The sequence below is a fragment of the Phalacrocorax aristotelis genome, chromosome 5, assembly GCF_949628215.1.
Source record: "Phalacrocorax aristotelis chromosome 5, bGulAri2.1, whole genome shotgun sequence".
Lineage (NCBI taxonomy): Eukaryota > Metazoa > Chordata > Aves > Suliformes > Phalacrocoracidae > Phalacrocorax > Phalacrocorax aristotelis.
The window spans coordinates 14,495,388-14,617,283 of NC_134280.1; the positions used below are offsets into that span (position 1 = coordinate 14,495,388).

General features: G+C 42.5%; 3 protein-coding genes across 5 annotated transcripts; 1 reads left to right on the forward strand and 2 right to left on the reverse strand.

Moving 5' to 3' along the window:
* Positions 1 to 12,477: 12,477 nt before the first annotated feature.
* On the reverse strand, positions 12,478 to 20,781 carry INHBB (inhibin subunit beta B). Its single transcript, XM_075093065.1, has 3 exons — positions 20,678 to 20,781; positions 17,906 to 19,710; positions 12,478 to 15,237 (listed from the first exon to the last, which is right to left on the reverse strand). Exons 2-3 carry the CDS (start codon positions 18,306 to 18,308, stop codon positions 14,462 to 14,464), a joined length of 1,179 nt encoding a protein of 392 aa, XP_074949166.1. The 5' UTR covers positions 18,309 to 19,710; positions 20,678 to 20,781; the 3' UTR covers positions 12,478 to 14,461.
* A 17,267-nt stretch (positions 20,782 to 38,048) lies between these two features.
* RALB (RAS like proto-oncogene B) lies at positions 38,049 to 87,869 on the reverse strand. Of its 3 annotated transcripts, none has more exons than XM_075093067.1 (5): positions 87,723 to 87,869; positions 46,347 to 46,503; positions 44,987 to 45,195; positions 42,013 to 42,190; positions 38,049 to 39,939 (listed from the first exon to the last, which is right to left on the reverse strand). In XM_075093067.1, exons 2-5 carry the CDS (start codon positions 46,458 to 46,460, stop codon positions 39,820 to 39,822), a joined length of 621 nt encoding a protein of 206 aa, XP_074949168.1. In that variant the 5' UTR covers positions 46,461 to 46,503; positions 87,723 to 87,869; the 3' UTR covers positions 38,049 to 39,819. The 3 variants fall into 3 exon arrangements, with proteins under 3 accessions (XP_074949168.1, XP_074949170.1, XP_074949167.1); XM_075093069.1 differs by lacking the exon at positions 87,723 to 87,869 and adding an exon at positions 63,919 to 63,971; XM_075093066.1 differs by lacking the exon at positions 87,723 to 87,869 and adding an exon at positions 63,776 to 63,928.
* A 15,657-nt stretch (positions 87,870 to 103,526) lies between these two features.
* Positions 103,527 to 119,273, forward strand: LOC142057306 (host cell factor 2-like). Its single transcript, XM_075093070.1, has 8 exons — positions 103,527 to 103,662; positions 110,639 to 110,901; positions 111,653 to 111,732; positions 112,527 to 112,605; positions 114,161 to 114,207; positions 115,677 to 115,797; positions 116,705 to 116,891; positions 117,226 to 119,273. The coding sequence occupies exons 2-8, from the start codon at positions 110,739 to 110,741 to the stop codon at positions 117,914 to 117,916; spliced, it is 1,368 nt and encodes a 455-aa protein (XP_074949171.1). The 5' UTR covers positions 103,527 to 103,662; positions 110,639 to 110,738; the 3' UTR covers positions 117,917 to 119,273.
* The last annotated feature ends 2,623 nt before the right edge of the window (positions 119,274 to 121,896 follow it).

The window sequence follows — 121,896 nt, forward strand, 5'->3', positions numbered from 1 at the left end:
ATTTGCTCGAGGTTACATAGCAAATATCCAGCAAAGCACAAATACAGCCCGAGTGTCCCAGATTGTTCTTCTCCACTGGATGTAGCCATCGATATGCCAGGACATACTAAAACATCAAAGGTCTCTTGTGATGTGATGTTTTCCTATATAAAAAAAAAAGACCTATCTCATGCAAGCAAGCAACATTGTATCGGAGTCAAGAGAAGTTCATCTATTTACATGAAAGCTGAAGCAAGGTCTGGAGCTGCTGGTGGAATATCCTCATTTTTCTAGCTATCCAGTGCATTCAACCCAAATTCACAAATACCTTTTCACTGATGAAACCTGTTGCATCTGGCAAATGACCTATTCACTGATAAAGATTCACTGATACAGTCTTACATTGCACATACTACCATCTGAAGTCAGATATTGCTTCATGTCTCCCTCAAGCTCAGTGGAGCTGCAGGGGGGGTTCAGCCCTGGAAGTCTGCCCACATACTGAAGCTGCTAAATGTGGACTTGGGACCCTTTCTATAGGGCAATGTATTTTCTGGATTGGTTGTTTCAGTTTTGATCTTGACTTATGTGATCAAGTGGTGGGAAATAACATCTGAATCTTTCACAGCATCCCACACCAGCAAGCTTTTTGGGTGAGTGTTTTTACAGGATTTGGTAGAAGAAAACCTCTCTCCCTGTGTCCCCTTCACCAGCTCTCCACTATGTCAACCTTCCTGGAAATGGGACCTGTACTGGTCTCTAGGCCATGCTGGAGTCTGGGGAACTGGGAACACTGCAAGTCCCTCTCTTATTCCCCGCATGCCAACTCAGTCCGCTCAGCCTCCTTGGGTGGAAAAGACCCCAACCAGTGCAGCTAAATTGTTGTATCTTTCAAGATGATGCTGTTTCCATTAATTCCCAAGACCCAGTTTAAACCTAAGTATAAACAGAATTTAAATGAGTAATAGAGCCATTAGCAACAGGAGCAGGATACTCTGTGCCTGCAGATACCCACACATGCCCTTGTCAGCACGTAAAATGAGATGCCATAAAACCTCCCCGTCCCACCACAAAAATAAAAAAGAACCAAGGACTTTGCCTAAAGCATCTTGCCTGGGGAAGGTAGCCATGGGAGCTTAGATTATTCATTTCCAAGACTAAAACTCCTTTTCATGCAGCAAAGTGGGTTGCACCAAAGGAGTTCTATGGAGAACACGTGAGGCTGGTGACCTGTTTCTCATCAGCATGGACTGTGGGCCCACTTTAGCTCACAAAAAATATCAGTGGCAGAGCTCAGTAAGTTTGCTCTGTGAGTCATCACATTCAAGTCAGTCTCATGACTAGAGTAAGCAAGATTTAGTCCTCACTGCAAAGCTGCCACCGAAGAGCCCGCGAGCAGGTTTCATTTAGTGAGCAGGCAGCACTTTCTCACAGCAGGGACAGATTTTATTTTCCATTTAAGATCAGGAATACACACAGGTAAACAGCAGCAATGCACCTTTAGGCTGCTCCATGCCTCAGATCACTTTGAATAATGCTACCTCAGGGAGGGGAGGTGGTTTTGAGGCAAAACACAAGACTGAGGAACTCGGATCCCCTTATCCTTCTTCACCAAGGTAAGCTCCAGATGCAGAACATGATAGTCTGCCTCCAACACAGAGTCTGAGCTGCTCAAGACATGTTGGACATCGCCCCCCACTTAAAGATTATTCAGTATTAAGTGTTCACCAGTGTTTTGAACAGCTAAACAATTAATTTTCCCACTGCCTCTCCTGCTGATGACGAGCGAGTAAGAATCCCCTAGGGAATTTCCCTTCATCTGCTCACGAGTGCCACTTCGCTAGTCACATTTATCTGACAAATCTTACAGATGGCTTGGCACAAGCTTGCAACAAGCACACCATCTTTGGAGCTGGGATTGGCCGCCCGAGCCACACGATGCTTTCTATGGCAAATTGGGCAAGACCGTGGGAGAACCCCATACCAGCGATCACTTCTGGAGAAATATCCCCAGCAAAATTAAAGCTTCATCCAGTGCTGTTTCAGTAGAGGACACCAATGAAGGTGATAGCATTTCTGACACTGCAGCCACCCTGTGAGGAAGAGATCCTCTTGCACAGAAGTTGTGCTCTGACCCAGGCGGAAAGGTATCCTGGAAATTAACTCCCATTGAGTAATTTTCCCGCTGTTATTGTGCTGACTGCCTTTCTGTTAAAGATGAATTTTCCCCATTAAAATAATGGGGAAGAGAATATAAAGACCCATCTGCAGACCACATTTGCAGAGGGGTGTTTTCGTATTTTTTTTTGTTTTGCAACATTGTCTGTGAAATGTTGGTCGAGCCTTTTGAGCTCTTTCCAGATGTATACTCTCCTCATGCTATGTACCCAAGTCGAATTCCACTTTGAAAGCTGTTTGACTCAGGCAAATGAATAGCAGGATTTTAAAACAGATACAAATAGTAAAACTAGGGCTTTGTACAATCCCATAGGTACTATAGATGGGACTGTCCAAACACAGACCCTTCTAATCCACCAAGAAAATGCCCTTAAGACCTCTTCAGAGTCAGACTTAAACCCATAAAATCCAGGAAATTCAGAGATAAGCCTGGGTATCTGGACTGATATTCTGTCCTCAGTTCACCTTAGCGGGTAAATGTTAATAAATGCATTTGTTTATTCCCTACAGTTCTATGCAGGGAATATCAACAATCTGATATTATGGGAGGAGGTGAAATTTTATCTCCTGTATATATGTGCGTAGGAGTTGCTCAATATAATTTATTCTCTTTCACAATAAGACTTTACAGCTCCTCAATCCTTTCAGAGCTCTGAAGCTATGCAGGGTCTGTCTTGCAAAGCTTCAGAGAAGAGGCCTCAAAGGAAAATCAGTTATTACAGGAAACATGGCTGATTTTCAGTAATCCACAGCCTCTCCCTTCCATTCATATTAAGCTGGTATTCCAGCACAAAACATCATCCAGATGTACTTCACTGAGGATCTGAACCCAGACCTTCACAAGCAACATGAGATCAAGTTCCCCAGTCAAGACCAGAGAACTGGCGCACACAACACTTCTGGAGCAATGACTTGTGTCCACCTGCTCCAACAACCTGCCTAGCAGAGTTGTCACATCAAGTACAAGCAGAAGAACGGCCACCTCGGTCCATCTAGCCCAGCATCGAGTCTCCTGTAGTGGTCAGACAGCCAGAGAACAGCAAGGCAGCCACTTATACTATTTCCCTCACATTTCTGTTAGCCTCCAGCTATTTTCACATCAAGGTGTTTCCTAAGCCAGATGTGGTTTCTAGCTACTTAGTAATCCTCTATGCATTGCTTTACACAAACTTGTCCAATCACCCTTTGAACCCTAATAAGCTTTTAGCCTCCACAGCCACCTTTGGCAGTGAACTCCTTGTGTCCACTACCAGTTGCACAGAGAACATCTGTTGTTTGCTTTGAGCCTGGCTTCTCTAGTTCATTTAATGACCTTAACTGATGTGCTGCAACAGAACAACCAATCCCTGCCCGCCTTCTGACTGATACTGCTGCCTTGCTGAATTCACTCCTACCCCACCATCTCCTCTTCTCCAGGCTAAAGAACTTCAGTCTAATTGATTGTTTCTTACATGGAAACTGTTCAGCTCAGTATTTTTCCCTTTCTCACAACTATACCAGGTTCTGCTGTGTTTGAGATGAGCAGTCCAGAACTGTTTGTGCTGTCTGAGGTAGTGGCAAATACGGCAGAAGTACAAACCTCCTCTTTTCCTTCTGAGCTCCTAGTACGACCATTTCATCTCACACTCAGGAAACACTATAGTTCTCATGTTAGAGGCAGTACAAAGCAGCTAAAAGGCTTGTCCTTAGTTTTATAGGAAACCTGCAAAGCGGCACAGAAGTAGATCAAAGTCTCCAGGGCCTATTCCAACACTGAGGAGTCTAGCGATACTTTCCAATGTTGAGCCTTAGCCCTCCTGACTTGGCAAATTCTGGTTTGGACAAAGTTCACTTACAAGTTTTTTTAAACTGTATGAAGCAGTCTTAACTTCGGTTATAAAATTACGTGCAGCACTACTCTTTCACCCCATCAATGATGGATACCATGACTGATTATTAATTTGGGTCCTACTACATTCAGGAACGTGTGTCTGAGCTTCCAGGCATGCTCTGAGCAACACAAGTCCCAAAGTCCTGACCCTCTCAATTTAGATACTATAACTGTGAAATCAGTTTCCCACAGAAAGCTTAAACAAAACCTGTAGCCACAGCCATCTTTACCCACCTAAAAAACATCATACTTCTTTGCTACCATCAGCTGTTCGTCTCTCCCTGTCCCCAAAATATACAGTGCAAGTAAGTTTAGCCTGATCAAAGATTTCTGCAGCATCAGAACACAGATGTGGCAGAGACTCCATAAAGTCTACTAAAGGTTTTACTATTGCCAGCTAATCTGATGTAAAAGATACGGAAATACTATTGTAATGGGCAGCCCTACAAGCCCGTAAGATAGACAAAACTTCCATTTCTGACAAAATTAATTCCTGGTAAAAATGGCACTATTCCATTTAAATCAATAAGGTTGCACCTGTGAATGCCAGCTGTGAATTGAGTCCATGGTTCTCAAATGATGTAAAGTGCTTCAGGAGGAAAGATGCTATATTTAGGTGCCATATTATTGCTATGTAGACATTTTCATAACCCCTAATTATGAGGCTTTTTTTGCAAGCTCTGTAGTATTAACTGGATTGGATAAATATATAATTAGAGAGTGTTTCAACATGCACACTCTTGATGCTAGAAGCTTTATCAGCTCTTTCTTTCCTTCATGATCTGTTTTGCTTTTCTTTTAAAGCTGTTTCTATCAATTATGGCAAGATTTACTCAGAGCCCCAATAAGGGGTCACTGCAGGCATCCCAGCAGAATAGAAGACAGCTACATTTATGTTTCAGGACTCTTCTGTTTTCCAGAAAGACACCTCTGGGTTGTCACTGTATTACATTGCCAGAAGCTACACTGATCAGACAGGAGAGAGAGGGAAAAAAAAGGACGCACACCACAAAAACAAAAACACAACAACAGAACAAAAGGCAACAAAGAACTTCCCAGATGGCCCCCGGCCCCAAATTCTTTATAGGCTAAGGGTTCCTACTCCAACAGCGTTGACAGATCTGCTGCCCTAATATTTGCTGAATCCTGCTCCTCTCTTCCACCAGTGGACAGAAAGGAAGACCCAAGAAAGTTATTAGTTTTCTGCATGGTGCCAACGATACATGAATGACTTCAAAGACCTCTGATAGGAGGTAGATAAACCCCTGCCTAAAAGAGCAAGCACCCTAACAAATTACTAAATTGGTTGGGAGGAAAAAGGCAAGATACCTTTTTTCCAGCATACTGCTTTGTCAAATTAAAAGATACTATTAACATTTAAAACCAACTAATCCTACAGGAGTGGGAAAAAAAAGCAGCAGCAGCATTTTCCTTTCTAGTTGCTGGTGAAGCCTGTATTACCATTTATTGCCAACCAAAAAAAGCCTTAAACAAACACACTTCTCACTTTTCTGATCAGGCATGGCCAATAAATTGTCAGATTCTTTCAGATGCATTTATGAACCTTTTCCTCTTACGCCAGCTTACACCCAGTGAGAATTTGAAAAGCTAAATTACAAGCATAAACACTTCAAAACAGAAGTTAATAATAGAAAGAATTTAGAACACTGCTAGAGTGACACAATACGGATGCTGTATTATTAAACAAACGGCTCACAATGGTATTATGACATGAATCATAATGCCTGATGCCGTGAACATATTGCAGAAAAGAACAATAACTGCTATCACCAGCTACGGAGATACACAGAGCACAATACCAGGAGCTCGACTGCTGACTGAGCTAAAGGAAGGGTTTTGTCTAAAGCCAACAGGATAAATTCACACCTGGTGCAAATGGGTGCAACAGAACGGAAGCTTTTGGAGTTGCAGCATCTTCAGCTAGGCTCCGATATTGCGCCAGAAGTACTACAGGCTCTGCTCTGTGCAGTCTTGCAGCCTGTTTATGACTGTAATTGACTGGGGAATTCCAATTTGGTAGGATTTTGAATCTGCTTTCCACAGGTGTGAATAACTGAATCTGGCCCTACATTAACACCAACAGATTTTTAAGCCCAGAAAGTCACAGAGCACATCTGAATTGTTGTAACTGTCAACATCATCACAGGAAAGTCTGCCAGAGATGCAAAACTAGTGGCCATCAGCACATGGACTGGTTTGCCATTGCTTTTGTTTTTATATCTGGTAACTGTGGACTGCAACTGGTGATGCCGAAGAAAAAGACTTCTGTAAGAGCTGGCACATTCACAAGCTCGACAGACAAAGCATGGAATCAAATCCTGGGGTGCACTTACTGCATGTGCTTCCCATAATTAAAAGTCTATTTGTGGCATGCAAAGCAGAAAAAGCTTTCATTTGGGGTAAAACTTAAACATAGCTTTACTTTCCCTTCTTGATGCAGTAACCCAATACAAGGGGATATGGTCTGGAAGCAACATTCTCCAAAACTCACGTCTACAATTGTCAAGCAGGTGGACAGAGAAACTGAAAACAAAGTAGGGGGAACCCACCTATAAAATGAAATATAGGGCTTGATTCATTGTCATGCACTGTTAACATCGTGATTCAACCACTGTGGTGTGCAGCTAATATAAACAGAGCCAGCTAAAATCCTCAGTCTCTGTGCCTATCACATAGTTAATAACAGCACAGACTTAGGTGGGCTCCACTCCGCCCAAGCGCCGCCCAGTAGCCATCAGTATAGTAAGCACGGCCCAACGGAGGACACATGACCAGGGCACTATGATACCTTGGCTCTCTCTCAGCTTTTACAGCAGCACTGGGGACCCCAGCAGCTGTCCTAAAGGCAGCCTCAAGGTTGCTCTGAACTGTGCTAAAGACCAAACTAGCTTCTGAACAATTTCAAAACACAGGTTGAGCAAAAGTGGTTTGCTGTGCTTTCTTGGATGTGGTGCTGGCTGGAGCACAGCCACATCTGAGAAGAGGCTGCCTTCTCTTCATCCATCACAAGGGCACCTATATACAGCATACTAATGCAAGACAACATACTTCAGATGAGATACCCAAAAGTCAAGAAATTTACTCAAAACAGGGGGAAGCTACACTGCATTACCTTCAATCTCTTATCAGGATCCCCCATAATCCATTTAATTACAGAAGCATTAACATGACAGAAGTTGATTTGCTTAGAAAAAGCCTTGCGTTTCTCGTCTCTGTGTGTTTACACGTAAAACGCATGCTCACCCATACAAACATGCCACCCCATTAAAGCCAAATATACACAATGCGTATAAGACATAAATAAATACTTATGAGTCACCAATAACCACCTCATAAATTACACGGTCTTACAAAGTATCACTGCTGAAGATAATTCATACAATTGGATACAAAATACACATATATGACTCTTATTAAGACAGATAAGAGTTGTTTGTTTCCTTTCACAAGAGCCCAAGGCCTTAATTTACAAGGTCCTGAATTTTTTTTTTTTTTAAGCTCGGAGTGCCACAGCTGTTGGTCAGTTCCAAAACCTGACCCCAAAACAAGCCATAAGAGACCAAACCTGGTTACAGAAGATACAGTGAATTAGAGATGAGACAGGAGGGTCCAAAAGCTCAAGAACCCAGCCCGCACCAGCTCACAGGAGCCAGATCTGATTGTGTTTATAATCATTTATCCTCAAATGGATCTCACTTCAGCATCCACCTCTCCTACCTTGCTGCTGCTGCACTGCCTGGGACTGGCTCCCCCATCACGCCAGTGAGGAGCTCAGCTCCGGCCGTAGGAAAGCGTGGCTGCTGCAACTCCTCCACAACTTGTGACAAACTCTTCTGGGGGAACGGGCACAAGCTGCTCCATCCGACAAAGCAAAGAGGGGCAAGATCAGCCCCGCAAGCTCCGCTTAGGCAAAACTTAAGTGCCACCCTGGTACCACTCAACTGACATAGCCCAAACACAGCGTGTTTGTTTTGCTGACACATAGGTTTGAGTTTGCTCCCCAGCCACATCTTCTTTCCCCTTGGATACAATAGTCATCTTCACAGCACTTATTATAACATATTGCAGCAATAATGTGCAATTATCCTCAAAAACAAAGCAAAAGCTCAAGATAAAAATAACAAGCACTAAGCACACTTACCAGCTGGAGGAAGGCAGCAAGGCAGTACTAGCTGCAGCCCTAAAATGGCTGTGCTGTAGTACACTGCAGCTGCCTCTCCCAGCCTGATTTCAAAGGCCAATCTGCAGGAGAACACGTCAGGCAGTAACCCTCTCCAAAAGCAGGTCCAAAGTGAGAAGAAGCAGGCAGCAGCCAGGCTCTGCCGAGCTGTCATTAGGTAGAGATGTGCTTCACCTGGGGACTGTGCACTTTACAGCTGCATTCAATGATTGCATTTGGGCCAGGCAAGAGCCTAAAAAGCTTGGCACCTGAAAGGGCTGATCCCTTCATTAGGAGAGGCCCATCAGGTGCTCAGCAACCCCAGCTCTCATCCTGGGTCTTCCTTGATGGTGATGTCTGACCCAGGGAAATCAATACCCCTCTCAGGTTTTTTTCTGGCCCTTTTTTCTGTTTTGCTGGATATGCCTACTTTGCCTTTGCCCACAACAGACTCCTATGCTGAACCCTCTATTTTCAAGCTTTCCCTCCTGAAAACGTATTATAGTGTGTGGGGAAAAAAACAGTTTAAAGGACCAGAGAGAGGGAGCCTCTGACTTTAATAAAGGTATTAGCTTAAAATTCTCAGCAGCAGATCATAAACATGCTAAATCCGATCAAGTGTAAGGAAGCTGTATGCATATCGCAGGTCTCTGATGGCTTCACAGCTTGCTTAGGTTATGTGGCACGTGTGTAAAAACTTGACATCTCTACTTTGTACAAGGAAGGCTGGTTAGAGCTGCACATGTTCAAGGAGGGCCTCTGTTGAATAGAATTGGCCAAATCAGATTAAAAACCCAATATCTATGATGAAGGCTGCAAGCTGCCTGCTCAGAGAGGTTCCACTGATGTGAACCAGAAGCTCCTTGCATGTGGTCAGGGCCTAAATTTGATACTGGAATTTAAAAACAAATTAAGATTCCCATGTAATATTGACTCCTCTTTTTTTTTTTTTCCAGGGTAAAAGATTTTACAGCATGGAATGCTATATGCAGTGGTTACATGAGTCCAAGTAATTGTACCAATTATATAATTTGATATAATTGCACTAATTACATAAACACATAATAATGAAATATAAGTTATTCCAAGAGCTAAACTGGAAGAACATTAAAGAACCTAAATCTGCTCCCACTTATTCTAGTACAAATCAGAAACAATTCCCCTGAAATCAATGAAGTTACCCAAATAAAATTGGCCCCTACCATTACAAGCAGCGAGGTAAACCCAGCTTTTGGTTCAAGGGTACTGACTGGGTGAGCAAATGAGAGCTATTGGGGCATCTTATACTGACAGAGATTGCTAATTCCTGACCAAATTCCAGCGTATGCAGGGAGATTCTCCCCATGTTCATGACCAGGTTAGATGTCTTCTCTTGTTCTGATCTGTCATGCAGCATCTGTGGGTTTTGCTAAATCTTTCAGCTGCTGATCCTAAAGCAAAAAAAAAAAAAATAAAAAATTTTTTTTAGAAATACTGAGAATGAGCTGGGCCCAATCAGGATTTCAGGAAAACCAGATTCAGGTTTGTCTTTAGTTATATTGGTGCTGGCCTGGATTATATCTGCAGACTTTAGGAGAGCTACTGCAGACTGACACCAGTATTAGCAGAAACAGACTCTCCTCTTAGACAAAAATTTGTATTTCTGATCTATTTTGCAAAATGTTCTTCAACCCTTCACACTAGAAATGACGCAGACAAAAAAGTATTCTTTAGGAGGATTCATTCAGTGAGGGGTTTCCCTCTGTTCCCACGGCAGCAGGGAGTGCAGTAATTAATTTCAGCTGCTGACTTCATCTCTCACAAGCAACAAAGAAGGTGAGACCTGGCCATTTTGGAGCAGGTGTCTATTACACATGGAAATACATGATGTATGCAGAGTTAAGCCACCAAGTGCTCTGTTGCACCGCATCGTGACAGTCACCCTGTTCACACCATCTTCATTAATGCCAGTGGGAGATCCAGGTACAGGGACGGGAGTTTTGCCTGTGTTAGAATATTTCAAAGAACAAAGATCTCCCAGCTGCAGAGATGGATTCTGCCACATGATAGAACACAAGGATTTAGCATTTACAGGACCAAATCGAAAGCCTATCAGAGACTAGTGAGAGACACCTAGTCTCCTCAGGGGCATATGGACCTGACCCAGATGGTTTTGTAGATACAGTACCTAACTTAGCATAAGGCAATGAAACGGGATGCCAAGTTTTATAAGGATGGAAATGACGGATGGGAAAATAAAACTCAAAGTTTTCAAAATCAGCCATCAAGTTTGGGCATCTCACTTTTTGTTTTGCTTGATTTCAAAAATGCAGGAGGTGGAAGCTGGAAAAAGTGGCTTTCCTGTAGCCACTGCAAAAAGCTGGCACGAGCAGTAGCCTTGTCACATCTCTGAAAAATCAAGCCCAAAGTGTCTCAGACTGGTCCCTCAAAATTAAAGACCTTTTACATTTTATTTCATTTTAGCCTTAGAAATCTGTGTGACAGGTTGCCGTCAGCACCAGGACTCGGGAATACCTCACTCTCTGCAGCACGCCCAGAGCAGTGAGTGACTCCACACCACGGAAAACTCAAGGCATGTTCTCTTCAGATCGATTTCCAGACACTGTTTCACACAAAGTAAAAGGACTTGGGAACCTGGACTATGATCCAGCTCTTCCCACTCCCAAATGATGCTCCTCACACCATACCGATTCGTGCTCTTCTTTATGTTTCGTGTTCTGCCCAGGAACGTCAGGGCCACAGCTGCAGATGGGGGAGCAGGGAAGGCAGCTGAAGAAAGCTGTGAAATCTTTTTACCAAGAAAAGGGGTGTTCTTTGCTGGCCTCTGGGAAAGAGTTCAGGATCCCAGGCTTGCTTGTGGGTTTGCAGTGGGATGCAAAGCACAGCCCACTCCTGCTCCTTGCTCCTAGCCAGCCCAAGCTAACGGCATCCTGGCTGCCAGCAGCTCCCTGCTCCTCAGGGCTGCAGGTCCAAATCCCTCTCTGAGCCAACCTGCTCTCCTCCTGGGAGAGCACAGGAGTCCCAGTGTCCAATGCAGGGCTTAGCTTCAACTCCAGAAATCAAACACTTTCAATTAAGAACGAAACCTAACCAGACCCAGCCTCCAGGGCCTTGCATTTCAATGGACAAGATTCCTTAATATATCCCATTTTTAAAAGTACAGCTCAGTATTATTAATGAAGACTGTGTCATATTAGGTCAAATGTGCCTTCAGGCTAAAGGGGCGTGTATTTGCTACTGATTTCAAGGGGAATTTACTGAACTCACCAGTAACAGGGTTGACCCAAGGAACAAAGATGGGGGAGAAGGCTGCTAAGAGATGGAGCAGGAACAGCGAGCGGCGGCTTTGACAATAAACGTGCAGTTTGAGGTGGTGAGAAAGCTATGAAATATTCAAAAAATTTGGTCTGGGGGACAAAGTTCTGCCCAGCAGGTTGTTGACAGAGCCACAGCAAATTGCTCCTAGAGGTCTCCCAAAACAAAGCTGTTTAACCCCAGTCTGGCTTTGGGGAGGGGTGGGCAGAGCTACGCTTGAGTGTGAATTGTAACTGGAACCCATCATTAGTTGCATGAACTTGCTTCTTCAACACTTTCAGGGTCTCAGGGTCAGATCTAACATTTGCTAAGTCAACAGAGCTCCTTCTGTCAGCTTCAGCTGGCATTTGCTCAGGTCTCCAGGAGGAAGAATTTATCTGTGAAGATCAATGAAATCAATATCTGGATATATGCACAGCTGACGAGAATTTCTTTAAGTATTTGTCAACATTTTGGGGTTTTTATTACTAAAGAGGATGTTCTTTACTCAAAAAACCTCACCTTGGTGCCAGCTAATTTAAAAAGAAAAAAAAAAAAGTTCATTAAACCTGGTATTGACCTCTTTTTTCCTGGAAGTGCTTTCCACATTATTTTTTCACTTCTTGTAACCGGTCAGGGAGTGACCTAGACAAGAAGTTACATTCTTACACAGCACGTGAACCAGGAACTTGCTGTAAATGACCTGCAGGTATGCGGAAGAGCACCGTTCCTGCGCCAAGAGCCCCTGCACTGATGCAGATAGAAAGAAGCAGATGCTTACATGTATAGACGGCAATAAAACTAGAGTGTAACATTTTTAGGATCGCAGCTGAGCTCTCAGACAAGGCTTTCTGCAATGACTAATACGGTCTAATGCGACAGTTCGCTGTCTGCAGCCGCATTCAGTCCCGAAAGTAAGCAAGTTTCTCCAGATGTTACACACTGGGGGAAAAAAAAAAAAGCACATCCAGTTTTCAATCTTTTTTTATTTATTTAAACTGTACACAAATGTAAAATACTTCAACAGCAAATCTAAGTGAAAATTGTTTGGTTTAAATTATTATGGAACAGAACCTAAAAGGAACTTTATTAAATAAACATAAAAATTGGATTTAAAGGATGCACATATTGTAATGTATTCTACAATAGTCATTTCTTTTCACTCTACGTTCCATGTGCGTATGGTATAGAAAAGACACTGAATAGAACAAACAGAATCCATTTTGTACCCTGAAACAATTGGTAGGCCTCGTGAGGGATTGCTCAGTATGACTACATGATATAGGATGGCTTTGCCATCTCATAAAAATTATAACTAATACGTTGGCCTCTTTGGTTCCAAAATTTATGTATAATACATTTAACTGTATTCATTTTTTGCTGCTATAAAAATAACATTTTTTTCAAATGGCAGTTTTTTGACTAATCATGCAACTAAATCAGTGCAAACATTAAAAGCAATCATTCGCTTTAAAAAAGAAGCAAAAGATTTAATTTCAAGTATAAAAAAATATAAAAAAGTCATATCATAAGTCCAGTTTTGTCTAGTATGGGTCAACACTTTAAATTGCATAGCTCATGCGGCACCTGTTTACCTAGATAGTGAGCAAAGATAAGTGCACTATCAAGTACCACTTTTCAAGGCATTGAAATTTGCAAGTGCTATTATACGTGCATTCAAGCAGTTTGCAAGTGCTATGCTGTATCATTATTTTCTGATCTTTATGGCCATCCTCGACACCTCCTGGTAAGGAAATTGAAAGCACTCTCCTCTTTCCTCCTTTCCAAGACTTGTTAAAATGTTCCTTGCCTGTTATTAAACATGCTGCATTTTTCAGAACGTCTCCACGCTGTTACTGTCACTCCTTTTTAGGGTTCATTGGTTTAGCCGTGGTAGCGATTGCAAGTTTGTTCATCCCCCATACGATGTGTCATTGCCGAGTCCCCCGTTGAAGAACACTGCTTGACGCCTTAACTTTGCATTCTCTGAACAGTGAGAGATGCCAACGGTCAATGTGGTTCAGATACGGTATCAGATCCCCTTTTCCAAGACACGGCGGGTCTAGCCATCCACGGGTTGCTACGGGCAGTTAAAGCATCGGATCACGCCAGCCCAGCTTGTGACTGCGCAAAGGTCAGATGTTAGAAATACAGCAGTTGTGTCCGTCTCCTCTCTCTCTGATGGCACCACGCGATTCCTTACTGGAAGTGCTGTAGGAAGATGCGGGTATCTGTGATGTTTACATTTAGATTAATTTAAATTAAGAGGAAGTGATCACCTCCCAAGGCAGGTGTCCTGCAGCTTCCCGTTAGAACTAAGAGGTGATGGTCGACTTTTTTTTTCTCTTTCTTTTTTTTTTTAATTTTCTAAGTTTGGTCATTTCGACACCTGCGTGCAAGAATACGTCCTGTTCTCGCAGTCTGTGCTTTTGCCTGAGCAAAGGGAGCTCATTTCGGTCTGACTTCGCCGGCAGGCGGGGAAACAGCTGCTCAGCCGTTCACTTGTACTGGCAGGCATTTAGGTCTGTCGTCACTGGTCACTGACTTTCTGTGCTTACGTCCCTTTTCCGAGCTGCCTCGTGTGTGTGTCTGTGTATGTGTGTGTGTATGAGTGCGTGCCCACGTTTCGTGTGTGTGTGTGTGTGTTGTGTGTGTGTGTGTGTGTGTGTGTGTGTGTGTGTGGTTAAGATATTTCATAGCATTAACTTATAAGTGGTAGAATATATAAGTGTCCAAGATCCACAAACTGCCACTGTCCTGACACCAAAGTGAAATGATTTTTTTCTTTTTTTCTTTTTTTTTTTTTTTGTCAAACTTTTCCACAGTGACTTTCCAACACTGATGCCTGGATACACAGTGAAACTTCCTCCAACACCATCTTGTACGGAATGTTTCTCTCTTTCTCTCGTCCTCTCTCTCTCTCCCTCTCTCTCTCCCCCCCAAAAAAAACACACCTTAAATCAAGCACAACCACATTCTTCCACAATCATATTGGGAACGTCCCTTTTCACAATGTTGTATTCATCATCGAAGTACAGCATTGACATTGTGCTAAGTTTGGTTGGAATGCAACAGGAGTTCACGGTGCCCGGGTTCAGCCCCCGCATTCGGTACTGATTCACGACAGCGGTGTGAAAGGAGGAAGCCGACCCCGGGACGCCGGCCAAGTAGGCCGGGCAGCTCCCTTCACAGTAATTCCCATAGTAACCTGATGGTGCTATGATCCAGTCATTCCACCCAATGAGTCTAAAGTCAATGTAAAACTGTTGCCTGCAACATAGATTGGTCCTGCCATCGCACTCCAGGCCTCTTTTCCGGATCCTGTGTTTGTTATCGGCGAGGCGGGCTTGCACCACTAAAAAAGGCCGGTGGGATTCCTCCCCGGGGTCCACATAAATTGGCAGCACTGAATACTCTTCACAGCCCTCACATTGAACATCCAAGTTCAGTCTCCTTTCTCCTCTCTCAAACAGAGCCTGGATTGCCTCTGTCATGGGAAAAGTGTGCCAACCACTTCTTTTGAGATCAACTTTCTTTTCAACCACATTCCACTTGTTGCTAGTGTCCGGGTCTTGGAAATAGACTTTGACTCTCACTTTTCGCCTGCTGCCTTTCTCTAAGACATATGGAAGCAGCTTCAAGTAAAGCCACAGGCTGGCTTGAACGACAAACAAGTTCTGGTTCCCTTCATTCGAGATGAAGAAATAGAGGCGGACTCTAGATGAGGCCAGATCGTCTGCAAGATAAGGAGAGATCAGCAAGATTAAGTCAAAAAGGAAACGTTAGCTTGTGTGCCATTCTGGATTCAGGGGCAATGCTAGAGCACTGTGGATCGAGAGAGCGACGGTGGGGCTGTGCCGGCCAGAAGGGCACGCACTGAATCAGATATCCCCAATTTGCAATCGAAACGCTTTGAAAAGGGACTTCCCACAGCAACGTTCATCATCGGGCTGTCGTCGGATGTGTCAGATCCACAGACACCAGTAAGAGCTCTCCAGAACTCAGTATTTCCAGCCAGCCAGCTTTAAAGACGCTACAGCAGCACCTTGGAAAGACCAGCACTCGGTCTCTGCTATCTTGTCAGTTTAAGAATAGTTTTAACTTTCAGCTACCCGCCGATTCTCACGGGGAGAGCCCTTTCAATAACCACTGAAATGCCAATGCCAAACCAGGGATTTTGTTTCAATTTTCACATATTCTCCTCGCAGTTTAACAGAGAGGATTCATGAGACGGAGAGGAAAATATTTCAGTGATGTGCCTCCCTGTCCAACAGACCGAGCTAACCCCCGCTTAGTCTGGTAGAATATCTGGTATTATTAATCATTTCGATCTCTGCCTTTTTGTCCCAAAAGGATAAACTCCCATTACCAGGCGAGGCAAAGAAACGGTTGCTCTCACTGTAACGCCGTTACCGACTGTTCTCAATACACTTTTCAATAACACCAGAATTAAAGGAGCGAAATTGTCACGGAAAACCAAATGTCACCAAATGTCTGACATAACCCCTTATTTGTAAACAAAAGAGCCTGCTGCATGAAATGTTTCAGAAATACCAATAGCCCTGCTGCAATTTTGTACTATAAGTCCTAGCTGAATTTGGCGTAGGTGATAAATGTGCAAGCTGGCCTTTATGGCAGAGACTGTCATTCTGGTCCTTGAATGAAAGCTTCCCAATCGCTATTTAAAATTATTGCTGGGAAGGCATCTTCTCATCTGCCCTTATCTATTTCGCTTCTTTCTACACAAAGCCAAATGTAGATTATTTTTTTTTTTCCCTTCCTTCCCTTTTCCTCAGAATCTTTATTATTTCTGTCAATCTCTGAACGGGTTTTTTTGCGTGGTCAGTGTCTTAATTTGCTACCCTAGGTGCCTTTCAAACGTGCCTCCCAAATGAGCCTCCCGGGCCCATTTGGTACCTTGCAATATTTCAGGGACAAAAATTTCCACTGCGTTTGTCTACTTTTTGCATGAAGTTGATTTTGGAAGCGTTACAAAAGCCAGCGATTGATTGAATACTAAATAGAAGTACAAGCCCACCCCAGATCTCCCAACAACAGCCTATTAAAAATAATAAACCCAAAAATGTACTCTAAGACAGCCTTTCGCATGTTAGCAAATACACAACTTCTTTATAAACTGTGGTGACAGTGACAGAAAAAGAACAGTACGGTGTTGCTGCACCGATCCACATCACTTGTGTTGTGTGAGATTGTGTGTGCCCATAAATTTTGTATGTGAATATAACAAGCATATGTATAATGCAACAGCTCCCATAGATACCGTAAATGTATATGCCTTTGCTAAGTGGGAGGGTAGATAAAGAAGATGAGTGGGCAGTATACAGGATAGAAAGAGATTTATTTTGTGGACAAATGATATATAGATGCCACAGGAAGATACAGAGAGAGAAAAATGAACTGAGCGATAGAGCGATGATGGAAAGGAGAGATGGGCAGATAGACAGGAGAGAGCTAATTTGCAGAGCGATGGTGTTACGGCCAGATGTGCAAAGTTCACAGGCACAGCGGTTGCCTGGATGAACTGCTGGAAAGCTACGCTGAAGGCATTCGGTGACACCTAACTGCAATGGCTGGACAGGACTGAGATGGCTGGTACCATAGGGACGGATGGCACAGTCAGTAAACGGACCGATGGACAGAGATGAGACAGACACACTCGGGAGGAGGCTGCACGCAGTGGACAAACAGACAAGGCCAACACCACAAACGAAAGCTAAATAAATGGGAAACGAATGGGAAACGAATGGAAAGGGAGGACGGGTGAATGCAAGCCTCAACAGACAGATGCATGCAGTGAACCAGATGAATGTGCAGGGCAGGCAGATGAGGCAAGGGATGCAAGGGATGGAGCGGGACAGGCGGAGGAAGGACAGTGGGACGGACGGGGACGGAGGCAAGCCACGGTGCAGCTGGAAGGACGGCCGGAGGGAAGCCGGGGGCACGGAGGGACACAGCGAGGGGAGCTGCCGGGCACAACCCGGGGAGAAGCCCGGGCACAGGGACGCACTCGGGGAGGCCGGGAGGGCGCGGGCAGGGCCAGGGCAAGCCGTGCGGGGCAGGGGAGAGAGCGGACGAGGCGGAGGGCACGGGGGCGAGCCCGGCAGCCAGGTGCCGGCAGCAGGCGGGAGGACAGGCAGGGCGCACGGGGGGCTGGCAGCAGGGCCAGGCAAGGGGAACTGCCAGGGGTCAGGCGGGGGGACGGAGAGGGTGGGCTGGAGGACAGGCAGGGCGAGCGGGAGGACTGACAGGGGTCGAGGCGGGGGGCTGAGCGGGGGGCGGCAGGGCAGGCAGGGAGAGCGGCGGGGCCGGGGGCCGAGGGGGGCCGAGGCGGGGGAGAGCGGGGGAGAGCGGGCGGCGGGGGCGCGGGGCCGGGCGGCGCCCACCTGTCTCGGCGAAGCTGATGATCTCGGAGACGGGGTCGTGGGCCGGGGGCCCGGCGCTCGCCTGCCCGTCCAGGCTGGGGATCTCCACGCGGCCGTCCTCCCGCACCTTGCCGGCGTGCAGCTTGCGCAGCGCCGTGACCATGGCCGCCTTGGGCACGGCGTGCGTGATGTTGGGCCGGTCCCGCATCTGCAGCCGGCTCAGGATGTGCCTCTTCACCGCCTCCAGGAAATCCCCGTCCACCTTGCCCGGCTCCTCGGGCCGCCGGAAGCCGCAGGAGGTGCATGTGTCCTGCGGGGAGCCGCCGGCGGGGGCCGGCGGGGTCGGGGTGGCTGCGGCGCCCAGCAGGAGCAGCCCGCAGGCCAGCAGCGCGGCCAGCACCCCCCGGCGAGCCGCCCCGTCCATGGCGGAGGAGCGGGGGGCCGAGCTGGGGGCCGCCCCGAAGCGCCGCAGGGAGCCCGTCTGCAGGCAGCGCCGCTCGGTGCGCTCCGCGGCGCGGAGGGGGCGGTGGCAGCCAAGCCGGGGGGGCCGCAACCGCTCCGCGCAGGGCGGGGGGGGGCGGCGGGGGGGAGCCGCGGCGGAGGGAGGGGGCGCCCGGGGAAGCGGCGTGTGCCGCCGGGGAGGCGGAGGGGGGGGGGGGAGGCTGCACCCGCAGGCACCGAGGGCGAAGTTGGGGGGGCGGGGGGGGGCAGCAGGCTTGGCGTGCACGGAAAGCCCGGCTCCACGGGGGAGGGGGACGGCAGCAGGTGAGGGGGTGGCTGCGGAGCGCGGGGAGGAGGGAGGGGGAGCGGGGAGCCAGCCGGAGGTGCGAGGGGAGCCGGGGGGAGGCGGCGCCGCGCTGCCCCGGTGCCCCGCGCCGCTTCAGAGGGGCACCCCCGGGCGCTGCCGCTCCTGGTCCATCGCTCGCTTCGGCAGGTCCGGGCGGGCCGCGGAGAGGAGCTCTTTAGTCCAGCGTCATTGAGGGGGGTCAGGGAGATAAACGAAGCAGATTTATATACAATCCAATTTATAGCCTGGAAGGAGGGGGGGGGGGAGAAATGCCACTTGTACCCCCCCGCCCACTCCGCCCCCGCAAGACAACAATCCACAGGCCGTGGGTGCAGGTCTCTCAGCAGGTCGGCTCCGCGCCGCTCGGTTGCGCCCGTTCAGCGCCCGCTGCTTCTCAACGTGCCATCAAAGTTGACCCGGAGCATAGCTGGGGAGGGGGCCGGGGACGGCGGGGAGGGGGTACGCGGCTGGCAGCTCCACAGTTGCGAGTCTTCTACCCCCACCGCCCCGCTTATTATTAGCGAGATGCTTTATTTTCAAAGCGGCGCGGAGGGTCCGGAGTCCGGCGAGGATGCTGCGGCGGCGCCCGGCGCGGCTCCCCCCGGCGCGGGCAGCGGCGCTGCGCTGCCGCGGAGCGGGGAATCGGCTCGATCCCGGCGATCCCAGGAGAAGCTGCACGGATCCACTCGGTCAGACCGGCTCTTCAGCTCGCCTCCTCCCTCGCTCGCTCTTTTTAAACAATATCTCCCTTGTTGGTGGTTTGGGTTTTATTATTATTATTGTTATTATTATTTTAAGTGTGATTTTTGTTGTTGGTGTTGCTGCTGCTGCTGCTCCAGTTAATCTGTCTCCCTCTCCCTCACTCTCCGCGTCTTTTTGATCTTTCGCTCGCCTTGTGCTGGCTTGAACGCCGTGTTTTGTTTTGTTTTTTTTTTTAACGCGTCTGATGTTCCCTCTCGGATCCGCAGTGGAAGGTCTCGGGGAAGCGGCTCGCTCCTCGCTTATCTTCCTCTGATCTCCTCCTGCTAATTTTCCCCCCCTGCAAAATCACGACATTGTGGCACTTTCTACTGAAACTTTTATACAGGAGTTAAAACCACGTGGGAACTCCAACCTATAACAGAGACGCCATGGGTTCCTCACTATTTAGGAGATTAAGTTAAGTCTTTTGCCCCCTGGGCTATTACAGTAACTTCCTGATGTGGAAATATTAACTATGCTGTTTCTTTAACTCCCCCCGTCCCCTCCCTCCCTCCCTCCCTCCCTCCCGGTTCCTGCAAACACACCCACCGCACACCGACCCGCGTCCCCGTCCCATCTCCCGGCAGGACGGACGGACGGACGGGCGGACCCCGAGCGGCGGCGGCGGCGGCGGCAGCAGCAGCCCCAGCCGGGAGATGGATGCGCCCCCCTCCGCCCCCCCCCCCAACCACCCCCCTGGTGTTTCTTCCTTTTAAGCACTTGAAAGAAGAAGCCATTAGAAAGTTTACCGTCGGGTTGGCTTTGCGACGGGGCGGGTTTTTGTTTGTTTGTTTGAATGGGCCGGGTAATCGGGGCGGGTGCCGGGGATTGTGTGTGTTTTCCGTGGGGCTGGAGGGACGCGGGCGCGGAGCCTGGCGGAGGCAGCGCGGGTGGGGGGGGGGGGGGGGCGGCCGAGGGGAGCCGAGGGGGAGGGGGGAGAGATAACGGGATCGCCGCGGCGGCGGGGAGCCGGCCCTGCCCGTCCCTAGGGAACGGGTTTTCCTCCGTGGGGCGGCCGACGGCGAAGGGGGGGGCTGCGATCCCCGCCGCACGGGTCAGGAGAGGTTCCCACCCGGGGAGGTCCCCGGGGGCGGGGGGTAGCCCGCCGCGCCTCCGCGGCACCGGGGCGCGATAGCGGCCCACGCCGCGCCCCCCGCTGCGCGGCACGCCGCCCCACGCACCCCCCCCCCCCCCTCCCATGGGCACGCCCGGGGCCGGGCACCCGCGGCGGGGCAGCGGGAGCGGCGGGGCTCGGCGCGGCTCACCTGCGCGGTCCCGGGCGGCCACTGCGCGCTGCCCCGCCGCCCTGCGCGCCGCCGCCGCCGGCGGGAAGGCTGGGCAGCCGGCGCCCCCTCGGGGCCGCGCGGGGAAGCGGGCGGCGGGGCCGGGGGGGGCCCGGGGGGGGGCAGCGGCCCGGCGGCGGCTGTGGGAACCGCTGGAGCCCCGCTGGGCGTGGAGGGGCCGACGGGCGGTGCGGGGGGAGGCTGCTGAGTGGGTCAGCGTGTCTGGTCCTGCGTGGCGGAGAGCTGGGGCTGGGAGACGGGAGGCGCACGCTGGAGCCGGGGCGCTGAACTGGGCACGGGAGCGCCTGGGGCTCCTACAGCCCGGGAGCGGGCCCAGCCAGCGGGGCTGCCGGCTGTTCCGATTACACCTTCTGTTTTCTTTTTTTGTCTTAACAAAGGAAAATCTACCTTCAAGAATGAAAAGCAAATCTCAAGTCCTCCGTCTTTTTCATTTCAAGTGGCAAGCAGAAGCAGCACACACAAATTTCAGGTGTGCCAGCTAAGAAGCCTCTTCAGCGCATTTCAGTTTTTAAAAGAAGAATAAAACTTCTCGTGTGTTCCTGGACTGCACACATGTGAGCTCTGTTAGCTGGCGCTAATACCAGCGACACAAGAGGGTCAGCTAGAGGATCGGCTCCTTACTGTGATCTAAGAATGAAAGGGACAAATGCTCATCATATATATTTTCTTTCTTGTTCTGTACTGCAAAAGGAAAAACGTAATGCTGTACTTCAAAATCACATACCAATCCTAATCTGATTGTTCACACCAGTTTTAATATAAACACAGTCTGATTGCATGTACAGCACTATAAGTCAAACCCTCAGTATCACTGGAGCTACCCTGTTGGGAGATCAGAATTAGATATAGTATTTCCTCCCTGCCAGTAACAGGTTTTGAGAGGAAAGCTTGGAATGTAAAAAAAGAAATAATGCTAAAAATCCAATCACTCTGACATCCTGTGAGCTAATAAGAGCACGTGAATGCAACAAGCTTAGTACTTCACAGTAATTAATTTGACAGCAAAGAGCTAACAAGAAAACAACAGGCAGAGCAGTGATGACTGGTTCATAGAGGTCACTGTCAAACAAGAAATAGGTGCAAACACAGTCCCACTCCCTTTGAAAACAACTATTTCATTGCCCCAGTGAGAATGTAATGCCAAAGAGGGAAAATGCCATGTCTTCGGTGGGGATAACAAATCTGGGGAGGTATTTCTAGTAGTAAAACAAGGTAGAGGTTTTCTTTTTTTACATACAGTGATATTTAATCATCCCTGTTGCTCACTGCAGTGGCATGTTTTGGCTTTTCTTTCCCCCTCTCTTTTTCGGTTAGCCAAAGCCATTTTGCATATTCAAATACTGGGAAGACTTATCTTCTCTAGCAATTACTAACAAACTAATACACTAATAACCTCTATTGTTATTTAAAGTGTGTCCAACACAGCATTCTGGAGGCAGCGCTCACACAATGGACCTTCTCTGGCTTCCTGCTAGAGAAGGACTTAATCAAACCTTGGATGCTTTCAGGCAGAAGAGCCTACAGGGAGAGCAAACGGGGTTAACAGAAAGAAATGTGCCATTTGATTTCTAGTCGTGCTCAGGGAGCACGGCCTATTGATTGAGCCATAAAGCTCTGTTAATTTTAAGATCTCCTCAGCTTTCAGTTCTTTCCCTTGGGCATAAACTTGTTGCTTACACATAGTGGCTGAACTATCAGGGAAAGGGCAGCTTCACACTCCCCCCACTCTGCTCTCTTCCCCTCTATTCTATTTGTTCTGAGCTCATCTGCCTGAGGACACATTTTCACACATACCTTCTCAAACTGGATGCTATTCATCTGATTCAGGGTCATGCTTTTCCATACATTAAATGCAGGGGAAACTGGGAAGGAAATGGCTGGGATTTGTGCTTAACGGGCAAGCACACAGCTAGCCCGCTGTGAGAAGGTACAGTATCGAACGGTATTTTCTGTAGAAACACCAAGTCCCATGACTGGAATCTGATGCTTATTGAAACTACTGGTATACTGAAATCCCTGTAAACCAAGATCCTCAGCCAGCATAAATCAGCGTGTTTCTGAGGCATCAAATTGCTACAACTCTTCCTCTATAACCTGGATATTTGCTTACGGACGGTTTTCCCAGGGGGCTGCAGATGCAGAAGTCACGCTTCTGGAGAGGCCAGTGGGTGCAGCTCTGCACCTTCCTGAGGTGGTGGGGAGCTCTAGAAACTGATCAAACAGCAACGACACAAGGCAGCGCTTTCACCGCTCTGTGTTTCTGTGATGCTCTCCACGGGACCATAACAATTTACGCTAGCAAAGGATCTAGCCCCTCACAGATTGCTAAAGCACCCTTTATGCTCTTAAACCATTAATAATATCTATTAGGTAACCTTACTAATCCCTTTGAGGAAGGATTTTCTTTACTGTACTGATGGCTAAACTGAATAAAGCTTCGTATATGAGGCCTGGTTTGCACTAGAAATGCTTTTCCTTTGATAACCAGCGAATACAAGTTTTACTAGCACAAGCATCTTTTTCTGCAAGCGTTTCCCAAATAAAATAGGCTATACTGGCAAAAGCACTTTTCTTTGCTTATATAGCTGCATCTACATGGGGGATTTTTGCACATCGTGAAACGCAATCTGTTTTAAATGGCACTTCAGAGGAGCATTGCTGTCCCACAGAAGTTTCAAGGCTAGACCTTGAAGTATATACTTCTGTCCCATATCTGAAAGTGCTTTTTACAAGGTGGCCATTGTCATCTTGCTGGAAATACAGAGAAACTGATATGCACAGTTACAGGGGCAGGCTGGGAGCACTGTGCTCTATCTAGAATTTGTATTCATGCCATTCTTTTGCCTCGGATGAAATTATGTATCTGTAATCAGACTGCTTCCTGACTATGCACAGTTACTTTTAAAACAACTGCAACAAAACCGGGATGTTTCAAAAGCTCCATAATTCTGTAGAAGGGAAAGGCCTATTGAAAATCACATGAGTAAATGCCATTCTGAATGACCTGGACGTTTTCTTAACTGGCAAAGGTAGACATAACTCATGAAAAAAAAAAAACACTAAGAGGTTAATCTGGCTCCTTTGCTCCTGCCTGTGCTTCTTTAACTGAAAACTGTCTGTTAACAGAGATTTGCTCCCTCTAGAAAAACCATCCTACTCTGAACACCACTTGGAAAAGGGGGGTATAGCAAGCAGAAACAAAGGAGACCTGACCAAACTGGGAACTCATCTAGAGCAGGTACAGTGAGAATCTGGAAGATGAGTCACAGAGAAATAAAATAAGGCCCTCAACAGGTTTTTGAAGAGCACCTATTGAATGCTCCTCACACACGTGTCAGGCAGGATGGGGCATGGGGGAGGCAGCAGTACAGGGTTGCAGGGGTATACTCACAGCCTCAGCCTCCCATGCCCGCTGCACCTGCTTCAACGCAGCTGTAGCCCCGCTCCCTCCAGCTCTCCCAGCTCAGCTACCTGCTGGTGCCTCATGGGCAACATATTGTCTGATCAGTCCTCTTCAATGACCCCTTCATGGTCAGGGAAGGTTTGCATCCAAGCTCCCAGGTTTGCTGTGGGGAACGAAGTGCAGGCAGATCTCATGCACCATGAGTGACGCAGTCAGGCACCTCACCTCAGGCAGGTGTCCGCGCAAAGTAGCGTGCCCTTTGGCAAAGGGACCGAGTTCAGGGATCTGCTTCAATTTCTGAAGTAAAGGGACCGAACGCCATCGGGTGGATACCCTGTGTGGTATTCAAAAGCTCTCTGCTGCTCGTTGATGGTCCAGAAGTGCTCTTGTTTCCCTTGCACAGTCTGTCCTCTGCAGTCCAAAGTCGTAGCCTTATAACCAGGCAGTGACTTCCTCTGAAGTTGCTTGTATTGACCTAAATAGTTTGGGGCAGGTGAGGACACACAGACAACATGAAAAAGCTGTGCTGGTTGCCCAACAAAGAAGTGTCTGCTTTGTGGTGAGCACTTTTAACATATAAGCACTTTTAACATACTGTTAAAGAACATGATTTTCACGTTTGTTTAAGTTCACACCAAAAGCCTTGCAAAGTAGCAAAGTGAATAAAAATAAAATCTGCATTTAAGTGGTAAACAATGTAGTTAAAACTTGACTTCTTGTAATTTGAACGCTACTTACTGAGGCAGTGCATTTAGAAGTCGACTGCTGCATTTCTTCTATACATCCAGCCGTGACTGACACAGCTAATAGATCAGGGAAATGAACAGTAGCATGGAGCAATGTTAAAATCAGCTGTCCTGAGGAAATCAGTGGTTATCAGGGAGTGGTGACAAGATGGAGAGGTTTCCCTGCAAGTTTAAATGGAGCTCAGTAGCAAAAAATAGCTGGCACCTTTGCAATGCCATGGGAGAAATGGGATACGAAGCCCGAGTCATTTCATGACAAATAATCAGCAGCACTTGATGAGTACCTGAACATAAGCCACCTTCTCTTTTCTACAAGCAAGCAGCACAACACAGAGCAAGTGCCTACACCTAGTGCCTGTAGGGGAGGCTGCAGCCAGACGACCTGTGTTCAGGCCTGAATTTCTTCTTTTTTACCCCATTTTCACTAGCTGTTAGTTGAGGATGACAGCATTCAACCCTCTGTAAGCTGCTTTAAAATTAAGTGGAGAAAAGCAGCATACAGGAATTCATCTTCTTTGTGGAGCATGACACTAACAGCACAGCTGTATATCAATAGACAATTTCAGGCTGTTCATACTTAAATTTCCCAGTTTTGTTTCCATGAGTCTTTTGTTATATCAAATGAAAACTATCATGCAGTTTGGCTGTTTGCACAAGAACATCAGAGTGGGTTTTTCAAGATGATTGTGATATGGTTGACCGATGCACTCACTGCTGGGGCCAGGAGCAAGGGGTTCCAGTAACAGCACAAAAGTCTCTCAGTTCAGACAAGGAGGATCTTCCACTGGGGCAGAGCAGTAGCACAGTTAGTGGACCTCTATTGATTTATCCCAGCTGAGAGCTGGCCCACATGATTTACCGTCATTTGGCCAGTGCTATTTAGCCATCGCAGGCCTCTAGCAAGTATGTTCAGGCTGTCACACCCTCCGCATTTGCTATGTTGGCATTAGCTACGAGCAAGGTCCTCTGATACCACTTGTTGCTGATGTTCCAGTACTACTGAATCCTGTGAGAGAGTTATTAACAAAAACTTCTGAATCACCTTCTGCCCTGCTCAGTATTTATCAATTATAAGCCAGGGCTGCCTGTCCCATCATGAGGGAATAGCTTGAATATGGGATCAAAACAAAACAGATTGCAAACTCTGTACCACTTGGGTACTAACATCTGCCATTTCTTCCAGAACACCTGAAAAAGCACAGACACTGTGGCAGCTCAGGCTGTCCCCTTGACTGAGATGTCCCCTCAAAGCGGTTTTAAGATTTTTGAGAGTTTTTCACTCCCCAGGTTACAAGTAGGTCTTCTTGTTCTGTTATTTCCCTGCTATGATCTCCTCAGGAGTGGGGCAGCTTATTAACAAAGAATAACCCTAAAACTTCTCCACAGCCCTTTACGTTTTCTGAGTAATAGTCTCACCCTCCCCCAATGTTTATTGCTGTGGTTTAGATCCTTACCAAGAGCATTATTAAGAATAAATCATAGTATGTGGAAATATTACTGTGAAGTACACTGGTACTATTATACAAGGATAAGAAAACAAACCACTGGTCTGGAGACAGCAAGAGCAGGAGCACATGGAGCATATTAAGCAGACATTGGCTCTACCAAACCTACACAGGTACTGTTGTCTTGGGAGGGTGCAGAGCTACAATAGGGAAGTGTGTTGTTCTAGGTTTTTTGCTTAAAAGATGAGAGAGAGGGCCTAGGGGAGGGGAATGCATGAAAAAGTAAAGGATGAACCTTTTTTTTCTTTTTTTTGGCTACTCCAGATGGGGTTTTCCTCTGTTTAAATGCTGAAGGACAGAAAGATTTTAAATTAAAATCTTAATAAATATAGCCCTGAGGCTAGTAACATTATTACATGCAAGATGATTACAGCAACCAAGGCACAAAAGAAATATATATATATTTATTCGAAGCATAATAAGCCTCAGTATTTAGTTAGAAGGCTAGGCAGCTAACTGACTTCCAAACTAGTGAATTTTCCATTCCACTCTGCCGAAAGGATAAACCAACACACATAGTTTGCAGGGCTTGGTTTTATTTCCGTACAAGAGCTTATACTTTGTATAAAAATAAAAATTATAATTGCTCGTGCACATGAGGGTTGGTGGGAAAGAACCCCAAGTTTGCAATATGCAATTGGTGATACGGAATCTATGTCCCCCAGCTTGCTTGAGTGAGGCGTGTTCTCCAAGACATTTTTCAGTTGATCCTAGTCTCAAGACAAGGTACCGCACTTTACTTGTTTGTATAGGGGGTTGGTTGTTTTTAGTTTTTTCTTTTTTTTAATTATGGGAATATTTTAATAAAGGATACAGGGAAAATACAGGGATACAAAGAAAAGGATACAAGCTGATAAAGATGATTAAATCATAGAGCAACTGCGGAGTAGGTCATGAAGTGTTATAATCCCCAACTCCCCTCTGCTTTCTGCCTCAATGTGTTAATGCATCACACTTTAGTACAGTGACACTTTCAGCCCTAGGTGGAAATTCACACATGATGAAGAGGTGGAGGAGGATTTCCAGATGGTCAGACCTCAGGGAGTGCGAAAAGGTGGGGGGAGGAAGGGAGAAACTGCTGAAGGGAATCGGACTTTGGTCACATCAGTAATTTCCAGCTGAAAATGGAATATTAAAAAAAATCTTAAAACAAAAAAAAAATCATCAATGATCCCATACCAGAGCCAGGTGCGTTCAGGTTTGGACGTTATACGTGATAAATCCCCACCAATGTTGGTTGTGAAAGATCCCTTGGAAATATTGGTTTATTTGCGTGCAACAGTGAAAGGTGTGAGCTTCACTCCCTTGGCCAAATTTCAGCATGGGTACTAAAGCATCCTGATGCAGACCCAATTAGTTGTTTTATTCTCCACAGCTCCTCTTTACTGGAGGTTATTGTAAAGTGGTACTTGCTCTGAATCATGCACAAATTTTCCTTCCAGCAGAGGCTGTATTTGGCTGTTGCACATCCTTTGGGACCTTCTTCTGCAGGGCCACCTCTCCAAGAGCAGCGAAGGGCACTGAGACAGAGGAAATGCAAGGCTTGCAGCCACTTGGTCCCATCACACCCCAAAACAGGCCTCACTTTCCCTTTAGGGGAGCATAAGGCAGCAGCTGCTATCACGCAGCTGGACTTCTCTAAGACAACCTCATTTACTGTGGCCTTTTGGGGGGAATGGGAAGGTAGTCATGGTCGAGAGTTCAAGGGGTCTCGTCCTTCAGGGTGAGAGGTGCTAGGGCTGTATAAAGAATTAGCAATACATGGTATTTTAACAGCCACAGCTCTTTCCAGATGTCAGGGTTCAGGAAAATTTAAGATAATTATTTAGGCATCACAGTACTCCTATAACGGGGGCAGGAGTGTCTCATCGTGACAAAACGCATTAGGTATGATGGCTCACACTGCATTTCTAAGGGTTCTTGCTTTGTTTTCTTAGGTGTCGCTTGGGTCAAAGCATTTCCCCTACCACAAAATGGACACTAGAGATGCCAATGGTGTACAGTCACAATGGAAAAGAATATTTTGTTTAATATCAACAGTATGATTGCATGCTATTTACTTGTATTTGTTGCTGGATGGCAACAAAGTAAATCGACCACAGCATAATGAACTACTTAGACAAATCTCATGAGAAACGAGGCTGTCACTCAGTTTCCACTTTGGGGAAATGTTTGTTGTACGTCCACTCCCTGGCACTCCTAGTACAAACCGCGTTGTGCACACAGGTCAGGAAAAAGCTCGAAGAGACATAAGACACTGCTTTGCCTTATTCAACTTCTGCTAGTGCAACTTTAAATCTGTGAAATCTCTGGGTTTAACTGATGCTGAATTCCTCCTCCCATTAATTGACTTTATATGTTAAAATCACTTATGCCATAACAAAGTGCAAAGAAACCTCAGGCATCTGATGTGGTAGAGACTCGCACGATGATATATTCAAGATGCCCAGGTGCCTGTCACTGGCTCTAGTGGCAAGCCAAAAGCCTCTGAGCCTTGTAAAGCCTGAAGCATCCATCTCAGACTTCAGCCCCTTACAATGACTAGATGAACATCTCTGAGTTTCTTCCCTAAGGATGCAGTGCAGCAGGTGTTTTCAGTCTGCCCACCTTCCAGATCAGGTGTCCAAAAATGCAGCAATAAATATAATTTTTTTCTTCCCTTTTTCTAAAAGAGCTCAAGGTGGGTGGAGAGGATGGGCATAGGCTATTTTTATTCATACCTTAATTTAGCCAGTAGTCCAACATTTCATGAAATAAGAGCTGGGCTCAGCCCACTTCCCTGCCTGACAGGAGTCCTGGGGAGCATGAGAGACAGGTCAGGTCTTCTCAGAAGGAGCAATGGGGCAATGCCAGGACAGGAGCACTTTCCAAGCCTCCAGCTGAGTCAGTGTGTGACTGACAGGAACATGATCCCACAGCTCTCGAGGTAGACAGTTTAGAGGCACAAGGCCAGGCCTCCCTGCTTCCCAAAACATCTGAAACTACCCAATTCATGAGACCAGTTTTAAGAGGACAGAGGCAGTCCCCTCCCTGGCACAGAGCACACCCTGGTAAGTGCACTCTGCTGGGAGAAGAGACATACACACTCCCTGGGGCAGAAGGGAATTGAGCCATGTGAAATTCCCCATGTTCGGCACTAGCCTTTTGAGCGCCAAGTGTAGTGTATACAAAACACCGCCGTGTTGCCAACCACCCTGCCTTTCCCTTGCAAGAATGGACCCACACTCTATTCCAGGAAATGAGCCAAGAGAATGCCTAAATTGTGAAGCCTAAGGGATCCTCAGCCCCCAGGGAAGGTAGATTGAAGAAGCTGTGTTCCCCATCACTTCTGCAGGCAGCAAAGCAGCCTCTTGGTTTTGGTGGCTGCCATTTTGAGGTGGTACATGCCACAGGAACCTTTGCTATGAAAGGTAAAGGTCCAGAGTTTGTGGTGGCTTCTGAGAACAGGCGTTCCAACGCTCCGTGGTGATGCCCAAGAACTTTGTCTGCTTCCCACAAACTGAAACATCACTGCCATTGCCATACTAGCAGTCCACAAAGCAACAGCAGATGGAGCTCGCCCAGAGTCCAAACCATTGTGTGATAAACACTGTACAGATCCAGGTCTGCCCAGAGAGTGGGCATTACTGGAGAGCAGAGAGATGACAAGTTAAAGTTGCCAAGTGACTCTTCCCCCTATCTAAGTGATAGGGCACAAACTTGCAGGATTCAGCCTGTAGCAAAATCGGTCCTGCTGTAACTTATGTTCTGCCTAGGCAACAGGGCTGAATTTAACAGTTGCTGTTAAAGAACAATAAAATAATACAGGTGTAAGTAAGGGTGGATTTAGACAAGGCAAACAACTGTATGTATTAAGACTTGAAAGTAAACACGTGAGTGATAGCAGTCAATAGAGACTGTTCTTACAGCAGAAGTGGAAGAGCTGCATGAATAGAAAAGTAAATGGATAGAAGCAGAGTATTTACCTGTAATATGACTGCAGCGGTGAACTATTACTGGCATGAAACACAATGAGTAAACAGGTTCTCATCCCTATGGCTGGGATATTTTGTTATTCAGCAGAGACCACTCAGTACACAGAGAAGACTCTCTTCTCACTATGGACTTCTAGGCTTTAGCGGTTATATTCTCGTTTGGGGCTTCTGACACACAAATACATGTAAAAGGCCTTCATAAGAGGAAATGCCTAGCACCTTTAACTGGGAAGCCAAAATTAACAGTCTTGCTAAGACACCTTTCCTACCCTCACCCCTTGGGTTAGCTTTCAAAACAACAGGAGACACAAAGGAGCCCATGACAACCAGAAAGGAGAACCTGCCAGCAGCAGAAGGAAGCAGGGGTTGCTCCATGCATGCGTCACTTGCTGCAGCCTGTCTGGGGTGATGGTGTTAGCAGCAGCAAAGGGTTACAAGGAAAGTTGGGGCAGGTTGGAAGTGGGCCTGGATGCTCCAGAGCTTTTCGCCTTTTACTTCCTTAGCTTTTCCACAGCTAGGAAAAAGCCGAGAGCCCATTCCAATTTCTGTATTCAGGATAGGTCTTCATCAACTTGTTTAACTGAAAGTCCTGTTGTGTGGTGGGTGGTTCTTTTTTGGTGTTTTGGTGTTTTTTTTGTTTTTTTTTTTTTTTTTTTAAGAAAGGAAGAGAACAGAAAGTAAAGCATGTGTCCCTTTGTCAGATTCACATTTCAAATGCTCCAAAGTTATTTAATACCTTGGACTTTTTGTCTTATGGGGATTTTTGTCTTATGGGGAAGACTGTTCCCCCGGAACCTATATTCCCATCTCTTTCCAAAAAATGAAGAACAAAAGATAAGTTTTAACTTGGTGTTGATGCAATATTCACCCCACCCAGAACACTGTAACCAACTTTGAAAGCTCATGTAAAAAACATGAAGAGTAATTTTTACTTAGCTCTTGTTATGAACAATCCAGAGATAAGAAACAAGGCAAGACACGTCTCAGCTGCAAGTGTGAACATGATCTCAACACTGCAACATTTTCCTTGCCTGGCTAGAGATGGGTTGGCAGCATGAGGTATATGAAGGTAGGTTACAGGTGACAACAATGTAAAAAGCCTGTTATTAAACTAGGTGTAAGCAGTCTTGAAACTTCATTAGGGCCAGGAAATTCAGCCCTGGACATCGCACCTGATTATTCACTAGAAATTGACATTAAACAAATGCTGTAATTTTGAAGCTAAGTTGGAGAGAATTCAGGTGCAGCTTTTCCTGCCTTCTGACTGGGCAGCGGATGGAAAGCAGTCTGTATCATGGACAAATTCCACATGCTTTCCTCTTTCAGGAGGCAAGTGAAGTCTTCATGACAAGTTTTCACCAGGTGCAGAGGACAGGTCATTTGCTGTCCTTTAACTACAACTATAGATGAGGAGTGAACTGCCGAATGCACTGTGTTAAAGGTGCATTTGAGCACTGACCTATTTTTGTTCATCTGCCATGGGAGAGACATGTGGAAACATTGTGGTTTGATGGGTTTGATTAAAAATATGCTAATGAATAAAGAAAATTAAGTGTATCCCTTGGGCTCCTGGCAAGCTGCCAAGACAGACACTGGGACCACCAGCAGGGGGTCCTTATGCTTCAGCTTTTGCAATCCTTCAGATTCCTACTGAGGAAGATGGTGACCCAGTGGAAACAGGGCTTTGAGTGTTTTGTATGTCCTGTCTCCACTCCTCTACAAATGCCACAATATTTGTAAATTTATGCCCCAGGTGCTAGAATCAGCAAGCATAAGAACATCTTTGTTTTCACTGAAAAAAATACTTCTACCCATCATTGTTGAAGGAAAAGCTTGCAAACATGAAGCAAGTGCACTCAAAAGGCTTGGAAACAAAGAGGCTGTGAAAGAGAACTCCAAGTTCATTTTCTAAAGCATCTCATTATTTCTAAACCAAATGTAGTTTTGGAGGCCTGACTTATGGTTTTCAAGCTCCTGAGGCAAAGCTGCAAATGTGGCCTCTATTCCCACGCAGGAGAAGCTCTGCCTGCCCTCCTCCCTCCATACTGTTCAGGGAGGGGAAGAAGGGAAAGGCAAATCAAAACAACTCTGAACAGGCAGAGTGTTACCCTCTGCTCCACAACTGTATGCTACACTACCATCATCACTTAAATGAATTTACTCAAGGTACCACATTAGAAAGCTCTAACCTGGCTGCTGGAATAGGTGAATCACTTGCTCTGCTGCTGTTCCTCAGGTAGGAAGCAGCTCTCATTAGCTAAGTCTGAAGTGTCCAGCTCTCCTAGTGCTCATAACCCTTCCGTGGGTAGTTGTTTTTCCCATAGTCTGATTCACTCTCCATTGTCCTGCAGTCTTCAGAGCTGGAGTGGGGCTGCTGACCATAGCTGGGAATGCAAGTGCTTGTCATCCAGTGGCACTGCTCAGTACTTAACTGGAGTACAGTCACCAGCAGTGAAAGGAAGGAAGGGCCTATGTTTACTTAAACTGTCTGAACCTGAGTAGAACTGGGAAGATTTGAAACCCTAGGGGGAAAGATGAACATCTAAGTACAAAGAACTAAGCAGGCCTATAAAGAAATGAAAAAAGACCCCAGAGTGAAAGAGGATTTCCACAGCCATGTCCAGGGCACTAACTAGAAGAATAGCCATATTTAAAACCAAACACACAGTCCATCCACCCTGCAGGCATTTTTTCAGCAACCTAGCAGATTCTGGTTTTCATAGCTCCAACTCCCAAGCAGGAAACAAAGTTGTAACTTCTGATTTCTGAATCCTGTCACTCTGGGTAAGGATCGCTCTGTCAGGGAGGTCTGTGTCTGACCCGGACCATCTCTCCCAGGTTCTCATCTGGCTCTTCAATTTTAGAAGAGCTAACTTTTAGGAGCGAAACTGCAGGCTATATTGGGCAACGTTGCCATGATGGCTTTCATTTAGAAGCAAAACTGAGCCTGGCTATTTTTCAGATAATTACTCCTTCCCCCAGTCCACAGTTGTTTTCCTTGTTTACACCTATAGAAGCGTAATACCATTATTTTGTGGGGAGGGTAATCATGTTACAGAGCGCTCTTACAGACCACAGGTTGAGAAACACTCATCCAAACAGCAAGTTCAGTTTGTTGTATGTGTTTTCCTTTTAAAACCAAAACAGAGCACTATTAAACAGTAGGGAGTAGCTTTCCTTGTCTCTCAATGCTACATGTATGCACAAGTTTGTCCTTGAATTCTGGTATTTGGCCTATGAAGCCAACATGCATAAAGCCTCCAATACCCTGAACACTAAGCTTTAAAAAACAAACTCTATAAACTCTGATTATATCAAAAACATGATTCTGCCTCAAAGCCAAGTAACAAAGCCCATTGAAAGGAACTTACTGTAAACTCTAGAGATTAATCAGCTTTATCAGGAAGGCAACTGCAGAACATATGGTCCCAGTCTCACCTCAGCATTTTACCTCCAACCCCTTTGGAGTTACAAGGCTTAAGAGGCCATTTGCTGGTATTTCCCTGGTATTCCCACAATAGACACTAACTAGTTTGTAGTTTGTGGGGGAAGAGAGACTGAGGGACAGGGAAAAAAGATTTTTAAATAGGATATCCTCCCCCTCCCCCCATTAAGGCTTTATACTGCAAAGGAAAAAACAGCATCTTTAGTCACCCTTAGAAACAAAATGTTTTGTGAAGTACTGCACAGTCCCATGGAACAATAAGTATTCTTTCTGGCATGCAAATCAGTGCTCAGTGAGCAGAACAAACTTACTCTTGCAGTGCAAACTGGTTTAATGCCATAGAAATCCTAAAGCCACCATCCTCATGAGAAATTGGGTGTTCTGCTGCACACTGGAATGTTTAAACAAGAATTAACATTAGCATTTGCATGCAAAAGGAAGATTTTAATTTAGAATGAGGTCTCCTACTGCATGAGAATCATACAGCAGAGCAACGAGACCAGAAGAATCCAGTTAGCACAGATTTCCACATGTAATTCAGGTAAATTAATAGCAGCTACTTGCATACTCATCTGAGCATGTTGAACAGCCCCTCTCCATGGTAGAGCTTCTAACTCTTAAAGCCACAAGATGGAGCCAACAGTTCTCAGGAAGAGGTGCCTGTACCATCCCAGGAACCCGCAGAGCATTTAGCACACAGAAGAAACCATGCTAGTTTAGTGTTCTGGTTGGGGCAGAACGCAGGCAAGTATGAAGGCAGAAGCCAAGCTATGTACGTACAATCATTCTCCAGTTTGATCCTGCCGCACCTTAAGGCAGGCATGTTCCTCACAAGTATCCACAGAGCATCTGAAGAAAAAGGTACCATTCTGGGCTTTGGGTACAGCTATATAGTACAGCTGTGCTCAGAACCCTCTTCCAGCTTCCTACACAACACTTTTCACATTACCCTTTCTCTGCTGCAGAACATTTTAAGAAATACTTCACTGGAAAGGAGAGCTGCCTAAGACACCACGGCAATCTGAAACACAGGGCAAACACCAGGCATGTACTATGTAAACAAGATTATGTAAATTGCCGTAATCCTTGGCTATAAATCATCAGCAAGGAGATGTTCTGCTTCTAATTTGTATGGCAGTAGCAGCAGAAACCACACCCAAAGTTTACTGTGAATCCCCTTTCTATGCCACTTGAAATTAAGTGGCATAACAGTGCAGCGAGTCTGTCCTGAACCATCCTGCCTCAGAGGCATCTCAGCTTCTCTGCTGCAGTTTCTTCATTGCGAACCAACACAGCATATGGACTCTGGCACACTCAGGAAACTAAGGATCAATATTTCCACATGATATTGCTTGTTCTATTATGTGAGCCACAAAACAGACTGAAGAAAGAAAGCAACTCTGTCATTTATACAGTTGATATAAGCTGTCTGATCCAGTTTGGTTGTAGAAAATTAACTACGAATTAATCAAACTACCATACCAGTTCAGTCCTGAAACTTACGCAGACCATTTCAGGAAAACAGATGATGTGGTCCTCAGTCACTCCTCCTCCCCTCCCTTCCCACAGTCTGTAACATAATCACATTACAGATTTGATACAAAGGTTAGCTCCAGACACTGGAAGTCAGCAGTTGCCTGGTTCAAGTATTTGGGTATCAGACATGCTTTTAGAATGCTGTAAGAACCAATAACAAATATTATGCCTGTTTTTCTTTTTATTATCAATAGTAATACAAATCAGTTGTATTAGCATGATAATGAAAAGTGACCAGTTTTATAGACATTAAAAATGTTTGTGCAAGTTAGAGACAAAGCTCTAAGGCTATAAGAAAAAATTTACATTGTATAGTGTAGCATACATAGTTTAGAGGCAATTATTAAATCTTGCAATCACAATCACTTCCTCTACACTAAGCCTTTTTCTTTGTGTTAGAGATAACACCTTCCCCTCTCAAGAGGAACACCTGCCATTCCCATGAAGTGTGGAGATTACAGTGAAAGTCATAGCTTTTTTGTTCCTTTTCCCTCCCTCTCCCAACTATAAAGTCAACAAGAGGTGAACATTGCAACATATGCTTATAGCAATTAAAGCTTCTGTCTACACAGGCTTTGAGTTGAATTAATAAACAGTATCCTCTTTTTGAGCCAGAATTTATAGACCTGTCAGCCCCAAGGACTGGGTTAACGCTTTGGAAAGCTTTAAGAAACAACCTTTGTGAGCACTGAGTTAGACGCATTTCCCCCCACCTCATACTACATTCCAGACTGTAGCTTTGTGCCTGAATACAATGAAGTATTCTTAAGTGGAATTAGCCAGATAGGATTCAACTGGAACTTCAGAAGGCCATTAATATCTTACTGAAGTTTAATGTCCAGTAAATGTATGCATACATCTTTCTCTTCATCAATTGTTCACATAGAAATTGCAGTAAAGGTGTATTAGTCTGTATAGAACAGATGGCACAAGTCATTGAAGATGCACTTCGTGCTGCACCTGTACTCTCACTTAGAGAGATGCTCCTCTAAAAAAGTCAAGTCTGCCTCTCCACAGCTGGAGTGTAACCTGCTTTTTGAAGTGGCATTTCATATACTGACTTAGCCCCCATTATAATGGGGGCTTCTCATACATGTTTGCTCAAACCAGAAGGAAGACTGGAGCACTTGAACACCCACAACTAAGCCACATATGAAAGACTGCATACTGCAGTAAACAGCTCCCTGATTATATTAAGCCATTACACAAGAATAATATTTGAATGCTTAAGTGCAAGTGCATAGTCAAGTCTTGCATGACCTCCAGCTTCAAATATTAGTTACTTGCCTAGAGCCATGCTCCAGAAAGATTTAAGAGCACATTACACTGTAGAAGAGAAGTCTTGGTCTTTAATTACCTAACATGCAAAGGCTGCCAGAATATATCAGCTTCAAGACAGCCTGCAGTTGCCTCAGCTGCACAGCATGGCTAGCAGGCAGCCACACCCCCCCATCTTGTCAAAGTCCTCCTTGCTTGATGGACCCGATCTGCACCTACTCATTTAGAGTAGAAGCCAAAGCTCCCTTTACTCTGCTCACAGGAAACTCTCAAGTCCAAAGGAAGCATTTTTCTGTGCCTTTTTAATTCACTCTAGTCAACCCACCTGATGTTGATATCCACTGATGTCCAGTGAAGCACACCTGAAAGTCATTTAGGGAACTTCTAATTGTATCACCCCTATTTAAGAAGGGCATCCATTCAGACACTTCCACCATGAGGTGGGGGCAACAGGATTCCAAGCTGGGGAACAGTGTTGTTGTCTTCCTGGTACAAGTTGGAATGCTTGTTGCCCACTGTTATGAAGTAAACAAGGCAGCTACCTTGGCTGTCATGTTTTCAGCTGTAACTGGAAAGTTAAACTGAAGTTTGCCACAAGTACAGAAGAGGAATACTGAAAAGCTGCTGTACTTAGTGTCCAGGCCTAGTCTTTCTAGAAAAGGTGACAAGCACAGAACACTAAAGAGATGCGGTATCAAGCCATGAAACAGCAAGCACCTTCTTCCAAGAAAGTCCACCTCAATGGCAGAGCTTTATCTGTTGAAAAAATAACCTGAGAACAGCACATGGACTGTAAGAACACCAGTGGCAGACTCACTGTTCTAAGCAGAAATTAATCTGTCCTACTGAATACTGTCAGGTACTTTAAAGAGATCAAAGGTCAAAGCATGCAAGTCTCTTGAGCCAATACAGCCGAGGTGCTCATTGTGAGCTTTGCCGAGTTCATCATATAGCAGGGAAAGCTCAGTTTTGTTAGACACATTTTACAGTCCACCTCAGAGGGGCTTGACCTAGATAAACAATAGTTGAGTTCACATTACAAGCTTATCCTTTAGGTTAATTCAGGACTTAACCTTTAGGTCTCAACTAAAACCAAACCTAAGTGAGTTGCCTTCCTTCAGAAGCAGACATTAATTTGCCATGTTCACAGTGTGCACTCAAAAGAGGACTTTATCCATGGAAGCTTAAGAGGAAACTTTCTTAGTGAAGCATTATAGCTCCAAGTGCCCCATTAGGTGCTTAGGCTTTAGTCACAGGCAATACAGCTCAAATGACAAGTTCTGTAAGCCAGCAGGCTCCCAGCCTCTGCTTCAAAATTGTATTGTCAAGTTGGCTTTGTAATACTAATTACACTGTTCAGAGATAAATATTGCCAGAACTGGTTATCCTTTCTTTCTGTTCATACAAGATAACATTAACAAAGAAGGAATTTAACTTGACAAGAATGAAGATTACAGCACCTTTTATTTAGTACAGTTTCCCCAATCCAATGAGTTGCCTGACAAGTTGAACTAGTTATGGAAGACAATGAGTTTGCAATAAGTCCTTGTGAAACCTCAGACCAACAGAGGTTTTAATATCTAACACATCTTTTTTTCAAAGTTCAGAAGTAGAATGCACAAGAGCAATCTAGTACATGTTAAAAAATGTTTTTCAACCTCAAATCACAATATTAAGTACTGAACAGTATTCCCTACTCCTTCACCTCAAAAAGAAACACTATGTTAACTTAGTGCTGCAGCATGCTTCACTGAACAGCCACATAGCCTATTCCTTTCACCAAGTTTTAAGCATCCAGCTCACAAGCAAGATACAGTCACTAAGTGTCTCTACTCCTTCAAAATAGAAGATAGCCATAATTCATTAAGAGACTCCACAATCAGAAGAGTTACTTTCCACAACAGTGACAGAAGTATTTTTTGGCAACTGCACTTAAACCGCATCAGAAAGCTCAGTTCAGTAGGCTAAGAGGACTTGCTAAATACTGACTTTTCTTTCATTTCTAGGCTGCTTTTGTTGATCAATGTGCCTACCATTGCATAACTGACAGGAAAACTCAACATGCATCTCCATGTGCTAGGTTGCTGTGCATCAGAAACAGTACATATAAAATTAACAGTGACTAACAGACATGGCAACTGCTTAATTTTGTTTGCTTTTTGACACCATACAACTCACTAGCCAGCTAATCATTGAGAGGTAGCATGTATGCCTCACCTATACCAAGTCATGATTGTGCGATGTGACCCATCCTTACTCAAAGTTCTCATCTTTAGCAAGACAAGAGATACAGATGTTCCCACTTTTCCAACGTGATCACAAGTGTTCCAATATAAACAAAACTGATGAAGTCAACACTTTGATTTTCACTATTCCAGTACCAGGGAGGGGAAGGATGATGGATGTAGAGTGAGTGTAATTGAGTCTAACCACAATACATGGAAGAAACTCAGGACAGCCTTTCAAGGATATGTCAATACTACTATTCCTTTTGAAGAAAGGCTTACAGTCATTTTCTCACCCCATACCACTAATTTAAGGATGAGAAGACAGACCAGTAGGGAATGCATCTAGCCAGTATTTAAATATAAATTTTTGCATTGCCTAAATAAGTTTGAATTGAGTCCACAGGCTTGATTCATGAATGCTGTATTGACTAAACAGAACATGGAAGAAAGTTTTTGAATTGACTCTCAAGTGTCAGTTGCTATTTCTTACATGGAGAGTAGGGAGAAAGCCAGCATATTTCATTGTAAGAAATATCAGTGACAACTAACAGAAGATGGAGACTCAAACCCTTTGCCAGATGTCATCTACCTTTCTGCAGTTTGCAACATCAAGGAGGGCAGCAACAGTGGAAAAAATGTTTGAACCTGAACAGCTGTGCTTGTTAAGGCCAGTAGAGGTTCAAGAGAAACATTGGAGTACACTAGGAAGTTAATATGAAAGTACTTTGTGTAACCAAGCAGAAGGATTGTAGTTCTGAAACTGTTTCTAGTTTTGAAAGAAACTGGGAAGGCAGAGCCCGTTTAAGTAGGCGTAGGTTTTGTTGGATACCAGAAATGGTTTCAGAGTTCTGTTTTCACATTTTGAAGGTGTGATATGCAAAGCAAAAGATAAGGGAGTCAATACAGACTTCCTTTCATGAATCCAGCCCTATATCCTTAGTGGTATCTTATCCATGCCCCCTGTAGAGAGATATTTACAGTTCAAGCATCACAGTAAGCAGCATCTTTCTTTAAAGCTTTTCTTGTTCTTGCCACTTTTCTTGCCATTCTTGTCTTTGTTTTCTGACATTTTCTTTGCTCTGATTTCTCTCATTAAATCAAAGAATACCTAGGAGGGAAAAATAAAGATTGATTAAACAAGATCTGACACCAGAAAGCAGATAAAAACAACTGTATTAAGCAGCAAATAAAGATGTACCACACTGTACCTAACACAGCAGAACTGAGTCTAGACATAGATCCCAGTGACACATTCAACATCAGAATTATGTAACATGTCAAAAGCAGTGGCAAGAAGTAGGACAATCTTACCTGGCCACCAAATCATTCAACAGCCCTGTTTTAAGAGCTTTTTATTGCATATAAGTCTTGCACAAGAGTAGTATTCAGACTTCATAACATTTGTCTGTGCTTAGCAAACATTTCCAGGCAAATCACTCTTGTTAATTAGGCAAAGCACTTAGTCCAGTCCCTTCCATGTAGTTACAAGCGCACTCTCTGCTGGGTAGTTGCTGTTTTATAATGAAAAAGTTGTGGCATTCAAGTAAGTGTCAGGCACACAAAATTCTCAGAATGTGTTATAAGATCCAGATAAAGTTGTTACTCTCATGTCTTCTCCAGAATTCTGATTTCACCCCTGTAGACCTGATGTCTAGATACATACCACTTAAGATGCAACAACTGTTTTACTGTAGAGTTACTGGGAAAAGTGATTTTTTTAGGATTACAGAACAAGAGCTTAGTGTCACTATAGTTAGGCTTCTTTTTAAAAAGGGAGGACTACACAGGTCTTCAATACTCAAAAACAGGACTATGCTGCTGATCAGAAATAGAATAGTTTCATTCAAAATTTTCAAGGGTTTTTCTGCTACAGTGTCAATGCACACAGTGGCTGATAACTTGTCTTAACATACACAAAACAGTGCTTATAGAGAGGATAACCAGTATGTCACACAAGCTAGCTAGAGAAGACATATGAGAGCAATTCTAGAACACCATGCTAATACATCCCAGACACAACTACACTGCTATTAATCCCAACTGGTCAGGAAACTAGTCTAAGTATAATAAGATCAGGCATTTGCTAGTCACATGAGACAGCTCATAGACAAAAGCAAGTCTAGGTATTCATGTTTTACTACATCACCCAGTTTACAAAGCTGACAGCCTGACTTTTAGTAACATTCCACAAGTCACAATGGTTCTTTACCAAATTACACCATATCCTTTACAACTAAACATTCTCAATTCAAGAGTTTCATATACACTGTTTTAACCAAGAATAAGAGAAACAGAGCTCCTACTGCACCAACAGCATTTCCATTAGTAAACTAATATAGACTGGAAGAACAGAAAGCTGTCTACACAAACTTCGAGTACAGCTAGCTGCAAATGTTCTTTGTCCAAAGAAAACTGCTTACAATTTGTAATCTTTAAGGAAATACAAATTACTGAGTCACACATTTGGAGTCCTTATGGGCCCAACAGTAATTTCAGACCATCTTCTGTGGACTGATGAAATAAAGGCACCCTCTTCTTCAAGAAACCCCCACTATACACAGAGCAAAGGGGAGGCTTGAAACCGATTTTTTCCTTACTGGGCAAATGCCATAGCCATAATTCACCTCTCTTCTGGAAAAACCCACTACCAGTGTTTATTAAAAAAGCCAACTGCACAAACATGCTGAGAACAACTGCCCTAGACCAGCACTGACAAGTCAAAACAGGACAGGGACACAGCAAGAAGAGTTCTTATCACAATTCAAAGTGTTCTTGGCAGAAACCAAGAATGAGATCTTTAACATTAGCCACACCATATTTAGCTTTTTAGAGAAGGGAAAACAATTTATAAGTGTCTATAGCTATTTATTGCTTTTATAATAAAGACCACAGCCTATAAACAAAACAGCATGTTACAGGGCATCCTTAAACCCATTTACCCAGTGTACCATGGGAAAGATATTGGTTCAGGTACAAACAGTTAAAACAATGGCATTAACTTGTACCAGGCCCCTGAATCCTCTAAGTATGTATATATTCTAGTAAGTGAATTTATTTTTGATAATCTAGGCTTTCAGAAGCCCAACTGTTTTTGATTTTGTCCCAGTAAGAGTCAAGGGTTAGTCACTTGGCTACTAAACAAGTAGTAACAATCTAATTGAGCAGACGTCATTTGTCTTACCTTATCTACATTCGCTCTAGTTTTGGCAGAGGTTTCTACGTACTGCACACCCCACTCCTCTGCCTTACTTCTAGCCTCTTCTACAGGCACTTGTCTGCGCTCTTCCAAGTCAGATTTGTTTCCCACTACCAGTAAAGGGATTTTATCCTCTTCAGCCTTCACACGCAGGATCTGCTCCCTAATGCATCAGGTTTTGAAAATAAAGATATCTGTGTTAGTAGTAGCAGCAAAACTCCACCTTTATCAGGAATGGATCAAGTGGTCTGCATATTGCTAGTGTTTACAACAGTACATGGCTGAACAGTTGAATACACACTTCAAAATTATTCCAAGTTTAACATTTATACTAATAGATGCCTCACACTTCCAGGAGGGCAGTTGTACTATTTAGTTAGTAAGTTTACTATCTAGGCTCTGATAAAGAGGAACTGTGTGGCAGAAGAGCAACTCCCAACAGGAGTTCACATCTGAATCAGAAAAGGAGTACAAGTGCCATGTTCGCCAAGTTTCACCTCAGCATTCAGTCACCATCTTACCATCTTCAATTTCCAATCTACCTCCCACTTCAATACAGGTTGGGCAACATCAAGGCTTTGGCAAGGCTGTAGGTTGGGAACAGCATAAGTAGCTGGCAGAGATCATGCTTAATGGCTACCTAAGCTTTACACAGAGGCAAGAGTTACTAAATAGTGCTGAACTGAAATGCTAGTCACCTTCCTCCTTCAACGATTCCAGGAAAACATATGAACCATCAGCATTAACCTAGCTGTCTTTTGTCATCCTAGAAGGACCTATCAGCATCCAGGACAGGAGATTGAGCAATGCTGCAGGTCAGCCTCGAAGTCTGTGCTATTATTGGAGTAAAACATGGGTTGAAACCAGGCTGACACACACTGCTGTCCATCTAGGACTCTGAAGAACTGTACCAATCTACATTTATTTTTAGATTGCTTTATTTTGTTACAAGCGAAAGCCAAACTGGGCATGAGCAGGGTGCCTACAACCCCTCATCTCACTGAGCTACCACGCTACTTCAGATGCTTGCACCTTCCATCCACAAAATAACTAAATGTACGTAGAGTTCATGAGAACTGAAAATAGCATTAACACTGAAGTAGGCATTCCACTGTTGCATTCAACCATACCTTCACACATTTTCAGATTACTGAGGCACTTAAAGCAAACGCTGAATGCATAGCATCAGCAGGAAAGCTAGGTTTTAAAGACAAGCCCATAGTTGATTCAGTATTCAACCTTCTCATAGTTTAAGAATTCTAGAAGTTACAGGATCAATAATAGTAGTCTGGTTTAGCTTGTGATGCTGGTGATTCATACTACCCATTCCCCCCTCCCTCCTCCCAGGGAGGAGTTTTCCAAGGAGCTGGTTCTTAACACATCAGCCTAACTAAATACTCCATTTAACTAGTTCCACCATTTATTTACTTCTGACCCATTGAAAATCAGAAGATCCTCCATCTCAGAGCTTTAGGTCCTTCTTACTCATCTTTAGGGCTAGCATTACTTTTTCATTGTTTTGTTGTGCTAAAATCTTGAACCAACACACAGTTAACCTAGTTACAGGAGTCTGACAAAAAACAAACTGCCAGGATAAACATTCCTACTCCTTTTCATCCAAAGCCTTAAGCCTTGGGTTTAACCTTGTATTTCACTTGGGCACACAAGCCAAAACCCAGGCTGGGTGCTTTCAAGTGCCTCATTTTCCTCCTGTTTTTTTTTAACTAGTATCTGACTTTTTGCTCCATCTTATACTAGGAACAGTCCAAGTACTCAGTTTTGCAATCCTGCAACAGTTCAACTGTTTAGGTCCTTTAGGTGCTCCAGTTAGAGCAAACTGAGTAGAACAGCTCTGCTTGTGTGCCCTACAACTGTCAGCCTTCTGAAGTCTAGCAGAGTCACAGAATTATTAAGGAACAATATTTTTATATCTCTTAAAAGATTATGCAGTCTCCTACTACTGTTGGAACAGCATAATACATTAAGAACCTGGACCAATGTCCTAGAGTGCAAGGGGCATTTGCCATAGCCTTAATAAAAGCCTAGAAGTAAGTGTCTGCCTTAGCACTAGCATTTGCGTTACCTATTAGTATCTGTTAATCCTGTACCACTGAAGCAAAGTGAACATAAGCCAGACTGAAAGAGCTTTTGTTCTGGCCAACATAAGGAACTCCTACACTTTCCCTACATTTTTGCAAGTTTTACTTCAAGTTGTACAGCTGTCCTAGGGAATCCCTGGATTACCTTCTATACTGAGGAAACAACTATTATCAAATAAGAATTAGAAAATTTGCTCTGAAGAACCTGGCTAGATGAGTTCTGAGACCAGAACAATGGACTAAACTTCATTTTTCCTTTACACTACACAAGTGGTTTCTGTGCTTGGTCTGGTGCTGATTTTCTACATTAAAACTGCTAATCCCAAGGACAAAAATGGAAGCGTTTATTACTATGGTGTCTCTTTCTAGGAATACATCTGCCTACAATGGTACTGCTCGGCTGCCAACCCTTGTTTGGCACCAATCCATACCTGAGAGTGGAGGCTAATCCTTCCTTTCCTTAGAGCACCTGCTTATAGCAGTAAGCAATACAGTATCTGAAACCTGGCCAAAAGGCAGACTTAATTCCAGAAGTACTGCTCTAAGATAATTAAACTTCACATCCACAAAGACTGAAAACTGGCTTTGATATGCATGTTTTATGAGTCCAAGAATCTGTTACTTGCCTGAAGTTGCTGCTGGCATAATGCGCTCATAAGCTGAGGGCACGAAGACAACTAGAGCCAGAGGCTGGATACTATGGTTTAAGTTACCAGTTACTGAGAGCAAAATGGTTGGGTTGCCACTTTCATTGACCTAATGATAATGGACAAAAGCGCTACAGCTCTTTATTTTAAGAGCAGCTGTCAGAGCAACATGGGAACCAGATACTTCCCCCTGCCTGGGAGAAAAATACTTACCGAAACTCTGCTGTTGCTGTAAAGGATTCATGCTCTGTTATTGAGAAGACTAGAAGAAACCCTTCCCCACTGCGGAAATAGTTATCTCTGATAGCTGCATAATCCTCCTGTCCTGCTGTGTCCAGAATGTCTATCTGAACTTCTTCACCATCCAACACTACTTTTTTTCTGTAGCTGTCAGCCTTGGTAGGTTCATAGTCTTCTACAAACTGAAGATAAGACAGGGATTAGTGTTTGGAATTACTGTCAAATGGTCTCAGAATTTGTACATATCCATGCTCTTTCACTTTAGTGACGTTTAAATTCCTAAAAACCTTCTCATAATTCAGTCAACTACTAAGTTCCACCACTTTTTAGTTTTATTACAAAAAGCAAATTACTTAAGCACTTAATACAAACAGCCAGTCTGCCTGGTCAAGAAGAAACAGTCTTGCTACATGAAACACTGTTCAGCAATTTCAGCACAATTTAAGGGTCAAAGATACAGTATAAACTACCAGCAACCTGGTAGCATTATATAGATGTCCCACTACAAGAAAAGTCATTTGAGTGTACTTCAGGTACAGCTATCTGAAGCTTCAACAGGTGTGGAGGACAGCATCCAGCTGCTGAACATGAAAAGCTGCTCCATAATTACACAGGCACATACTTTAGTCCATTCAATATTGATCAGACCCACAAAGCCATTGCCAGTTCAACTTGTAGTTTTGTGCTGACAGCACGTGTCCCAACATCAGCTCTTTACCGTTCCACCTCATTTCTCTCAGCCTCGAAGTACAACAAAAGGCTGCACCATGAGCCTGATAAGCTGACTGGCCTTCACTAATGCCTATGCCACCTGTTCAGATAGCCACATCACTATGTTTTTTGTGGACACCTGTAGATAAATGCTATCTTCTTAACTACAGGATCGTGTATTCCTTCACATACTAGCCTGGATTGTCTGATCTAGCTTCCCGTATACCAGTATGGAAGTATTCATGCTTTGAACAAGCCTACTTCATCATCCAGCTCAGAATGAGCTAGAATGCTTACTTCTGACTTCAACCTTAACTGGCCTGAAAGAAACTGCAACAAGAGTAAAGTTCAATGCCCATTGGTAACAGCCTCTGAACACTCAGACAAGCACATTCACATTGTATGGGTCTTTTGAAGACTGTTCTTTCACTAATAAGCTTTAATTTTGTTACCCTTAGCCAAAGATGTTCCCAGAGGGCAGCCTTCCCAGATTCCTACATTATTCTCCTGCCAATCAGGTCATCAGGTCTTTTGTTACTCTTTAGTTTCCCTGGCCCACTACAGAAGTTTAGTAAGCTGTATCCATTGGTACTTTAGAGAAGCTGAACCAAACACTACTTACCTCATCATACATAAACTGAAGAGTGAGTGCAGATTTGCCCACACCTCCACTGCCAACCATAATTACTTTATGGAGGGCCAAGGAACTCTGGTTCTTGCTCTTGCTGGCAGCCATTGTCCTGCTTGCCACAGATGACGTGCCAGGCAACCAATCAGATCTGCAGGCAGAAGAAACACAGTCACCATCCACAGCCATGGCGACATCATGGTAGCATGCAGGTAAAGCACCTCACTAGTGCTGAAAGACCAGATTAAAACCCTGCCCAGCAAGCCTGAAGAATGGGCCATTTCAATGCACTGGCAAGCAAACCATGTCACTGATGTCTAAAGTATGAGCAGGAATGAGGTATTAGAATAAATACCCTTTATTAATGGTACTATTGTCACAAGTAGAAGTGCCAAAAGTTTCTCAGATCAGCTACTAGCTGAACAAGCTGTTATTTGTAAAGCCGTCCTACATGACTATCTAAAGCAGTTGCCAAAGGAAAAAAACACGCTAACAACACCAAGTTAAGTGTATTTGTTGTTCTTGTTATTAGGTTTTACACTGTTCTAAAATATTCCTTTAATGTTGATGCAACTTAGTTTCAACCTGGAAGCAGAGCTATACTTTAGAACTGGTTATAGGTAGAAAGATGACTTTTGATCTCCTCTCTATGTAGGCTAAGAAAAAAAACCAGAGATACACAGTAAATTCTGGCAGGAAAAAGTTGTAAAAGTTTCCAGCAGAAAGTCTTATGACACGGCATCAACATTTATTTTATATTCTTCCTGCCTTTTGATGCTGCAAATCTAATTTGCTTTTGGAAAAAAAAAGTTAAGACCTGCTTTACTGCAAGAAATTCTTTGTTCCTTTTCTTCGCCTGATGTTGCAAAGCCATAAAAGAGTAAGCTTCAATAAACGAGTACTAGTTAATAAGCCTTTGTGTGCCACGCAAACTGAGTAATTGTTGGAGACCTCTTAAAAATAATACTTCCTTAAGAGTAGCTGGACGCAGTCGTTGACAGAAACACAAGCATCAGCTGCCACACACTGATCAGCACAGATCAGCAGCTCTAAGAACAGCACTCTAGGGACAAAAGCAGAAGTGACTGATACAGAGAGACATGTCACCAGTCAGGATACCCACACTGAAAAAAAAATTAAGAGATGTGTACTCTAGGTGCCTAATGGCTAAAGGGAGACACTAGCATAGCGACACTCGTGTCCTCACAGCAAGACAGCTAAGGTTCCCAGACATTCATATCCCAGCAGAGTGCTGCAAGGATATCAGCAGACCACTCAGGAAATTCTGCTATAGGAAGTGGCTGTACCAGCCTTGATTTATAGCAGCACCCATTATTCCAGAAGCACCAGGCCTACCAGAAGTCTCAAATTTGCCTACCACAGCTACTCCAGAGAGATACTGGAAGTGTCACACCAAGTTCTACTGGATGGAAATAAAGGACCTACAGTAGAAGTTAGAGCACTATATTGGAAAAAAACTTCAGTATCACTAGCTGCCCTAAACAAAGTTAACTTTACAGTTAACTAAGCTATACTATACTAAGTGTAACTAACAATAAGGGATTGTCAACCTACAAACACACCATAGGATTATTTAGCCTGGAAAGAACCTTTGGATGTTGTCCAGTCCAAGCTTCTCCCTTGAAGCAGTTTGCCCCAAGCAATCCAGTTTGAGCCCTGCGTTTTGAGGTTGACAATTCCGTGACCAGTCTGGGCGACCTGCCCTGGGGTATGCCCATTGTGAAGATTTTCCCCCATCATGACTTGATGTTCTGAAAAGCAACAAATCAAACTAAGTTCTCATTGACTACTGCATACAAGAACAAACATGCCAACAATCAAGAATTTTCAAACATTTTCAAACATCTGAGCAGTAGTATTTTCCTATGCAGAGTATTTTACTCACACCTGTTTGCTATACACATTTGGTACAGTAATGCAAGTTAGTCTTTAAGCATTAATTCTGGGATAAACACTGGTAAGTGAAGACAGATATTTTTCTCTGGTAATCTATGTTATACATCAGCTCCCTCATCCAGGACACTCCTTAGTACAGACATGGGATGTGATAACTCCTACTTCTCAGATATTCTCCCCATAGAGCACAAATACATGTTTGTGTTGGGGACAGTAAATTCAGCCATTACCCCAGAGATTCCAAACCAGAAGAGGACTAGAAGCTTGATTTTTAATTCTTAGTCACCAGAAAGGCAAGAGGGGAAGAGAACAGAGCTTCCTGCCAGTGGAAAAACACAACAGGTAGCATCTGAACTCCAGAAATTGTTGCTGAAAGGCTTTCTTTGCTTGTAGTCCACACATCCTACAAGTTATAAACTAGAATTCAGCTTGCTTGACATAGACATCCAATGTGTAAGAGCTACACACTGACTACACAACGAGATAGCTTGGGGACTTTAAGTGTTCCAATAATACAGCTTGCTCAAGCTGTGGAAAAGCTTATTTTGTCCTAGTTCAAGAGTAGTCTGGATTTGACAGTCAGATAAGCTGCTTTCCGCAGAAGCCAAGTGGCCTGTAGCAACTTTTCAGCGTAATTGTGACTGGTTTTAATCTTTGAGCACTCCTTTAACAAGCATCTTAAGATTGTTGTAACTGGCAAGACAAACTTAATGCTGCTGCCTATTAAGTTGACATAAGTTCACTGTGCTATGGAACTGCAATAAAAAGATCATTTACTAACAGCTGATGGAGAAGATAGCAACTTTCTCCCTCCTGTCAATACAGATACCACCTCTTTCCCTGGTCATATTAAAGGAATAGCTGCCTTTTAGGCAAAAGTACTGATAACCATCACCTTGATTCAGGACAAGCTCTTCATAGAGGTAAGTGGAAAGAATATTCAAGTCCTTCCCTCTCCATCCCACCTCAACACCAGCCAGCAGAAACTGCAAGGTCAGCCTTCATACACAGTATATTACCTGACTTGTAACCATAATATTAAACAAAACCCATCCAATAGCCTACAAATTTATAGTTTGATTGCACCTAAGGCTAGCCGAGCTCTTAACGGCCACAGTACTTGATTTTCCTGCAGAGCTGTTACAATTGCCACTTGAATCTTTTAGAGTATCAACACTACATGAGCCCCCCCCAAAATACTGTGTTCAGTTTTGGGCCCCTCACTACAAGACAGACATGGAGCATGTCCAGAAGGGCAACGAAGCTGGTGAAGGGTCTAGAACACAAGTTTTATGAGGAGCAGCTGAGGGAACTGGGGTTGTTCAGGCTGGAGAAGAGAAGGCTGAGGGGAGACCTTATCGCTTTCTACAACTACCTGAAGAGAGGTTGTAGCAAGGTGGGTGTTGGTCTCTTCTCCCAAGTAAGAAGCAATAGGACAAGAGGAAATGGCCTCAAGTTGCACCAGGGGAGGTTTAGATTTAATACTAGGAAAAATTTCTTCACTAAAAGGACTGTCAAGCACTGGAACAGGCTGTCCAGGGAAGCAGTTGAGTCACCATCCTTGGAGGTATTTAAAAGGCATGTAGATGTGGCACTTGGGGACATCGTTTAGTGGTGGACTTGGCAGTTCTAGGTTGGTGGTTGGACTTGATCTTAAAGGTCTTTTCCAACCTAAACAATTCCATGAATGTGGGAGTCTGCTCACAACACAATCCCTACATTGTACACCCTCAATGAAATACCAGAAGCTCCACACAAGGCATCTCTTCTTTGGTGGCAAAGGAGGAAGCATAGCCCCATCCAGCCCCAGAAGAGTCAAGCACTACAGAACAAGGCAAGGCTGAAGCAGTATGGCATAGGATTGACACAGGGCAGCATCAGTGCAGAAGTTTTTATAAAACAGGCTAATAGCACCTCACTGGTTCAGAAAGGGGCATGGTGAGATTTTAATAGGAATACTCTAACAGAACAGGTGAAGCCACTGGAGCTATTTGTTTACTTGCATTTCCACCTCTGCAGCCCAAGAAACAGTTTACATACAATGGTTCTAAGCTCACATCTAGCAGTTCCTTGAGGTTAAAAAAATAATCAATTAACACAAGTGAAAGCTCTCTCCTCAGTCATCTCTGAGTAGGCAAGGCTGAATTTTCATTCTATTCTGTAGATTAAGAAACCCTGAGGCAGTCAAGACACTGACATTAACTCATCTGTTCCTTATGGAAAAGTCAGTCTTGGGAAATCCAACTACTTCTCAAAAAAGTAGCAGTGTCTAGAAGAACCTGTGATGACTGCAGTTGCTTTTAAACTAATGGGAATTGAATGATGTTTTAAGGGAAACTTAAGGCCAAGAGTCTTAACAGATCTGCTGAAGAGCCCACTCTGCATAAATGTCCAGACAAGTCACCTAATTCTGTGTAAGTATTCCCTCCTCTCCCACATTATTCTTTACTTGGTGGAAAGTAAACTACCCAAACAAGCAAGATTCACCCTCTTCTGACTGGGGAGGGGAGAGGAATGATCTAGTCAATGGCAGTCACTTCAAGAAAGGAACCCATTTTAGCTAAAACCATGACACCATGCAAATACATAGAAGAAAAAACACACAAGAAATTTCACTAAGTCTACCTGTTTTCCAGTAACTATTCTGTTACTGTAATTAAAAAAATTTAGACCCCTCCAAAAGCTTTAATTGGAACTGCTTCTAGTTCCCCCTATTCAGTTTGATATTTAAAACCAAACTAAGCTCTTAGCTCAAAATTGCTGAGATCAGCCCTTGTTTTCTCACTGTGCAGCTGATATCTTTGGACATTTCTTTTCATTGCTATCCTGCCACTGAAAGCAGCCATTCTTTGGATTTTAAAACAGGATTCTAGAAACCCTTAGCCCAATAGCTTCACAGAGGAGCTTTGTTAAACCTTTCAGATACCTACTTTTAAAGGAAAATCTGGGTATTCAACTTAGACTTAACTATGATTTCATCAAAAGCAAGCACAGAAAGGACAAGGTTTTGCAACAGTATTTTAGTGATCCTCATTTATCAGAGTATGAATTAGATGATTTGAGGTGTTTGGTTCTGAGATATGCCCGAAGAACATAATCACAGGAATTCCCTGGATCACAAAACTAATTAACAACCTCACTGAGCTATGAACTGTAAGAGCTCCTCAGCTGTTCTGAGGTTATCCAGAAAATATTTAAGTACTGAAATTCCATTAGCTTTCAATGGACTGTAAATGCTCCAACTGGTAATTCAACTATAAAAAATGGGTTCATTTAAGATTAAGTGGCATATTTAATGCTACTGAAAATTTTAGGATATGCAGGCTAAAAATAAAAATGCTACTTTATCTTCTTTTGCTGTGCTAATATCTTACCTCTTGGCATGCCTCCAGTTATTGGTTTTCAGGCTAAACAGAAATTATGATGTGTTTGGCAGAAATTCCTGCTTGGGATATCCTTGTATCTTTCCCTATTGCTGAGTGTTTCTACCTTCCAGTTGTGGCTAAAGATTTTTCTGGGCCGTGCTTAATCAGATAGGAGAATTCATTCAGCTTGAGACATCTTGCAGAGCAGGCTGGGGCAGCAGTTTCACAGCCCCCATTTATATCACCCAATACTGCTATCATCACCCTCTCTCCCTCGCCCCTGGCTGTTCAAACCCATCTCCTGCTGTAGGACAGACATTCAGCACAGCTGACTGGGGCTGCCAGTCAGATCAGCAAGGCCACATGCCTCAGTGTCAGTGCTGATGTGAGGGGAAAAAAGTAGTTTATACAACTGAGGCCAAAGAAGGTAGAACTACAGCAGCCAAAAGGTTATTATATTGCTCCAGAAACCAGCGATTTCCCTCATCCTGTTCACACTACGCTCCTTAGACATGTGTGCTGGTGCAGCCAGCACCCCGCTGCAGAGTCCAGCCTGAGCACTAAGTGAAAATGAAGTCTGAGATTTGCTTCTGGTAATCAAGCATTTTTTCTGTGCAAGAGTAGACTTGCAGTTGCAAAGATAAGAGCACTAGACAGGAAACTAGAAATGCATTTTGAAAATGTAATGCTTTAACATCAGGAGGAAAAAAATTTAGGGCGAGGAACTACCTTACTCTGTACACACAAAGGTTATACTCTTTATAGACGAGATCCTTGTTGGGAAAAGTGGCAGCCATAACCCTCAATGTTACAAGAAAAACCACAGAATGAATACCTTTACTTGATACACTGAAAGTTACAAGCTTACATTACACTAGTTTCAATCAATAAGAATTAGTTACTAATCCCACCCAAAACCCAGACTTATATCTACATTTAAAGACACTGTCACATCTACTCTCCAGCAGCAGCTATAAATACACTGCTAGTTAAATGGACACAAGAAGTAAGCCCAAGACAAGTAAGTTCAATGTAGCAGCAGTTTAAGGTTAAACCAGAACCTAAAGCCAGACCATAATTATTCCCTGTCTTCTACAAGGCTGGGGGAAAGATAAGCACAGGTTGAGGAACAGTTTTAATTCAGGAGTTATATTTCAAGTTAATCTGATTGGAGTATTAGCTTCAGAAGAAGACTGCAGCCTGCATGATAAGGATTCTTTCCTGCAGCACAGGTTTAAGAATTGCTCTTCTGAAGCATACCATATGCAGTATAAAAACAGTATGTTTAGTTTACTTGTAATCAACAGTCTTCCCCACATGCATGCATGAGGAAGCAAGAATTCCACACTAAGACCCAGAAATTACACTAAAAATATTCTAACACTATCAATAGCTTCAGACATCCAGTTGCTGAATGCTAGCCAGTTAAGATTAAGAATTCCTATTAGTGATCCTAAGTCTTCATACCATATCTTATTTTTCACTGTTCCACACATTTGCATGCAAAGTCATCTTCAGCTCTCCTCTTAGCTTAAAACTGTTAAATAGGATAAAGTGATCTTTAGAAGTGGCCTTATTATACAAAGACTTCCAGTGCTATTCTATGAAACAGCACGTGTCAGAAGGTCACTAAGGACAGGAGACTCCCTGATGCACTGCTACTTTAACTGACCATTACCCTAGCAACCTACAAAGTCTAGCACACTGTTCTTTGCAACAGGTTATAGCTAGACTTGGACAACCCCACTTTTTAAGGCTATCTTCAGATCTGGGTCACCAGGCTAGTGATCTATTTTAAATATAAAACACCTGTATATACTCAGCACATTGCCCCCCACCACCCTTGCCAAGCACAGCCCAACTTCCCTTAGGAGTTTTCAGAGATATGCATCATTATAGCTTAGAAAGTAATTTACTTGCTAGATTATTCTTAATTAAGAATACATCACTCAGTAGAGGACCATTCTAGATTACAAACACATAGGCAGTATCTTACATGTTAGCAGTAATTTCAAGGTAATAATCTTGCTTAGAATAATCCTGATATCCAACAAAAACTGTAACTAAGTCCTATCCAAGTCTGCAGCAAGGTTACTTATATCCCTGTTCCTAAGGAGTTTACATATCTGGGGGTTTTAGTTTTTTGAAATTGTGGGTTGGTTTTGGTTTGGTTTTTTTAACACAATTCCCTTAGAGTACAAGAAAAATAGCCAAGTAACTTATTTCTGATCAGTATCTAACTGAAGACTACCCTTAAACAGTATTTTAAAAACACTAGAGCACTCCAGAAAAATCACTTATATCTATGTTTGACTAAATAAGGTTGCAAAGGTCATGATAAAGTTAATACTCAACAGCCAGGCAACAATTGCATCAAGATATTATCATTGCATGTAAGCATCCCAACACAGTACTGTTTTGCAATACTGCAGTCACATGCAGGCCATAAGGCCTTGCAAATCACCTCAATTAGAGCTTGAATAAAGACACTAGAATGCAAGCCTTATTTCTGCTCCTTCATTTTGGTCTTGGGGCATCTTTACACATCTGTATAAAATGCCCATTTCATTACAATTACTCTATTTTTGTCACAGGCACAGAGTATTTAGGTAGGCATCTCCATTTCCCAGCCCAATAAATCAGTGCCTGTTTTTCTCCCCCTCTTAGTCTTTATAAATACAAAGATCATTCAACCAAAGAGGAATCACGGAAGGCAGCATTAAACAGACTATTCGAATAAGAAGGCAGAGTTACACAAAATCCTTTCTAATATACTACCAGGCTAAGACTATGCTATGATACCAAGTTGATTCCTGCTTAAAAAACCACACAGCTCACCTCAAAATGGAGCCCAGTGGGTGGAAAGGCAGCTACTTGGTTGTGCAGTAATGCATTTGTACAACCACAAACCGCTAGTCACCTATGTATGTGGTTCTAAGTGGATAGATGACACTAATCCAAGTATATTTGTACTAAATTCATGTACACTGAATGCATACAAAGCACTGTAAATACATGTAAGAACAGAAGCTAATGGTTGTCTCCACTGCTGTTCTACTTCATCTGCTGAACCATACTATTCACAATGTGAACTCCCCTAGGATATGATGCATGAAAATAGCCTACAGAGTGCTATACCCTACAGTCATTAGGCAAGTCATCTCTACCCAGACTTACTCACAGAGGAAGGAGATAAACTGGTAGTTCCCCTACAGGACTCTTTATAGATCCTAATGGGGATCAGAAAAAAAAAAAAAAAGAGACAATGTAACAGTGAGAAAACTGCCAATACTCCAGCATGCATCAACTTCCCAGGGAAGAGCACCATAAAAATATGTGTCAAGTAGTCAACTGTGAGATTGCTCAATTTATATTCATGCTGCTACAATGTCAGAAAATGCAACTTATGACTCTACCAAGGCACAGAGACCTAACATGATACTGTGCCTCTGCCTTCAGATCATCACTATCTGGAAGCTGGAATTTCTGTCCTGGATGCAGCATCAGCTCCAGTGACAGATAAACACATGAGGGAGATGACAATAACAAGGCAGAGAGATCTAGAATTAACCCCCTTGATAAGTACCCAAGCCATTTGGTCCCCATGACATTGCTGATGAGAACAGTCATCCTTTTAGAGCAGTAAGAAACTTGCACAACAGGCATCTTTGATGATTAAGAGGCTACCACGCTGGAGAATCTTTGCAAAACAACTTAAAGCACTGTTTATAGAATACTCTGCCTTTTAGAGCTGGGTTACTCCATTTACTTTTGCACTCTGAATTAATCAATGTTAAAGTGTCTTTAAGTCCACAGAAGATGTGCAGCAGCTAGGGCCATGTTTAGTAGGTTGCTTACCTGTTTCAGTCTTTAAAGGCTTCTGACTTTTTTTTCTTTTTACACACAGATGGTGTGTTCCTTTGATATTAGCAGTATGGTAGAATTGCAGTTGTAATGTTATACCCATCCTTCTAGATGCTAATAGTAGCTTTGCACCCTGCTTGCTTCATTGGGTGCAATCTACCAGCTCTGCCATATTACTGTAGCATCCTGTCACACAGGTATCAGTCCCATGTCAGTGGTGAACTCAACCAGCCACAGAACATGCTGCTTCCCCTCCCTAATTAGCAGCATCACTTCTCTTCACCAGAAGTGATATCAAGTGCATCAGGATCACAAGCGTTACACACCCTCCCACCTGGGGCAGTGAAGTTCCTCCTGAGAAGTGAGGTCCCTCAGCAAAGGACTCACAGTGCCCTTAAACTCTTGCACAAAAGGTTTATTATTTAGATAAAGGTAGTTACAGGTCAATGCAATCGTTATTAATACTTTACATTGCCTGTCTCACAGACAGCATACAGAAGCATCATAGTTTATAGAGAGTTTGGGGGAGGTGGGGGTGGGAATAAGAAGCCACAATCCCATTTCCATATTACTCAGTGGTGAGCAACAAGCAGATTGCATGCAGCACCAGTGGAATATACTCTGTTTCAACAAGATAGTGTTACCTGAAGTGGATGTCATAAGACACCAGTGCCATTACAGCTAAATAAACCCACTTCTGTAGTTAGATACCCAGCCAGAACTCTCCAGGTACTTTCAAGGAAGCCCCCACAACTAGTGTTAATACCCAGAAGACACACTGCAGACAGACTATAGGAGAAAAGTATCTCCACACTGCTCTTATCCTCCCAAAAACTTGGTAGAAAACCTGACAGAAATCTTCTACCTGCACAAAGACTGAGTCAATACCATTAATCAGTATTACTAGGCTAACAGTTTGTCACTGTGGTGGTAGCTATCTAGTTGTCTAATTACTCATTGTGAACTATGACACCATTTCTCACACTAGTCAATTAGGCTTATACCAGGAAAAATTACACTCAGGCAGAGTTGTACAACAGCCTCACTCCTACTGACTTGTGAAGCATATCTCAACTATGTTTTCTTTGAAAACTCATGCATGCAGCACCATGCTTGTCTTCAATACACATATACAGATATGATGCTTCCGATGGTTAATCTAATACAAATTTTTAATCAGATCTCTGGGAGTATAACAAATACAGACAAGTCAAGTATCTCAGCTTATACAATGTCTCAAGTGGCACACTAGACTTCAAAATAACCTAAGATTCAAATCCTACATCAGTACAAGGTTACAACATGGTTGCTGTTCTTACTTCAGTGGATAACCTGCAGCTGTAAAATCCACAAGGAAATTGCTACCAACATCACTCTAACAAATTCCAACAAATACCAATTCAGCCATAAGCATGCTATGGAGTTGCAGGATTTAATTCTTCAGCTCTCATGACAAGTTTCCTCCCGTCATCCCCAGAGTCCTTGAGCTGTCAGAGCTAGCCCACCAGCCTTGCAAATATGGCACAAAACACTGCAGACAGACAGGCCACTAGCTGCTACCAGTGCTCCCACAGAAGATGAGTCTCAATAGCTCATGCTGTCTTCAGTTTCCCCAGTGAACTGGATGTCTGGAATAAGTTAGAAGCCCAAACAGTGTTTAGTTTGGCCTAGGTACTAGCAGCAGAAGCAACTGTCTCTGCCCATACAATTACACTCCTTGCTTTTAAACTGAAGTTACTATCTCACATTCATATCTCCATTTGCGCAAATGTAAGCCACTGTTGTGATCACATTTGATGCAGGCAGGTAACTAAAACCCCTACTCTGACCTTACTCCTAACCATGGAGTCCCAGCTCCCCAGGGGCACTGGGGAATCATCTCCCTGTAGCCCCTGAAACTCCCTCCACTATTTTAAGCACTTAACTGAAGGGTTCACAGATGTATACTATGAGTCACCAAGCTCCCTCAACCAGGCCCACCACAACAGTGCCAAGCACCCAACCTTTTCCCCATCTTTCAATCAATTCACTTGCATTACTTTGCATCAAAGCAACAATAGTGCCATTTAGCACTTCATATAATTACTAGTTATCCATAATTCAGCTCCTGCATTAAGTCACCTTTAAACAGATTTCTTCATTCTGGCTTCCCCAGCCAGCAAGAGTGAATACCACACCAAGGTATTGAGCACATACAAGAAGCTACCTTTCTACAGGACTAAGAACAGATGTTTTACATAACAGAAAGGCATGTGGTTTTCCAGTCTGCTATATTCATATACTTTATCTCACAGCCAAAAGCAGTATTTCTGTCTTTAAATATAAACTGGATTACTACACCAGTACAGGGGTCACATGCAATTTTGGTATCCCTACTCTAAGTGTAAAATAAAACTAATAAACACTAAAAAGCTGTGGAGAGCTTCCCTTATGGGAGAAGTGTTAATCCTTGGTCTCCCTCATGGCAAATGCTCTGCCTACCATTACAAAAGCATTTGCAGCCAAACCTGTGCTCTCCAACCACAGAGCCACCAGAGTGCTGTAGAAGGAAGAGTGGCACAATATAACATGCTTGTTGATAACTCTGGTTTTGGGTGGCAGACTTAACTCAGAACCACTTGACTTCAACATAGAGAAATTAGGACACATTTAGTTTGGGACACTTCCCTTTATGACCTAGCAAGCGGCAGATCACATGAAAACACAGAACCAATGCAGAATATAAAGTACACGTTTATTCTTGCGTGCTTTTTTGAGACATTTCCTCTCTCCACAGAGCACATTACCAGAATAAAAAGCCCACTATTATTCTGAGACACAGCCAGCTTGTCTCATAGCTCTCATGCTTTTCCAGGGAAGTCAGGGTGTTTCTATACACTAATGAATGCAGCACTGGGAGCAAACAGGAGACGTCTGGTGTCTGTGCTTAGCTGCAAGGATCATAACTTCACTGGGATCTCAGGGATAAATTGGGATAGCTCTCATGGCTAGAATGCTGCAGTGGATGGCTACAGGCTTTTTAGGACAAACAGGCCAGGACAGCAAAGCAGGAGAGTTGCCCTTCCAATGAGAACAGAGGAATGCATGAAGTTCCACCTAGGGATAGATGAGCCAGTTTATGTGTGAGGATTAATGCAGTTAGCAGGAGGGCTGGACAAGACAGTCTCCAGGAGTGCCCTCCAACCTCAGTAACTCTATAATTCAAGTCTGTGCCCCAGCAATAGAGTTGCTATAAATCTTATTTGTGGAGAGTGTTGGAAGTGGAAGGCCTATTTGACAACTTACACAAGTTGTCAAGCAGCAGAGCTAAAAAAAAGCCACTTACAGCAAGTCCTTCATGACCAACTCTTAATTAGAAATCTTAGCTCATATTTACATGATTATAACAGAAGACATGTTCAGAGGACAGCTACTGTTAAAAAGACAGTTGTGAATACTTAAGGAACGGGAGTTGGGCAAGATCACTGCTTGATCCCTATTTTTTACAAACTAAATTAAGATAAAGATGTACTGTACCACCAGTCAGCCTACTTATGTCTAATAATTTTTTGAATTAGTTTCCTTCCATTATAGCTTCAGAGCAGATTCAACCCATAAAGCCTACTTTGCATTGAGAACTTTTAAGTTTGTCTTAAAGGCAAACCAAAATCACTTGCAGAATTGTTTAAAAATTAAATTGCTTCCTAAAATTGTGTTTTGAAAATGAGAAAGTAGAATGAGAAATAGCACCACTTTCAAGCACACATTCCTGTCTTTTGAAAGACCATTTCCTTAAATTGCTTGGCTAGTCTATTTTATGATATGGTAGATGGAAGCAGAGGGCTGCCATAAAAGTCAATGAGACTTCTTGGTGACTACACTAATGAGAATTCCTTACCTACCCAAAATGGGACCTCACAGTAAGCCAAGAACACTGAATAGCAGAAGAGTACCATCATGGGGAGGAGTTTCTTACCGCAGCAAATGGAAAGGCTGTATGGGAGATCACTACATACTGTAGAATTAGTTCATTCTAATCAGGGAGCAGCTTCCCCAATTAGCAAAACCACCTCTTTTCTGGAAGGCTGAGGCAACTGGCATGCAGCTTGATCTAAAAACATTTCACTTGTTAAATGTCTGCTTTAGAGCTGTACCCAAGACAGAACCCTACTGAGCAGGGTAGCACTAACCTTATAAACCAACTCCTTTAAAAAAGCCACTTAAGCCACTTTAGTGTTCCACAACATGTGACCCAGAGTACAGGTAGCTCCTACAGTTGAATGTTTAAAGTGCTTTGGCATGTTTTGGGTATAATCCTGTAATGCAGTACTCTAATAAACTTACCCACAAAATGGGTTTTCTTTTTTTTAAACCTGTGATTTAAGCCATTAGCTTGCAAAAAATTGTCATCAATATTAAATCTAAATTGGAAATATTCTTTAACATGGCCACCTACAGGAACAAAACCATGCCCAAAGCTGGGGCTAAGTCTAGGTCTCTAATACTCTTCTGAAGATTTATCTTTTTCACTACACGTAAGGTACATACAGTAAGAGCTAGAAACCAGAGAAATCACAGCACCTGCTTAGCTCAGCGTGTTTTCAGCTTTCCAGTTCTATGCTTCGACTTCAGATTAGTTATGCCACATTCCAAATTTAGTAAGAACACATTCAAAACTCCAGTTTCATTGCACTTTTAGTGGCCTGAAATATTTCATACTAATCACACCAACTGACAGCAACACTAATTCACAAAGTAACAGTTGACAGGATTAAGGCTTTAACAAATGCTTGTAATCCCAGGACCAATTTTTCAGTCTTCAACTTGTGATCATGCAAAGATTCTTAGTCAGGACTGCATTTGCATTAAGTCTCATATTTCTGTAATCAACCATTATTTGCTCCTTTCTCAATCACTTCAGCAAGCATTGGGAAGGCTATGGGATCTTGAGTGTTTGAATTTGAGTTGAATGTACTAGCTTAGAGCAGTCACTTTGTCACCATAAAGATTCAAGCAGCTACTTACACAGCAGCCTGAATAACATTCTCACATTACATGACTTCATGACTCTCATTTTGACAGGTCTTGAAAAACACATTTGCACATCTCAAGCACAAGAGACAAAACAGATCCTCTAATATTACTATTAAAGCAGCATTTGGAAGAACACGAAGAGACAAAGCATGAGTTTATATAGACTTATCTTGTTTAAATGACACGACAACTTGATATTTCTGGGGCAGGAATGGATGAAAGTTGCTTAGGCCTGTTTAATGGGCTAAAAGGAGCTATCAGTGTGATTGCTTTTTGGCAGCTATTAACAAGAACTTTTAAAACATCTGCCCATAGCCTCTTATCAAGGGGCAAGTACCAGTTGTATCATAGAACAAAAGCAAGAAAATTGATTATTATCACTAGGAGAGTGAACCAGCCAAGATTGTTTGCTGACCTTGCCACTCCATGCAATAGAGGGTAACAGGCAATGGAACCTTATCACCACTGCTTGACAGTGGTGCAGAAGAGTTAGACACATAGGGGTGGAAGAAGAGAGAAAACCTAAAGAATTAAAGTACTATCCTGCTGATAAAAACCTTCCAAGTCAAGACAGAGAGTTTGAGAATACAGTTGTTATCTAACCTGGTTGATAATTAGGATCAGCACCTTTCATAAGTCAATTGCTACTTGAAGTCAGGCACACAGGGTGTGAAAAGCAGCAAGCACAAGACCCACGTTCATCTACTTATGTGACCTCCCCAGCCACAGCCTTTCCCTCAAATCCCAGAAACCACTACTCCCATTGAGTTGGTTGCTCCAGGCACAAGATAGCAACCAGCTTTAGGTACTGTTTGTCTTGATACCACTATGCACTTGCATCCCCATGAGTGCTTACTGCCTGCACAGCTGTCATGAGTAACAGGCTCCTCCAGTGCCTCTGCTAAGAGAGGCCATTCAGATTAATTCAGTGTGTCATAGAAAGCAATTCACATTTCTAGTAAGTCACATGCCGTTTGAGCCTAGTTAATACAAAAGTTATCAAGTTAACCTTAAAATGCAAGTATCTACTGCACGGAACGTGAACGGATTTTACAAAGCAACAGGACATGAACAAACTACAAACCAGATTCCCAAATCATGATGTTAGGGCATGTTCTGCTACATCACTTGGTCATTTCTGCTCTGTCCACAGGACAGAGCTGTTGCTTGTGAAGCCTGGACCCCAACACTTCCCAGGGAAGCAAGCCGTTTTATCCAGTATTTGGTCAAATAACAGTTGGTGCTTAATCAATTAAGTTGCAGCTGAAAAAACTTAAAGCCTGAAAGAGGCATTAGATTGCAGAATCTATATAACATTCAGAATTTCAGTGTACACATCTGAGCTGTCTAGGCAGCATCCCATCATTACTGCCTTGATTTGATCAAAGTGCCTCCACTGTTGTTCTATCCAGGTACCCAGTACCACTGCACTGACAATTAGAGCAAGTTTGAGAGTTTTAAAGGCTGACCAAGACATGGTATTGTCTGGTCAAATTAAGCTTTCAGTTAAGAGTTTTTTGTAAAGCATTACAGCTAAATCTTTAAACTAGACATTTCTCTGCAGCATATATATAACACCAGTGAAAATAGGTCAGCTTCACTTTTCTCCAGGCATGCAAAACAGAACCAAGTTGGCCTACTCCAAAAGATGTGCACAACAGACAATTTACTACTAAAAATCTAATACAGGAAACTTATTTACAGGAGTAGTCTGAAAGTTTTTCTATTCTTTAAATAAAATATTTAATGCAGGAAGTAAATGCAAAAGCTTTTACTGTGGTAAGTTGATATTATCCAATCATAAGCAAAAATCTAAGTTCAGTGTACAGGGGACGAAAGTGATTAAAGCAGTAGATAAGATTACTTTAACAAGTCTGCTATAAGTGAATAGCTGTAGAGATGCTCTTACCAAGTAAGACTGAGCTGTTGCTATTGAATTATCTACAATAAAGTTATTTTCAGCCTTCAAGCAAATCACTTGCCAGAGCCACAAGTCTGTTTCTCAGTTGTTAGTTCCTTCTCTCAGATTTGATAACTTCAGCCTGGAGTGGGGGGAGTGTAAGGCATCAAAAAAAGGACAGCTTTTCCTAAAAATCACAGCCTTTGAACTGATGGGCTCTTTCCTCCCCCTCACAAGAGAAACAAGGATCTCAGAACTAGAGAAGTAATGTTTGGACAGTTCAACAAGCAAAAAGCTACCCAGACCACAGACTTAAACTTTGAAAAAGGCAAGGCTGGTCCTACTGCACATAGTCTCGCTGCTCCCTTTCCCCCATGAAAATACCCAGGGCAGTGAAGACTAAGTCTCCTGCCCTAGGATCACAATTGATTCAAGAGGACTCCAGCAGTAAGACCAATTCAGGCCTCCAGCAACTGTTCAAGAAGCATGACCCAGTTGCTTTGTCTCAGAACCACTCTCCCTGCCCTTCTCCAGGTAAGGGCATCTCAGGCACCACCTTTCTCCTCGTCCAAGGTCTGCACCAGTAAGGCTGAAGGGAGAATAAACAACAGCAGAGAGAGAACCTGGCCAGATAAAACAACATTCCTCCCAAACTTCTGGTTCAGCTGAGAGCAATAGCGTATCAAACCCTCCATTTATCTCGCACAGATGAAACGTTATCACTTATCCCAGGGCAACCAAGGGAAGGCAGAGAAGCCTGCACAGCAGGAAGCCGCCAGAGAAACTAAGGCTTAAGGCCAGCTTCTCCTCGTCCGTTCCCTGCCCCGAGCCCCACGTGTAGACACAAGCCAGAGCAGCCGGCCAGCTTCGACGGCTCCACCGCAGCCCCGACGCCGCCGGGACGTCGCAGAAGTCGCCGAACCCAGGAGAGCGCGGCCGCAGCGCAGCGGAGCCTCCCTTCCCCTCCCCTCCCCTCCCCGCTCCCACGCAGGCCCAGGGACACGGGCTACACGCGAGGCGCTGCTTCCCCCGCACCCCCAAGGCTTTCCGAGGGCCGAGGAGCCGCGCCCCAGGGCAGGAGCCGCTGCCGGACTCTCCTCGCCCCACGCACCCGGGAGGAAGGGGCTGCCCCGCACCCCCGGCGACACCTCCCCTCCCTCTCCACAGAAACGGGGGCGGGGGGGGGGAAAAGGTGGAGGCCCAGCCGCACGCCCAGGCCAGCTCAGGCCGCGGCCAAGACCTGGCGGCTGCTGCCCCACCTCGCCGAGGGAGCGGGGCAGGGGCAGCTGAACTCCCCGCCACCCCGAACCGGGGCGGGGGGGGAGGGAGCCGGGGTCGCTCCGAGACACGCCGCCTCCCCTCACCTGGAGACTAAGACCCGACTCCGCGCTGCGGCTCCAACCCGGCGCCCGCCTCTGCTTTAACCGCCGCCGCCACCGCCCCCCGCGCGCTCATTGGGGTGCCGCCGCCCGCGCGCCCCCGCCGCGCACTTCCGCCCTCGTCTCACCAGCGGGGCCGGCTCCCCGCGGGCGCGCGCCCGCCCCGGCACCGCCTCCTCCTCCTCCCCCCGCCCGGTCTGCGGTCACGTGGCTCTCTCGGGCCAATCGGCTCGGGAGGCGGAGGGGGCGGGGCGGAGGGCGGTGGTTGCTGCTGGGGGGCGGGGCGCGGCCGGTGCCGTGGGGCAGCTGAGGGGGTGTTAGCGCCGGGGCTGGCTCTGTTAACGGGAGCAGCCAAGGAGCAGCAGGAAAGGGCTGCCCGCCCCGTTGCTGCTTCTGTCTGTGAGGGAAAGGGGCCTGGGGGGGAGCTGCTGTCGGCTTGGTTCCCCTCAGAGTCCAGTAGGGAGCCCTGCTGGGAGGCCGACAAACCCCACAGCCTCTCTTTTGACCCAAAAGCAGACTCTGTCTTAAATACGTCACATATTTTAGTGCGAATTCTGTTGATGGCTGCAGAAATTAATAATTCTGAGATCAGAAGGCAAAGGAACGGAAATGTCCGTGCTTCTCTGTAATCAGTGTTAAGGGTGCTGAGTGTTCTATTTTATTAAATCATTTTATTGCAATACTGCAGTGTGTGCATGCAGCACAGAGCAGTTTTAACTGCTCAGGGGAAAAAAAAGGAATAAATCTATTGCTCTATTTACTGCAGTTCTTTTCTTCAAATCTTTCTCAGTCCCCACATACAAATTCTCACTGGCCAAGTCTAATGTTACCAGTCACAGAGTTGGACATAGCTGTCTCGCCAGTCACAAAGGAAAAGATACCTTTACTCTCTGCTTTAATTTGGGTAATTTTTCTAGATTTAAGTGTTGGCGTATTTAAATTCCACACACTGAAGTTAGAGTGAGTATGTCGGGCAAAATTCTTCCTTCAAGGAAAACAGCGCTTTGCATGAGAACACCTGCTTTGGGAAGCAATGGAAGTCATTATTACCACTCATCTCGGGGGTTTCAGGTACTCTAAGACAGAATCATAGAATCGTTAAGGTTGGAAAAGACCCTTAAGATCATCGAGACCAGTCACTAACCTGTCGTTCCTGCTTTCACACTGGGCCTCTTTGTAGCCTCCTACAGAGCGGAAAGTGAAAAATTAATTACCTTCTACCACTATCTATTGATGGCTGGGTGAAATTGTATTTTGAAATTTGAGAACATAAAAAGGGCCTCTCACTTAAAGTAGATGGAAAGGGGATAAAAAGCAATCCAGCTTTATAAAAGTGATAGGTGAAACAATGGCCCAGCGCCAAAACAAAATAAAATGGGGGAGGAGGAACTGGAAAGAGATTTACTATAATCTGTAATTTCAGGGTTGGCGAAAAATGCCAGGAATTGGAAGAAAAAGAAGTTACAGAGGCAGAAGGAAGTAGGTGTGTGGCTCTGAGAAACAGCTAAGTACTTCAGGACAGCATAAAAAGGAAATATCCTCTGAATTTCTCCTGTCTTGAAGGAAACCAAATTTTCTACATTGTTAGTAAGTAAACAGGATTGACGTCATCCTTGCATCATCATCAGTTTCTCCTCCTAACTCAAACAACTGCAAAACACCAGATTTTAGTTACCCCCTCAGGTAGAAAAGTGACTTTCTCTTTTTGTGTTTGTTTATTGGGAAGGGTCCCAATTCCAGTAATTCTTCCCCTCTGCATTATAGGTTGTATCAGATCAAGAACAGCATCAATGCTCAACTTGCATTAGAAGCTGGCAGACTGAGAGCTATTTACTATTTGATGCCATCCATGCACAGAAGGAATAAGCAGAGAAAGAAATATTGATAAATGTGAAGGAATGTTGTTTTATAGCCAACACTTAAATTACCCAAATCTTGGTGTTTCTAGGATTATGCATTAATTGTTTTTAAGATAGACTTTTTGCATTTGTATGTACTCCTAAAAAAAAAAAAGTAAAACTTGATTAGAACTATTTCCTGTTTATTCTGTAAGTCCATGGCCATCTTTCGTGCCCTGCAGGCAGTGTGGTAGGACTGGTTGCTCTGATGTGACTATTCACAGAAGATAAATATTTTCAGCAAATCATATCTATGAGATGAAACTACCAAGAACCTGGGAAGCCAGGTCTTTTCAAACTGAACACAATATTAGTCGCTGCCCATACCACAGTGCTGACACTTCCCTTCCCCCTTGCAAAAAAGAGGGTTGAGAAACTAACCACATTGATCCTGCTTCTGCAAATTGTTTAGGGGAAACCTACTTCTTTGCAGTAATCAGTCATGACAAAGAACATTTGTCAGATGCCACATTTTGAATCATTATGCATGTTGCCTCCTATAGTCTCCATGGTTACCATAGGTGTTACAGATATATTTTTGCTTCAGTACTTTAGGAAGAAAAATTCTATAGAACAATTTAGGGGAGAAAATTCCTTTTCATTGTCATTTATATTACATTTATTTTATTCTAAGTTCTTTGCAGACAATAAACGTTCACTTTCTAAACAAGTAAGATTTCAGGAGAAATTGAAAAATTTATCCCTGCTGTTGCTTTATTGCGCCATAATATGTTTTAAACTGCAAATTCTTAGAGGTAGGGACAGTACTTTTGATGCATGCATTTAGTTTCTAGCCCACTAAGAATGTAACAGGGCACTCTGTGTCACTGCTAGAGTCATGAACGACAGAAAATGTGGTGGGATGGCTGAGCAGCAAATATCTTTTTTCAAAGATTAAGACTCATACTTCCCTTCTGGGCAGTTCTATTTTATAAGTAGAAATGTATTCTAGAAAGATGGCTTAAGTAAGAGTTAGCTTAAATTAGTTGTAGGCACTAATGGGATGGGATGGGATGGAATGGCAAAGATGTAATACCCAGATATATAGCGCTCTGATTTTTTTAAAATAAACTTTTTTTTATTGTGGAAGTAATTGACAAAGAACATCAAGGAGATGTATATGAGGGATTAAATGGAAAAGATGTTAGTAGACCCATTCCTAGTAGGATGGGTGGTAGACCTCCAAACATAGCCCGAGTGCTGCAGGGATCTCTTGATCAGATCCCAAGGATTACCATATCCACAACTGCTGAGGGGAGAGAGGCTAACATTATTATCTCCCTCTCCTCTCTGATAACTTCATGCTAGATGGGACTGGCAGTTGCCTTGGCCTCCAGGTTTGCCTTTTATGCCTGTACAGTGTTTGTGTAAAACCACCATCTGCACACCCAGTTCTCCAGCCTTTTTTAACAAGTGACTACATACAGGAGGAACAAGGTAAGGAGCCAGTTAGGAAGAATGTATTTGAAGAACTGTAAGGTCCAGCAGGCTGCAAATGATGGGCAGAAGGAATTCCCTGTTCCTGCAGGGAGCCTGTAGAAGTAATCTTGGGGATAAAACCAAAGGAATATAAACTGATGACCAACGTGGAAGGACAATCTTGAATTGCAAGGGAATCCGTGCTACCTAGGAAGTCGGGTCTTTGCAGATCTAGTGATGTCCTTTGCAGTCGCTGGCAGTAACAGAAATCAGAGGCAGATTCTTTTCTCTGCTGACATCTGAATGCTGAAGAGGGACAGCTGCAGGACAGGTACCTGGTTCACAACTTTTACCCCAGCCTCAGTTTACAAGAGGTGGAGACAGGAACTGTTGCCAGTAGTAACCACAAAGAAGTCAGGGGTCAGTGGAGAAAGAAGTGATCCTGACACATCTCCAGCACTGAGGCTGAGCCAGGAGCATAAGAACAGGTTAAAGCAGCAGGGAGGTTTTGTCCCTCTCTGAAGGAATTCCTAGTTACACACAGCCAGTCCCTTGTAGCACCTGTGCAGCACAAAGCAATTGTTCAGTGAAGGTAACCAGACCCTTAAGTTTTTATTAATTTATTCAATCCAAAGCTACTGTATTTTATTATTCTCCTTTTTAAACCATTTTTCAATCAAAATGAATGCTAGTGTAAGACTGGGGAGAACAGAAGAAAGCTAATTGGGGAACGCAGAGAAAAACCCTGCTGGATTATCCAGAATGCTGTGATTCCTTTTTGTTCTCAAAATACAACATTTTTTGTATGTGCAGAGTTCAGCTGTCAGAGTTAATCTAGGCTCAGATAACTTGTCAGAAGAGGTACACGCACATAGTGTGCACTCAGAGTTTGTTCTAAAATAAAAATAATTTAGTCAAACATGATTTTCTCTTTGGGCATGGATAACCTGACAAGAACTACATTATACAGATTATTTGTATACTTAAGAGAATGAAGCTGACCTTGCCATGATTTATGAATTTCAGCATTCAAAACCGTAAGGCAGTAAAATAAAATATATCAGAAACGAACAATAATAAATGAAATATGACTGTGGTTTTGGCCTTGTAGGAGTTTACGGCATTTTGACTATATCATGCACTTTATTTTTATTGCAGACAGCAGGAAGTCACCACACCAAAATAAAGTTTGCTATCAAATCACCTTTCCATTTCAGATACAGCTGGGATTTGTCAGGATCATATCACAAGGTCACTTTTAAGGAGATTCTCACTGGCATTTTGTGAGGTAAGGGATTTCACATTCCAGTTTTACAAGTGTTACACTTTGGTCACGATTATCAACAGCATGACAGATTTAGGGCCTGATCTTGGAACCTTTACAGAGGGAGCTAACTTTATTGTAAATATCTTGATAGCCAAGAATCAAAATAAAATAAAGGTCTAGAGAGAGTCATAAGACGTCAGGTAGTCTTATTCCGTGGCACAAAGGCAAGATCAGTTAAACATACATAGTTTTTGGTGTGTATTTTTCTTAATGCAATTAAGATTGCAGTATCATCATAGCAGTTTATTTAAAATATTGGATTACTTTATAATGAAAAAAATCAACAACATTTACCTTAAATGTCATGTACTGTGGTTTAAGCAAATTAATTAGTTGCATACTGGACATAGCAATCAGACCTTTTTTTTCCTTTTTGCATCAATCTGCTAAATATTCAAAAATCATTATTTTTTCACTCCTCAGAATTTTCTTCCTTCAGATAACACCTGTTTTCTCAGTTGTTTTTTATAGGTCATGTTTCCTAATTGCCAGTCGCTCTGTCTCTTCTTTGGACTCCCTCCAGCTGGCCCACGTTTCCTCAAGTGCACTGCTGAAGCAGATATATTAACTAAAGATTTACCAGTTACATGTAGGGTAGAAAGCATACTTTAGTGTCTTACAGATAAAGTTGAATGTGATTATCATTACCACACCAAAGCCAGTTGTGTAAAGACTGGAATTATTCCGGAAATAGATAAGGCAGGGGATTTCTCCAGAATAATAAGACAGCTAACATTACGAAGAATTTAGCTCACTATGTTGAACAGTGCTACCTTGCTGAACAGGTGCTGTTGGAGAGTGATTTGAGCACACTTGGAATAATCTCACGTTAACAGACCTTGTGTCCCTTATTTTTGAATCAAATTTTCCAGATGAAATTACTGACAAATATATTAAATTAGTAATGAAAATTACTGGCTTTGATAGCAACCAGCATTCTAGCAGGATGGGATCAATAAGTCAGAAAGAAGATTTGTCAACTAAAATTATATAAATTTTAAGTACCTACTTCTGTCTGTAGTCTCTAATTAAGTTGAAGTAACTTAGAATAAGGTTAAAAAGTCCTTCTGCAAATGAAAATAGAGCATTTTTTATGCAAACATATTCTTATGCCATAAAAGCCCTTCATATTTAGTCTGCTATCTTTATTGTTATCAGTGTGGTCTTCCCTTTCGAGTGTTTAAGTGCACCATCTACTGCAAACTTCTGGGAGCTTTGATGCCCCTTTACTGTTTAAGTGGCAATAGAATTTTTTTCTTCCCCAAGCATCTCACAATTAATAAGAGTGATCTTGGGACCTGAATTCTGTAATAAAGTTAGTTATTGTTATGATAGTACTTTACCTATGCCTTAATGGCACACCTTCTAGAATTAACTCTGATATGACTCAGTGGCTAAAAAAATCAGATTTTTCTTGCACCTACAACATAACTTTACACTATCATGCTGGCAAATGTCAAATTAAAGAAGGACTAAATGTGAATTTGAATGGAAAATCACTTCTGGAAATCCAAGTTCTGTATGAAGTAGTTTGGTTGGTGAAGCAAATGGCTACAAATTTTTCCTACCAAAATTCCTCTTCAGCTGCACTTTGCTACAGATTCTTTACTCCCTAAGCTTACATAATATAACAATTCATTGTTCGTTAGCTGCTGTATTTTAACCCAGAGGGGAAAGCCTCAAAAAAGTGGGTAAAGTGGGTGTTGTAGGAGATGTGTAGGAACTTGTTCCACCTGCGAACTTTATGAGGAAGTTTGTGTGTCTATGAATATGCTAATGTAAGTATCATATTGTAATGACATTACTTGATTCCGAATTGTAGAGCTTGCTAAGAACATAATACAGTCATGTGATAATATTGAGGCATTTGAGAAAATTTTTACTATTGCGCTGAACGTTCATATGTTAGTTTACACAGCATTCTTCTCTAGAAAACGTTACTTGTGATTGATAACCTATTTCGGTCTATAAACAGCCTCTTCTGTTTTTTTGTCATGTAAAATCAATAAGGGTACAATATGTTTTGCATTAGAGGATTAAGAAAAGTAATTTAAAGCTAAGCATGCATGGTATTGCATAACGTTCTGCCTTCTGTATTGTCTTTTATCTTTCCAGTGAACAGTAGCAGTAGGATCTGTCAAAATTGCCAGGGATTAACTTTTTAGAAAAGACTATTTGCTAGAATCTAATTATGTCAGTAGTAGCAATTTACTATTCAACATATTAATAGATTAATAAATATTAAAACTGTTGACTCCTTAATAAATAAATTGTAAATAAAAAATTTAAACCAAAAATAAATATCTTCTATCGTCTCATGCAGTTTACATTAAGCATCATATTCCTTTGAAAAATCTTGTGAGGAGCTGTGCTGTTTGTGGGGTCCTTGGTCTGCAAAAGGAATGTACCTTGGCCAAAGTGTAAGTTTGGGACCCCATCAGACACTGCAAGCCCACAGCCCAAGCTTCTCTCCAATCCCCAGGTTTTGTGATTTCATCTATCAGGGCTTAGAGGTGCTGCCTTTCAAAGGGGTTTTTAAAAACCTGGCAGGAGCTGGCCAGGACAAAGTGGACAAAGAAGACACTTCTGTGACTTTCACGGGCTTCGACACCAAACCCAAGAAAGCAACAGAAATAATTGAAAATATTTCTGTGGATCTTCACTCATGTCTCCCTTTATCCACAGTTCCTATAATTAACACATCAAATGCAACGGTAATAATGTTTGAGAAACTGAAAATTTTCATCAAACGTCAGACAATATTTGTGAAAAACAGGGTTTGAAATGTTAATGTGCCTAGGTGTTCTCTTCCAGGTCGGGAATAGAAAGGAGACTTTGTGATTCGTGTGTCTGATCAAAATTTACCAAACCAGTAGAAACAAAATACATGCACATACAATTCATGGGCAAAGAATCCTTTTCAGCAACAATTCAGCTAATAGGTGTGAAGAATGAGTCAGCTTCAGAAAATCAGAAATTGTTTGGGATAATCTGAATGAGAATGGAGGATGCATAATACAGTACTGCATTTGAGAAGAGCTCTGACAAAATACGGGCCTTGAATTTTGGAGGTAGATAGAGTGAACTTGCTTCATCTATTACTGAAGAGAAATAGAAAACAAGCCAGCCTTTATGCTTAAGGAGACCTCATGCCATTTTACATTATTTCATTGTGGTTAATTTCTGGGAAACCATAAAAATAAAACAGAAGCACCACATTAAAATAAAAACTGAAATAATTTCCAGGAGCCAGAAAGCTCTGAGTTGAGACTTCTGATATTGTAGATAATGTGAGCAAGCAAAGGCGCAATATAAGGAGAAAAGAATCTTTGAGTAGATATATATATTTATGCAGATATATGTGTACACATATATTTTTAATTTAAAAGTTGAAGCCACTGTGATTAGACACAACTAAAATCTATGTTTAAGGGTCAGAAATGCTTTTTCCCAAATTTAATTGGAGCTACACTGATTTACAGCAGAGAACTGCATTATACACTCACAAGCAAATCCACCCACTCTTCTACTTAAACTAATCTCCCCAAAATAAATGATTGAAATCCTAAATTCATCTGGTGTTTGCGGCATAAAAGAAGCTGCTGGACAGCAGTGAACATTTGCTTTAATTTGGTCTTGTCTTTGTTATTAGACCTTGCAAACTGTGTTACAGATTTTCTGCCCCAGAGCAGAATGTCCAAAGAATGGCAGGTTTTTTGACATTTTCTGATCAACTACAGTTTATTGAACAGTCTTGTGTCTTGGCTTTCTCAAATCTTATTTACTTGATTTGACGCTGTCATAGATGAAAGCAGAATCTGAGTATATACCATATAATGCAGATCTGCACTGGTACCTCTGCCGTGTGTCTGTAATGCAAATGTTGAACAAATTAATTTAAGAAGTTCCATCTAGTCAGAATGAAAAAATAAAATTTACAGTAAATAAGAAATAACCCCAAGCTGTCTCTGTATCTCCTAAGAGTCTTTCAGAACTGTGATTGCCCTTAATCATACAAACTGCCTTAGTATAACTTTGAGATCATTAGTAAGAAGCTTTACACAACCTTTCAGAGAACAGTAAATCAAACTTTGACTGTTCAAAATTGCTTCTCTGCATTCAGGCATGAATTTCGTCCTCAATCTGGATGTCTTGAAGGGCAACATCAGACCTTTAGCTTCATTTTTCTGATCAGACTTTCAGTAGCAGAAAATGAATTGGTTTGGTCTGGCTCACCAGAATCAATATGTTTATTCCCCCTATAACCCTGTCCTTTTTTAAGGCTTTCCTTTTTCTGTGCAGTAGTTCTCTAACATTTTAAATGGAATTACAACCAGGTCATAACACATACAAGGCCTGCTTTTCCCCTACCTTTTTTCTTCCATGCTGATTACTATCTGTGAAAACATCTGCAAAATGCTAAATGGCAATCGATACAGACACTACAGGAATGGTCAGATAATGGAGAAGCTGGCCCCTAATATAATCCTTCAGTTCTCTGGAAGCAGTGCACAATGCATCAAAATTAATGTGGATTATTTCAAAACAGAAAATGGAGAATTAGCCCAGAAACTAGTGGTCTGGTTCTCAGCAGCACCATCTGAGACATTGCTGTCTCTGAGCACTGGATTTTATGGTGTTTTTTTAATGCTGTTTTCAGCGTCACTTGATTATTTTCTCTTTGCTCTTAGCATTGGACATTAACAGTTATATTATTGGAATGAGATAAGGGATGAAAACTGGTTAGTTAGGGAGGCTACTCTGGAAACTTTTACTGCCAGTTGAGAAATCTGAGTTGCCCTAAGGGAGGTGTTTGGTGGTGTATGCCAAGTTAATTGTTGGTTTCAGGACAGTATGTATAGTGTAAAAATCAACTTCATATTGAAGCATTGTGATCATCATTATTTGAGCTGAACAGAAAAAGGAAGTAAACTCCCTTCCAGAACTGGTTTCTGCAGATAACAAGTAGTATCTCCATATATACAATATAAGGGAAAAAATAATGGGGTTTCCCTCCTGCAGATTGATAGAAGACTTCAGTCTGCAAACTTCAAACTTAAACTCTTGTGTGGGTCACTGTAAGTTAATTGATAAGTTAAAAACTGGCATTGGTCATTCATACTGTGCCTGGCTCATAGAAATAAATGGATCATGCCAAGCAGATAATATAAGCCTGCCCACAGAAGGTAGAACTGTAAAGGCACAGATGCCACCAGTGTAGTCAATATAAATTGTGACATCTTTATGTGAACAAGGACTGTTCCATGTGTGCTGCAACCGTTAGATAACACAGACCACTCTTGCTTGTACTGTCTGTGGTTTAGTGAATAGCATTCCATGTAAAATGGATCAGCTTCAGCAAGGACTAACCACACCCCTTGCCTAGCATAGGATAGTCTTCGGGTTGCTATTTGGGCACTTTCTTACTAGATGTGAGCTCAAATCACCTCAGAAGAGGAGGAAGTTGATGGCTGATTTACTACATGCTAGATAGATGCTGTATTCCCTAAAATTTTGCATACAAAGGATGCATCTTCTTCCCATGATTTGGAAGAAAAGACTGCTATTCTCTTCTTCCTTCCCTCTTTCAATTTATGGAGAAGGGCAGGACTAACAAGAACCCTTTTCCTAAGTCATTTCCTATCAGATTCCCACTGAACTTGTTGGCTTGCATAGATTACATTCAGAGAAGGGATCTGAGAGTGTTACTGGATCTTACTGTAATGGCTCACGATGCTACTTTCTCCAGAGACTGGCCAGCCCTTTTGCCAAAGGTCTTAAGAGAGTAGTAGTTGATAATGTTTGTGATCTTAGCTCTTCCATTTAGCAGTTATAATTAATTTAGGATGCAAGACACTTAGGACAGGTAAGAAGCAGGTACATAGCTGGAAATGGGCAAAGTAAATGGAAAATCCAAAATATTTAGCAATTTCTCTTGACAAATGCTTTAAACCAACAAGTTATTTTCTTGTAAATTTAGAAAAGATCTTTAAATAGAGCAAGCCTGAGATATTATTCTAGTCTTGTGCCAGCTGCCACTTCCTTCTAAGAAAGGGCAGTCCTTCATGCTCTTTGGAAAGCAAAAATGCTATGGATTTGGCCATTGTGGCTGAAGATATCCATTATGTCAAATGCAAAATGCAATAGTCATGTCACGTCCATGCTAGATTCAGCTTGATGTAGTTCTGCCTTTTCAGTTTCTTTTCACAGAGCCTAAGCAATGTGGCCACCTGCTGAATCTCTCTTTTGATTAGCATGTAAAGAATCCTTTGTTTGGATCAGCTGGGCTCCTTTGACTTCTCAGCGCTGAAGGCTCAGCAACAGTTTCCTTCTGGCTTTCCTTAAACCTCTCCAGAGGTTTTCTGGGGATAATTTGGGAAGCTTTCAATTCAGGAAAAGATGGCAAAACTCAGTTCCTTTTCCGCTTAGCTGATTTGTACTTTCTTACTTTGTTGTGTGACATTAACGGAGATAGGTCTAAGCTGCCATTTCTAAATACAGTCTGCATCATGGCAGAAGGAGTTGCAGTGCTAGTCTGCCGGTAGAGTTCAAATTCCCTTAAACTTCAGGGCTCCTCTTTAATGATTGGCTAAAAATGAGCTCATCTTTACAATTCTTTCTAGAATTTCTTGCCCAGAGAGAGCTGTGATTCTTACAAAAATTTTCAGTGCCCTAAGCCATAACTAGGTTTTCTGTCATTAAGGTTCTATGCATCTTCATGGAAGTTTTGTTTCTTAGTCCTTGTCATGCAAACAATGCAGTTAAAATGTAGAAGCAGGTAAAGATTGCAGCATGAAAGAAATTCAAAACCTCTGATGGGGCACTATTTTGCAAATAGAAGTAAAAGGTTCACCTAGGACCTTTACCTGTGTTAGAAGAATTGATTATCTGCATGAAAAGATAGGAATCATCATCATATGATTCCAGAGGGCCTCAGATACATAAGTTTATTCTTGTTAAAAGAAAATGAGATTTATTCAATGGCTGTGGGATGCACACTGTCTCACCCGCAGAATTTTGCAGCTTGGTTTAATTTTCCACCCCTCACGGGGTGAATCCACACACACATTGATTCTGCCTTGTAGTTTAACTGTTAGCTTTTGACATAGCTATTGCATGACACAGGTGAACTACCTGATAATTATCAGGTCTTCCTTCTCAGAAATAGGTATAAATCAAAAGTAATCTTTCCTGTCAGTTCCCAAAAGCTGCAAGTGTAAAAACAACTAGGTGTGATTGCCATGCTTTGGCCTTGGTTGCTGCACCTACAGCATCAATTTCACCATCAAATTTCATCTCCCTTTTAAACGCTTATAATAAGAGGGCTGCTCCCCTTACCCCATTAGTTGTAATAAATCTGCAGCTGTCATAAAGGAGGACACTGCATGATTTTAAAGTCCTCAAGGTCACATATCAGCAATGAAAAAGGCTGTGGAATTTATTTCTCAAAAAAGATGGCTTCCGTATCCCTTAAGCTAAATATATGTTCCTTTTGGCTATGGAAGAAGTAAGGCTTTTTATGCTTTTCTGGCCAGCTAATGGAGGACCATGCTCACCTATCCCTGTTAGAGAATTCATTCAGTAGAAAGCCGTAATTAACAGGAAGACCAGCCTGTAAAGCTGACCAATAAAATGTCTGTCAGCTTTTTTTCTAGACACACATTTCTACTTCAACTAGCAGATTTCCAAAAACCGAGCTTGGAACCCAGGTTGGATCCTGGGGAGACTCGTAAGTTGCAGCTAGAAGAGGTATGAAAACACGCTAGTACAGATGAGGAAGTGCTGACCAGCAGACAGAGCTACAATGCATTAGACGGCATCAGACTTGGGGCTACTCCTGGTCTTACTTTACATCCACACCACAGAACTATGTGTATTTTGGTCCACGTGCACTGTTAGCTCCCTGAGAAGCATGCTTTGTGTTCCAGTATGAGAATTTGAGTCAATTTTTATTCCTATTGACCAACACTAATTCTAGCTCCATTTTTGTTATAATCCAAACTTTCAACTATTCATTTGTCAGTAGAGTGTCAATGGCTTGTTGCTCTAGGACATAACTCATTTGTACTCTCGACTCACCAAAGCAGCCTTTTTCAGCATGCCAGAGACACGGCTCCAGTTAATTAGGCAGTGAGAGCTTTCATTCAAATCCTAGGTTTGAGCTTAAGCTTTTTCCCATAAGCTCCTGATGATTTGCAAATCCACCAGACTGGTTTGCTGGCAGCCTTATTTTAGTTATATAAAACTGTTTTAGTTCCAGTTCTTATTCTGTTCCATGTATAAACATTTCATTCTAATTCTGCCAAAACTTTGCCACTCTTGTTCTAGTTCCTGTTAATAAAATGCATAGCTTCCTGGTCTGGATCCTGTTAGTGCTGACACAGGCTCCTAATATCCAGTGTAGGTTCATCCCTCCCAGGACAGGAAACGTTCTGCTTTGCTGATTCAAATCTGACCGGAAATAATGTGGACTAAGTCTTAAGAGGGAAAGTTTAGCTCAGAACATGAGAGTTAAGAATGTAACAGTTGGTGTTATAAATGCAAAGGGGAGAAATATCAGAACTGACTTGGAAGTCCTTGATAAATGGTATCAGTAATAGTAATGAAACACAGCCTGAGAATTCAGCCTAACGTCAGCATTCATCTTTGTATGGTTTTCCTTGCTAAGGTTTTTGTTGGGTTTTTGCTTGGGGGTTTTTAATGTATTCTGGTCTGTATGACTTGTTATTTATACTGGTTTTAGAACCTTTGTTAAAGAATATAAATTGAAATTGGTATATGCTTAAAGTGTTTTTGCAGTCTAACGTTGCTGATAATAACTTGTTTGTGGAGGGACCCCCCATGAGGATGACAGTTTTTAATTGGTCATTTAAGCTGCCATTTGTCAATTTGTCTCAATGCTGTTTGCGGTTAACAGTGGTTGGTTCATGAAAACATTAATAATACAAAAACTACCTGTGGAAATGGCAACTTCTAGACAAGAAGCGAAGGGCTGCTAGGGCATGAGAGACTGAACTCTGATGTCCCTTTCCAGGTCAGAATCGAAATGCCTTGGCTTAGGGGATATGTCAGTTTTATGTATCAAGACAGGCCATTGTTCTTCAAACTCTGCTATTTACTCACACTAAATATATTTGAAATTCACAAATTAACAAATGGTATGCCGTAGTTGCACAGCTGAAAGGATGAAGGTTCTCAGCTGAGGATTTTAATGGGATGTGGCATAAAATATTTAAGTTGAGGCATAGCATAAAAAGGTAAAAACTGACCCAGTGTGCTTGATAAAGGGAGACAAAACAAAGACAGGCAAGTCGTCAGGTTATGAATTTTACAGCTTCCTTGAGCAAATTTGGAAGTCACAGTACAGGAGAGTGAAGTTTAATTGGCGCTTTGCACACCCATGTACAAAATCATGGCTTCTCTTTCCTAACCAAACCTGAATATCCTTCTGCTTGGACAAGGATCGGTAAGGGATTTGCTGTGTTGATAGGGATTCTCGCTGATTTAGCATGACTAGACAGGATGCTCTCCTTCCTCTGAGTTTGCTAATGAGTATCAGGAAGTGTTGCTTTCCTTCCCTGCTCCCAGCTTACTGCCTCTACAACATCCCCTGCCTTTACTGGCAGAGCTTCCTTGCTAGATTCCAGCACAGATATGCATACACTGTTAAAAAAAAGGGGGTCCAGCCATTTCTGATGGGTGTAATGTTCTTACTTCTTTCTTCTCATCTGTTGTATATCATGCATAAATAACTGCCGTGTTTTACCTAGTGGTGAGTGTATTTTGGCTGTGAAGGACTGATCTATAATTAACATTGTTATGATAATTATTATAGCAACATAATATTTTGGACATATAGATTAATTACAATTTTGGAAAGCAATGGTGTTGACACCTTTGGTCTTGAAATATGCTGTATCAACAGATTTGAATACGTTCACAGTTGTAGGGTTTTTTCCAATTCTAGCTGTCATGTACACGTTTCACCCCTGTAATAATGGACTCTTCCTAGCGATGACTCAGAGGAAATAGTCTCTCCACCCAGTCTTTCACAGAGTAAAACACAGCAGTTCCCCATTTTTTTCACTGCAAAAAAATGGCTATTGTAGAGCAAGAATTTAATGCAACCCCAAATACTAGCATAAATATGTGATCAAATTGAATTTCATGTAGCTTGTGACCTTGTTTGAAACTGTTGTGACCTCACTAGTTATAACAGTGCCTGGTTTGGGAGCAACTGTTTTATACACTGTTAAATAGCAGGTGTGCATTTCTGAGTTATATTAGCAGCCTACAGCACAAGGCAGCATAGGGTCATAGCATGTCCTGAAGAGAAGCCATGGGTTATTTAATGTTTGCATAGTCTAAGATAATGGGAATGGATCTATTAGATGCGGCACTACTGGCCTCCTCTCCCCTTCAGTCTTCTTTGTGTCAAGAGCTATGACCATTTTCCATTCCAGTGACTTCAGCACCAAATCTGGATTTACATTGAGATGACAGAGTAGAATTTGAGTGCTATTCGAGGTGAAGCTAATTTGTATTGTAAAGTTACTTCTTGTTTCCTTCTTGATCTTCACTAATTTGCATAAAGTTACAGACATATATGATGCCTTAAAGGTGCATTAAGACAAACACCCTTTCCCTGTAGAGATTACAATCAACAATAAGAAATAAAAACACAATATAAACAACTACTGCCAGGAGGCAACAGATTCTTTCCATGGACTACAGGTTTTCTATCGGACATGCGTGTGCTTAGTAAATCCTAATCTATGATCAGTTCGGGTTAAGTACTTTGTTTCTTTTCAAGATGTAAATAGCAACGCCTAGTGGATTAGCATAGAAACACTTTATGGAAGAAACACATCTTAGGAAGGTTTTGAGTGAAGATAGCATTGTAATTTCTTTCAAAAGACTTATCTGAAAAGAATTTACAGCAGAGAAGAATAGCTCCTGCCTTTTCATCACAGTTACTTTCTGAAAACACGTACTGAACAGAGATAAGGAAACTTTTTTGTAGACTATTTCTGTTATCAAATAGCAACTCCACTCCACCCTTCCCTTGTATTTGGCTTCTTACAGAGTGCCTGGAGCTGCAGTTCTGTTCCAAGACTACTCTTAGAAAAATCCCCTGCCATTATCAGACATGCTAGCAAAAGAAAGAAACGTATACTTCTTCCAAAGAGGAAAAATATAATTAACTGCCATCTATCAAAATCAGGAGAGGTACTCCTTTAGCCTGACTGAAAGTTAACGTAGCTTTCCCCTGTACTGTAACTGGCTGTGTGTGCTGCAACTGAGCTATGGACATATCCAGTAGCACTTTTCCTCAAGCAGGAGTTTCAGCTGAGATTTACATCCATCTCAATTGCTTAGAGATTCTCCCTGAAGATCAAGTAATTGTTTCAACTTGTATTTAACTGAGAGTGCTCAGTTGTGGTAATTCATACTTAGATTATGTTAAAATTAAGCTGATATTGTAATTCTTTCTATTGGCTTTTAATCTTTATATTAGCTCAGAATGGTGTCTGTTCGCACTAGCCAGAGAGCTTTGCTATCGACTCCAAGGACAGCAACTTCCTTTCAGTCCCCATCAGCACTATGCTTCCTGTACTGGAGGAGGATAGGACCCAGAACCCACTGAATGTATTCACTCAAATAAAAAGCCTGCAAAATAGTTTGTTTATCCTTGTATGCATACAGAATTCACACTTACTGAAACGATTTCCATAATTACAAGAAAATAATAATTCCTGCAGTTGTGCAGGGAAATTAAGCCATGCATCACATGCAGATGGCCAAAGACAAGATAGACATAAATACAATACAAAGAATACAAATGTAAAGAAATGTATTGTCATACATTCCTTCTCAGTGAGTGATACCTATGGCAGCATTAAGTATATTAATAGGATAGTCAAACGCCACCGGCTGAGTCAGATCCCAGTTTAAGGACAGGCCATTGACAATCAATAGGAGCTCATTCAGACAAGCACAGCAACAGCTCATCTGTTCTCAGGGTGCTGTTCTTGCCCACCTCTTAGAAGCACAGGCAAGAAGCATCCTCCCTCCGTTCCTTCTCTTTGGGATTAGGCAGCAGCTTGCTCCTTGGAATTTCCATGGAAAAAGTGGTTCAGGCCAGACAGAAGATCCTGCAGACCAGATTTGGCCAGTGAGCTGCATGTTGAACCATGCTAGTGGTTTTCAGAAGTAATCCGTGTCAGCCTGACTACATCCACTGACTGTGCTGTGAGTTTGGCCAATGCTAAGAGCTTTTGGAGATCACCATCTATATCTGGACATAGAATCTTACTCCATCCTCAGTCTTTGTGCAAACATTCTCTTTGTGATAGGACACTCTCTGCTTGTAGCAGGCCTACACAATCCTATCTCTATAATCTCAGGCACTGGGCAACATTATAAAGCAAATTGTCATCACCCAAGATCTTAACACATGGCTTATGGCTTTTGAAGTCATCAGTCCTTACCAGAAACAGAGCCCAGTATGAACAAGCCGAAGAATTTTGTTGAACTCATAATCCTGAAGGTATAGCCAGTTTTATTTTTCCTTGGTTACCTACTTTGTTGTCATGACTCTCCATTCTGGAACAGAAACCCATTGGACAAAGGATGGGATTAGGAATTTAGTAATTTAACTGCAGCCTTAACACTAGTCCCTACGTACTGTGCCAATGTGGAGACGGTTGCACAGTATTATGAAGGGAAGAGTTCTGCATCACAGTGGTGAGGTGGGAAAAGCACTGTTTATGATTGTGATAGATACTGTGTTGCTACGGTGTAGTTTTAGTAGAAAAATGCTGTAACCTAAATGTTTCTGTCAGTTGGGAACACACCTTGTTTGTAAGACTACAAGAGCAGAAGGAATGTCCATCACTCAAGTTTAAAAGGCACCTTTTGACTAAAAACAGGATCTTGGCTGGCTGAGACTGAGACAACCAGGACTGAAGGAGGTTGGCATTTAGATCACAGTAGTAGCAAAAGTAGATGACAAAGCAGAGCTTTTAATAGTCTCTCAGATGGAAAGGTTTGGGCCTGAAAGGAAGTGAGAGGAATGGATGGTGCTGCTTACTAAGGGGAGGAAATAGGAAACAATGATGCTATTGTGTCAGTGGAGATGATGAAGGCCAGAGAAGATAAGCTCTAATTTACATGTTTTCACAACACACATACGAAGTTGGTGATTTTTTTAGTGAAAGATTAGGGCCAAGGGACATCGTGGCCAGGGAGTTTGCTGTATTGATATGAATTGTAGTCCACAGTGCTTCAGTTTTTCAAGCTAAAAACAATGCCTTCAGCAAGTTTATGCAAAGGATATCTGCTTTGCATTAGACTTGCCATATGCCTCCTGAAGAATTAGCTATAAACCTGAAGATCTGCACTTTACAGGAAGCTCTGGGAAGAGTCTGTCCAAGCTATGGTATCTGGAGAAGTCACTGCTGGACATGGAACAGGCAGCAAGGCTGTCAGGTTTAGCTCTCAGGAAGAGATACTAAACAGAATATTTCCACCTTGAATATGTGCTTTTGTGACCCCCAGTTGAAGAACTGTGCCCAGTCTTTAACCAGACATGAGGGACAAGAGTCCGAAGGGCATGGGACCATAGCTGGGTCTTGTGAAATTGATGGGGGGGAGCCCTACAGGGTGAACCATGTTAAGTTTCTTTTGCAGAAGTTGCTGATACAAACCTATCTCCTAGGAAACAGTATTTGTCTACATTATCATTCCTTACCTAGTACTAGATATATAGAATGTGCCTAGGTTCACTGCTGTTTAGATTTCCCTCCTTTAGCAATCCTATAGCTTGCCAGAATGTCTGCTTCTGCAGAAACAAAGGTTAATTAAACACATCCGCCCATTAGAGCAAGGAGTGAACATTACAATCTGGCCCACAGCTACCTTCTTCAGCTGTCAGCACTGAAAGACACTTGGAACCACAAATTAGTTCCTCAAGCAAGACTAGTTTCAGCAGAAACTGTTTGTTTTATTGAACAGAGAAGTCCTTCCCCATATTTACAGTTTCAGCTTGTACTTGCCTCGCTGAACCTAGTTCCAGCAAGAAACATTCTAGTGGTATTTTGCAAGTTGCACGATCCAAGATTTTTGGATATTTACAGTGCCACGATTAACACATAATAAGGAATGTTGGAAAAAATGTGCCTTGCCTGCATTGCTAACTCCACCTTTTCTAATTAGTATAATTTAAGGTAACTGATAGTGGATTTTTTTGTTACTTGTGGCATTCCTTACCTTTGTACCTCTCACTGTGCTTGCATGATGGAACTAAATTGGCCAACTCCCTCATTATGCATTTCTTTTCACTTTCTTTTCCATTTCAGTTTCTGACTGTAATGTATAAGCACCTTATTACCACAAATGCTTTCTCAATTCCGTGAGTCAAATCTAAATAATAATATATTCATTACCTTAACTCTTCAGAGTAGCACTATGGCTGTACCTCAGTTTCCCTCTCACTGTTGTACGGGGAACGAAGGCAAGCAGCACATACCTTTCACAAACTTGTGCTGTTACCATGCCTATAATCCCCACTGCTTGAAGAACTGACATTCCTGAAATGTTTTCTTTCTGTGCTGAATCAACACAACAAGGCTGCAAAAGACCTATTAAAGAGCAGTGACTAGTAACGAGATTACTAAGGTAGGCAGGACACACTGCGGTTTTGCTGAAAGTAGGATCTTAAATAAAGTTTATTATGTAAAATGGCATGAGGTCTCCTTAAGCATAAAGGCTGGCTTGTTTTCTATTTCTCTTCAGTAATAGATGAAGCAAGTTCACTCTATCTACCTCCAAAATTCAAGGCCCGTATTTTGTCAGAGCTCTTCTCAAATGCAGTACTGTATTATGCATCCTCCATTCTCATTCAGATTATCCCAAACAATTTCTGATTTTCTGAAGCTGACTCATTCTTCACACCTATTAGCTGAATTGTTGCTGAAAAGGATTCTTTGCCCATGAATTGTATGTGCATGTATTTTGTTTCTACTGGTTTGGTAAATTTTGATCAGACACACGAATCACAAAGTCTCCTTTCTATTCCCGACCTGGAAGAGAACACCTAGGCACATTAACATTTCAAACCCTGTTTTTCACAAATATTGTCTGACGTTTGATGAAAATTTTCAGTTTCTCAAACATTATTACCGTTGCATTTGATGTGTTAATTATAGGAACTGTGGATAAAGGGAGACATGAGTGAAGATCCACAGAAATATTTTCAATTATTTCTGTTGCTTTCTTGGGTTTGGTGTCGAAGCCCGTGAAAGTCACAGAAGTGTCTTCTTTGTCCACTTTGTCCTGGCCAGCTCCTGCCAGGTTTTCAAAAACCCCTTTGAAAGGCAGCACCTCTAAGCCCTGATAGATGGGCACAGACACAGTGCTGTCTTGCAAACTGCTCATCACTTGGCATCAGGCCATTTTCTGAAGTCTGTGAGAAAAACACCTTAGTCTCTAACAGAAACTGAAAGAGAAGCTGGAGCAGTACTGTGACCGATATTGGACAGTCAATCACTGATGACAAAGCCCTAGTGGCAAAGCTTAAAATATGCTCATAGTTAACATTTTAAAGAGAAGATAAACCCAGAAGGAAAACAACATGGTAAATTAGAAGTATTGACCCCAGAGAGGAAACAGAATGGTCTTCTTGGAACATCTCTCCTTGGCTTGTTACCTGGAACCTTTGGTCTAGCCCCCAGTTCAGTAGGCAGGATGTGATTATCTTCTTCTTTGCAAGTACAATGTGTTAAATTACTTTTGAGTTGTTTCCATAAATACAACATGCCAATTCTTGCTGACTGATCTTACCACCTAGGAGCTTTATTTGCATTCAGCAATGAAGCAGCTGAATTTCTAAGGTATTTTGTTGTTAAATTGCAATTAAGTTGGAAGGCTGCTTACACAGCAATGCCCTATTCGGTACCTACGGCAAAAGTCGTTGTAAAAATCTTGAGGCTGACCACAGCCTTGTGCTTCTTGTCTCACACACACCAAAACTACTATATGATACAAAGGATTCTATAAGGCTGTGTAAGAGACAGCTGTGTCCACACCCAGGTTCGGTAGGGAGCAAGCCACCCTAATATTCCTTCATTCCATCTACTGAGACTCTTTCTGTCTTATGCCTATGTACACATTTTCTGGGCCATTTATTCTCTCCTGTACTGAAGAACACTATCAAACAGGTAAGATAGTGAGGATTGGAAAAAATGATGTATGCCCTATCAGCATAAACAAACATGTGGACTATACTCAGTAAAGCTATAAAGCTGCTGGAGCATTAGCCTGAACTCATGTACTATTCATTGAAACATATTTTCAAGGACCACACCTCCATGTACCAGTCTGTTCAGAGGCTACACAGCATATAGTTCAGAGCTGCACTTCTAAGCAGGTATTTCTTAAGACACATCTTCTCTTTTGTGCTTCAGGCTACATTTTCATCTAGCCATGACAGCATAACCAGCAGTCTATCTTTTGCTTTCTGTGGGGCAATAACTATGCTCCATTAATTAAAGCTATGATTATTATTAAGTGGAACTGCTGTTGGGAGTATGAAAAAGAGCACTGCTACACTGACAGCAGAGAGATTGCTGTGATTGTTAAGAGCAGACCCTATTTTTTTTTTTTTTTTTGCAAAGATCTGCTTAAGTGTATTTTTAAAGTTCAGGATTACTGTAAACAAAACGTATTCAGCTGATATCTGAAGCAATGTCTGAACAAGAAAGACGAAAAAAGTCCTAAGCAAAGGAAACATTTGCAAGTGTTTCAGCTGCTTAGGTGCTAAACATAATACTCCAACATGAAACTAAGAACAACTATTTTAATAATTTAAAGGGTTTGTTCAACTTTAGAGTTAAGTCTGGTTTGATGATTAAAATGCAGGACAAGGAACCAGAAGACATAAACTCTATTTTCAGCGTTAGCACTGACTCACTGTGTGATATTAAGCAAGACACTTAAATTAACAGTCTCACTCTCTGTCTCACCTGTAAAATGAGGGAACCTACCTCACAAGTTCTTTGTGAGATTAATTAATTAAACATTTTCTGCACACCTAACATTTCTTGGATGTAAGGTGGTGGAAAAATTATTATTAAACACATATATAAACAGGACACAAGAGCAGAGCTGGGTGGTTTCTATAAGGGAAACTCACATCTCTTTAATCTTTAGATTTTTTAAGCATGACAACGAAATAATTAACTACAGGAACAACTGTAGGTGAAGTCCTTGAAAAGAGTTCATAAATTGAAAAAAAGCATAGCCACAAACTAGACAGACCAAACTATAACTAAGAAAAAAAAATACATTGTTATTCTTCAGTAGAGCACACAATTAAAAGCTAAGGTGAGTTTTCTCTGCTATGATGTGGAAGCAAATTTACATCTAATGGAAGTGAAAGGCAGCAGATTTAAATCTGAAGAAAGGAAATGGTACTGTTTCTTTAAAAACCCACATTTTTTTACTGAACTCATTCCCACACAACATTGTTGGAACAGTGGATCACAGATCTCAGTGAATTCAAGAAGTGAACATTTATATGGAAATGTGAGTATCCACTGTGATATTTTATGAGATGAAAGAGTTAAAAGCCCCTCACATTGCACAATCCAAGTCAACTAATAGCTGACAGGCATTAAAAAAAAAATCTCCTGTGAAGGCTATTTGCAAATGATCCCTCTGGACTTACTTACAACTGTATCAGAAGCACCTAGTACAGGTTGCTGTCGGGAGGCAGAACCCTGGAGTAGGTGCACTAATAGTTGTCTCTAGTACAACCACCTCGATGCTACTGAGGCTAGACCGAGCACCACATGAGCACATCTTTAGCATTCTTCTACTCTTAGCATAATATGTTGTAGAAAATAGCAGGCTTGTTCTATCATAAAATTAACTACATCAGCAACAGGAGAGGGTCCAGCGTCCTTTAACTGAAGACGAGTTTTTACCTCACAATGCAGTTTAGCAGATAACAAAAAGCAATGATTTTTACTAACATTGTGCTGTGACCCTACAAACAAGCTGATCAAAACCCCAGTGAGCAAAGAAAAAATGGATGAAGTAGTGTGATCAATGACGTGTTCAAATGTTATGTGTTTCCTGTACAGTTGCTTGCCTCTCTAAAGACTGTTTGGGGAAAGGACGCAACTTATTTGCACTTTTCTGAAGCCAGTTATTGTTATCTTAAAAAATAACAAAAAGATCACTACTGCTTTCTGTTTGTTCCATTCAAAATAGAGTGATGCCTTTATGTAAAGCATGGCCGTAAGTATTTTACAACTTTGGAATGAAGTTGGTGTTTGGTACTCTACCAGTGCAACACATGCAGGAAAATTCAGATTTTCTGCCCTTCTAAAAGCAACTTTCTAAGTTAATAAATAACTTCTACAATATCATTTGGTAGATATAAAAGCAAGCCGATTATTTACTTTCAGTGTACCATTTTTTACGCTGCAAATTCTGGATCATAGCAAGTTATTCATACACTATAAATAAAACTTTAACTGTATTATTGATACATTTAACAAGTTTCTACTATAATTAGCACCGCAGAGACATCTAGACAAAACCTTAGGCCCTCCACCAAGAATGGCAGAGCCTTTAGCTCTGCGTTTTAGAGCTAAAGACCACGACCGAGAAGCGCAGGAGTAGCGACAACAACAATATGGGTTATGTAGTTCTACTGAAAAGAACTGATGACTCACTGTTAATGTTTACTTGGCCTGTATGCTTTAGGGATGAGTGGAGATTAGTGCAGAAAACTAGTTCTTTTATTCTCCTTTTATTTTGCTTATTACTAGCTAGTACTACTGCATTCATTAAGTCAAGCAAGATTAAGAATAAACAAGAGGTGCTTGTCATCCAGCAGTAATACAATGCCATGTGCTCACGCACAGCTGCTTGCTTATACATTTTAGCAGCTGTTTTTTCCTGTCTGTCCACAGTGAAGGGGTATGTTGCCTTGCCAAGTACGTGTACCTTGGCCGTTTCCTACAGCTAGCCCACACCTTTAATCCAGCCTCTGCAGCCCGAGAGCCTTCCACATTGCTGCTATCCCTGTTCTCACCCCAGCTGGGCCAGGAATCTCCTTTCTCCTCTCACTTCAGTGACGGAAAATGACAGCGAGTTCTCCCTTCACTTGTATTTGTGTTCCTAACTGCACACACATGTAAAATCATAGAGAAATGACCATTCTCTGATGCAGCTTTACAAGCTAGATAGATTGTTTGCTTTATTAGCTGATACTCACTGTGCTTAAAGGGTCGTTTGTCCTAGAGCAGCAATGTCTTAAGGAGTATGACTAAGGCAGCAGGCGGATGATGGCAGAAGCAGCTCCACTACAGTGTTACAGACCAATTCATACGATGACTGTAGCTGAACTCCTCCTAGTGCCTCAGAAAGCTGCTGTAAAAGGGAAGGGCTCAGGATATGATATCATGCACTCATTCTAAAAACAAGGAAACTGTTGTAGATGATTGAAAAAATAACAGCTTAAAAATTCCTGAATGGCCAATAACAGAAAATTACTTTGCTGCTCTACCTTCCCCACCCTCTCCAGTGAAAAGTTTCAATGAATACAAATGACAAACGTAGAAAACAATATTTATATCACTATTAGGACTAGCCTAAAAGGTGTATAACAGCTGAGCCGCCTCAGAGCATTGCTTAGCGTTGCCTGGCATTGTCTGTTGTCTGTGCTTATGTCAGGTCTTAAGCTTTGAGGTTGTTATGGGGTCTCTTCAGGCAAATACACCAATCCCCAGCAGCGCTGGCTCTGCAGCCACAGTTGGGCTTGCGTAAGCAACAAGGACCCATGTGTATTCACTCCTTGGCAGTACCTTGACTTGTTTATTGCCCTTTTCAGTGAAAGTAAAATCTTCTAAAGCACCTCAGTGACTTAGGAATCCAATTAATATTTTCTAAAGCAATGTAAGCAAACAAGATTGTAAATCTCATGGAAAGCCAATGTGATTTTGTGCAGATTTGCTGGGGTAAGTTTTACTCCTTAGATCCCTTTCTAATTGCAAGCCTGCTTTAGAAATAATAATCCATTTACAGGGCTATATCATTATAAATTGATTTCCCAGGTCATCATTTACAGTCTTTAAAAAAGAAATTAATAAACATTTGAAGCAAAGCAGATGTCCTAACTCAGCACAATTGTTCTTAACCTGGATTTAGTGTTGAAGTTTGCTGTTTCTATTTCAGAGCCAAAGAAGCACCTGCGTGCCTAGAAGCTTGTCTGTTCTTTCCAGCTTTATCAATTGGTCTAATAAGTCACTCATTTTTCTCTCAAGTTGTCAGGATATTTTTGTTTCTGTTATAGTCCCATAAAACACTCACAGACAAAAATTTAGCACAGCCTTCAAGTACATTACATTTTAATGTTGAGTTTGGAATTGCTAAATTCTCTGTTATGGCAGTCATTGCGCTTGCCTTTCAGATTTCTTTTTTTTGTGTTAAAAATTTCCTGTTATTTTTTCATGTAATTCATCCCAGATTCAGCATTAAGGCCACCCATGAGTGATATACTGTAGTTTACTATCATTTTCAAGCTCCTGTATTGGCTTTTCATTTAACGGCTTGGATTTTTGGGAACTTTATCATATTAAAGCAATTAAGTGACTGGACAGTTTATGTTTCAGTATTTGTCAATACCCTTCTACTGAGCTGTACAACAGGGTGTTGCTCTTGCAGCTCTATTGTTTAAACAGGAATATTTTGCTGCCAGATTTCTTTTTCTCTTTGTGCCCTTTGTTACTGGACTTTTAATTTCAGGAACTTGTTCCATTTAGGAGGATAGTGGAAGAACAATACTTTATAATATAATATTTATTAAACAGATGATGTTATTATCAATGCTTGTTTATCTAGTGGTGAGGTGTCTCCTAAATTAACCAGCAGTAGCAGTAAAATAAACTGGAACACAGAACCATTTTCTTCATAAAGATTCTAGGGTTTTTTTAGCTACTTGCACTTCTGAATCAAGGCTCAATCATCTTTAGTTGTTCTGTGTAGTAAAGGGTAGTGACATCTCAAATTGGGCAAACATAAATTGCTTGTGAGGTTGAGGAGTGTGAATTAAGATCACTAATACATTTACTTTTGTAGAATTTGGGAAGTCCCTTCTCAAAAATGGGATGCGGTTTACAGTTACATTTCTGATTCTCTGCTTTCACCTTTATTTTCAGAATTACTATAAAACCTATACAGGTGATCACCTGGATTTGAGATGATGTTCCACAACAGCATAGACTTGTCACAGCTCCAGGTTTGATTTGGACATTTCACGTATTCACACACTGGAATTCAAACCATACCCTTAAATATTCAGCGGATGAGGGAGCTGGAACTGCTGCTTGCGATGAAGGGAGCAGGGGTACCTCTAGTCTGTTCCTACTCCTCTCTGGCCCCCCGACAAGGTTACTCCACAGCACGCATCTGGCTGCAACACCTGGGTCATTGCTCAGCCCAAGATCTAAGGAGGTGGGGTACTGCCTGTGTTGTGCTCCTAATCTCAATCTGCAGGAATTAAAACAGATGGTACCTTGGAATATTCCAAGTGAGGATATTCTGAAGACAACACACACATTAGTAACCAGGCCTTGAGTGCAGACAGATGAAGCAAGCCTAGACTAACCACAGTCATGTTGGTGTTGATTCTCTCCTTGGTTCTCTATTGATTTTACCATCCATCTGACTTCATCCTGAATTACTTCAGTGCAAGTAAAATGAAAAGCAGATTAATTGTGCACAGTCCTGGTTTGTTTTGTTGTATTCCTTTTTCTTCTTGCCAGAAGACCATCTTCCTCTTAGATTCTTGTGTGTTGCATCATCTTCCTGTTTTCTTTCACAATTTAGTTAGAATTATGGAATCATGAAATAACTTTGATTAGAAGGAATCACTGGAGATCATCTGGTGCTTTACTCAAAACAGGGCTGTCTTCAAAGTTAGGCCAGGTTGCTTAGTGCCTTGCCTGGTCCAGGTGTGAATATATCCAAGGGCTGACATTCCAGTCTCACTGGGCTGCCTGTTTAAGGGTTGGACCACCCTGACTGTGAAGTCCATAAGAAGTGTAACTCACATTTCACTGTGCATATATAAGGCTGGGATGTTTCCCCACATTAACATACAGCACCTGGTAGTAAACCTGTCTGGGGAAGTAGTTTGGAGCTTGGGAAAGAGGTGTGAGGGAACTGTAATATGGGGAAATTAGGAAAATCCAAGATTTTAGTTTTATAGAAGGCAGTAGGAGAGACAGTAGTGAGCAGGAATAAAAGGGATCGTGGCAGGGAGGGAGAAAAGAAAGGGCTGTTTCACAGGTCAGTCAAGGTTGTGTGTGGGAGGATGACTTGGATGATGAGAAGGCAGCAGGACTGTAACTAAAATGGTTACCACCTCCAGATTTGGGTACCTCTTACATCCCTAAATAAATCTTCAATGGTGTGCCATAGCTAAAAATATCTTGCCAGTTCTGGCATGAAGTTGATTACAGGAGCTTGTAGATCATTTTGATTTCTTAGGTTCCCTGTGCAGTCTCAGCTGGATAGTTCACTTCACATTTAAGACAGTGCAGATATTTTGGTCTGCTACTGCTCTGTTCCCGAGAAAGTTGCCTTTTTGTAGAAAGAGGTACAGGTCCTGCAGCATACAAACATAGACAACACAGGACATTTATACTGGAGCTTCTTTATAGATAACTCCAGTTTCCACCACCATTAATTCTCTCAGAGATACCTGGACTAAAAGATGCTTTATAAATATAAGCAAAGATTGTTCTTTATGACAATACCAAGGAGTTGGAGCAGTGATGAGAAATTTTAGCATTGAGCACTATGAGGTATAAACAATTTTCCAACACTAATAAAAAGGAAAAGCAGAAACTGGAGAATTCCTTTGCTGATTAGCTCAGGAAATTCCTGAGTTGGAATTGGAATTCCTGAATTGGGGATTTCTCCTAAATTGCTCAGGAAAATTCATTGTGACTGTTAAAATTGCTCTCAGGTGTCCAAGAGCAACACTAGCAGCAACTGCGTTTTGCAATAGCAGAAAGCAAAGAGGAACATGGATGTGTGAGAAGAGGGAAAAGATCTTTAAGAAGGGTGAAATGAGTTTGTGTTCCTAAGAACTAAGGTCTAGGTGATTTAGAATATCACATTTAGTGATGTAAACATGTTACCTGATGTGTCCTCACAATACTGTTGTGAAGTAGGGAAGGATTATACCTTGTTTTGACAGAAGGAGAAACATGGACAGAAAAGGTTAAATTCTTACCAGGATCCTTGCCAGCTTCTTTCAAAGTAGTTTCCAAGGAAGATCTTTCCCTGCAGAAAGCTTGTAGCTACAGACATGTCTCCAAGCTTCCCTCTGTTACTATGGGAGAACAGAGGTGGTCATAGCTATTGAAGCTACTGGCCTGGTCTTTTTTTTGGAGATCTGACTGGATTATGATCTTAACAGAGAACAGGCAGAAACAACCTTTTCTATGTGATGACTCACCTTGCCAGAGGAAGATTAGTCAATGGAAATTTGTGTCTGCCTGTACTAGTTAGTAAATGTGTACCCATCCCTGATAAGGCCAGGGGCAAAGCGCTAGGGCAGCGGGAGTGGAAGCCTGAGTTCAGTAGTCATAGCTTTTTTGCTGTTGGCACTCCAACATCAACAGAAGTAAGAGCAGAGGAGTCCTAGGCTGATTTCCAGCATTGTAACAGACCTTACGCTTGGAGGATGTCAGGTGCTGAGTCTCAGCTCTCCCATTTACCCTTTCTGCTCACGATCTGTGCAAGGCATACTCCAGCCTTTCCCCAACACACGCTTTTTTCACCTCATCTTGGGTCAGTACAGGACTGATAATTTTTCCTAGATCTTCTGACAAGGGAAATTATTCAGTCTCAAGCTCATGTAACTTTAGATTCCTTTTGTACTGCCCTATTAATCAGTAAAGTGGTAATGTTGTAACCAGAACCTTGTAGTAGCAAAGTTAAGTAGAGTTCTAAAGAAGGCCTTACCTCCTCATTCAATAAACATTCATTAAAATGCTAGCTCGCTTCTTTTTCTTCATTCTGGTAGTTGACCACTCTTGTGTCAGGGTACTTCATATCATCAGGGGTACCTTGGCATTGCCATTCTTTCCCAGAAGTGTCTGAAATAAAAAGACTTGATTATTTGCCAGCTAAAAAAAATTCAGTTCCTTTTTCCCTAATACTGGTAAATGCAGTTTGAATGACGTCAGCAATAGGATTTTGGTATATCAGTGTCCACATCCTAAATATAGCCTTCACAAGAGGACCAAATGGAAAAATCCTTTGGAAGGTCTCTTCGTTGCAACTTCTCTCTACAATGAACTACTGTTGAAACAAACCTGGAGATAAATGGGACTGCAAACTCTATCACATAAATAAAGACTGCTAATACCTCTCTCTAAAGAAACTCTTTCATTAACCTTAATGATCCAGAGGCTATTGTATACTCAGTGTGTTCACTAGTCATTAATTGTAGGACATTAATAAAGTCCCTGCTTTCAGTGTACCTTGATGAAACAATAAACTCTGTAAATTCAACCCTCCACAACATCAGCCTGAACCACTGGTCCCAATCTCTGTGTCCCAAGCTGCTAACGCAGTCTGAGCAGTGTTTAAATAACTGTTCCTATATAATTTTATGGCATGCACATACACTGAGGCTGAGAATCCCAGTCTGAACCCTAGCGCAGGATACAGACAACTAGTGTGTCAGAACGGGACAACACTTTGCTTCCTCATTCATGGTTTTCTTGGTTTCACCAAGGCCTACAAGCTTCTAGTTTAGCCTGATCAGAGGGAAAAAGGAAGATAAAATCCACTAGTTTAGCAAAGGATTTTCTTTATCACCACTTCTTACCCTTAAAAAAACCTCCTGAGTTACACATCTTTGCAAAATAACAAGTGTTTTGCCTTTTCTCAGTCTGCTCTCACTCCTGTGGCTTCCAGGTTTTGTCAGCGTCTCAGGTGAGACAGAATGCCTCCTGTTGCTCTCTCCAGATTATTTGTCTTAATATTTGGCAATGATTTGCTCTCATTTGCAGAGAAGCCTTCCTTTTTATATACAGGCTGCCTCCTTTAGTCATATGCTCCAGCCAAAATACTCCAGCTGCATCTGCATAGCATACATTGAAATAGTTGTTTTGTGGGGTTGGGATAGGAATGAGAGACATTCAGACAGGACAGCCCTTGACTGCTTGATGTTGGTCTCTCAAGTTTAGTTATTCCAGGAGTGGTCAAGCACTGCCCCTGGTCTGAGCAGCATAATAGACTGACATAGCCCATCTGGACTTTCTGTATGGACTAGAAAAAGACAGAATGGCAAACCTAATACAGACACAGGCTTACGATTCGTTGCAGATGTTTGTGCTTCTACAATGCACATCTCATCTATTGGGATGCCATGTAGTTATTGGTCAGAATATGAACAAAGAAGAGAAAGCAAAACATCACTCAGAGTAGGTTACTTGTTAAAGAAACTCAGTATTTAACTGTTAAAATAGGAAACACATTGCAGAGAAAGGAAAGGTCTCCATTTAACTGCTCTTCACAGTTATTCTTAGTCATTGCCAGTAATCAGCTATCACCTGGTTGAATTAATCACATCCTGAATTACTATGCATAAAATAAATGTGTTCATTTGGGGGAAGAAAAAATGTATAGGGTCGTGTTGTGTGATTTGTTCCTGTTTCCTATTCATCTATCCTGTACCTCAGCTTCTCCTAATGAAAGAGGGTGTTATGTCCTCCTGAAAATAGGTGGCAAATACATTTTAACCTGTGTAAGTTTCAAAGTCAGCTCACCTTTTTACAAGATAGAAACACAAAATAAAATTCATCACAGTTTATTTGACTCTTAGCTAATTTAATATATTCAAACTGCGTTTTAACCACCAAGAAAACCTTTAATTTACTCTAATTCACTGACTTGTCTACTTCACACAACAATGTACCTTTTCAAGCGTTATCTTCATTTGCTATATTCTATTGAGCCACTAGATGTCCCTCGTTCCTACATAAAGCTCCAGATATGAGAAAATCCATAATTAATCAGTGGGACCAAGCTGGACCTCAAGCAGGGTAGCAGCATGTTTGTGTTCACAGCATGCAGAGTTTTTCCGTAATAAATACCAGTCCTTTGAATCATGCCACTGGGTGTGATTCTATAAATCGTAGCAATTCCAAACACTGATGTGCCAAACCCACAACAAACCTAACTGTGTTTGGACAAAGTGTATACGGCAAATGCAAAAATCAGATGAGGCTGAAGAGGCCACAAAATAGGCCACAAATCAATGCATCACGGAGTAAACTGCCTCATTCCATTCCCAGCTATTCATTGACAACAGTGTATTGACAACAACGTATACATATGTTATTACAGACTTTCTTTGTTATTCATGAAGTAAAACAGCATGGTCTTTCTTGGCAGTCGGACTAGATCAGATCGTATTTATTTAAAGCATACATTTGACAGGAGTCTAGCTGGGCTATGGGTGGACCATACGACTACGTGGATTTAGATAATTACAGACTAGCTGGGGAACAGCCACTTCAGTATCAGGCTATGAACGCTGGGCAATGTAAAACAGACATGATGCCAATAAAGGCATTTGACTTACACTGGTGATGGTGAAAGCCAAACACTGCTCTGAGGGAAACAAAATGTTTCACCAAGTAAATAGTGTCAGGAAGCTACTTGCAACTGCCTGTGAGCTGTGCAACTCCCTCTTCCCTTCCTGCACCCTATCTGCCTTTAGCAAGTTTCCTCTGTGCACACAGACCTGACCCCCGTTAGTTATATATATATTTATACCATCAGCACTTTGCAAGACCCTGCTACAGAAAGTGCTGCATCTCTAATTTTGTTTTGGAAACTCTTCCTCAGATTAGGACTCACTTCCTTGTTATTTTAAATTCATGGACTGGGAAGGGAAAGGTCACATCTAAGGCAAAAACTGGAGAAACCCTTCCTCCAGATTAGTTTTGCTTTTCACGTCACGTGAGTGGTGGCAAATTACATCTTTATAAGAAACAGGACTCTGATGGCCTTTTTGCCTCACCAAAATGTTCATGGCAGAAGGTCACAGCGTTTCTTTTCCCAGTTGTTTTTGAAATTGGTCCTTGGAAACTAGGGTGCTGCTATCTTTCAGTAAGGAAAAGGTTCTGCCACCTCAGTGTTACTAGTCTCCTAATATTAATGCCACTGACTGAATCATGCAGATTTTCATTGGTAATTAAATATCAGATCATGGTGTATGCTCTCAACCCTATTTATGCTTTTCATGCCTGATGATTTTAGGGGGAGCATAAGCATCTAAATGCCATTATTAGTTCTGGTCCTGTTCTTAAAAGATGAAGGGGAAAAAATATGTAGTTCTTAAGAATGTATTTATTTGTCCAAGGCATAGTCAAAGCACGGAGAGCTGGGAACGTAAGTACTAAAACCTACACAACATGCTTACACTCTTCTCTACTGCAGGCCTTTGAACTCTTCTTCTGGTTCTCCCTCCCAGCTGTCCTCAGTGTGACTCCACTGGAGGGAACGATTGTTGAAGAGACGGTGGTGCGTACAATGCATCAAGCACTTCTGGCCCTTCAGTTACTGCATCGTCTAGAGCTGCTCAGATGATAGTTAATGACAATCTTGCCATTAATATACTGTGTACTGATGACCAGCTTGCCCTAGGCCATCTACCAGTGATACCAGAGGGGGTCAAATCCAAAACCCAGTGACCATCAGTGTGATATTTTAATTGTTTTGAGTGGGATTTGTATCAGATTGTTGTTTTCCACTGACGAAAGATAAACCATTATGGGACTAATAAATCCTACAGTTCCATAGAATCCCTGGTGTTCTTTCTAATGCTTAATAGCTCTGCTGTCACCAGTTATCTAACTTAGTCTGAAGCTAAATTTTTTTTTCATAGGCTAATACGTACAATCTCTTTTCCCTTCCTGCTTACTCTCATTGTTGGCCATCTTTTTAATAGGAAACTGAGAACTAAGAGATGGAGAGAACAGAATGACCTATTGAACCAATTTCACTCCATGGCATAGCTGACAGGAAAGCGGCTGCCTCAGCTCAGGGTTCCAGGAACGGAAAACCAGATGTTTCTTGGCTACATTTAACAGACGTTATTCCAGTTTAAAACAACATTTAAAAATGCAGATCCCAAGAGTTAATGCATTTCCAAAATATTCAAAGAATGGGAAAGTGGAAATCTCTTGCAAGTCTTCAAGTAGTGCCAAGCATGCCTTTTTTTCTTTCCTTTTATTTCTCCAAATGAACTTCTCCAGTTTAGCATTCCTGTGGCTGATACATACACCAGAACATGCATCGGTGCCTACATGCCTTAGATAATCAGATTGGGTAGATTAACACTGCCACAAACTTAGCATGCGACCTTGGGCAAATCACTTGATTTCCCTGGATCTCAGTTCTCCACTTGTGCTACCTAGAGCTTGTAAGCTCTTCCCAATAGTGTCTCTTTTAGCTGCCAGTATCTACAACAGCTAGTGCAAACAAACCATAAATAAGAACATAGCCCTAGGGTATTACCATAAAATAGATTTTAAAAATTAAGTTAACTACCAGCTATTCAGTAAATGGTGACAGTACGTAAAAGAATGGGGGGAGAGACAGGTTCTGTGTGGGGTAATTGCAGACCATCCTGACAACTGTGGATGCTGTAAGTCCCGGCCTAAAGTCGAGGGATGGAAGGGCAAAAGTGTGAGAAGAAAAGAGTTTCCATCCTATTCCCTGAATAGATTCAGGCTGCTGTGTTATTCAGCCATAAAATCAAATCCTTAATTTAGAGCATCTTCCCAGGGCGACCAAATTATACTAGGGCCATGAAGACCCTCAGAATAAGCCAAAATCAGGGAGGGCAGGAACGTATGCTGAAGCATTCTTACCCCGAGCATGCCAGGTTTGCCTCTGAGTACATTTAGCACACGTACAGAGACTTTCCTGTCAAGGATCACAGAATTAGGGTGACATTATTCTCATGCTACCAACAGAGAAAATGACAGCATACAAGTGATAACAAAAAATATGTTAAAGATCTGAAGTTCGTGGAACTGTATTTCCCAAGAATAAACTTTAGCCCATATTTAAACAATTTCCTTCTTCCAGTTATGCCAAGTAAATCACAAGAGCTGGCTGTGATAAAACACTCTAAGCACTTCCTTCCATGGCTGAAACCAGAGATATGCTACCAGCCCCAAAATAAAAAATGCCTCAGCTTAAATTGATTACTGGCTCTCTTGTTGGTTTTGGTGGAAATAAAGGTGGAGATGATGACTTTGCTGAAAGAGTTCTTGAACTTATCAGATGTCCCTGATCCTCAGAGCACTGTACAGCTTTGGGGCTGGGGGAACTGAAGCTCTTTACTGAGGCAGAGGGGTATCACCAACAGAAAAAGGAGCAGAAACACAAATTTCACAAAGCTATTTCCCTGATGCTCAAATGTACTTGCAGAAATTTCCTGGTATTCTCCCACACCCCGCACTGATACATAACACATGTACATTACATTAAGCCAAATGCATTACTTTATTAAGGAATTATTGTGGATATGATATGATTCTATTTCACTAGAGAACTGAGATATTCACGACTTTTTAAAAAGAAAATTTAGTCCAAAATTGATTTCTTCTCAGGAAACGAAATACTTTCTGAAAAATATTGACTTTCACAAAATGATTATTCTATGTGAAAATGATTGAGCCATTTTTCAAATATTTCAAAATAAAAAGCATAATATTTTGGATTAGAAAGGAGTGAAACATTCTCCAAACACTTTAAATATATAGACTAGAAACTTGAAAACAAAGACTTCAGATGGCGTCTTTTGGAATAAAGATAGCTTCTTGTTTTACAGCCAGCCATAGCAGAATTTTCTTGTATCTTTATAGAATAGCGTGTATAATATAGCAGCCTTAAGGGTAAAAACACTGGCATGTAAAAGCATTAAGGTCACATATTAGAATTTAGTGTGGCCTGTAACAACACAGAAGAACTAAGCTGGGCACTCTTGGTCTTTTGTGGCCACAGCCTCTATGCCTGCTCCTTGTATTCAGGTTTCATAAATTGTTCAAAACTTTATTGATAGAATTAATAGCTAAAATACCACTTCTCAACATCTGGTTTGTATTCTTCTCCCAGTTATGCTGGTGCAACTCTAAATGAAACTGAATGCCTTACGTGAAGCCACTCCAAATTTATGATGGCATAAGGAAGAAGTGAACTTGGTTCTTTGTCTTTAGAAGATGTCTGTATTTGCAGCCAAGTAAAATCCCATACAGTTCCACACTCTGTGGCACAAGAGTGCCATCCAGCGGTAATTCCCAAACCTGTATTCGCCGGAGCCATCCCCGGAGAGGTGACTAGTAGCCGGTACTGCTTATACCTAACAGTCTGATAGCTGCAGATCCAAACTCCCAAGTAGCCATTGCTAGGCTGAAAGGAACATTTAGGGTAAAAATCAATAAATTCTATGTTTTTTAAAATCAGTTTTCCATACTGAAGTAGTTTAGACAATGAATGCAGATTGTTGCTTGATTGAGAGTAGGAACGTGCTGAAATGGGAGGCTCCTGGGCTAGCTAGAGGTGGAAGCAGTATGTACCATCACCTTAATGTTTGTTTCATCTCAGCTAATAAACTCTGCTACGTTTCAGCCTTCTCTGATGGCATGGCATTACCCAGGTCTGTTAGGAACACGCCGATGCTAATTTGAGCACCCTTGTATAGAGCTTCACCACCCGCTTTAGACGTGTTCTGTGCAGGGTCACAAATGAGCGATGAAGCTTTGAAGCTGGTTTCAGGTGAATACTGATGCACCCAGATGTCAGTGTGGCTACTGATATCTCTGATCTGCAAAGAACAAGCCCTGAACTCAGACCTTCCACTTCCCGGATAAATGCTTTACCTGCTCTAGTGTATCATAAAAGTGCCTTTTTAGATGGAACAGGTACAGCTGCAGTTGTGAAGACTCAGTCCCACTGGCTTCCATTAGAGGGGTTTGAAGATTACCTCTTGAACTGAGCCGCTCTGGGGACTTGTATGGAGTGACACGTAGTTTTTAGTTCCTGACTGAGTTGAGATGTGAATGTGTGCCCAGCTGCTTAGCCCTGTTGAACTGGTGCAGATCTGGGCACTTACGGAGAGGCTCTATGCAGCCGAGTAGCTTATGTAAAAACATGTAAGGTGGCTTGAATTTACGCATGGTGCAAGGTCAGGCGCAGCTCACTGGGGTTTTCCACCACCTCTGTTTTAGATTTAGGAGCTCAAGTTCTGCTCTAAACCCTTATTTTTTGGACTTGGCCTGCAGCCAATACATTTGGTTAAAACCTCATGTATTTCATGCAGATTTTACTGATCTACCTTATTTCCTGCCTCCCCCTCCCCCCATCTGTAATGTTTTCCTTTGTAGTGAGCTGTGTCTCGGAATGCAGATGCGTATGAATGATTCATGGATTTGTTTAGCCTGATTGCCCAGAGATTAAATCATTTTGTACAATGTTCCTGTTAGTGTTCTACATTCATCTTAGTTCTAAACAGAAATCAAATTATCTGGGGTTGTGGGCTCACCATTGCAGATAATATTTGCAAAGCAGAGAGCTCATCCCAACTAGCAGTCATTCCCGCAATGGTCTCTTCAGGAGGCATAGAAACAGGAGAAAGGATGCTTTTATTTCTAGGTAAAATTCCATTCTGATGCATCTCTTGCACTAAGACACGACATGAGATACTGAAGATTCAGCTTGCTCCTATGAGCAATACAACAGTGGATTTTCTCCCCCTAATCTCCGTAAGAGACCAGTGGGCTGCATATAAAGAAAATAATGATAATTTTCCATTATTTCTATGGTCGTCTACTTCATGTTTCACTCTGTTCAGGAATGATCAGGTATCCACTAAAATAGTACAAACAAACTATTTTACCTAGACTTGACCTAGCCCAAGTAGTCATATCCAAAATTATCTGAAATATTAAGGAGCACGGAAGAGAAATTCTACACAAACATTTTCAATTGAAGAATAAATACTTGGATGCTAAAAATAAGACTCATTCTTCAGGACTAAAATTAATACAATTTGACCTAGGAATTTAGTGTGGTACAATTGCTTTGAGACTATGTAAGTAAGAGACCAGCAAATAAGCTCTTTCTATATTTTGTAGCAATCCTCATATTATAGGTTTGCAGTACCATGAAACAAAGGGTCATTTATGTTTCTTAGTTCCATAGCACATAAGCCACAAAAATCTATCCTCAGACACTTTCATAGAAATCTGATTCCTTCTTTGCTAATGAAACTCACAATTCATTCAAAATTTTAGAAAAACACTTCAAGTCCCCCACTTCAAAACAAAGCAGAACCCAAAAAGCTTACTACCAGAAACATAGATATTATTAGGTGCCATTGGGATTGATACTGTTTCCTTGCATTTGCCCCATGAAATGGGACAAATTTTTTGCCAGTTTTTTCTCAGGTGAACTGCCTTCTCCTAAATAAGATTTTATTGCTGGTTCCTGTGCGCAGGTAGAACCTTACCTTCTTGGATTGAGAGTGCTCTGTCGTTGCAAAAGGCTGCAGTGGGCAGTTGCAGTGTCAGGATTAATACTGACTTGTTTTTCAAGTGAAGCTTTGGAGCAAAGGTGGGAGGGATATGGAGAAAATATCAATTTACATTTTCTGAAACCTTTCCTAAGGGTTGCTTTTTAGAAAATAAAAGATATTGACTGGGCGGGGGTGTGTGGTCTAAATTTAGTGAAGCCTTGATACTTTTCAGATTGACTGGACTAGAAATGAAAGAACGACGGGCACAATCGCATCCGTCCAGAGCGCAGACCTCAAAGGATGAGCCAAAACGAAGCGCTCCCTGCAGCTACGTAAGGATCTGCCACCTCCTGTTTCTGGTGTGGACAACATAAGACGGAAATGATTAGTTAATCTTTTGTTTAAATAAAGCCTTTGGGAAAAAGGCTAAAAATAAACACTGATTCATTCCTTGTCAGGGAAGTTTCTCCTGTCAATTATCACATTGTTACTGCTGTTTTTAATCTAGTCAGATGGTGAGATTGGCAATCCCTTCTGCAGGGGCTTCTGGGTGTTATTTTGTAGAGAATCTTGGTTGAAGGACTGATTACTGCTTTTATGGGAGCCAGTGGGAGTTTGGCCACAGTCCTTCACGCATGTTAATTTGAGGGCCTTCCAAATGTTAGCTAATGATCTCAGAGTTCTTTTTATGAAAAACGTGTAGGTTTGGTTTGGGGTTGTTGTTTTTGTTGTTGTTGTTTTTTTTGTTTTTTTTTTTTTAAATTCCTAGCAGGAGGCAATTAACAGGGTCTGGGGAAAGTTCTGCGCTGTAGTTCTGGACCGGCCTCTCAGTAACGCCTGAAGTCCTAACATGAAAAATTCAGAAGCATATATTGCTCCTATACTCGGGTATATTATACATAATACATTATAACTGAAAGTACTCATATGGCCCTGGCCACATGCTTTGCATCGCTATGGACTGGGTGTATCTACTGGCCTCCGCTTACAACAACTTGAAAAAACAATCACGCTCTTTCTTTTTTAGGAGCAATACTAAGGAAAAAGTAGTAGCCTCCACCCCAAAGCAGGAAAACATGTCAACATGGAAAACAGAGGCACGTGTGGGTGGGGAACTTCTTTCCTAAGCCTTTTATAAAGGCTTATGTAGCTGTAAAGGAGAAACAGGGGGGGGAAAAAAAAAATCAAACCCCGCGGAAGCTGAGGCAGATGGGCAGAAAGCCAAGGAGAGCGCTCCGAGCAAGCCCCGGGGCTGCGGCTCGGCGGGGCGCGCAGAGGGATCTCGGCGCAGCTGCTGACTTGAAAGGGCTCGGAACGGAGCGCAGGAGCAGGCAGTGCCCGCCGTGCTCCCGCCTCCCGGCAACAGCAACAAACGAGGCAAAAAAAGTTTGTTTCTGGCTGCGTTCGGGCCAGACGCGGGATTTTACACGCTCCGGGCGAATAACAGGGCTGCGCCGCGGCAGGAAGGGAGCGCGGCCGCTCCCGCCGGCAACGCAGGCAGCCGGGGGACCCTCACGCAGCGACACACACACAGAGCGCGCTGAGCGCGGCCTCCCACCTGCCGCACCACCCGCCCCGCCGATCCGCTCCTGCCGCCGGCCGCGGCGGGCTCGCCAGGGCCGCGGCACCCGCAGCCCCTCCCGGAGCCCGTCCCCGCCGCCCAAGGGACGAGCGGCAGCGCGGGCAGGCGGCAGCACCGCCGGCCGCACCCGGACCCCGCACCGCCGCGCAGGCCCGGGGCGGGGGCCGCGCCTCCCGCCGGCCCCGCCGCCCTCGGGAGGTGAGAGGGAGCCCGGGGAGGGGGCGGAGGCGGGCCGAGGCTCCCGGCCGCTGCGCCAGGGAGGGGGTTTCGCCCCCGGGTGCCGGCGGCGCAGCGGCACCTGCCCCGCCCCGGGCCCGCCGGCGGGAGCGCCCCCCGCCTCCGGCCGTGCCCGGCGGGCGCCGCGCGGAGGGGCCCCGCGCCGGGCTGAGGGCTGGCGGCCGCGGCTGCCGCTGGGTGCGTGTGCGGCCCGCCCGAGGAGGGGCCTCCCCCGGGGTCGGGGGTGTGCGTCCGTGTGACCCCTCGGTGTTCCCCTGGGTCCCCCCATGTCCTCCTCTGCGGTGCCGCTGTGAGGTCTGACCTGAGGGGAGGCAGTGGGTGCAGCCGGGATGGGTTTGCTCCTGGCCAAAGGCAGGCTCACCAGACTCTTATTTTTCTCTTTTTCTGCATGTGCTGTCAGGACCCGAGCCCAGCTGAGGCGGTGAGCAGCAGCACCCTGAGAGGATCGGAGAGGAGGGGTAGGCGCAGAGGTGAGGCCAGCCCGGGGCAGGGGCCGTGGGTCCCAGCACCTGCCAAGGAGAAGCCAGCACCCCTGCCAGAAGGGGATCAGAGGGAAGGTGGTGAGGGCACGGACCAGCTCTAACGCATGCACAGCATCACAGGGAGCGCTTAGGCAACATTTCAGTACACACGGTTGTGCAGTTGTACGCAAAGTTGGTTTCGTCCAAAGGTACAAAACGAAACACGGCGCGTGAAAGGAAGGAAGCGGCGTCAGCGCTCTGCAGGCAGGAGATCGCTGGGGAAAGGGGACGTGCGACTTCTGCGACGCTGCGCAGGACTCTGGTAGGGCCAGCCTGAGCTCTTGTTTCCTCGCTTCCAATTTAGGAGATTCACCACCCTCCTTTTCCTCATTCCCTTTTCCACAATCAAAGAGCATAAAGCATCAAAATGCCTTCTATCGAGCAAAAGACGAACAAAGAAATGCAACCATCCAAAACCCAAGCCAAAGTGCATCTGGCTTGGGATGAATACTGGACCACATTAGCTGGGAGTGTGGATTTTTCAGAAAGCCAGGCTCCAGTCAAAAATGGACCCTGTCATTCGGAGTCTGAATATCAAAACAGCTTGCAAAACATTTTTTCAGGCTTCTAACAAAGGAGTTGGTCCTTCTTTTGCTCCGGTATCTAGGCTACATTGTGCAGGCTCATGCATATCACTGGTTTTATTCACATGAGTAATTCCATTTGAATTTGGAGCGACAACGTGTATGTGCAGAGTTACTCATATGCTTTCTGTCTCCTTTATATATTGAAATTATGTGGGTTTGTTTTTTTTCCATTTGCTGGTGCAACCCAGTAGCTGTTGGCATCAAGAGCATTGTGAACCATCACGGTTATTATTACTGTTTGCCTGTCTGACACCTTTGTTTTCCTTGCCAGACTAAAATCCAGCTATTCCTCTCTATGCCATCTATTCCAGCTATGCAATTGTATCATCTGTTTTTATGAACCCATCTTTCACCTGACTGTGTAAATTCATCTTCCCTACAAAAGAATCTTTTTGTACTCAGTTTTTCCTCCAGTCATTGCTGACAGCCTTGCCAGTTGTGCCATCTGATTCTTTCTCACGCAAGTCTCTCATGACTTCTCCCATACTATGTAATCTAAATTTATACTGATTCTAACGTGATATTTGGATGTTTTAATATTTGCCAGCTGGAACATTTCACTATTCTCATTGCCAAATGCCCTCTCTTGCCGCCCTCATACTTCTTCAAGCTACAGCTTCTGCTCTTCTCATAACATTACATGTCTTCTCTACCCCATTGCTCCATGTTCGTCTAAGGGCAAAACGTCTGGGGACAAGAAAAACACGCTGTCTGTCTTCCATGAAGTGTGGCATTAAGTTGTAAGTGTGGCCGAGTGTTTTATTAGATGTTCCTTTTCCTTGGTCAGGGAATATAAAGAACAAACAAGTAAAACTCAGTGCGTACTTTTTTTCTATGGCAGATGACGGCTTTTCACTGATATGTTCTCAGCTGTCAAGTATATACTGTAGTACTCTCAATTTGTGCCTGAGGAGAGCAGGCAGACTGGGCAGCCACTGACTCCTCTGTCAAACAGAGGCTTTCTTCCTAACCTAGAAAATTTTGTGAATTAGCGCAAGTAGTCTCCCTTAGGAAAAAAAGTATCTTGAAGTTGCTTTGACAGCAGGTCACGAGCTGTCAAGAAGATGCATTCAGTCACGCCTAAGTACAGATTTATTACACTCAATCTCCAGGGCGTCTACCTACCATATCTTGAAAGAATCCAACTAGTAAGTTTTTGTAAAATCCCCAAAATGATGCCTTCTAGGAACATTAAAGGCTGCTGTTTCTAGGGGGAAGGGGTGATGACCTATCTATTGGAATGGCCTGTTTCCAGTGGCGACAGTACAAATTACTTCCAAGGAAAGGGTGAAAGGCCAGACGCATCCTTAGACTGCCCTGTGAATGTGGTGGGAGCTTCTCATTTCTTTTATCTCGAAGCGTGAGGACCAGGAACTGTATTTCCTCCCTCTGCTATTTCTAGAACTTAAAAAATTACCTGTTTGTCTCAGCAAATGTCCAAAGGGGCCATCCTGCTGCAGTGACACTTTACGCTCAGGGCATATATCCCAGTTCCATGGTAGGACCACGAGAATGAGCTCTTGACATGCCTATGGATGGAGTCAGCAACATGACCTTAAATAAGATTTGAAAAACAGATTAGATTTCTGTAGTAAATATTCTATTAAGGACCAAAAATAAATAAAACCCGTACACACTCAGGTCGATCATCAGCACAACTTTTGATCAGGCATGGCTGGTGCACTGGATTTACATGTCCTTAATGTGCTGTACTTGTGCCACCTGCAGGTACCTATTTCAGGAATCTTTTTCTCAAAAACTTAATCCAAAATTGGGTTGCAGTCAAATAAATGATCAATTGTAGTTCTGGAAGCCATAATTAGCAGATTACCTGGGCAGATCTACTACTCAAAACTATATATTCTAGTATTTTTAAAGGAAAAAGCCCCATTGTTCTTAAAAAAAAACAACCTAAAACCCCAAACAACAAAAACCCTACCAAATCCCAATTAAAACATGAAATTTTAGTTTACCAAGGAAAATAAGCCATGAAAGTAAGGTAATATAGATGTATTTATTTTTTGTCTGTACCATAAGACTTATTTCAATACAGTGGCAAGGGTGATTTCCTCATTCATATATTGGAGTTGTATACAGAGATGTAACAATCTCAGAAATACTTAAAGTACTGAATTTATTTTTTCCAGAAATCCCCACCACCACCGTATTTGGGAAGCAGATTAAATATTTACTGTATTATCCCAAACCAAGCTGCGTTTATTTACTTAAAATGAGAAATATATCGAGCACATATAAATATATCCAGTTGTATTTTCTACTTATTATTTAATAAATTCTTATATTTATTACTACTTAAGAACTCACTTTGTAACAGAGATCAAGTAGTGCTACACAGTAATAAACAAAAAGGATTTATTTTCTGGGTGAAAACTTCTAGAAAAAACCCGAAAGAGAAGATATTAATGTCAATTTGCAAAATATAATTTTGCAATTATATGCAGATGAATTTATTCTGAAATGGCAAAATTAGAGCTTTAATATTAATGTGATCTGAATTAAAGAAACCTGATACCTTGCCCGCAGAGCTCCAGAAACAGGCAGACAGCTGTTTGCAAGGGGAGATTCGCGTTGCTCTCACGTGTTTTGCAGTAAAGGTGCCAATGCACTCGGTGCTCTAGGACTGCACACCCCAGAAGTGGTAGTTACATACGTAAGTTTACAGTATATAGAAACTGTAATTGTATGTAACTGGTTTAGCAGAGTTACCTCCTTTGAAATTCCTGTTACCTACAGAAAAGTATTCTGAAGCACTGAAATTTAACGATAATAACATTTAAGAATACTACTCAAAACTTGTTCAAAGTCAAATCAGTTTTTAATTGTAATATATATTTATACTATACGTTTATATATACATCATTGTATTTTTATAGATTTTATATATCTTTAGATATATATATTATATATACACACACTAATATAAAATTTATTTAACACAAAAGCCTTTCAGATTTTCTGTAAATTTTCAGTATGTCTACTCTAAGCTTTATAAAGATGACAGAGATGTTACTGGTTTACTTGAACATATCTGTCATTTTTCTGAACCCTGAAATCAGGATGGAGCTGTCCCCCCTCCTTCAATTTGTCATTTTACAAATCTTCTTTCTGTCCCTTGGCTTCCCCCTGTAAGAACAAACACTGTTTTCCATCTCTTTCCCTTTGTCTTGACTACTTCAGCTGTAAGCTCAGTCATGTAGTAACTGTACCTTTTGCAACACGTAGCAAAACAGGGCCCTTACTTCAATTCAGAATTCTAGTAATGCAGAAATATTACACATACTCTATATTCCCAAAGCCATTCTGGACCTTCAGGGTGAAATTCTGAAGCTGAACATCTCTGAAAATTAATTCCTGTATTTTGAAAACCAACAAACAAATGAACAAATAACCACCCCTGCTAGAAACAGTTCATAATAACTTTAATTTAGGAAATCATAAAATAGCAAACCTGGGGATACTGAAAAAAAAAAATATCTAAAAATCTATCACACATAGTAAGGTGTTGCAAGTAAATGTGATATACTGAAAAAAGCTCTGTCCTCTAAACTATTCTAAACAAAGTGGTTTTGTTTTTAGAATTAGTAATTCGTAACTGTCTTTTAAGTCTTTGATCAAAGTTTTCTCTGTATTCATGCAGGGAGCCCCACTGGAACACATATTTACAATAAAACCACCACTAAAGCAAAGATTTGTAAAATAAGTAGAATCGGGAAGATCCGTTATTATTTTTGAAGAGCAGTAAAACATCAAGTTGCCTAGTAAGAAAGTACAGTGTTCTGCACATAAAGGTTCAAGGGCTGAGCTCAGAAGACTGGGTCATTAACAAAACAAACAAACAGATTTCCTACTTTTTCCCCCAATATGAGTGGTTTCCTATCATTATATTTCAGAAGGCTCAATCCTCTGAAATCTCAAACTTTTCTGAGTATATTGAAAACAGATGGAAATGAATCAGGGGACCGAGGTTAAAAAAAAAGCATTAATGAAGATCTATTTAAGTAATACTTTACATAAATAAATCATTTGTCTGAGAAACCACATCTAACAAATATAAACAATTATATAATGAACCTGTAAACTACATTTCCTGAAGTAATTCCTGTCTTTCTACATTTCCTGAACTATTTGTATTATGAAACAGTTGTGTGGCGCCATTAATTGATAAGGACTGTGCTATAGTTACCACGCTAATTGCAGCTCTTTAGGTCTTACAGCTCCTCCAGCCGTTTAACAATTGGGATTGATTGCACAGGAGCTATTTTTAGAAGGAAATGGCAGAAGAGTTTGGAGAGCAGCAGCCATTTTTTTTGTGCGCTACAGCTGTTTTGGAAAAAAAAAGTTGGATAAAAATGTTCTGAGTTGTCTTTTGGTTTTGTTTTTTTTTAAAAAAATATTCTGCTGAAGTTAGAGCTTCCTATCGGATAATTGGTCTTGCCTGTACCAAGTCGAAGCTGAGGTCAGTGTTGCGTGACACAGAGGATATTGCTCGGTGACATTGTTCTCAGAAGAGTAGCTGTTTTTCTTTAGAAACAGGACTGTTAAAGTAGCCGGTGGATGAACTTTGGTGAGCCTGGCTCTATAGGAAGGCAACCCAGGAGTCAAGTTTGTAGTGTAGAATACTAGTGGCGAAAGACAAGATTCAAGATTAACTTTGAACGCGTTTTTTTTTTTTCCCCAACTCTGAAACGAAGAAGTTTGTTAAGTGATCTGTTTAAGTGATTGTAGGTCTGCTTCTGAAAACACTTTACGCTGAGATGGCCGTGATACACAAGGGTCAGTTGATGCTCAGAAGGTGTAACTGGGAGGAGACATCCATTCAGTTAATCCCAGATTGGCCTTTTGTTATCCCATCCTGCTCGCCTGCCTTACACAGAGTTCAGCCGGGGTAGATAAACAAGCGGACAGGATTTTGTTGCTAATCTACTCTATGAAATCAGGGCTGTCTTCTCTGAATATGTGTGTAAGAGGAGGCAAGGTTTGTAGGAAGAGGAATAACCAGTTTTACAGCTGGGAAGAAAAACAAAACTCAAGGAGACAAGCCTGTTCTACCTTTGTAAAGTATTAATAGCAGAGACCTAACACCTTTTTCGTATTAAATTCTATCAATAGTAGTAATGCCTTGGCACCCTCACGCAGCACTGCATCAGCGAATTTGAAGTGTTTTTCTAAGGAGGTGTCTTTGTCCCCATTTAGCTGTGGAAGTAAATAGGCGAATTGGCTACGGTTACACAGAAGCTTTGGCAGCATTCGGGAGAGAATCTGTGTTTCATGGCATGCCATAAAGTATTACGGACTTGCACCTACAGTGCGTCACTACTTCATAGCTGCTAATTCCCTGGAAAAGAGAAATGCACACCTTTGTAAATGCTACCACCAATCCTGTATTCTTTCAGATAAACCATAAAAAGAATAGACTTCAGTTTTCTATGGTAATAGCTTACAATACTGGTTTGCATAAAAAAGGTGAACACAATTCAAATAGCTTGTCTTGCCAGAATAGGCTGCAAGAGATTCTCTGGCACGTTTTTGTCACTGAATGTATTCCAGTCTTACAAATGGTAAATTTTAGAGATAAACTGGATGATAAATTAAATCAAATTAGATACATGCATATCATATTAACATGATATATATATATATGAGAAATGTGGCTGTATCTTCTGTAGCTTGTTTTACTGTAATCTTGCGTTTTCCTCAAATTATGTGCAACTTCCCCAGGGCTTCTCCGTAAGCACCTGAAGGGAGTGATGCAGTAAGGATTAGTCCTGTAAACACTTCCTGGGTCACTTTTGGTTCTGACAATGGGAATAAATAGTGATAAGATACAGTGGAAATACAGACTTACACCTTTTTCAGCTAGAATATTTACTATCTGAAGCATCTCACTGTAGCATGTTGTCTCGTTGTGTCTATTTTGATTTCAGGAATCAAAGTAACAGTTAAGCTTTCCATATTTTATACAGGCAGTGTCCTAACTTCCTGTACATTTAACAGAGAGGGCTCAGTAATACCAGAGAGATACAGTTTTAGGACAGTAGCAGCGGTGATACCTCAGAAAATCCAGGGACCTGGGATAATACGCATGCTACAAAAAGCACTTTGTATCGCCCCTGGTACTTCTGTCTTCACAGAACACAGTGACATCTTGTGGCAAGTGAAAGGACAGTGTCATTTTTTCCAGATGCGTCCTAATTTCACCTGGTTTACAGACGAAAGTCTAACTAAATTCTGGACAACTGCAAATGCATTACTTTCATCTGCAAAGTTCACTCTTTCTGAATTTTGTTTTAAGTACTCTTTCACAGTGAAAAAAGAGCAAGCCCTGCTTTCTACTTCTACCATATTGCAAAGGTAGGGTATTGCAGTTTGTCACTTCAGTTTGCCAATATCCTGTGGAAACTTCCAGCTCCAGGAATGTTCCTGTCCCAGTCTCGCCGATACAGGACTCAGAGTCAGCATTTCAAATGTTTTACCTCAGCGTATTATCACAGATGGCCAAAGTTGTCAGGTTGCTTTTGATGGGAATGCAGAGAAAACACAGTAACTTTTTATCATAAGACAGAGACTTTTTTTTCCTATCTTCTTTTCCCCCCTTTTTTAACCTGAAACTATTTTTTTATCTTTTTACAGACCAAGCAGGGTTTAAGCCCTGTCCCTGACGTTTTGGGACCCTCCCCTGACATGGCTGTCCTTTGCAAGTTGATACTTGGATAAAATCATAGTTGTCAGCATGAAAGGAAAAACGGCACACTGTGATTGGAAATCTGCACCCCAAAAGAAGCCCTCTCCCTGTGATCGATATAAACATGCTTGCATTATTTGCAGAGGATTTGTTTATCTCTATGGAGGGCGGAACACCTCCAGTCTTAGGGATTTTTGGCGATACAACATAGGTAGGTTTGCCCCTTTGCTTCTATATCAGAATTAAAGAGATTCTACATCCAGCTGTCATTAAATCAGGGATACTCAGTAGTTACCAGATTAAAGTCTGTCTGTCAAAATGATGGATAAACTGCATTTTGTTCATTGGGCAAATGGTGTGCGTTTGTTCCTGTGCAGGTGTTCCAGAAGGTTCAGGTCTTTTTGTTTTTTTTTTAACCAGAGATACCAAGTCATTTAAAATACGCTAGTTCTAGCAAGGGATATCAAAGACATAGCTTTATTGACTCTTTAACACGGGAATAGTTTATGCATGTAAAAGCGCACAAAGGGAACAGAGGAATACAGCACCTCTTAAGACTGTATTAATCATGCACTATCGAATATGACACTTTAAGTCAAAAGTAACAGTGTCGTGTTCCCTGTTCAATGGTTGTTACTGGAATAAAACATAGAATTGTGCTCAGGTTCATGCTCGTGGATTAGTTGGGTTTTGACGTAGGTAACAGTATAGCCTCAAAATAAAAGCAGTAACAAGACTAATTTTTATTACATTTAAGTTTGCTAAATAGTAAAATGCACATATTTAATTCTGGGGGAAGCGCCTCAGTCTTCTGAACTAACAGAGAGGAAAGATGACAAAACGCTTCATTTCCTCCCACTGACTCTGGCAGTGCAGCCAAATTCAAAGCCAATCTTTTCACCTTTTCCCTAATATTTATGCATTGAGTGCCCCGCTGTCTTAACTTCAACTTTGGTTTATAGTGAGAAATGAATGGGAAATGCTGGATTGCTCAAGAGATGGTCCAGAAGAACTGGAAGAACATTCAATGGTGGCTTATAAGGTAGTAGACCAAGATTTGTGTTGTCCATATCCTAACATTTTATTTCCTGTTATGCAATGAAATAAAGCGCCATGGATTATTATGTACTGAAATACTATACCCAGAAAATACTTTTATGTCAGTGCAATTCTGGAGGTAGCTGTACCAGTGTTTTGGAATCTTTCTGAATAAAGTGAGTATTTTAGCTTTGCAGCAGTGTGCAGCTCCCCGATTTCCTCAGTCAATGCTCACTACAGAACAGTAATACAAAGTAAAGACCTCGGCAGCACATTCTTTGACTTAGTTGTAACAGTTGCTCTGAATTCATTTGCATGATAAGCTACGGCATAAAAACATTCACTTAAGAACTTGCATAGAAGAGGGACGGGGGAGTGAAGGCAAACCAGAATTACAGCTGTGCCTGTCAGCGGAAAACAGAATTTAGGCTATCAGGAGCTGCAATGCAATGAAATCTTTATAAACATGCATAATCTAATATTACCTGAGCAATGCCTCAGAGCTCCGGATCCGCCTCCCTCAAGCTGTCCCAGATGGATGAGGAAGTGAGTGGTTCTGGAATGCCGTCCCTGTTAAAATAGCACAACGTTCATTGGGGTTTCGTATTGGGAGAGGATAGACGTGATTAAAAGTTGGTGGCTTTTTGTGATTGTCTCTTGAATTGTTAATAGATCATCATATGTGTTATTGTTAATTATATTTTGGTGATGGCAGCCTTTTCATTTAAAAATTAGTTTAAAAATGATTTTTATGCTCTGTGCCTACCTGTAAGTGACAGATACTTTTCCATTTCGCAGGGAACCCTCTGTATTTTCGGTGGGATGGTGGATTCTGCTTTCACACAAGCAAAAAGTCCTCTCTGGATATATGACATTGGTATGATACACAATAGCCAGTCTGTCCATGGGCCATTCCAAGTCCGTCGGTACTAATACATAGTAAGAACCCAACTGTTTTCTGCTGCTTGTACCACAGCCTTCCCTAGGCTTTACAAGAAGTAACGTGTGTAAAACCATGTGAATATATTTCCCTTAAAATTAGGCAGTTAAGCTATTAAAGAATCAGCTTTTATTTTAATTAGAAGGTATTTTATGGGAAAGTTTTGTGCATTTTAAGGTCTCGGAATTTCCATTCCTCTCCTTCCCTGAAATTTACTATTTGATTATAAGACCCAATAATTATTACATATAATATTTAAAGGTTTTTTCCTTATGTTGTGTAAATTTTAAAGACCAAGCTCTTTGTTTTGTTATGGAGGAAAGCAGATCAGTAAAGTATATCTCATTTTGTATTTTTACTGAAGAAATAAACGGGCAACAGCAATGATGGAACAGGAAAAAACATGTATAATTAAATAAGAAGGTGCGAAATTAACATCAGCATTTCATAACACAGAGTTTTTTCCTAAGAACAGACATTTGGGATCTCTTAAGTGTGCATGCTAATAAAAGCAGTGCAAGATTTGATTTTAATAGTAACATCATACACTCTATATTCTCCCTTTGGAAATACTGGGTATAGTAATGGCTGCTTATTTTGATGTCAGATGGAGGAGGAGGGGGAGAGAGAGATCAAATTCTTTTTGAGCAAGTAAATACTGTGGCAAGACCAAGATTTATATTTCCTAGCCTCTTTTGCTACTTCACTATGTAACCTTAAGTCAATGGGGTTTTTTTTAATCCTTTCTTTGTTTTCCACCATTTGTCTGAAATACCTGCTGAAAGAACAGAGATCCTCAGATAGAATATATTTATAGGAGAAAACACCTATTACTCACAGTACTTATCACTGAAAATTGGGAATGAGTTATTTAAAATTTGTTGTGTGTCTAGTTTTTTCACAGTCATTATTTAAAATCTTTCCTGGCAAATATAGCTTTTTTTTTTTTTTTTTTTTTTAATGTAAGCTTGCACTGCTTTCTCATTGTGCCTCTGATGCCGGGTATCTGATATTTCTGTTCCTTCATGGTGATCATAGATCAGTGATTTTTGACTGTTATTTGAGGACTACTTTTAAGGGATCTGTGAAAAGGAAAAAAAAAATAAGGCTGTTGTCATAAGGTCTACATAATAAATAGAAGGAGTGATACATCCATCAATAAATCTGGGGATTCTGCAAGTTCAGAAAATGCTGAAAATCGCAGATTATTTGTGCATTGTGAAAGTTAGCCTTGGGAAACAGGAAATACAGTATGGTATCTCCATGATTCTGTATCAGACAAGGACACAGGAAAACATTTTAAACTATGTCTCCTGTAAGTCCCTTGGCGCTGCTGTCTTAGTGGGAAGTGGATTTCTTCATCCTTGTCAGTGGAAAACGCCAGGATGAGACTGACTTGAAAATTAGATCTGTGATTTGAAAACTTAATGTTGGAGGAGTGTCCTCTTGTGGTCTGGGATATAAACTGCGCTTTATTAAAACAATCCCCTAGATTCTGCAAGATGGACAGAGTGCCGTAACGTACCAGCAGAGACTGAGGTAAGGAGCCAGGAAGTGGTGAATGTGTGAATCAAATGCCTGTTGCTTTGTTGATTAAACAGATTGCTTTGAAATATGTTCCCCCAAACAGTTCCAATCTTATCTCTTCAGAGACATGTGGCTATACTTTATTTCTTTGCACTTTCAATAACTAAGGCTTTTTCCTTCTTTAAAACAGTGTTTAAAATACTGTTCTTGAAATTTAAGTCCTATATAAGAAGTTAAGTCCTCTCCTTTACTACTGCTTCTGTTTTTCTGAAATCCTTACCAAGAAAGCTAATTTTAAATGGAATGTTGCACCCATACATGAAGCCTCTCTTTTAAAAGTAGGGCCGCGAACACAGATTGGCAGTCGCACTAATAAATTTGAAATGTGAAGTGCTGCAGCATTTTTCATTTCTTCAGCCTCCACATGTGAACTCATCAAAATACTGCCACTTCTAAGTGAAACCTCAGCGGAAGCATTTATGGCTTGGTCTGATGAGATTGGTTTTAGGTCACTACATGTAAAGAATGACTCATTTTTTGCTATTGAAACTTCATCCTCACAATGCTATGACACCATGAAATTGCACAAAAAAATTTGTGAAGATGTGACACAGTTACTACTGTGGTTACCTGCGTTTGGTGGAGGAGTCAAGGAAAAGTTTGGGACTGCAGGGTCATTTGTGGGGGGAAAAAAGAAAGGTATTATATGGTTGGTGAAATTCTATGTACAAGAAATACCATGGAATTATGTATCAACTCCATCTTATATATAGGAGTAAATGGTTCCTTGTACTTGTCCTAAACTGAACATAGGAGCATGGCTTTCCTCCACCCCCCACCAAAAAAAAAGGGCTGTTTGAGAACAACCAACCAAATAAGAACAAAAGAACAAAACCAAACACTTGCTTTATATTTTGTTTTGGCTTTAGCTGGGCCTCCCCAGGTTTGGGTCCACAAGTGCCAGCAGTGCTGAGGACTGCTGCGGATGCAGTGGGAACCACCTGGTTTCCTGCTGAGGGCCTGGGCGTAGCCTAGGACTTGTGGTGGGGCAAACCCACACCAAGCAACACGAGTGAGAGTTACTCTTGGGACTAAAGCTTCCTCAGCATGGAAAGGCTGCGCTTGATAGTGGAAAGGGCTACATCCCCCCATTCTATTCCCAAAAGTTGCCCGCTATATTTGCAACATGCCCTGAAACCACGCCTAGCAGTAGTTGTGAAAGCAGCACTACAGGTGTGAGTGCAGAGAGGGGAGGCTGTAGGCACGTGGTGGACTTAAAAAGAGAGGGTTGCTTAGATTTGAGAATGGTTTGTATTTGCATCCATACAAGCCGTCAGCGGTGTGTTTATTCTGTATTTTCAAAGAAGTTTAACACAACCCAAAGCAATGGTTTGCATTACTCGGGCATATTCCCGAGACGGACACTGCTACTGTCACAGCTTGATCTGTTAACAGCTTTTTGTCTTACTAAACTGTTTCAGGGCTCAGCACCAACTAACAGAAAAGGTCACAGTGCTGTAGTGTATGGTTCCAGCATGTGCATCTATGGGGGATACTTCGGCATCAGAGGCATTTCACAAGAGTTTTGGACTTTCCATTTTGGTAAGTTAAAAAGCACGATAAGGCTTTGATCCAGTGTAAAACGATGACTGCTGGAGGAAAGCACGGCGGGCTGTAGTAAGAAAATTCTTATTAGTAGAAGTGTTTTAAGTTAGTTTTGGGTTCTGTTTGGCAGCAATTAATTATGAATTCTGTCAAATTAATACCCAGCTGAAGTGAATCAGACTGCTATACTGGAAGGAGTTTGGCAGTATTTGCCAGTTTTAGAGCTGAAAATCAGGGATAATGTGTTGTGCACTATTGACTAAATTCTTCAAGGATTACCAAAAACTTTCAGATGCAGCAGAGACCCTGATTTCAGCCTATTAATGCCGTCTTTTGAATCTCAGTTCTAGAACTGACTATGGGGAGCCAAACCTGACAGGAGATGGTTTCATTAGCATATTCATCGCTAATCTGGTGGTTGCAAACCAGATGATTCCCAGAGACTTCCTAAATGGATAGGTTTTGTTATCTGGTGGCCACTCAGTTGCTATTTTGAAATGAATGATGGGTTTATCTCATTCTTCATTCCCTCACAGGGAGAATAAGCACAGACATGAATGAAGGAATGTTTTTGTTGACTGATTTTTCCTCTTACAGCCAGAAATTATCTTTCCATGTCAGAGTTAATGAATTAACAAAGCCATAGGAAAAACTGCTCTGTAAATAAAATTTCCATGGCATCTGTCATATAGCATCTGACATGTTCATTACAAGTTTATTTCAAAACTGATATTTTAAATGCACTTTTTCAGTGTCAGAATTTAAGCTGCTAGGTTATATTATAATACGCTTAGAGCAGAAACCCTTATTCTCCAACAGAATAGTTACTTTGGTCTTGAAATAAAGCCCTTCTCAAATACTAAGGTAAATTTGGTACATCTGTAAATTAATATTTTGCTTTCAGATACAAGAAGATGGTTGTGTCTTTCCAGCCCACCTCACAGTACTGGCCCAGGACCTCGGCACGGCCATTCAGCAGTGGTTTATCGTACCGGCATGTACCTCTTTGGAGGACTGGTGGGGCTGAGTGAACAGAAGGACTTATGGAAGTGGGACTTTGTAAGCAGCAGCTGGTCCAACATCAGGACAAGGTAAACTCTACTACGTGTTACACTAAACGCAGAAAGAGAGAATTAGGCTTACCATCTGATACTGCGTGTAGGCAGAGGGGGAGATGTTGCCCTTTTGGCGATGGTAGGAACTGTTCAGATCAGGACGTAGTACTGCGGCCATCCCTGGGGCTCCAGCTGGCGTGTCTTGGAAGAGCTGTTGGCAGTGCATTGCTACAGCTGTCAGCAGTGTGATTTTGATGTCCCAGTACAGCTGTTCAGCAGTCGTTCTTTTGAGTCAAACGCAAATAGAGGCTAAAATCAGTGTCAGTTTCTTGTTGGTCTCCCCTTAACTGATGGTTTCTCTTACATTTAGCCAAGGACCTCCCCCAGTCGTAGGTCATGCTTCAATAGTCTTCAAAGACTCTATGCTGATTTTTGGTGGAGGGATTTCAAATTCCAGTCCTAATGATGACCTCTGGAAGTATCATTTCCATACGCAGACGTGGAAGAGGCTAAGTAGTACTACAAAGGCAAACTTTTCTCCTAAAATGTATCACTGCGTCTTAGGAATTGGTGTTGATTTCCAAACTACCTCAGATTTCACTAATACATTCCCCAGCCATTGGAAGAGTGAGCAGAAAGATCGCCACCAGCTGGTGACCATCCCAAAGCACACTCGCTTTTGCAACTACTTCCGTCATCAGCCTGCATACCGAGCGTTCAGCAATGAGGAAAGCAATGCGATTGAAATGAAAACCTTTAGCTTGCCTCTGGAGCCAGGGGGCTTTTGTGCATTTCAGACCACTTCAGAGGCAGAACTAGACCCAAACAGAGCAACAGGCATTTTGTCAAAGGACAAGTCTCTCCATCTGTTTGTCTCTTCAGAAAAAGAGACTTTTGCTGCCACTCAGGTTGTGGGAGACAAGGAGGGACCCGACTACCAGCACGCGAGCGCAGTGGATGAAGTTAGCGGTGATACCAATGTGCTGCTGCTCATCGGGGGTAAACCTTTGTCCAGCTTCTCTGAGATCTCATTCTGGCAAATGGAGCTTGATAGCTTGTGATTGCTTTGATTGCAAAGCGAAAGAATAAATTTCCACCAACGTGCCAGTAGGTGGTAAACCAGCTGCTTGCAACTGCCTTCAGTTTCCTATCAGCAGGCTGGGAGAAAAAAAAAATAAATTAAACTTTCTCATGCTTGCTGTGAACAGATTTTTTACAGCATGAACAAAACCTGGCATATATTTAAGTCACAACTTGCATGTAAGTTGCAATTTCTGAGAGGAGCTTCTTGGAATGCTGCTCTTTTTGTTCCTTTTTCTTCTGGTCAGTTAATACCCTTTCAAATTGCAGCGTCTGACGCTGCCTTGAAAATCAGAACTACGAGTAACCCCTGCTGGCTCCATAACTGCCACGTGGGGTGCAAAGCTTGCTCATTTTGCACTGCCATAAGAAGTGTGCACCCGTAAAACCGTATTTAAATCAAGTTTGTGCACGTTAGGGGCATATTTGAGGGATTTGATGAATCTTAATGGCAACATTTTCTCAGCTGTTTAAGAATTTGTTTTCTTCAGAGAGCATTGTTTGCACAAGCTATTTGCAATGTGATGTGGCCTATAAAAAGAAGGAACCCAGCAGACAAATTAGCAAGTGAAATCGAGAAGATTATTAAAGGATTGCATCCAACCCTGAAGAAGTGAAACCATGAGCCCCCCCTGAAAATCATACGCAGCATTAGACCAGAGGAAGCACGTAACACCTGGAAGAACAAAACAGTGGCCCAGTGAATGCTGGGTGTAACGACTGAGCACAGGATCAAAAGGTTTTGACTTTCTATTGGAAAAAAGAGGAAGGCTTGACAGGAGAGACACAAAACAGAAGCTGTTATGACTGGTAGTTCAGGTTTTAGTCACAAAAGGGTTTCTGCTTTTCCATCTCTCTGTTTTGCCAACGTATGTAGTATGTGTCATGCGTTTCCCCTCTATTCTAGTAAATCCTGAGTTTGTGTATGGTTTTTCTTTGTTAAAAACAAAAAGTACTTTTTTTTCCCAAAGGTAGTATTGTCCAGTGTTTCAAGCATTTATTTCCACAGAAGTTGCTAAGATACTGGCCTTCTGACTGAACTTCAGCCTTCTGTAAGAAGAGATGGTGATGTCTGAAACTAGTGGGAAGTGTTATTTAATACTTCTGAACATTTCAAAAGATCGCCTTTCAAAAGTTTCATAGGAATAATGAATTTTAAGTGAGAGTGTTTACAGATCCTTCAATCACCTCTTCACAAGTAGCCATCACGTGACTTCAATAAGAAAACTGTAGATGAGTTTGCAAAAAGCTACTTAAGAGTTATTTGGACCATTGTGACTTTTGTTTGGAAACAGAGGGGATTGCGTGCTGCCATGTGAATAAAGTCTGCTGCATTTCACGTCAGCGTGTGCTCGTTTTCTGAGCTTTCATGAATTTAGAAGATGTATTTACATTGTCAAAATGAACAAAGAACTTACCTTTCTGAACGAGGACCGTGCTCCTGCGAGCCCCGGTCATGTCATGGTACTTCAGCCAGCCTCGAGGGCTGCCCAGGCTTTCACTTTCCCCTCAAGAACGGGGAACTGCCCAGTTAGAGGAAGGTATGTTCGGAGAGGACTTCATACGGCGGCCGGGCTGAGCACATACAGAGCACTGCAGTCTTAAATCAGCAGCATGTTTTTCTTTCACTGGCTGACATGACTGTTTTGGCATTATCCAGAGCGCGCTGCTGTAGCATACAGGCTTTTATCTGGGCTTGGTGAGGGAAGGAAATTTAACTGGAAAGGGCAACAATAAACCAGTGATTTTCCAAGTCACACAAAGGCCTCCTGACAGGTACAGGTATCCTGGGGATGTGCAAGAGCCCCAGGAAAATGCCATCCAGCCTCTGCCATTCCTTTCTTCCTCCCACCCGAACTCTCTTCCCTTTGGCAGCCCCTAGAAGGGTTTAACATTTACTTGGCGCCAACGGAGGCAGGACACGAGCCAGCCCAAAGGCGATGGCTTGGCACGGGGGAGGAAAAAGCAGCTTGCAGAACGTGCCCATCTCCCCCGTTTCCTCCCCTTGCCTCTGCCGGTGTGCCAAGTCAGGTGGCTGTACCAGTGCCTTTGGCACAACTCCAGCTTCTTCACCCAAGAGAGCCTAACCTCTCAAACCGGGCCGACGCTGCAGGGGCCCGGCTGTTCCCCAGCCCCGTACAGGACACGAGTGAGCAGGAGCGTGAGGAGGGGCTGTGGCTGGAGAGGGGTGGGCTCAGGGCTTGCTTGCAGGAGGCTGAGCCGCAGTTAAGCCCCGATAATACCACAGAAGAGGAGGGAGCTCCAGTCCTGGAAGTGGGACTGTCTGCTAGGGCAGACTTGCTGAAGCCACCAGAGGCAATTTCTCCCCTTACTGACCCATTCCCAGGGTCTTTAACAAACAAGGGTGAGCTCAAGCTGGAAGGGAAGGGGTTCGGGATGTGAAGTGACTGCACACCGCAGCCACTCAGTGGCAGGAACACTCCTCTGCCTGGCACCCCAGTCCCTTCTGGGCATGTGTAACCCCGTATTTCAGGTATCCAAGACTTAGGCACACAGTCCTCGCTGCTCATACCTCTGCATTACATTTCCTGGGCCATCTTCCCTTTCAAAACTCGCCAGTGCTATCAACTACACGTCACAGGGTTCTCAGAGCACCTCAAGGGGTTACGCTCCTGTTTTCCTGGCATGTTTTTATCCAACAGTCACCTTTTCACAGCCAGAGAAGAGTCTTTGTGGACGTTCTATTTCACTAACTGCTACAGTTACAGAGAGAATTAATCCCAGGCCCAAGTGAGTGACTAAAGGCTGCTGCCATCTGAAAGCTCTGTGGTGGCCTGCATGAAATAACGAATGGAATTACTCCAGCTAATGGCAACTATTTAGAAACAAAACACCATTTTTGGCTGAGCACGGACTGAGGGGCTACCACTGAAGCTAGCTGTTTTAAAATATCTCCAAAAAAGAGGGAAGCTTGCATGTATTTGATATGCCCACAGCCTAATTCACTCCACAGAAAAAAAAGCAAAGGATGCAGCATTCTTTTGTAATCTCACCCGAGACATGAGAAGCACTGTGGTATCATAAACCATATATAAGAGAGAACAAATCGATCAGCCTATCTCAACAAACTGTCTTTAATTACCACTTGGTTTCTCAAGATTAAAATGCATGAATAGTAGAGGGACTTTCTTTTAAAACGCAGACATTTTTAAAAAGGGATTGGGTTTTTTTTTAATAATTAAAAATCTAAACCCAACGTGTTTCATTGTTTTGAGTTATAAATGGATTTGAAGAACAATTCAGTGACCTAGCAGTGGGATCGTAGTTTGAACTACACAATAAATTATACCACAAGGGAAATGACTTTCTGTGAGCTTAGTCATTAGGCTGGAACTACTTCACTTCCTTTTGATACTTTCCCAAGTTTAATAATTGTTGAGGAGTGAAGATGATCAAATGGTTTGGTTGCCCTTTGCTGTCTTCTTCAGCATTTCACCAAAGTCAGGCTTTGGAAAATAAGAGTTTCCTTTAACCAATCACTAGCACTGCAGTACTTCAAAGCTTAAACGAATCCCTTACTGGAAACACAAGCAAGATTGCTCGGCTAACCAGCGTGTACTTTTGTCTATGTTTTGTGGAATTACACTTGGAAGTTCAAAACTTCCTTTCTGGGCACACACCTCGGTACTTTTATTTTCAAAACCAGTGAACACCTGACAGCCCTCCTGGACAATCTCAGCTCTTTTGGGAAGGCAGCTTTTAATTCTTGAGCATCTCTCTGCAGGTTTAGATGCCATCTTAAGTTACACTTTAATTTAGAGCAAATCAAGTTTACAGCACAGCCTGCAGTTCTCACATCCCCAGTAAGTTTCCAAATCTCTCCAACCCTGGTCCCCTTCTCTTAAACTAGAAGCTGCCAAGCGACCTGCATGTACAGACCACAAAGTACAGTCCTGCAGCGTTGAAGTGCTGCCACAGAGGCCCCTGGGGCTGGGGATCG

Coding starts and splice junctions, on each gene's coding strand:
- INHBB (XM_075093065.1), bottom strand. CDS start 18,308: ATGGACGGGGCGGCTCGCCGGGGGGTGCTGGCCGCGCTGCTGGCCTGC. Junction 15,238..17,905: donor CATCAGCTTCGCCGAGACAG/GTGGGCGCCGCC, acceptor CTTATCTTGCAG/ACGATCTGGCCTCATCTAGA.
- RALB (XM_075093067.1), bottom strand. CDS start 46,460: ATGGCTGCCAGCAAGAGCAAGAACCAGAGTTCCTTGGCCCTCCATAAA. Junction 45,196..46,346: donor TTCAGTTTATGTATGATGAG/GTAAGTAGTGTT, acceptor TCTTATCTTCAG/TTTGTAGAAGACTATGAACC. Junction 39,940..42,012: donor CTAGAGCGAATGTAGATAAG/GTAAGACAAATG, acceptor TTTCCCTCCTAG/GTATTCTTTGATTTAATGAG.
- LOC142057306 (XM_075093070.1), top strand. CDS start 110,739: ATGAAAGGAAAAACGGCACACTGTGATTGGAAATCTGCACCCCAAAAG. Junction 114,208..115,676: donor ACGTACCAGCAGAGACTGAG/GTAAGGAGCCAG, acceptor AAACTGTTTCAG/GGCTCAGCACCAACTAACAG. Junction 115,798..116,704: donor GTTTTGGACTTTCCATTTTG/GTAAGTTAAAAA, acceptor TTTTGCTTTCAG/ATACAAGAAGATGGTTGTGT.